Source organism: Schistocerca nitens, chromosome 1, assembly GCF_023898315.1.
Source record: "Schistocerca nitens isolate TAMUIC-IGC-003100 chromosome 1, iqSchNite1.1, whole genome shotgun sequence".
Taxonomy (NCBI): Eukaryota; Metazoa; Arthropoda; class Insecta; order Orthoptera; family Acrididae; genus Schistocerca; species Schistocerca nitens.
The window spans coordinates 869263350-869407528 of NC_064614.1; positions in this window are offsets into that span (position 1 = coordinate 869263350).

Here is a 144179-nt window from a genome sequence, read left to right on the forward strand (position 1 = left end):
CTTTGAGGATGTTCTTCCGGGAGCAGCGTTGTTGGAGATTTGATGTTTAACCAGATTCCTGATACTCACTGTATACTCATGAAATGGTCGTACGGGAAAATCCCCACTCCCTCGCTACTTCGGCGATGCTGAGTCCCATCATTCGTTCACCGTGTGTATCATCACGTTGAAACTCACTTAAATTTTGATAACCTGCTATTGTAGCAGCAGTAACCGATCTAACAACTGCGCCAGATACTTGTTGTCTTATTTCGGCGTTGCCGACCACAGCGCCATATTCTGCCCGTTTACATATGTCTGTATTTGAATATGTGTGCCTGTACCAGTCTCTTTGGCGCTCCAGTGTACTTGAAAATCGAAATCTTCCCAAACAGATGCCATAATAATAAAAAAATGGTTCAAATGGCGCTGAGCACTATGGGACTCAACATCTTAGGTCATAAGTCCCCTAGAAATTAGAACTACTTAAACCTAACTAACCTAAGGACATCACACACACCCATGCCCGAGGCAGGATTCGAACCTGCGACTGTAGCAGTCCCGCGGTTCCGGACTGCAGCGCCAGAACCGCTAGACCACCGCGGCCGGCCAATAATAATCGATAAATGTTTAAGCAGTGATATTGGAACCTTACTTAAAAATTTTGCACCTCACCATGACCTGAAAGACTTAATCGTAGATATGTTATTAACTAACACTTAATTTTAACAAATTTACCACTGACAATGCGCTTTTGATGGATCCTCAATGTGACGTTGCCTTGGAATTGCATACTTTTGTACCACGCAACTTATAATAATTTTTTAACTTTCAATATAATGTTTCCCGTCATTTAATTACAACAAATCATACAATTAACGAAGGATTTTTGAGAGATGCTCAATTTTTCTCGTTCTTAAAAATAGCATATATGCATATGGGCTTCAAGAAAGGACAATATGGCGTCTCTCGACTTTGTACAGGAGAGAGATGGCGTGCGTTTGACGCAGATGGCGCACTTCTATCTCATTGGTCTACTTTTAAAACCGGGTTCTGACTATTTGGCACTCTAGATATTGTCTGTACCTTCGTCAAATCTCCCCAACGTACTATCTCGGCGCTGTAACATCAGAAACTCAGGCTTACAGCGCTCAGCTTTCGAATGTATCAGTGGCTTTGGGGTCCTCTTTTACATCTGAGCAAGAACTCAGGCTTTGAGGTTGCAAAGGCAGTCACAGGTCTCCTATGACGTAGGCCTCGTGTCACCACATCGCTCTCCCACCCTTAGAATCGTTATTTCTCATTCAGGGGTGGACGAAATTATGTAAATATCACAAGAAATGCATGCTTGAACATAAATACATTTGTTGGCCAAACATGCAGGTTGCGCAGCTGCATTTGACCAGGGCAAGCACCTGAGATTCTTTACGTTCTAAATTATTCAAACGAAAGTCGTTTGTCTGAACTCAATGATGATGAGGAAGACATTCCGACAAATTTCTGCAATTGTCATGACGGCAGAGAAACTTCCTCTACTGCAGGAGTCTTGCAAGAGTTAGCCGTTTATTATTAAGTCAGTCCTGAGGATGTTTTAAAAGATACGGAGATGTAATGAAGCCATTGTGTCTTTAATTCAAAAGTTCACCCATTTCTGCGGTTCCAGCTGATGAACTTGAAGAGCTGCTCACCCCTTTCTTGAGATGTCTTATGACAGTTGAGACGCTGAGACGCTACGCACGACAGACAAATATTTATCGGATGCAGAAATAGGTAGAACTACTGACATTACCGCAGGCAATCTAGAGCACTTTCTAGGTATGCATTTGCGAATTGGCCTGGCTCAAATGCCTAATGCACGATCTCGGTGGGAAAAATATATGATGTACAAACTGTATTCTGACATAATGGCTCGAAACTTAGTTTAGAAACTAGTATCTCTGTTGCATTTCCCTGGCAATCTTACTATTACTGAAATGAGGAAGAAAGAAGATGAGCTATCGAAAATTCGACCGTGGCTCACTATATTCTCACAAGCTTGACAGAGGAAACTGCCTGACCAGATCAGTGTGCTGACGAGGTAATGACCCCCTTCAAGGACGTAGCAGTCTTCGACCAAGCAAGCAAAACAAGTCAGCAAGATGGGACTTCAAAATGCTGAATTCGGCAGATTCCTGATTTTTTTATGTCTACCAAGGTACTGCTTCCAAGGAAACGAAGTACGTGGAAAATATCTAGATTATAATGACGTGAAGAAATTAACTGAAGCATAGAAAGACAATCGCTCTTTATATACAGGCACAATGAGAACTTTAATATTCAAGCAATGTACTCTTCCCGACGGAAAGCAGATGGAAGTGCAAGGACGTGGTACTGTAGTTTCACAATTGACACTGTGAAATGTTATGAGAATAAATGCGTTACATTGTTGTCTTTTCTGACCGCTGTAGATCGAAAAGACATGGCAAAAAGACGGAGTAAGACTGAGAAAGAATATTTTGTCCCAAGATCATCCACTGTTCAAATGTACAATTGTAATACTCGAGGAGATAACTCCTGTGTCAGTGTGTCAAAGGACGTACACTGATCTTCGTGAAAATTGCAACACCAAGTTGTAGACATATAGCTCAAAATTCAAATGGCTCCAAGCACTGTGGGACTTAACATCTGAGGTCAGCAGTCACCTAGACTTAGAACGACTTAAACCTAACCAACCTAAGGACGTCACACACATCTATGCCCGAGGCAGGATTCGAACCTGCTACCGTAGCAGCAGCGCGGTTCCGGACTGAAGCGCCTAGAACCGCTCGGCCACAGCGGCCGGCAGACATATAGTTGCAATGAAATTTATACCATATATTACTGACATGACAATACATAAACGATTAGAATTACAGAACACTACATGTGCTTTGATAGTGAGAACCGAGTACTATATAAAGCGCCATGTGCTGCAGTCAGAACCTGTAGAACGCGTGGCTTGGAATCAAAGAGCCTGGATATGCTGCTGTGGAACACACTATCACGTAGTCTCTGAACGCGTCCACAAACCACCGACAGTGGCTGCTGGAGGACCATAAGAATAACTCGCCGATCGACCATATCCCAGGCAAATCCCATGGGTGGGATGCCATGCAAACGTGGAGGCCAGGGAAGTAGCGATACCACCTAGTTCTTCGAAGAATGTTTACACATTCATTGCTACATGTTACTGGGCATTTTCCACCTGAAATATGGCTTGTGGAGCAGCCAGCGGGAGAAGCGGCGACTCCGGCTCTAAAACTTGCCTGATGTAGCGGCTGCTGTTCACATTGCCCTCAAAAAAAATGGTTCAAATGGCTCTGAGCACTATGGGACTCAACTGCTGAGGTCATTAGTCCCCTAGAACTTAGAACTAGTTAAACCTAACTAACCTAAGGACATCACAAACATCCATGCCCGAGGCAGGATTCGAACCTGCGACCGTAGCGGTCTTGCGGTTCCAGACTGCAGCGCCTTTAACCGCACGGCCACTTCGGCCGGCTCATTGCCCTCAATACGCATGACGAGAGATTGCAAGTTATAGCCAATGGGGTCCCGAAATATCACACTAGGCCTTTGAACGCTATACCACTCAACAATTCAATCACAAAGGTAGTGTTTATCACCTGCTTTGCTATAATTGTAGGACAAGTTGAAGCGGAAGTCGTCGGAAAACACTGTACTTTCCCATTAAGCATGCCAGTGACGGTTTTGAGGTGTCCACTGCTGTCACAGACGTTTGTGGGTTTTGGTCAGAGGCGTCCGACGCAGTGGCATGCATGCCGCCAGTACAGCTCACAACAAATGGTGTCGAACCGTTGAAGCAGACATGGCTTCAGCCGTTACATTGTTTCAGAATCAATGCGACACTGCAGACGAAACTGTTCTGTGGCTTAAGGCTATACAAACAAGATGGAGGTCACATGTGCTGTCGTCACAGTGTGTGTTCCAATACCCGCTCGTCGCTGTATACGGTACTCTACTGTCCACTGGTTTCACAGACGCAAGACGCATCACTGTCGTAGTAGCGTTCTCTGGGCGAGCCGCAGTGTCACGGTACGAGAATCCCGTTTCCCTGAGACCAATCAGCCGGCCCTGTTCAAACCAACTGATATGCTGATATTGCGTCCTTTGACGTCGACGAGGTATATCGGCACCTGCTTGCTCGTTTCCGCTTCGTATGACGGCTCTGCACCGACTGAGCGTGGCGTAATACTGACCTGTCCGATCACAAGTAAGAGGGCAATTCTGGAACTACGTGAACGCCTTCTCTCTGCAATCTTAAACAAGTAACATGGCTCCATTGTTCTACACATCCTCCGATTTGGGATTGGTCCAGACTTCTCCTTCTGAGTGTGACAATCTTCACCAACAGTACTGTAGTTAACCACATTCCTCAGTGGAATAAGACAAGAAGTAGGTGCAAAATTTTCCAGAGACAGATTACCAGAGTTCAGTGTGAAAACTGCAGAGCTTCTCTGAGCTTCAAAAAAGGCAGAAATTGCTTCAGAACATTGCTGTGTGTAAATAACTGTAAATAAGAACTGTATGTAAATAACTTTACTTTGCGTTATTGACTGCCATTTTGTAATAACCCCATTCAGAACGCAGAAATTTGATTACACGTTTATCTTACCTGTCCCGAAACATCTGCCTTAAATTCCAGTGTAACACATTGTAAAAAACGACTTAAAAACAGAAATAAACCTAACAGTTGTCAGTTTTTCCTCCAATCTGAAGGTAAATTTAAGTAATATTCTGCTAACAACTTACAGTATCTATTAATTGTTGTGGGCCCCATAAGATTAATACATCCTTTTCAAGATATTCCCACTGGAGAGCTAGCGAGAGTTACCGCAATAAACTAGGGAAATATGCTCAGTCCTTATATAAACCCTCATTTGCTGAAAACATTTCGATTTGATAGGCCGACTTTTCATGAAATTTTCCGTTTCGGTTACTGATTTAGGAACCTCATGTAGGACAGGGATTATGCATTTTGAACTTTTTTTTGGTTTCTTGTTGAACAAAATACTGTGCCAAAGAACATGAGGAGCCTCTTTACCGACCATAGGTTGCAACCCGGCATGACAACCAGCCGTACTATGTTTTCCATCTATACACACATCTCTACACCTTTCCCAATTAATGTTGTTTAGTTCCATAAAAGAACGTAGTATTTGGAACAGGTTTGTTGCTCTTGTTCGAAGAGTTATTTTCCTGCAAAAAATTTATTGGTCATGTATAAACCGCATTTATCAAATTAGAAACTCATCATTGTGGTTGTCTGTAACTTCATCCAACTGAGCAGAGAATAATCATTGACCTGAGTTTTTCAACCAGATGATCATTACTTTCGTCAGCTGTATCTAGTATTCGATGACTAATAGTGTTGCCTGGCAAAGGCACACTTACTTGGCAACTGATTGACTTCTCGTGGAGAAACCATGTCCCGAGCAACTGGTGAAAGAGGGTGTTCCACTATAATATAAGATCTCTTGCTCTTTGCTTTACGGTAAACAACTTCGTAATCCTCTGCATGAACAGTAGCTTGTTTAGTGAAACATTTCTTTTGTTCGATCATTTCTTTTAACTTGTGGGAAAAGTATTCCCGTAGTTCGTATATCTCGATTTGGTAACAAATGTCGTTCCATTTTAATAGTAAGCATGCTTTCACTAGATAGGAATCGAAACAAATGACACTGTCATCCTCCTTCACTGTCAATATCAGTATTCCTAAAATCGAAATTAATCTGACTGTCATAATACTTCCTGCATTTTTGTCTGTTCATGTCTTCAGGAATGTATGACACATATATATTTGGAATATCACATTTTGTATTTACATTTAAAATTTTGTCCATTCCGACAAGGAAACACAAATTACGGAAGACAAACAACTGATCTGAATTCGATAGAACTAACCTTCAGAATGATTGCTACTGAATAAAGAACAAAAAAAAAGACTTACGAACGGTTCGACTGCCATCCACCACACTGGCATAGCAAGAACACTTACTTCCGATCCGACAGATGCCACTATGAGAGCGCACATAGCTCCTTTACTCAGAAAGCAAATAAACAAAATTATTATTTTCATGACAACACAGCGACGCCCCTAACGTAAGGCGTCGACGAACCTGTGAGGCGCGACGTTCGGTTTGAAAACCTGTGCTCTACTGTGAAAGACGAGTAAAGTAAGAGGCACTTAAAAATGAATATGTCTGTAACTACTTAATACATAGTTATACATGCGATAAGAATTATAAATAATGTGAAAGAAAGTTCAAAATTTCTATCCTTCCGAAATCGCTCTGGATCGGAAGCCGGTGCACCCGCGTTGGTGCTTAAGTGAACAGTTTCGTGTCATAAAAGAAAATGACAGATTATGTTCTGATTGATTTCTGCATGTTAAAACTCGATGATTGTCGTACTGCCAACACACTGCAAATTAGATTTCGTTAGAGACACAATCACACATCTCCAAATACCATCAACTTTAGCAGATGGTGCCAATGGTCCGAGGAAACAGATGGTTTCTCCAAGGGAAAAAATGCTGATTAGCTATGGGTATCAGCAGGAAACGTGGAGAAAATTCTTTATTCCTTTGAATATAGCACACAGAAACGGATGTACGAAGCCAGCCGGTACTTTAAAATGCCAGAAACAATGATTTAGCGTGTTCTCAGAACAAAACTGAAAATGATACGGTGCATAGCTGAAATCTTACGGGAATTCAAGCAGGAGGACCAAGTCAAATGTAAGATGTTTGCTACTGCTATTCTGGAAGCCATGGAGAAAGAAACAAATGTTACAGATCTCATTTTTAGCGATGAGACTACTTTCCCCTGAAGTGGCATAGTTAACCGGTACGGTCTTCATGTCTAATTGAACATCGCCGTCACTTACCATAAGTTCTGTGCGCTCTTAGCATTAATGTTCTATGACCAATTTTCGTTTATTGAGCTAAGTGCTTCACCTTACCTTGACATCCTTGAGCGATATCTGATGCCACAAGTTGACAAGGATTGGCTCTGAGCACTATGGGACCGAACATCTGAGGTCATCAGTCCCCTAGAACTTAGAACCATCCAAACCCAACTAACCTAAGGACATCACACACATCCATGCCCGAGACTGCCTGCGACCGTAGCAGTCGCGCGGTTCCAAACTGAAGCGCCTAGAACCGCTGGGCCACAGCGGCCGGCTTGACATGGATTCCTCAGTTTATATCTTTCAGCAAGATGGAGCACTCCAATATGTGGCTCTTAAATCATCTTACAAACCGTGCACCCGTAATCTAAGAGTACTCTGGCTTTAGCAACCGAGCCGAGCGGACGTGCTGTGTTTCCGCCTGCAGTGCGACCACCATGTTTACCTCCTCTCGCAGGGCTCCACCCGTCAGACGTTTGATTTCTCCCTCGGGCAAGAGTGTGTGTGTGTGTGTTGTCATTAGCGTAAGTTAGTTTAAGTTAGATTAAGTATTCTGTAAGGGACCTCAACTGTTTGGTCCCATAGTAACTTACCACAAACTAAAAAAAAAAAAAAAGAAGAAAGAAATGTTTACTTCCACCTGCCGACACTTACTGAAGCCATAGAGCGACAAAATCGTAGTTAAAAGAAATGTTTATATAAAAAAAGTGTAACAATACGTGTGTAACGATACAAGACAGAGACAGTACTTACATGTCACTTATAAAATAAATAACAGGCTAGAAGGGCTTTAGTCACAAAATATTTAAAAGGAATCTGTGAAGACGAGCCTGTAAGGGCTGCTTATATCAGTACAGCCACAGGTTGCCATAAATTTGAAATTATGCTATAGACTACTTTAAATGTCTAAATTATGATGAAGACATTCTTAGAAGTGTTGAAACATGGTTAATAAGACCAAAAAATCGTGACCGGGGGCTCATTTGTTTCAATTTCAGTTTTCGTGTAACGTAAATTCTTGCTATTTAGTTTTGGTTTAAAGTTATTGACAGTTTATATTCTTGCAGTCAGAAAAGTTCAGTACAGGACAAATGTTACGCTACTCAAACGTAAATTTTTCGGAGTATAAGTAAATTCAGTGACCATTTCTGCGAGAAATTTATTTAACATTATTGTGTGTCTTTGTGGATGGTGTCTAACCGCATGTTCATGCCTTCTGTGATACATTAGGTTAAATGCCTCCTCCACTATGGCATTTTGTTACGATCTACTTGCTTCAAAAGTTTATTAACAGAGATATACCCCCCAGGGAGTCGACAACTCTTTTTTGGATACGTACGTGGCGAGCACGGGGCCCCGAGCTATTGCAGCCTTCTTTCTTTCCAGGGCTGCATTTCATTCCCCTTCCCCTCCTTTCCCCTCCTTGCTCCTTTCCCCTCGCACTCTCCTCCCCCCTCTCATGGTGTCCTTGCTTATGTTGGCCTCGCAATCCTCCTGGTTCTGTTGGTTTTACAATTTGGCTTTGTTGCGTAATCATCTCCTCCTTTCGGCACTCCCTGGTCCCCCTCTGGGGTTTGACCTCCATTACTAAATTTCTCTTCCGTAGTGTGAGCCATTTGGGGAAGAGCACCTTACCTAGTGTCTCCAACGTGTGCCCTCCTAGTACATTCCACCTTTTCTTTCACATCGTTGTCTGATGCGAGGGTGCATAGCCAGCACGGTAGCCAGCCCGTGTGGTGGGGTCGCTATTACCCTTTTGGTTGAGCCCCCTGAACACGCAGGGATCACACTTCTGATACCTGAGCTGTGACCACCTCATGCAAGCCTTGGAGTGGTTGCTCGTCATCCTGGAGCATCGGAACTCTCGGCAATGGCCACCTGTGCCTGACGGCCCTTGCTGTGGCTGGGTGGCGCCCGTGAGAAGAGCCCCTGATCGGAGTGGGTGGTACCACGGCGGACGCTATGCAAATGAAACGCATACGGGTCCAGAACTCTGGCCGTTCTTCTGCGGCCGTCTCTCCGCGTGGAACTGATTCCGAGTGCTGCTTCTCTTGCCCCTGGGAACAGGGTCAGGCCCGTCAGCTAGGGGCGAAACCCGTTATCTGGTTTGCACCAGGACTGATGGGGATACTTTCACCAATACCAAACCTTTATTCTTTTTGGAACACATTGAACACAAGTTTGGCGAAGTGGACTCCTTGAGCAAGATGCAGTCGGGTTCGTTGCTGATCAAAACTGCTTCAGCTGCCCAATCTGCGGCCCTTCGTGTCTGTTCCCATCTTGGCACAATTCCTGTGTCCATTACCCCCCCCCCCCCACCAGTCTCTACATATGGTTCAAGGTGTGATTTTTCACAAGGACCTCATCCTTCAAACTGATGAGGAACATCGGGACAATCTCGGACGGCGGGGTGTTCACTTTTTTCGGCGTGTTCAGAAGGATCCTTAGGACAATCGCATTGATACTGGTGCCTTTATTCTGGCCTTTGTAGGGGATACCCTCCCTAAGAAGGTAAATATTATAGTTTATCGATGTGATGTGTACATCGCACCTCCTATGAGGTGTTTTAAGTGCTTGCGTTTTGGACACACGTCTTGCCACTGTTCACAGGCCTCTCTCTGTGGTGACTGTGGACGTCCACTCCATGAGGAGAGTCCCTATGTTCCCCCTCTTGTGTGTGTTGTCAGGGCAATCATTCTCCACGTTCACCAGATCGCCCAGAATATAAGAAGGAAAAGAAGATACAGGAATATAGGTCCTTCTATCGTTTAAGCTACACAGAGGCCCGTAAGAAGTATACACGTCTTCACCCTGTGTCCATGACATCTAGTTACGCTTTGGTTACATCTTCACCCCTTCCTCCTCCTTCCTTACTCCAATCCTGGACCCCTCTCCTCCCCCCCCCCCTCCCCTGCGGCTCCCGCACCTTCTCCTCTGGGCGCTGCTCCCACTCCTTCAGCGTCTGCCGGTCAACGGCGCCTCTCCTGGGATGCCCCTTCCCAGCACCTTCCAGGCCAAAGTTCTGCTGCCACGCGACGACCACGAGAGCGCCCCAATCTTGCTGCAGCTGGCTCCTTTATGCCACACAGCCCCCCTCCATCTCAGCCTGAAAAGGAGAAGAAACATAAGTCCCGGGACAAAGAGCCTCTGGTGTCACCAGAGGTCCCATCCTAAGCTTCACAACCGGATTCTGAACTGTCGTTCATGGATGTCGCCCCCTTCTTGTCCGTCACAGGTGGGGACCTGGCGGTATGACTGGCTTTAGTGTGTTCAGCCCCCATTTAAATTATCGTTCTGTGGTTATTCAATGGAATTGTAATGGATACCATCGGCACTTTCTAGAGTTGAAATTGCTTATTTCGTCTTACTCTGCAGCTTGTGTGGTTCTACAGGAATCTCATTTTACTGATGCTCACTCACCGACCCTCTGTGGATTCCGTGTTTTCCGTCGCAATTGGGTCGGACCCCTGCGGGCTTCTGGTGGCGTTTGTACGTAGATCCGTACAGACATTGCTAGCACGTGGATTCCTCTTCAAACTACATTGGAAGTGGTTGCTGTTAGGGTCCACCTGGACTCTAAGGTCACGGTTTGCAATCTTTATCTCCCTCCTGACAGGACTCCTACACCTGCTGCCTTAACTGCGCTTCTTCAGCAACTTCCTCCTCCCTTCCTACTCCTTGGGGATTTTAATGCTCATCATCCCTTGTGGGGCAGTGCGTTTCCATCTAGGCGAAGTCTTCTCATAGACCACTTTATTGCAGACCACGACTTGTGCCTACTCATTTCAGTGTCAGTCATGGTACCTTTTCTGCCATTGATCTTTCTCTTTCTTCTACCTCTCTCGTCCCTTCCTTACACTGGTCGCCACACGCCGACCTTAGTGATAGTGACCATTTCCCGTTGATTCTCTCTCTCCCTTCCCGCTCCCCGATGGACAGGTTACTTTGTTGGTCTTTCCAACGCGCCTATTGGCCTCTATACACTGCACAGGTTGTGTTTTCTCCCTCTTTGTCGGTTTGTATTGATGACTTCCTACGTGACGTGTCTGACGTGATTGTTCGCGCTGCTAGCCTTGCTGTCCCGCGCTCATCTGGACCATTTCTTTGCCGGCAAGTCTCGTGGTGGAGTACGGTCATTGCCATTGCTATTGCCATCCGTGATCGCCGTCGAGCTTTGCAACACTTTAAGAGGCACCCTTCCGTAGCCAGCCTTACTAACTTTAAACGCCTTCGCGCTAAAGCCCGTTATTTAATCAAACAGAGCAAGCAGATATGTTGGGAACGATTTGTTTCTTCCCTCGGTTCTACTGCCCCTCTGTCACGGGTATGGGCTACACATTGCTCTCTCCAATGTTGCCATCGGCAGTCCACCCTCCCAGGCCTTCACCTCCAAGATGGCCTTTGTACGGACTCATTAGCTCTTGCGGAACATCTTGCGACGCATTTTGCATTGGCATCAGCATCAGCCTCCTATCCGGCTGCTTTCCTACACCAGAAACAGCGGGCTGAAGCTTCCATCTTATGTTTTACCCCTTGTGAGTCAGAATCTTACAATGAACCTTTTACTGAATGGGAATTTCTTTCTGCTCTACCTTCTTCTCATGATACGGCCCCTGGCCCAGACTCCATTCATAACCAACTGCTTCAACATCTCAGTGCTCCACAGCGGCAACATCTTCAGTTGTTTAACCGAATCTGGCTCCAGGGTGACTTCCCTTCTCAGTGAAGGGATAGCATCGTGGTTCCTGTCCTTAAGCCTGGTAAGAACCCCCTATCTGTTGACAGCTATCGGCCAATTAGTCTGACCAATGTTGTTTGTAAGTTGCTTGAACGGATGGTAGCCCGTCGGCTCAATTGGGTCCTCGAATCTCGGGATCTGTTGTCCCCTTACCATTGTGGCTTCCGAGAGGGACGGTCTCCAATCGATCATTTACTTCGCTTGGATTCCGCAGTTCGGCAGGCTTTTTCCCAGCGCCGCCATTTGGTTGCAGTATTTTTTTACCTTCGCAAGGCCTATGACACTGCCTGGCGCCATCACATCTTACTTATCCTTCTTCAGTGCGGTCTTTTGGGCCCACTACCGATTTTTATCCGCCATTTCCTGTTCCATCAGTCATCCAGGGTTCGGGTTGGTACTGTTTTTAGTTCTCCACAGACCCAGCAGAAGGGCATCCTACAGGGTTCTGTCTTGAGTGTCCTTTTCCTCATTGCTATCGATGGACTTGTGGCCTCTGTCGGTCCTTTGGTCGCCCCTGCCCTGTATGTGGATGATTTCTGCATTTGGGTTAGTTCCTCTTCGATGGCCTCTGCAGAGCGGCAGCTCCAGGGAGCTATACGGCGTGCCTCTGCATGGACCCTCTCACACAGGTTTCAATTCTCTCCTCTAAAATCGCGGGTGGTCCACTTCTGTCGCCATACTACGATCAACACTGATCCAGAACTCTATATCGATGCATAACGATTACCTGTGGTCCCACAGTTTCGTTTCCTGGGTCTTCGTTTCGACAACAAGCTCACTTGACTGCCCCATATCAGACTTCAGATGGTAGAATGTTTCCATAAACTCAATGTCGTTCGCTTCCTTGCCCAATCTTCTTAGGGTGCGGACCGTTCCCCCCTTCTCCGTCTTTATCGTGCTCTAGTTCTGTCTCGCTTGGACTACGGTTGTCAAGTTTAAGGATCAGCTGCTCCTTCCACACTGCAGGTGCTGGATCCAGTCTACCATTGTTGTATCCGTTTGGCCACCAGTGCCTTCCCTACTAGCCCTGTTGATAGTCTCCTGGTTGAAGCTAGGATCCCTCCCCCCCCCCCCCCCTTTCTGTTCGGCGGTCCCAGCTTCTGGTGTCTTATGCACTCGCTATCCGTTCCTCTCCCACTCATCCTCTCTATTCTATCCTGTTCCCAGACCATGGACGTCACCCAACTGATTCCTGAACTCAGTTGGGTTTACCGGTTGGGCTCCGCCTTGCGTCTCTTTGCCGTGATTTTCAGCTTCCTTCTTTGTCCTGTCTTCTTTGCTCCCTCCCCTCCACCACCCATTGGTTAGATCCTCGGCCTCGAATTCGGATGGATCTCCGCCGAGGTCCGAAAGATTCCTACCCCCTGATGGTGTTCCGTTCCTTTTTCCGCCAAATTTTATGGGAGTTTCGGGATGCTGATGTTTTTTAGACTGATGGCTCTAAATCTGCTGATCATGTGGGGTATGCCTTCACGTCCTCTGTTGGAATGGAATATCATCTGCTGCCACCTACATGTGGGGTGTTTACTGCGAAATTGATTTCCATTCCCCAGGCCCTTATCTTTATTAAACAGTCCCAACACAACCGCGTTTTGTTATGTACGGACTCAATGAGTGGCCTTCTGGCTATTGACCACCTCGCTGATATTCACCGTGCTGCTTGTTCCATTGACTTCCTTTGGGTCCCTGGCCATGTGGGTATCCTGGGTAATGAGCTTGCTGATCGTTTGGCTGGGGGAGCAGTCACTTGCTCCCCCCCCCCCCCCCCGTTTTCTGTAACCCCTCCTGCACCGGATTTAAGGCTTCACATCAAATCCCACTTCCCACAGTCATGGGCCAATTCTTGGGAGGCTACTCCCCTGTCTAATAAACTTCATGCGATTAAGGTTCTTCCTTTCGCCTCTCCCGAAAGGACTCGACCACACTGTGTCGTCTCCGCATTGGCCATACCAGGCTGACACATGGTTTTCGTTTGCGTGATGAGCCACCCCCACTTTGTGGTTGTGGAGCCTTCCAGTCGGTAACCCACATTTTGGTTGAATGCCCCCTTCTTTTGGCTCTGCGTGCTAAGTACAGACTCCCCCGCACTTTACCTTTGATATTGGCTGACGATTCCCAGATGGTCTCTCTGGTTCTCGGTTTCCTCTGGGAAAGTGGTTTTTATTCTCAGTTTTAAGGTTTTTAATCTCTCTCTAGTGTTGGGGCAGGGCTGTGAGTGTTGGGGTACCTGCCACTGTAAGCCATGTTTGGAGATTCCCGATTCACCTCCCTGACCGAGATCCTCTTTTCTTCCCCTTTTACTCTGTTTTTACCCTTTTTTTTAAAAGGTTGGTTCGTCTCCTTTTCCCATATGTACTTCTACATTCTAGCGGTTGCACCTTTTAAGTCGCAGGTGGCCTTGCCTCTGCTGCTTCAGAGGTAGGATATTTCCTGCCTCTATCATAGCGTTAGGTTCCCTCTCTTGCTGACTCACCTCATTTTGTTTTTACCATTGACAACATGACTGCACTTTTACATTTTTAGTCTTTTCCCTTTTATTGTTCTGACTTTCCTGAGATGTCGCAGTAGCGGAATGGACCACATTTGAAACAAGGGACTGATGACCTTGCTGTTTGGTCCCTTAAACCCCAAACACCCCCCCCCCCACCCCCAACAGAGATATAAGTACATTGACGCAAATTTTGTGGGGAAAGTTTACTTGCTTCAGCAGCTTTTTTTTTTTTTTGCTTAGTATAATCCCACGTGTGCATGTTGCTTGCTATAGGAAGGATTAAGGGACTTCTAGTGATCAAATTTAACTATTCTCGTTGGGTTATTTCGAGTAGAAAGTTTAATAATGATGGTGTGATTTCATTGTGGATTCTGCCGACCAAACATACCCTCCATTAGAGTCCACTTTGTATTTAGTACTGATCACATAATCATTTGTAATACTGTCATATTGCATCTGAATACAAGTTAACCCAAGGATTAGGTTATTGTAATCCCCGTGATAACTTTTTTTCCTTGTAATAATAACCCCCCCCCCCCCCCACACGTTCCGCCCCTGCTGACGAATGTCAAGTCTGCATCCATGTGGACAGGCTTCACCGCGTGTTTTCGTGTTGCTATCGAATTTACTGAGATCATATTATGCGGATTTACGTCAGTTGACGAACGATATTCGCCCAGTTTCAATTTGTTCGGCTATTACCTTTGTATAAGGTTGTGACCAGCTAATATTTAAATAGTAAGTGCTTATCGGCCAAAGGTAGCCGAGATGGGACCGAGACTTTGCTTAAATCGCCTACTGCCTTGCATATTTGGTGGTACATGCCCTTTATTGGATTAACTGCAAGAATGCGAATGTGTAGTGGCATGTTTGTTGTATTCTTGAGTATAATGTTTATATTCCACCTCCTCTCTCACCAATAAATGGTGTGTAAATAGACCAAACATTGTTGCTTGCATTGCCGCCCTCTGTAGACTCAAATGTTGAGGCAAGTAGTCAATTCACTGTTGGTTATCTATTGAATTCTTAATTTCGATGACAATTCTGTAGAGGGTTTACATTACCAGTACTATTGCAAACGATGATGAGGCAAAATATGTTAGTGCAGGTTGCCTACATCAGAGGAACATATCCACTCAGGGGCAAACCTATTGTTCCTTGAGTAACAGGTCATTAACCTATTGTTCTACTAAAAGAATCCTTCCTTTTGATTGACAGTTCCGTAACCTATTGTTCCCCCCACAACCTCCCCCTCCCACCCACTCTCAGGAAACCTTCAGCTCACCTCTAACCCTCACTGCTATGGGTACACTTTCAGGTCTGAGTTATTGGAATATCCCCTCTCACTCTTACCAATATGGTTGACTACTTAATTAAGTTGATCAATAAATTATCCTCACCAGCTCTGGTAAACCCCCTCCCCTCCCACCATCCCTCCTAGAAAATGTCGGGAAAAAGAAGCAGTTGATTGGTCATTTGAAGGGAATTTGATTGCAGTGTATGGACTATTGTTTACACAATTTAGACAATATGTGCAATATTGTTTATTTAAACAATTTAGGGGATTAAAAGCAGTGTATGGAATGTAGTTTATTTATTTATAGTATTTTTCAGAAATCAGTCCCCCCTCTTCCCCCTCCCACACTCACTGTCACCGCCTCTAGCTGGATATTGGCAGTTCTGCAGTGGAGAGGAAAAATCTCATAAAGTGAAATTCAAGGTTATATTGTTTATTTATAAAAAATTCAGTTTTTGGGACTTGGATTTCTCTTGCTCATCATTCTCTGCTGCTTGGAAAGATGTAGGCCTTGTAAGAAGTGATTAAATCGATTTAAATCGATCGTCCTTCCTTTTACTCTGATCGTGAAAGGAATATCATCATGACACACATCACACGTAATTACACAGTTAGAAACTTTTCGATCACGAAGCGCGCACCGCCCGTCATCTCCCCTGCACTGGACCACACAAAACACCACGGCACATGCTTGCAGGAGTTGAGATGCACCGGCGGCCACTGCAGAGTGACGACGCGGCCGTCAGCTACCGAACAATCCGCAGGAGTCAGTTCAGGTCCTGCAAGCATGAGGCTGTGGCATCCCTTCTAATTTGCTCACAATTCCCCCCTGGAAGGGTAAACAGTTGAAACGTCCCCTTTGAACAATTATACATGACTGTGCTTAAACTGACACACAATATTTTTTAGCGCAACGCAATCTGACTTTCAATCATCCCTACAAAAGAATGGCCCTGAGTAACATTAACCTATACGTTTCGCAAATCGCTTACCTCACAAAAATCTTGGTTACTCGAACTACTGCAATACAGCGAGCGCCACTACTGCCAGCTAAATAAAAGATATAAACTACGGAAGGCACTAACTACTGATAGGCATCGTTAGCGAATGAAAGATTTTAATAGAAAACAAACAATGTATTTACCTTAATAGTCATCAAAAGTCATAATATATATAGCAGTTAATGACAGCCAGTCTTACAAATTTCAAAACTCCGCCATCTCTCTCCCCACATCCACCACTGCTGGCGGCTCACCTCCAACTGCGCAACGCTATGCACTGTTAACAGGCAACAGCCCAACACTACAATGGCGAATATTACAACAATGCCACCCAGCCACAGACTGCACACAGCACAGCCAGTGATTTTCATATAGGGCGCTACATGGCGTTACCAATATAAAACCTAAACAGCGTACTTACATAGCCCCCATGGTCCCCCAAAAAAATTTTACAAATTGTTTTGGGCACTGGCCAATACAGATTTGAAAAAATTTTTCATAATTACAATAACAAAGAAATCAAATGCACACACTTATCGATGCAATGTTGGTCAAAAGCTAAAATTTTCTCACAGTCCATAAAGATAGTCCTGATCATTCATCACAGTAAAAATTGCAGTCATTTTTTTTCACGAAGTCTCATTAGTAAAAGAAAATGCAAATGGAAGTAGTGGATTTCCATGCAGTCTTGAAGGAGTAGTGTTGTCCTTCCAAAGGAAAGACAGTGCTGACTCTTGACATGCAGACAGGTAATGCGCCACAACAGGGCAAACCCACAGCAGAGTCGAGGTACAGACACACTGCAGTCCTTGTAGAAATAATTGTATAGGTGAGTCATCGAAGATGCAGACCCACTATAGTCCTTGTAGAGACGGCCAGCAACCATCTGTTGCGACTGTGCGGGTTCACAATCACCATCGAAGAGTCTTGCGGACAATATAGCAAGTCCATAAACCACCACTTGTGCACTCACATAAAATTTTTTTGAAATGTCTTTAGAACCAGCAATGCTGTTATCCAGTCCTTTGCTGAATTATCAACACACATGCAAGCACTAACAGTCCCAACTTCTCACACACTGTGCATATATTATGACCAACAGAAACGTGTGCAGTGAAACGATACTTAATTTGAAGAACTGGCAACAATTGCAATTTGATAACATAAAAATACAATAACAAAGGTACAAAATACATTATTAAAGAACATAACAATACAGATAACATTTGTAGTAACACAGGCTTTACAAAAGAATAGAAATAAACATATAAATCAGTGTTACAAAAATAATGACATAAGTACATATATAAAGATCAGAATAACTTTTGAAACATCACCTTCACATATGAGCAACAAAACAGAATAAATAATGTCTAAACATCTTTACAAAGTAAATAACATAGTATTAGAAAAATTCTACAACATAGCTCTCATCAGCTAAACACATAAAGACAGGAAAAACACAAATACACAAGGGTACACAAATACATACAGGGATGACACAAAAGGAAAGGACAGGGTTTGTTTTACTGCAGTATTTTGCATGGAGATCTCCCTTCGTTCATCATTATTCCCAAAAGTCCTATCTAAGCCTGCATTCTGTATTCTGTTCACATCCTCTTTCAAAAATAGTTTTTCTCTGCTGTACACTACTTTTTTTTGGCCAAACCATTTTCTTATAGCTTGTAGACAGAAAATAGTGATATTAGTACATCTATTAAATTTTGTAATAACCAATGCTGCAGTGCAGCTAGAAACTAGATATTAAATAAAATGAGCAAATATGTACAAAGGAAGGCATGAAACATCATTCATTAGCCATAAGGCATTTCGTAAGGTAGTAAAAAAAATCTCTCAACTAGAAAGACAGTAGTCATAATCAGGTGTATGGACATAAAAATATTTCTCGTCATTTCAGTAAATATAAATTAAGAGGTCCACAGTGTTATCATATGTTTTCAAGTTTGAGCATCTCGTATTTGTGATGCCTACTACAAAGGAATGTCAATAGCGAGGTTAATGGCCCCTTTTTTTACCTGTGCCTCTGAAAGGCACACACTAATGGCTTTTTTTTTCAGACAACTGTCGTGCAGCTGGGTGCCCACGACGCCTTATGTGCAGGTGGTCACTTAATTTACTTAGCGAAATATTTACGACAGCAGTTTCCGCTACAGTGACAGTCTCATATAAAAATATTTTCACTGGTTGAGAATTTGCGTTAGAAATGTGTAGAAAATAAAATCCTATACATATAACAGAGTCCAAAAAATTTTCGGCGGCATTGTGATACATTCACGCATATACACACATTTCATAACTCTTTAAAGTACGATTCTCAGCTTATTGATCATAAACGTACCTCAACAGCACAATACACATCGTCATCACAATAATAACATCGTAACAGATCAATCACATCTCAGAATCGTCGCAGCTTCTTTCAATAATTTCAAGACCTTCAATAAAGTCATCTACCTCAAACGTAATTCAAAAATCATGATCCCTTACCAAATACATCATTCTAAGCTCTCATATTATCACAATGCTTCCGAAAAAATATGAACAGTCCACAAAGTACAGACAAAATACAATTTCATAAGTGTGAAATTATCCAACTGTGTAATTGCGTAAACATGTGTCACTGACATAAAAAAAAATTTGTTTCTCTGTTAAATAATCAGATAGCTGTGTAATTCTGTCTTGGAGAAATATGGTACCGATGTGTAAAGTTGTATAAGAAAATACCATATTAGCTAGGGCTCCTTGTGCTTGCCACACACATGGTACACAAAGTAAGCGTGTACCCCCTGAGGATTAATGTAATTATACCCTCAGGTGTTATAGATTACAGCAATGGAATGAAATGTATCACGGAAAACTTTCTTTGTAATTCAAAAATCTTTAAAAATAAATGGTTTAAGTACACAATTAATCACTCAAATGCGTGTCCTGTAGCGCTAAATGTGCGTCTTGCTGTAAGATAATTCTGTGGAAGTGTCGTAGTTATCGTCCTCTGTAAGCAAAGTTCTGCTGAAGTCAATGTACTTACCTCATCATAAACGAAAGTGAAATGCTTTGCGTATAGATATCTTAGTTATTATGTACCTTACCATGATCAAGAAAGTACTATAATGTAACGTATTGTTGTGCTATGGAAAAAGCTATCTCATTGTAGCTATACCACAAAAGTTACTACTAAAACATATATTACTTTCCATAATAATACAGAAAAACTGTGCAGATATAAAACAGATACACCGCAAAAGCAACAATGTAAATTGTGTCACATATTAGTCGCGTCGTGATATAATCGTGTAGATGTCAAATAAACTAACCACTGTGTCATCTGGTATCTCTCAGAAAGTACTTTAAATCCAGAATGTATTTTCAAGTGAACCAAAATGTTGCATTAAAATCTCATCAGCAGTACCAATACATGTTCTAAGTATGTCAGCCTTATAGTTGTTACGTAATCGTGCAACTAACAAGCAAGAATGTACACACACAATAACACTGTGTCGTCTGTTCACAATAACAATGCATTCGTAATTTCTGTTTAAATAAGTTCTCTTGGTTCTTGACTGGATATTTAACTTCAAACATTGTTGCTAAGTCTGACAAAGCATACTAGTAATGTAAAGTGAAAAGTTATATGGCAAAGACAAAGTTAAAAAGCAGATTATCTTTCAATGAACGGTTTTACATGTGAAATGTGGTGTAAACCTTTACTCTTCATAGTACTCAGAGTTTGAACTTGAATGCAATTGTCATGCGGTATACGTCGGTAAAGAATACTGGAATTTTTCTGAAGGTTAACGTCTATTTTATTTTTCTCTGAGCCAGACAGCGCACGTGGCTGCCTGCGGTGCAGGTCATTGTCTGTTTCATTGTTGGCGCGCGTCGTTATTGGGATTAGGAGACCTAACTTCTACAAATTCACCTTGATGAGTGTGCCCTGCTCTGTTTGAATCCCGCCAGTTCTGATGGAATTCAGGTCTGTCGTTTTGTTTGTAGTTTACATAGTTTCTTGTTTGTCGGTCATTTGGTGGAGAATTTCTCCCAGAATCGTAACTGCGCGCTGAAATGTTGCGTCTGAAGTTATTCTGTCTCCCTTGATGATAATTGTTTTTGTTCCCATATTGTCTGTTTCTATGGTAATCTCTGTCATATTCATTACTATGGAAATGCGATCTTTCTCTGTAACTATTATTCTGCCAACGGTTGTCATACGGATGGTGTCTGTTTTGGTCACGATTTGTGTTGTGAGAATAGCCTTGTCGTGTCCAGTTATTATTTCTTTCATCGCGGAATTGCGACGGATGTAACCTGTAATTGTTGTGTTCCTGTTTTCGCGTTCCGCGATTGTCAGTGTCAATTTCTAATTCTTGTAAGAGTCCCTGAAAAGCTTCAATGTCGTCTTTGCAACGTCCTGCCAAAATAATATGTCGCAAATGTTCAGGTAATTTGATTAAGCAAATGCGGATGAGTTCTGAGGGGCTGTATGGGTTTCACAGGTACTGATTCTTGTGCAACATGTCTTCAAAATATTTCACAAGACTGGAAAATTCAGATTGTTCGAAATGTTTCATCATTATGATGCTATGTTTTACTCGGTCTTGTGTAGCTTGAGATAAATATGCTGAGAGGAAGGCATGATAAAATTCTCCTTCACTGTGGCAATCATGAATGACCGATCGCATTCTTACAGCTGGTTCATTCTCCAAGTAGCCACACATAAATTCTAACCTGTGCTCCAATGACCAATTGGGAGGAAAATAATGAGAGAATTGATGAAGCCACGCTTTTGGATGAATGTCGTTGCCGGAGTTCTTAAATGTTTTGAATTTACGTGTAGTAATAAACAGCTTATGGTCAAAATCATCATGTCGACGAGTCGCATATCGGTCATTGTTACTTTGTGTCGGCGGCTCCATCTCAAAATTCGGTGTACCTTGCCAATTTATTTCATAATTTCCGAAATGCCCTGTGTTATTATTTTGCGGCTTTTCCGTATTTCTATGTCCCTCTTCCCGTATTGGGGCGCGAGTGTCCTCTGAAATACGTAATTCTTGTATTACCTGTGTCAGCTGATCTTGTACTTCCCGGATTTCTCTTTGGTGTTGCGTATTAATTTGATTCTGATTTTGCTTGAATTTCCTAATTTGTTCGCACTCTTCTGTGTCATTAAAGACAACCGGTTTTGTGTCATTCAGATTATCATCTACCTTCGTAGATAAGTTAGTGAACTGATCTGAAAGTTCGGCTACTTTATCCGTTAGTGAAATTATTTCCTCTGTGTGTTTTTCTGAACCAAGTTTCAGAGTGTCCATTTGTGTTGAAATCGTATCTACTGTGTCCTTTAAGTTTTCCTGAGTTTTTGCAAATTGCGTAACCGAATCGGTAGATGCAACTGAGTCAATTTTAGCTTCAAGGTGTCGTGATTTTCATGAACAATAGTTTGCAGTTCTTTTATGGCTGCTTCGTGATTCTGTAATGCATTTTTATGACGCGAAAAAATAGGTTGGAAACGCTCACAAATTTGTGTTTTTACGTCATTACAGACATTTTGACATTTCGATTCAATGTTATGTAACTCAGTAGTTAAATCTGCACGTGTTTGTTCAACTCGAAGATTTTGGTCCATTGTGTCTAACTGTTTCTGTGTTTGTCTCTGTTGTTGTTCCATTGTGTCTAAATTTTGAAGATTTTGTTCCATTGTGTCTAACTGTTGCTGTGTTTGTCTCTGATTTTGTTTCATTTGCTGCATTAATTGCAATAATAATGTATTAGTGTCTGGAATCTGTTCCTCTATGCTTTCCGGCAGTGCATTTGCACCGGCAACATTTACATTTTGACGAGCAGAAAACGTGTCTTGACTTATTTGAGAAAACGGTGAGGACCCGAAACCTGAGTCTACAGTATTTGCAATATTGTGTTCTGTCATTTCGGATTCCTGAGGCGAGCTGTTGCCGACCGATCGATCGATAATGCTTCGCTGTTCACTAATTGTTCCACTGTCTACGCCATTATTTGCAGCTCACTCCATTTCCCTATGCACAACTACCAAATTACTACTTTGAACATTAGTTAATTCATTACATTGTGTCGCTAACACACTGCTTTCGTCTTCACTGTCATTTCTCAGACTACTTTGGAGCCTAGTATTACGTTTTTCACACGCCATTATTGTCACAATACTTCACACCATAACACAGAAAAGCACAATTTGAAGAGCAAAAATAAGAGAACACATTAACATAACATTGAAAATAATATCTAGTTAATTGCAAGCGCAGCTGCGAAATACTTGGTGCAAATCTACGTGCATGCCACAACTGTTTTACTGTACAACAATGAAAGACTGCAACTACAAAGGAGATTCTCTCTACAATTACGCGCTAGCAATGAACAAAATCTACACTAATTACACAAACTACAAGAAAAAAAATCAGAAGATTCCAGTGAGATATCCTCGGCTAAGGGTCGACATATGAAACGTCCCCTTTGAACAATTATACATGACTGTGCTTAAACTGACACACAATATTTTTTAGCGCAACGCAATCTGACTTTCAATAATCCCTACAAAAGAATGGCCCTGACTAACAATAACCTATACCTTTCGCGAATCACTTACCTCACAAAAATCTTGGTTACTCGAACTACTGCAATACAGCGAGCGCCACTACTGCCAGCTAAATAAAAGATTCAAACTACGGAAGGCACTAACTACTGATAGGCATAGTTAGCAAATGAAAGATTTTAATAGAGAACAAACAATGTATTTACCTTAATAGTCATCAAAAGTCATAATATATACACTGCTGGAAATTGAAATAAGAACACCGTGAATTCATTGTCCCAGGAAGGGGAAACTTTATTGACACATTCCTGGGGTCAGATACATCACATGATCACACTGACAGAACCACAGGCACATAGACACAGGCAACAGAGCATGCACAATGTCGGCACTAGTACAGTGTATATCCACCTTTCGCAGCAATGCAGGCTGCTATTCTCCCATGGAGACGATCGTAGAGATGCTGGATGTAGTCCTGTGGAACGGCTTGCCATGCCATTTCCACCTGGCGCCTCAGTTGGACCAGCGTTCGTGCTGGACGTGCAGACCGCGTGAGACGACGCTTCATCCAGTCCCAAACATGCTCAATGGGGGACAGATCCGGAGATCTTGCTGGCCAGGGTAGTTGACTTACACCTTCTAGAGCACGTTGGGTGGCACGGGATACATGCGGACGTGCATTGTCCTGTTGGAACAGCAAGTTCCCTTGCCGGTCTAGGAATGGTAGAACGATGGGTTCGATGACGGTTTGGATGTACCGTGCACTATTCAGTGTCCCCTCGACGATCACCAGTGGTGTACGGCCAGTGTAGGAGATCGCTCCCCACACCATGATGCCGGGTGTTGGCCCTGTGTGCCTCGGTCGTATGCAGTCCTGATTGTGGCGCTCACCTGCACGGCGCCAAACACGCATACGACCATCATTGGCACCAAGGCAGAAGCGACTCTCATCGCTGAAGACGACACGTCTCCATTCGTCCCTCCATTCACGCCTGTCGCGACACCACTGGAGGCGGGCTGCACGATGTTGGGGCGTGAGCGGAAGACGGCCTAACGGTGTGCGGGACCGTAGCCCAGCTTCATGGAGACGGTTGCGAATGGTCGTCGCCGATACCCCAGGAGCAACAGTGTCCCTAATTTGCTGGGAAGTGGCGGTGCGGTCCCCTACGGCACTGCGTAGGATCCTACGGTCTTGGCGTGCATCCGTGCGTCGCTGCGGTCCGGTCCCAGGTCGACGGGCACGTGCACCTTCCGCCGACCACTGGCGACAACATCGATGTACTGTGGAGATCTCACGCCCCACGTGTTGAGCAATTCGGCGGTACGTCCACCCGGCCTCCCGCATGCCCACTATACGCCCTCGCTCAAAGTCCGTCAACTGCACATACGGTTCACGTCCACGCTGTCGCGGCATGCTACCAGTGTTAAAGACTGCGATGGAGCTCCGTATGCCACGGCAAACTGGCTGACACTGACGGCGGCGGTGCACAAATGCTGCGCAGCAAGCGCCATTCGACGGCCAACACCGCGGTTCCTGGTGTGTCCGCTGTGCCGTGCGTGTGATCATTGCTTGTACAGCCCTCTCGCAGTGTCCGAAGCAAGTATGGTGGGTCTGACACACCGGTGTCAATGTGTTCTTTTTTCCATTTCCAGGAGTGTATATAGCAGTTCATGACAGCCAGTCTTACAAATTTCAAAACTCCGCTATCTCTCTCCCCACATCCACCACTGCTGGCGGCCCACCTCCAACTGCGCAACGCTACGCACTGTTAACAGGCAACAGCCCAACACTACAATGGCGAATATTACAACAATGCCACCCAGCCACAGACTGCACACAGCACAGCCAGTAATTTTCATATAGGGTGCTACATGGCGTTACCAATATAAAACCTAAACAGCCTACTTACACAGTGAACTAATGCCCAGTTTGCGTCGAGTTGCCTTCAAGACCGTACGTGCCGCATGTATACTCTGCTGAACTTTGAAAAGAGTCAGTGCGATGAGAGTTTGTGTGGGGTTATTGTCAGTGTTCGAACTCCTACCACTCAGAATCTCCTGGGGCGGGTGTTTTCCACGGTCGACTGGCCTCTCTCTGACTGACAAGCACTCCTGCGGTTGTGGTCATGGGTCACATTTACAGCGGCAGTTTCCTCCGTCGGCGCTTCACTGCAGCACAGTGAGTACGTGAGATGTAGTTCATGATCTGTAGACAACTTTTGCGAAGTTTAACTGTCAGTGCAATATGGAGGTCTGTACACAATAGTTTTTGCCACTGAAAGTCTCGTCTGCAGGAACAAATGGCGGACAATGCTCTCACACTGGCAGCAGCAGCAGTTTGGCGAGTAAATTCAGTAAGAGCCAAAGACGCTCCATTCATTCACATGACGTCCTTTGTGCGAGGATATAGGAACCTATACGGACTGGTTCTAACAAAATGGGGGTAAGGTATCTATGGCGGGATGCTGTCCCTCATCGGCCATTGTTGCTTTAGGACATCTAGAGCAGCTGTTGGACATCGAAAATTCCAGCCATTTTTCTCTTCTGCAGGAGAGTGCTTCCAATTCAGTTTGTGTAATTGTTCTGTCTGTGCGTAGACAGCGCTCTCTTTCCAAACAACATGTATGCTTTTATGTTACAAGTGTGCACATACGTGATGAAGGCTTTTAGCGGTGACAATGTTTACAGTTTCTGAGAGGTATGTTGAAAGCAGGACGTCACTATTTCCAGGGCACAAACACGTGACACCTGATGAGGACAATCAGGAAAAATGCATTCGGTGTCATTCTGGATTATATTCATAAACAGATCCTGTTAGGAGAAGAATTTCCATGGAGACAAGCTGTTACAATAACACCAAAAGCGACCGTTAACTATATCTGCAACACTTTACGATTTCCGAGAGGTATACTTGGCTTTTATTTACATAGACATGTGACGTCAGTATATGACTGACAGCCCTTTACCTGCTCCGGCGAGTGTGAGCTGTTATGGAAACATCTCACTGAGGGTGATCCGCTATGCAAACATCATGTTCGACTGCAGGTACCAAGGATATGCGTCATCGCGCCAGTAACAGAGCCTGCGTAGACAGGTGTTTCGACAGGTATTTCTCAGGTGCCACGTATGAAAGGGATGTCGGCGCCTCACGCTCGCAGGACCCAAACTGACACCTGTGCGTGGTTCACCAGCTGATGGCCGCGTCGTCGCTCTGCAGGGGCCATCGGTGCATCCCGACTCCCTCGAGTTTGTGCAGTGGTGTTCTGTGTGGTCCAGAGGAAAGGGAACGGCGGGTGGTGCGTGCTTCGCGATCGAAAGGTTTTTAAGTGTGTAATTACGTGCGATGTAAGTTTCATGACAGTATTCATTGCATGATCGGATTAAAAAGAAGGGCGATCGATTTAATTACTTCTTTATTGACCTACATCTTTCCAAACAGCAGATAATGATGAGCAAGAGAAATCCAAGCCCCAGAAACACAATTATTTTAATAAATGAAAAGGACCAGTTTGCTTTTGTTCTACAATATTATTTTTATTGCTGACCGGTTTTCGGCTTACAAGGCCATCTTCAGACATTTGCTGAGTATTATCACCAAAGAAGTTAAATGTTAGCAGACAACATTGGAAGAGAAGTAACACATCTAGAGTGAAGTAGAAACATACAGTGAGTAACATCTTTGCAATGAAATAGTAAAAACTGAACAGTACATAAATAACAATGGAGTCGACAGGAAAACCTTTAGCACAAAATAGGAATAACATGCCTACATAACAGTTTCTATTAATAAACAAAACTAATGAAATAAGATAAAATTAGTACTAGACTAGGCTGCATCAAAAGGTGTGAAACATGGAGAGTGATACACAACCAATTAAAAAAGAAGAGACAGTTGTCAATTTAAGTACAGAGTACACGAGGAACTTAAACAATATCAATAAGATAAACAGAAGTTAGTAAATGCAGGAAAATTGAGGTGTTTGAGGGAACCTACAGTTTGAGAGTGTGGTGGTACTGCATTTTAACATTAACACTATAATCAAAGCAGTGGCTGTATACCAGTTTACATTAAATAAATGAGAAAAGTAAAATATGAACAGTATTTGATGAGACAACTACAAGGGGAGTTAAACATGGACAGTAATACAAATACAAGTTAAAAGCAAACCATTAACTATTGAAACTACAGCATATGTGGAATACAAAGACAACTGCAACAAATAAAACAACTTAATGACTACAGGAAAATGGGAATAGGTAGGAAGAGAGAGTGTGGGAAGTAATGAACAACAAAGATGATTATATGAAGTTTGGGAGAGGGGAAGTGTTGAGTTGTGTCTGGTCATTTAGGATGAGATCTGGACTGTGAGCAAGATGTTTGTTAATTTCCAGGGCTTCCAGCCGGTTGAGTTCATGGCCTTTGTTTGCTAAGTGAAGTACATGGGACACTGGCTGGTAGTTGTGACCATCACTCAGTACATGCTCAGCAAATGCAGAGTCCGAATTCTGCAACCTCCAGCTGCGTTCATGTTCAGCCAGCCTAGTTGATATGTCTCTGCCTGACTGACCAATGTAAAATTTGTCACAATCAGAACAGGTGATTTTGTATACCCCACTGTTGGCTAATAACTGGATCATGTCTTTGCTATTAAAATCACACTGGGCTGTAGTGTTCCTGACATAGTAGGAAACCCTATACTTGCAGGATTTCAGTCCTTTGGCTACAGTCTGTGATACCTGATCTAGAAATGGTAGAGTACACCATTTTTAGCAGACAGTGGATGGGGAAGCAGGTGGGGCATAGAGGAGGGGTATAATTTTCTGTTTTTGTTTCCTGTGCAAGATGTGGCCAATAAGAACTGGATTGTAGCCATTGGCTGAGGCAATAAATTTTATTGTATCTAATTCTGCTTTAAAATCATCTCTGGACATGGGGATAGAATGAGACAGTGTACCATTGAGTGGAAAGCTGCATGTTTGTGAGCTATGGGGTGTTGTGAGCAAGAAGGTATTACTGTGTCTGTAGTTGTTTTTCTGTAAATTTTGAAACAATGTGTGTGTGTACTGATGTCAATGGTGGGATCTAAGAAGTTTATGGATTTGTTGCCAATTTCCATAGTGAACTGGATATTTTTATGTTGACTGTTTAGGTTTTTCAAGAATGTGTTGAGTTGTCTTGTAGTACCAGTCCACATACACAGGACATCATCTACATATCTAAACCAGTATTTAATGTTTGCACTCAAAGGTTCTGTTTTTAGAAAATTTTGTTCAAAATGGTCCATAAATATTTCAGCCAACAGTGGACTAAGAGGGGAACCCATAGCTAAGCCATCTAATTGTTTGTAAAGAGTGCCTTGGAACTGGAAATAGTTCTGTACAATGCAGGTCTGTGTGGCCAGTCTCAAGTCATTCAATTCCACAGGATTGACATTAGACTTGTGCATCAGCTCTGTCAGAATGTCAATACATTTATATTTATGGAAGCCCTGGAAATTAACAAACATCTTGCTCACAGTCCAGATCTCGTCCTAAATGACTAGACACAACTCAACACTTCCCCTCTCCTAAACTTCATATAATCATCTTTGTTGTTCATTACTTCCCACACTCTCTCTTCGTACCTATTCCCATTTTCCTGTAGTCATTAAGTTGTTTTATTTGTTGCAGTTGTCTTTGTATTCCACATATGCTGTAGTTTCAATAGTTAATGGTTTGCTTTTAACTTGTATTTGTATTACTGTCCATGTTTAACTCCCCTTGTAGTTGTCTCATCAAATACTGTTCATATTTTACTTTTCTCATTTATTTAATGTAAACTGGTATACAGCCACTGCTTTGATTATAGTGTTAATGTTAAAATGCAGTACCACCACACTCTCAAACTGTAGGTTCCCTCAAACACCTCAATTTTCCTGCATTTACTAACTTCTGTTTATCTTATTGATATTGTTTAAGTTCCTCATGTACTCTGTACTTAAATTGACAACTGTCTCTTCTTTTTTAATTGGTTGTGTATCACTCTCCATGTTTCACACCTTTTGATGCAGCCTAGTCTAGTACTAATTTTATCTTATTTCATTAGTTTTGTTTATTAATAGAAACTGTTATGTAGGCATGTTATTCCTATTTTGTGCTAAAGGTTTTCCTGTCAACTCCATTGTTATTTATGTACTGTTCAGTTTTTACTATTTCATTGCAAAGATGTTACTCACTGTATGTTTCTACTTCACTCTAGGTGTGTTACTTCTCTTCCAATGTTGTCTGCTAACATTTAACTTCTTTGGTGATAATACTCAGCAAATGTCTGAAGGTGGCCTTGTAAGCCGAAAACTGGTTAGCAATAAAAATAATATTTTAGAACAAAAGCAAACTGGTGCTTTTCATTTCTTATTATAATGTTGTTCTACCAAGAACCGTCGGAAGATTCTGTTAATATGACAGAATTATTTTGTAAATAACAATATACCCTTGAATATCCCTTTGTCAGAGCCTTCCTCTCTACTACAGAGCCGCCAATTTCCAACAAGATGAGGGGAGGGGGAGAGTTGGAGAGGGAGAGGGGGACATTGATTTCCTGAAAAATTCTTTACATAATTAAACTATATTCCATACACTGCCTTGAATCTGCTAAGTTTTTTAAGTAAACTATATTCGACACATTGTCTAAATAGTTTAAAGAATGTTCCATACACAGCAATCTATTTCCAGACAAATTATTTAACTAGGTAAATGAACTATATTCCGTATATTGCCATAAATAATTAAAAAATATTCTATACATTGTGTAAATAGTTTAAATATTATTCCATACACTGCAATCGAATTCCCTCCAAATAACCGATCAACTGAGTCTTCTTACCACCAATGTCTGGGAGTGAGGGTGGAAGAGAAGGTTTTTTTTCCCAGAGAATGAGAGGTTAATTAATTCATCAATTTAATTAAGTAGTCAATCATACTGATAAGAGTGAGAGCCGGTACTCCGTAAATCAGCCCTGAATGTGTACCTGTAGCAGCGAGGGGAGGGGTGCATTGAAGGTTTGATGAGGGTTGGGAGGAGGGGGGAAAGTGTGGGAGAACAATAGGTTAAGGGCCTGTCAATCATAAGAGAACAATAGCTTAGTGACCTGTCATTCAAAGGAGAACAATATGTTTGCCACTGATTTCATATGTGCCCATGATGTGGGCAACCAAAACTGACGAAATGTGTCTCAACATAGTTTGCCATACTGCTATTATCCATAAATTAAATAGATTATCAGGTCTGTTCAGTAAAATAACTGAAGTAGAGTTGTCAACAATGGCACATAACGCGCAGTAATATTAGGGGACCACTAGTCAATGAGCAAACACTCAATATCGTTAAAACGGAAGCAACAGTTCGTAAACTTTCAACGGCACTCGACACCCAATTCGTTAACGTTAATGCACCGTCAGGCGCCACCACACATTTTGACTGGGCCAGATTCTGCTCCGCTGACATCGACCCCTTTATCTAGGACGGTATGAACACATGGTCTTCGGCGGCGATTTTAATTGCGTCCCAAGGACTAAACACTGTATTGTACACCTTTTCTGGATCTGGATGGAGTGATTCACGTTTTTCATTTTTACGACACTTGGGAACGGTACACGAAGACAGATCTGGGCACATGCATCTTACCAGTCATTCTGCGAGCTGACTGGCTCGCACATAAGTGGCAACAGGTCTTGCACAGGTAACAGTGGACGCCGAACGGCGCCCTCTGGTCTTCTCTGATCATAGCGCCTATAAATGCACGATGCATTTCCACCCACAATTGTGGCACAGTAACGGCCTTTGGAAGGTGAACGTAGCACACACGTCCATATCCCAATCTGCCTTCGGCAAGCCTCTACAACGCGAGCCAACTGTGAACGACGTCTCTCCCGATAGTACTCGCTTTTAGTGTGATGGCTCCTCTGTGCCAAACCGGCAAACCGCAAGACACTTGTGCAGTTTGGCAAGGACATGGCTGAGTGCCACCGGCAGATCGTGGACTTCCGCTGACGAGCGCTCAGACATTGTAATGCCACTTCCTCATAGACGAAAACTGGAAAAAGAAAAAATAGCAACCAATACGCCAAAAAAGTTCCCCAACATAAGTTTCAAATTCCATGAAAAGTGAACAAGTAACCAAAGTTCCATTTAACACTATTATTTGGATAATAACCAGTAACTGAAGCAAGAACCTTTTACTTAGTAATTTATCAACTTACAAAATAAAGATGGAATCTCAGTAAACTCAAACTCAAAATCATAGTAAATAGCAAAATCATTATAACTGAAATTAGCAAATTAGAACGAAGATCTCAAAGAATACTTCGTGTGAGTACTCTTTGAGAACCGTGAGTAATGGCTTAGGAAAATTTGATCCATTGTCACTAAGTTACGAGAGTTAGTCGAAGCTGGTCAGACTTGTTCGAATACTGCTATATGTAGGCGTGGTTAAATTGTTTTTCGAGGATTGATAATTGCGATCTACTCTGACGCAGTGAAACGAAACATTGACAGCTATAACATCGTCTAGAATTCAGATAGAGGACTACCTTATATTAGACTGAAGTGAACTTTTTAATTAGATAACTCGAACTCAACTCTAGTTAGGCATTGAACAGTGATAGGCAATTAACTTCATTCGTAATTGCAAATGGACTCTGGAACTTGGCAATAGTTTTAAAGCAGGCAATTTATAAATTCCCTCCCCCCCTCCACCACCACCTGGGAAAGCTTCTTCCTCACGGCCTTGTTAGGAAGTGATTGTTATTGTGAAACAAACCACCCTTTCGTGCCAATTTACGCATTTGTGATTAAAAATTACAAAATTGTTTAGAGAGTGTGATCTTTTGCCTGCTGCGATAATACAGTATTTGACTGAAGCGCTCGGCGCATACATATAAAGCCTTTGATGTTAGGAAGCAATCGCAATGGTACGACTTATTAGAGATTTGAAATTACAACCAAACTATGGGGAGGTTGGTGTCGGTGGAACTAAATTGAATTTATCATTAATGGTTTAATAGCAACTGTTAAACCATCGAATATAAACGAGTTAATTACGACGAGTAGTGTAATATTGGTCACAATTGGTGAAGTAAATATCAAGCACATGTCGAGAGTTCAGTTCAGCACTGTTTTTTGTAACGTCGTTTTTACCTGATAACAGTATCGTCGCTCTACCGACTATCGCCGAGTTTTAGCCAGGGCCGATCAATACTAATCTATCAACTACCGACTAGAAAAACCGGTGACGTTACAACATCTCGACCTCAATACCCATCGCTGGACAGACAATGAGAACGAACCGAATCGAGACTAATGTACTATCGTTGGTGAAGCGCCGATTAGAAGGCACCACAGTCCGCTCGAGACGATACGATCGCATAGCCCCAGAGGTCCCCACCATGCACCACATTGTGCGGACATACCCTAGCACAGCTAACGGTTAATCATACGCCTTAATACGCGAGGCAGTTGTTCCCGTACGGCTCAGGCAGCCATAGTGAAATTCACTTAGTCTTATTTTCGTCACCTTTACCAAGAAATAACGCTAGATGAGGAGGCCACTGCGGTAGCATTACAACAGGTGACGTGCACTATCGACATAGCAAGAGTGACGGAATTAATGGAGGAAGACTCGTTTCAGGAGGTGGGGAACAACTTGGGCAAAGGTGCGGTCAGTAAGTCCCCAGAGCCCGATGGATTACCAATCGAGATTTAACGGAACTTCCGTGACATCACGATGCCTCGCAGAGTCATGATGTTCTGAGAATTCATGTCACCCGTCTGCTCTGTACCGCCTACCTTAGTCTAAGGGCTTCTTGTACCGGTAAACAAGTCATCGGGAGGGCAGTCGGTCAATATTTGGAAGTCTCGTTTACTAAGGAGGTACGCGGAACGGCCGCGGTGAACTATTGACGGTTACTACAGATGGTACACGCAATTGTGCGCCAGAAAATTCTTTTGACCTTCATGGAACTTATTTTTGGGCGCATGTTAAAAGTTGGAGCTCTCTGTTGATCCGGAAGGAAAACGTCGAATGTTTGTTATTGTAGTGCCTTGAAGAGGTAGTTGCAAACAATGCAAATATTCTGTTAGGATAGAATGAGGAATAAAGATGTACAAGGCCTGTTCAAAGTAAATGTTCGAGAAGTTGGGAAGAGTAACTCGGGATAATTAGAGGAAGATTCGAACCGAATTTCAACCGCTTACAATTCTAGTGTTTCGCCAGGAACTGAATCCTGACACCTAACTACCTAGAGAAGTAAGACTTTTCATTTGTTGCGAATATCAGTCTCCCTGATCCTTCATTCCATTTTACAACTTGTACAAGAGTTGACGTACGTAAATCGACGAATAATCAGAGGGATTTAAACTTCTGAGTGCTCCATCAGCTATGTAAGCTATGATGAATTGGAATTATGGGACCTTTGACAATAGCCGAGCGGTTCTAGGCGCTACAGTCTGGACCGCTACGGTCGCAGGTTCGAATGCTGCCTCGGGCATGGATATGTGTGATGTCCTTAAGTTAGTTAGGTTTAAGTAGTTCTAAGTTCTAGGGGACTGATGACCTCAGAAGTTAAGTCCCATAGTGCTCAGAGCCATTCGAACCATTTGAACCTTTGACCAATAGTAGGTTACGACACTAAGCCTGTATGATGAAATTTGCGATTCCATTCTTATTTCAACCACGTTTTACCTAAAATCGCAAGTCCAGAGTAGAAAAATGGAGCCTATGGGGTCGACGTATTTTTTTAAAATATTTATTTAAATTTGTTAATTTATTTGTTTTACAGGTTTTTCTGTAAGACTTTGGAACACTATTGTTATATTTAATTTTAAAGAAGTCACTTGTTGTATCAGTTCCATTTGTTTCATTTGATTATAATTGGCATATATTTCGCAACTTGAAATGTTTTGATCACAATATTTCTCATTATATTATATTGTCTATTAAACTGAGAGCTTTTATAATGTTTCAAAACCCATCTAACATATAAAAGAAAATGCGAAATTTATATTATTTTCGTGATATGACACAATCCGTAAATTAGAAAAATGTGTTTCAAAAATGCGTACAATAATGCATAATTTGTAATGTTGTTGCTCTAATTTCTTCTGAAAGCGGTGCTGATAGACAATAAAAGCGGGTTAAAAGCCGTGAGCTGTCTGGGGAAGTTAACCTTGCATTACTGAGCAACTGTTTCACCAGGTATCCAGTCTAGCTTACCAAATAACCCAACCAGACTAATATTAATTATAAACTTTTAATAGTCATATGATAACCTACGATATATATATATATATATATATATATATATATATATATATATATATATAAAACAGAATTTAAATAAAAAGAAATAAATCAGTTTATATTTGGATATTTTATATTTTTATTTATATTTTATATTTATATTTTTTATTTATATTTTAACACTGATCATTGAAATTTCAGCACATTAAACTTGATTCATAACTAAACTGGTGCCTTATTTAGGATTGTGAAAATGTGAGATTGTAATCTTACGGAACACATCAAATATGGAGCCAAGATTGGGAGACTGCATACAACACTGCATTCATAAAAAACACACGAAGAATGTTGAAACATGTGCAAGAGGAAATTAACCACAACCAACTTTTCAATTTTCACCCAAAGCAGTTACGTTCGTAGCGCAAAGAGTGTAACTCCACAATAATTTTGATAATTAAAATAAATTAGATCGAAAAGCAATTTACAAAAGGAAAACCTCGAACTGGTTACTATCGTCTTACTATTAACCTGATGGGTCAAACAACTGTATAAGCACGTGGTACTGGTCTCACAAAGTACACCCCACGTGGTTTGAACATAAAGAAAAGTTGCAACATTGAAAAATATTGTAAAGACGAGACGTTATAAGCTCACGCACATTCACATTTAAGATTGATGATCTTAGTTAGAGTTACTGATCAACACTTGGTTCCACTTTACTCACAAAGTAGTGACAAAGCAACTACCGGAATATATTCTGAACTTCACACTCGAATTACACTGAGTTGCAATTTAAGATAACATTAGATATTTTAGAGCTAAACCTGAAATAAAGGTGATTAAATTTTCAGTTAGGCTGAACTTAAGAAATCCATTGTCGTACGGACTTAGTTAGCACACACGTGCTTAGCCGGAGATCTTACCACTTCAGACACTCACCGCGGACAGACTGACGTGGTCCCTACCTGAGGGTGCCTCACAAATACAAACGGAAGTGACCAGAGAGGCAGCTCCCTATACCAACATGACAAGGGACAGACAGGACTATAATAAGAATAAAAACCTCTTTGCTTCTACAAAGCGTAGCTACCTGTTCCGACGTTTGTCCTACTGTTCTCTAGCAGACAGGCGTGTCTGCTAGCATCAAGCATGCAACTAGAAATACATTTGCTCATTCATCCTCTCACACAGAAGGGAAGGGGGATGACAGTATCTTATCATATACAGTATATAAAAGAAAGCGGATGTAGGTTCCGTATGAGACTGTGTGACATGAATTACATATAAACTGTGTTTTAAAGTGTAGTAGTGTGACAGATCGTTCTTGTTTATGTGTAAAAGTAACACGTTTCACTGCTCAGTCTCCTCCCAGATATCCAGAAACACCGCAGTAAATTTAGAAGAGGAATTTATGCCGTAAATGACAACAGATTTAAGAAATTTACATGAAAGGAATCCAACAAAGACCTTTCATAGCCCCAACGCTCCGGGAAAAGACTGTGCAGGGAATTTTCTGGCCATGCTAGGACATTCCCAAGCAGGCTTCTTACACCCAACTTAAACCAAAAATGTAAAGAAAAGGATAAAGGTCACCATCTACTCTCACACCCAACTTAAACCAAAAATGTAAAGAAAGGCAAAAGGTCACCAGCTACTTGCTAAAACAGAATAATTTCAACACATCTTCAGAATCTGCCAATTTCAAAGGGAGAAAAACAATCTGTGACACCTATTTAATAGATAGTGTTGACCTAATTCGGTCAGCAAGTAAAAACAATTTCTGGTTGTTACCCTTATGGAGTTCACCAGTATTTGCTCATTGCAAGAGCAAACTGATCACAGGAAAATTTGTGACTGTTTATTAACAACTAAAATTAATGAAAATAGCAAAGGTGCCACAGCAATTACAAAAATATGAAAATAACATCTGTATTATAAAGCAGAACATTACAATGCACAATCCGCAAAAGTAAAAAAAATAATAAGAAACTAACATGTTTTACAAAGTGATTATCGCAAAAAAAATTCTATATCTTATAAAACTAATAATTTGTAGAATTAAAATAACTTTGTGGCACTAATTTAATCACTCTACTATATTTCAGTTAGTTAGCAAACAATGATCACTGTGTCATTATACTGAAACTACAATTAATTATGTGATTGTTACCCTTATGGGGTTCCTCACTATAAATATGCCCCATTCAAAGGCTAATCGATCACAGTCCTATGATAATGAATAGCTATCTGACTGATAAACGAAGCAATGCCACAGGAATGAATTTACGAAACAAAATATCACAAATCTAATACGTCACACAAGAACAAACATTGATCAATAAAACAGCTCTGAAAGTAAAATTGTCGACGTCTAAAAAAACCCAATAAATAAAACACCTGCAAAATACAAGAGTCAACGTCTAAAAAAAACAATAAATAGAACACCTGCAAAATACAAGAGTCAGTCTAATAAACACCAATAAATCGAACCCCTGAAAAACACACGAGTCAGCGTTTCTCTGACAGAAACACACGTACATGCATTGGACTAAGAACCATATAATCACTGTTCACTGGCACACTCAGTAGCTCCACTGTTCCGAGGCACAATATAAGAGTGGGGGTTCGTCGCCGCAGCTCTCAGTAGGGATTTTTGTCCATCTGTTGCGTGCAATCCCGCCGTCTCTGCCCTCTCATGAAGTTTCTTTTGGTGGCCCATGATACGTACATCTCGATTTGGTTCCATGTTTGTGTTATCAAATTCGTGCGGTATCCTTGTTTGACACGCCAGGTTGATATTCCTGGGCAAGGATGACACTTAATGGCTCTTCTTTGTGCCACCCTTAGTTACCACAGATCATCGAACTATGATTTACTGTCACTTGACAGTGGTCATCCGCCAGGAAATGTTGATAGGCGTCGTTGAAGTCTGCCAGTTTCTCTGGACAGTATGTGTCAAAAGGCTCCACGTCCCTTGTGTTGTTACATTCTTGAGTTATCGTCAATTGGCTCGCCGGTTTGTTATTCCTGGGCAAGGATGACACTTAATGGCTCTTCTTTGTGCCACCTTCAGCGACCAGAAAACATTGAACCATGACTTACTGTCGCTTGAAAGTGGGTATCCCTCAGGAAATGTTGGTAGGCGTCGTTGAAGTCTGCCAGTTTCTCTGGACAGTATGTGTCAAAAGGCTCCATGCCCCTTGTGTTGTTAAATTCTTGAGTTATCCTCAATTGGCTCGCTGGTTTGATATTCCTGGACAAGGATGACACTTTGTGGCTCTTCTTTGTGCCACCCCTAGCAACCAGAGAACACTGAACCATGATTTACTGTCGCTTGACAAAGGGCTTCCGCCAAGAAATATTGATAGTCGTCGTTGACGTCTGCAAGTTTCTCTGGACAGTACCTGTCAAAAGGCCCCACGCCCCTTTATCCCCTGTCTTCTGTCATTTCACCGCGGCCGTCTCGTCACGGTTGCGTGTGTGTGGTGCGTTGCCAGCATAATGATTTCCATGCGGTGGACCACTCGGCCATCTCAGGTCATCGCCTCCATGAAGGGTTGCACTGGTGTGGCCGACCATTAGCTCCAGGTGCAATGGATGTTTTTGCCGCGGACCCTTCTTTTGTAGTTGACCGTGCTAACAAAGTGGGCCGGTTGACAGTGTGTCCTGCTGGGAAACCCGCCTGTTTACAACTAGTCCCGCTGTCTCGTAAGAGCTTTTACGTTCTCAACTGCATTCACAGAAATTGTTCATCATAGTTATGTGATTACAGAATGTCATATATAATACCACGTAGTATTGTCTTTCACTATTTTTAAGAACAAAAGTGAGACTTAATTTTTTTTTGAAATATAAATGTTAGATGAATCGACAATATAAAAATAAAAGTTAAATGACCTGACAATGTAAAAAAAATAAAAGTGAAATGACTTGACAGTATAAAAATAAAAATTAAATGAACTGACAATATAATATTTAAATCCACATCACTATTGTGGTTCACTTACGTTTTAATAAATCAAATGCTACTTATTAATTTACTAAAATGAATAGGATTATGCCTTGTGGAAGTATAGGTCAGGACAGCATAGGGTTCACATGTTATTTACACACACACAGATGCACACCTGTTGTCTATACTACAAACTAACTACCCATAAACATGTATTACTCAAAAATTCTACTTCAATCCACTACTAGCTAATCCTACAAGCTACTTCAATGCTACTTCAACACAGTGTTTATACCACTACAACATTGTGACGGTCATGGCGTATGTCTTGTCACATGATAACTATGGAGAAACTTTCCTTAAACATACACAGTAAAAAGAACAATGGTTATTTAAACGCCAAAACATTTATACCAGTTGACACACCTGATAAGAGACTCGCAATTATACATTTATCATAGTCATATGTTTACACATAAAACAGGACGACAACTTCATCTAAAATTACGTTATCACAAGAATTAATCACACAGATGACTCTGAGAAGGGTAATAATATTTTCATTATACAGGTTATACTAGATTTTCTTACCCGTTTTTCTCCCATTTCGTTCCTTCTTTAAGTTACCTTTCGCTTCCAAATCAGTTATTTCGCCTGTGGTGGTCATTCTGGATTCATTCCTCATGAATCGCAAAATTGTGGTCACCTCTATTCTGTAAAACAGTTTCATCTTAACATCCTATTGAACTTACAACTGACACAAAAGATCCGAATCCTCCTGTAGTTTAAATGACAAATGTTTTGCTTCATCCTTATTACATTAAACCAAGCTTTCCTTCGGTCCCACAATTAAAATTATTTAATCTTCCTGTACCTTCAAGAGGGAAATTTCCTCCGTACAAATCATATAGGCTGCAGTGCATCCCGCACCAGCGAAAACAGTAAGCTATAATGCTCACATCACCAGAAAAACACATAAACGTCGCTTTTCTAGGACAAGTATTAACGCAGAATAATTTTTCAGCCTCTGGCTCAACATCAATCAAGACTACAGAAAGGATCCATATTTCTGTTCCATTTTCCATTTGCTGAAAAAACCGCTCGTATTTGACTACCACAATAATATTTCATGGCCACGTAAATTACACAAACCACAATTCTTCTTTCACCTTGAAGGGGATCAATATACTGACGAAATCCTCAGACAGCACTTTACATACTTAGCTATAAAGAACAAAAAAGACATATATCATCAATATTAACATATCATCGCATCTTGAGAAGCCAATGGTTAAACAATCGTATTATTGCATCCTGTTTTCAACATTCTAAACTTACTCATTCCTTTCTCAGAGTTCTCCTATCTTAAAATATGCATACAGCACGCATACTATAGTAAGAGAACCTCATTTATACTGACAGATATAGAATAGTAATAGATAGATAGTAGAACTGAAAGCAAAAAAATCGGAAACACGGCTACTAACAGCTGGGGACCTGGGTTTGCCAGACCCATAATACCCACAGATCGGATATTCCCCTGAGTTTTGCATTAATTCAACAAAGATATTGCTTCTCTCAGGAGCGACTCTCTTCAATTTACACAAAAAAACCATAAACAGCATTTCACTCGTTCACAAAGAAACCTTTTATCTTCACATTTGAACCAACCTAAATCCAAGTTGCACAAGGAAAGAAAAAAACCGCAAACATCACTTCGATCAATCACACAGAAACATCTTTATCATTATTTTTACCAACATATTATTCAAAATGCATGTGTCACAAATGTAAACTAATCAATTTATTCTCCTCTCTATAAACCCTATGTACTCATTCGCCACGTCGCTCATTTGTTCCGATTGGGCGCCTTCTGCCCTAATCGTTTGTCATTGCCGGATTTGTTCATTTCCATTTGCTGGATTATTTCTAGGGTTAGCCGGCCGAATTTCAACATCACGTGGTGCTCCGACTACAGTCCTATTCCCACCGTGTTCACCGTAGTATCGATTCTGGTTGCCGTACCTGTTGCGTTCACGATACTGTCCACGTCCTCGATCATTTCCGTTGTTCCACCTGTGTTCGCGACTGTTACCCCAGTTTGTATACCGCCGGTCCCGATTATTGTTCCGTTCGCGTCGCGACGACCAGTCACGCCGTTGATTAGTACTACGGCCACGACTGCGGTCAGGCTGCTGTGCCCCGTAATAACTTTGTGCCTGATTAGGCGGGCATTCTCCTGTATTGTATTCCAACTCTTGGAGATGTGTCTTAAACGTTTCCACGGCCTCTTTGCATCGTCCCGCAACAATGACGTGGCGCGAGTGCATCGGCAATTTGGTGATGCATATCCTAATTAGTTCCGCAGGCCCGTATGGGTCGTATAGAAATTGATTTGCCTGCAGCATGTGGTCGAATAGGCGTGCTGGGCTGCCGAAACCAGACTGGTTCAAATTTGGCAGCATAATTATGCCATGCTTGACCCTATCTTGTGCCGCTTCCGACCAATAGGCGGACAGAAAGGCTCGTCGAAACTCCCGAGTGGAGTTGCAGTGACGCGCTTCTGACTTCATGCGAATCGCCGGTACGCCTTCCAAATAGCCACACATATATTCTATCTTATGTGAACTTGCCCAGTCGGGGGGAAGACAGAACTCAAATTGCTCGAGCCATGCTCGTGGATGTTTACCTTTTTGCAAATTTCGAAGTATCTCAAACTTTCTCACCGTAAGCAAATGTTTGAAATGAAATCCCCGCATTTCCTCCCGGCGAGGCCCTTGAATGCTTCTATTTTTCTCATGTCTGCCCCTCAAAATACATTCTTCCCTGTCGTCAAAATCTCCCTCGTGGCTGGAGTCCCTCTCTGCACTGTTCGTACAGCTATTTTTAGTGCTATTGGCGAGTTCTGAATCACACCCCATGCGGCTTTCCAGATGCGCCACGCGTTCTTGTAATTCGCCTGTTACAGCTTTGTGCCGCCTGTTCACTTCGAACTGTCCCTTCTGAAATCTAAGAAGCGAACGCACTTCTTCGGTCTCTACGACCGCTACCGGTGAAGTATTGTTATCGCTCTCCGTCACCTTCATCGTGCCTACGATGTCCGCTAATGCCGCAATCTTATCATGTATTTGTCTGTTGTCCTCCGCCCAAGTCTGCTTCAATTGTTCTACTTGCTGTTCGAATGCGTGAAACGCTTGACTGTTGTTCGCTACTGTGTTGCTAATGGACGCGGGACAATGCGTTTCCGCCTCCTGGAACCTGGAAAGTACCTGCTGGTGTTCTCTTTGGCATTATTCTCTCAGCGCTTGGAAGTTACTAAGTAGCTGTTCTTCGCTCTCTTTCGATTCCGCATCGCGACTCCGCTTGCCCTGTTCTAAGGCTTGCAGACAGTCATCGATTTGTTCAAATGTATGGCCTAATTCTTTCATAATATCACTTTTTATTTCACTTGCCAGATTGTTTATTCTTTGTGAGATATCATCGGACACTCTCTGCATCGACTTGTCGACTTTATTTGTCTGCTGGATTAGTTTTTCGTCTATTTGTTCGCCTAGCTTGCGGATCGATTTTTCAGATTTCTGCATTTGTCCGCCTAGCTCTCGGATCGATTTTTCGGATGAGTATTTTTGTTCTAGGAACGATTTTTTTTATTTCTCTGCGTTTTCTTTATTTTGATGCAATAAGGCTTTTATGAGTTCTGCCAAATCAATTTGGTTAGTTGGAGGCAAATTAATTTCTGGCTCTGCTGTGAGCCCGTTCGTCCTGTTTTGCATTTCCTCTGAAGTATTCCCCATTGCATTTTCGGAACCGTCTGACGTGTTAATATTCGAAATCAAATTATCCCCTTGGTCCATGTTGCTTAAGTTGTTGGACCGCCTACATTTAGCTTGGTTACGTGTCTGCATTAGTTCAATTTATACCCGGTACGCAACACACTAATCACAATAAATGTATCCCCCAAAAATTACGACAGTCACACGAAAGGTACCCAACTTAGTACGCACTTTTTCACACGCAAAACAAATTTATATCTTTGATCGAAGTCAGTGCAATTTACAAGCGAGAAAAAAAACACATACATATAAAACACACAAATATAGAAAACAAAACAAGACAAACAACACAACGCCGCTCAACAACGCCGTGAATCTTTTGAAAGTCTGCTCAGAAACAACGCAGAAGTTGTTTGAGCGCTGCAGGGGAAAAAAATCAAGATTATACAACGCTCGCAATCGAACGTTTCAGAGATTCCAGAGTGTAGCGGAATCACAGAAGAGGGTCGCCATGTGTAATGTTGTTGCTTTAATTTGTTGTGAAAGCGGTGCTGATATTCAAGACCAAAAAAGTGGGTTAAAAGCTGAGAGCTGTCTGGGGAAGTTAACCTTGCATTACTGAGCAACTGTTTCACCAGGTATCCAGTCTAGCTTAGCAAATTCCCAACCAGAGTAATATTAATTATAATCTTTTTATAGTCATTCGACAACCGGTGATATATATATATATATATATATATATATATATATATATATATATATATATATGTATGTATGTATAAAGAGAATTTAAATAAAAAGAAATAAATCAGTTTGTATTTGGAAATTTATTTTAACATTGATCATTGAAATTTCAGCATATTAAACTTGATTCATAACTAAACTGGTGCCATATTTAGGATTGTGAAAATGTGAGATTGTAATCTTACAGAACACATCAAATATGGATCCAAGATTGGGAGACTGCATACAACACTGCATTAATAAAATAACACACGAAGAACGTTGAAACATATGCAAGAGGAAATTAACCACAACCAACCGATTCAATTTTCATCCAAAGAAGGTAGGTTCGTAGCGCAATCCTGTCCGTCATGTAATTACCACACACTGTTATACTAAATTCATACTAACTCTCTGTGAAATCTTCCCGAAAAGTATAGCTGAGGGCTACTTTGATGGTTACACCACATGCTTCACGTGGTCAACTTGGTTTACACAAAGAGTGTAACTCCACAATAATTTTGATAATTAAAATAAATTAGATCGAAATGCAATTTACAAAAGAAAAACCTCGAACTGGTTACTATCATCTTACTACTAACCTGATGGGTCAAACAATTGTATAAGCACGTGGTACTGGTCTCACAAAGTACATCCCACGAGGGTTGAACATAAAGAAAAGTTGCTATATTGAAAAATATTGTCAAGACGAGACGTTATAATCTCACACACATTCGCATTTAGGATTGATGATCTTAGTTAGAGTTACTGATTAACACGTGGTTCCACTTTACTCACAAAGTAGTGACAAAGCAACTACCGGAATATATTCTGAACTTCACACTCGAATTACACTGAGTTGCAATTTAAGATAACATTAGATATTTTAGTGCTAAACCTGAAATAAAGGTGATTAAATTTTCAGTTAGGCTGAACTTAAGAAATTCATTGTCTTACTGACTTAGCAGACACGCGCTTAGCTGGAGATCTTACCACTTCAGACGCTCACCGCGGACAGACTGACGTGGTCTCTTCCTGAGGGTGCCTCACAAATACAAACGGAAGTGACCAGAGAGGCGGCTTCCTGTACCAACATGACAAGGGACGGACAGGACCATACTAAGAATAGAAACCTCTTTGCTTCTAGAAAGCGAAGCTACCTGTTCCGACGTTGGTCCTACTGTTCTCTAGCATGCAACTAGAAATACATTTGCTCATTCATCCTCTCACACAGAAGGGAAGGGGGATGACAGTATCTTATCATATACAGTATATAAAAGAAAGCGGATATAGGTTCCGTATGAGACTGTGTGACATGAATTACATATAAACTGTGTTTTAAAGTGTAGTAGTGTGACAGATCATTCTTGTTTATGTGTAAAAGTAACACATTTCACTGCTCAGTTTGCTCCCAGATAGTCAGAAACACCACAGTAAATTTAGAAGAGGAATTTATGCTGTAAATGACAACAGATTTAAGAAATTAACAGGAAAGGAATCCAACAGAGACCTTTCAAATAGTTTTAATTTTTATAAATTTTGCTAACTTCTAGTGACATGGTGCCCTTGTAACTTGACTCAGGTATGCAGAAAACCATGTGTAAAGGTTAATTTGATCACTTACCAGTTCTGGAACAATCTAGAACTTCTAGCTGCGTTGTATCTTTACTCATACTTGCCAAGAGTGAATCTTCGTTTCGAAGTCGAGTGGGATGATCTGATGTTGAGATGTTGCGCAGCATGTTAGTCTTTGTCCTGTGAACAAAGTGTGTACCATGGACGATTATTATGTTGGAATGTTTGATTGGTAATTGAAAACGCAATTGCAATTTTTAACGAAACTGTAAATCAAGGACACTGGTAATTATGAAAACTGTGAAAATTTGCAAGAAATCTTTCATTGACATAGGGAAAATTGAGGCATAAACTTCATTGCTTACGATGTGTGAATAGGAAGTAAGCCGCAGTATCATGAAAATGCGAATAAGTATCTTCAGTTTTTACAATCCTTGACCTCTCCGTCATCCCCTAGATAAGAAGACAACATACGGAGGCACAATTATATCGACGAAAGAAGATTGATATTAAGACTTTTTGCTTATTGCAAAAACCATTTGAGAACTGTTTTTCTATACTGCCGTTTCCCGTTATATACAACTACATATTTACATAGCTCTCTGACCAGCTGAAGAAATGCTGTTCTTTGTCATCGTACTACGTAATAATAACTTTTAGTCGGACTTAGGGAACGGTATTGTTTGGAGTTCAATGGCAAATATCGACTCCTGCCCTAGGGAAAGATTATGAAACTTAGCATTAATTTCGCCTCTCAGTGACGTTTACGAAGATATGACTGAAGTATATCACTGATGGAATCTATTGTCACGTACGGGTATTTCGTAGTTCTATTAGTTGAACTGCCGGCCGCTGGTGGCCGAGCGGTTCTGGCGCTACAGTCTGGAACCGCGCGACCGCTACGGTCGCAGGTTCGAATCCTGCCTCGGGCATGGATGTGTGTGTTGTCCTTAGGTTAGTTCGGTTTAAGTAGTTCTAAGTTCTAGGGGACTTATGACCTCAGCAGTTGAGTCCCATAGTGCTCAGAGCCATTTGAACCATTTTTTTAGTTGAACTGGACAAGTAGTTACTCAAGGAAAAATATGTGTAAGTGAAAAAAAAAATTAAATTAAAAAAAAAGCGGTGGTGGAACAAAATGTATTGAAATTTGAAACTATGGTGAGACTGGTGACATATTTAACGGCAAAACACGTCTTCCCTAGCTACGATCTAAAATGACAGGGATCTGTGGCGTCCATTTGCTTGCATATGTAATAGCTTTTGGCGTATATGCAGCGGAAATAAATGTGTGACGAATACAACACATGCAGCATTCACGCGAATTGTGTCAGTATCGTAATTGCAGTTAATTGTTAAACAAGAGGATACGACGCATGGTTGGCTCAAATTACGTTTCACGCTGACTGAAACACCACTATAGACATATAAAGAGCAACGTGTGGTAAACTTTATTGGATAACCTCTAGTGTGTAAAATGTGACTATTCAGATATCAGAGCTTCATAATATAATGAAATAATGGGTAGCGTCACGCGGTTAGAGTAGTAAAATAAGCAATAGTGTCAGCGAAATTATGAGGGGAAAATTGTGCATGCTGGACATAAAGGTCGTCCCAGTGGCCGCGGAAAGTAGGGCGATATCATACAGTAATGGTTAGGTACAATCAGTAGAGTGACACAATTATGGAGCCCCTTCTCGTTTCCCGCAGCTTTAGAGAGATCCCTACAGCGACTCATGTCCTCGGAATCTTTCACGTTGGGATGCTCCAATTAAATCTCCTCGGTTTCCATGGCGTGTGATTTCGATAGCTGTCTCCGCCAGCGTCATGAAGAATTGAAACCACTCACTGCTGGGGCTGACACAATGTTTCGTTTATACAGATGTAATATCGGCGTCTGGAACCTTCCAGGGAGGGTGGGAGTGGCGCATGAGTGGAAGGCGAGTTGGGCAGCTCCTAGTGGCTCTCTCCCCAGCGGGACCGAGTGACGTCATATGGCACGAGCGATCGGTGCCACTCTCGAAACTACAAGCGTCAAGACCCACTGTCCGAAGCCTGGCCCCATGCTGTGCGAAGTTTGTACCCCTGGTGTCTGTTAAAATTGTTGTTTATTCTAATTTCGACTGATCTTTTGACAACAGAATCCCAGCATGATGCTATCTGAGCCAAAACTCTTTTTTTCTTTTTTTTCACATTATATTCTGTGCCCGTTTTCTAGCAATGTTCAGCCACGGCCGACTTCCCAAATTCCCTTTATTTGAAATGTCGTGAGTACTGTGCACAAGGCTCGGCAAGAGTGTAAGTAGTTTGCTCTTTGTAAGTACTACCAGATACACACGGAACACTTTGCACGCAGGATCTCTAAGATTTATGTCGTCTTTAACGGGACGTAGCCTAGCTCTTATCTTGGTTGTGGACTGGAACACTGGTCCCAGTCCATGTCTCTTCAGCACGCATCCCATCTTGCAAGTAGTTGCCGCAAAGTATGAAAGTGTGGAAGGAATGGAAATGGCTTGACCCCTTCTGCCCGTTCACGAGGCTCTTTCGTCAGTGGCACTTGAAATCTTTAACAGTTTCTCCCTGCTGCAACCATATTCTCTGAAGAAGCGCTTCAAATGATGCATTTCAGACTCTAGATGGTTGTCGTCAGAAATTATCTTTGCCCTGAATACAAACGTGGTCAGTACCGCTTTCTTTTATACAGGGTGGTGAAAAAAGCTGGCGTTGAAGTATGTCAGTGTGCGTAGATGTCCTGTAAACTGAACGACCAGGCTGGCCTTCTGCCTTGCGTTCAACTAAAACATCAAAGAACGGAAGTATGCCATAGCTCTCCTACTCGACAGTAAATTTGATATTGGGATGAACACCGTCCATATGGTGGGCGAGCTGCTGCAGTGCATTTTCACCATGAGGTGATATCAAGAAGGTGTCGTGAACGTGTCATGGGAAGAAAGATAACCCCAACCTCGCAGAGCTCAGAGCTAGCTCCTCGAAGGGCTCTATGGAAAAGGTCGCGATAGCTGGAGACATTTGGGATCCCACAGCTGTGCCATCCAACTTTTCATAATATTCGTTGCGTTACATAAAGTACGTTGTCGTTAAGGCACAGCGGAACAAAGTGACGATCTCAGGTGGAAACCGTTGCGCCAAAAGATCCAGCATGTCTTGCACCTGTGCTCCCGTAAAAAGTGACACAGCGTCCAGACTTTATCCGAAATGATACGGCTAGTACGTCTAGAAGATTTTATTATAGTTATTTCTGTCATTTTAGTGAGCGCTGCACTGAGATGTCGTGAGGTATGTGATCAAAACGCCATGGAGCTAAGTTGGTGAGTGATAAGGTGCTGCATCAAATAAATTGACGCAGTTTCAGTTATTTTATTTACCAAAAAGACCAAACATCAGTAATAACAGCCGTTTTCAAATGGTTCAAATGGCTCTGAGCACCATGCGACTTAACTGCTGTGGTCATCAGTTCCCTAGAACATAGAACTACTTAAACCTAACTAATCTAAGGACATCACAAACATCCACGCCCGATGCAGGATTCGAACCTGCAATCGTAGCGGTCGCACGGTTCCAGACTGTAGCGCCTAGAACCGCTCAGCCACTCCGGCCGGCTTAACAGCAGTTTTGGCTTCCATAATGTTGCAGGCAGATGGTTTAGAAAAGCAACGCCCTGTTAACTTTTCCTCTGTGGTATACACTCAGAATAATGAGGACACAAGCAATACAAGGTGAAAAACAAATGGCAATAAAAGATGAGAAACAATTGCAACTATTAGGCGCCTTAAAAGGCAACATAATAAAGAAGCACGGTAATTAACCAAGCAGCTTCACGGCGACCAATGTGTTTAAATACATTTTCAAAACATTTACAGTAAGTTGCTCGCAATAGTCGGCAACGAAGATATGCAAAATAAAAAAGTAATAGTAGCATTTGGCTACTAGCCGTGAAAGCAGTCAGATAAAATTACCGAAACACAGAGCATCAGAATGTAATTGTGCGCTTCATGTGTCAGACTACGTTTCAAATGAGTTACCAAAACTTAGAAAGCATCTCTTGAACAGAAACCTTGAGGAAACAAGGCCGTCCAATTGGCTGTCTTAAGATTTTAAATTCCCTACAATACCAACATTGTAAACAGTAAGAGGCTGCCTGCAACGTCTGGAACCGAGCGACCGCTACGGTCGCAGGTTCTAATCCTCCCTCGGGCATGGATGTGTGTGATGTCCTTAGGTTAGTTAGGTTTAATTAGTTCTAAGTTCTAGGCGACTGATGACCTCAGAAGTTAAGTCGCATAGTGCTCAGAGCAATTTTTTGCTGCCTGCAACAAACCAAAAGTCTGTAAGCTGTTAAACCTACTTTGACAAACACACAGAATTAAATCTGAATTTAAAATACGCAAAACACATCAAATTTTTATGCCTGAGACAGTAAACGGAACTGTAACGAGTACGCCAAAGATTAGTTACCAGCGTGAGAGGCCACAAGAATTACATAATGGACACTACTTAACGCCGAAGCGGCACAGAACAAGTTCGAAACTAAACAATAATAAACCTATGCAGTGCTTCCGTCAGTGCCACCGGATTCAAGCAATTTTACATACAATGTAGACACATAAAACGGATTTCATAAGAACAATGTCCGATCGCCAGGCTTTCGATTTATACTGACAAAGAACCCTCCACCAAATGTGAGACAGAACTTTATAGAAATTTAACAAGAAGTAACACACTCAGTACTACAAGACTAGAGTGTAGCCATTGCGTGCACAGACGTCGGAACATCGGTATATTACAGTGTTATGTTTCTCTTGGTGGCCCGTGACACGTACATCTCGATTTGGTTCCATGTTTGTGTTATCAAATTCGTGCGGTATCCTTGTTTGACACGCCAGGTTGATATTCCTGGGCAAGGATGACACTTAATTGCTCTTCTTTATGGCTCTTCTTTGTGCCACCCTTCGTTACCAGAGATCATCGAACTATGATTTACTGTCACTTGACAGTGGGCATCCGCCAGGAAATGTTGATAGGCGGCGTTGAAGTCTGCCAGTTTCTCTGGACAGTATGTGTCAAAAGGCTCCACGTCCCTTGTGTTGTTACATTCTTGAGTTATCGTCAATTGTCTCGCCGGTTTGTTATTCCTGGGCAAGGATGACACTTAATGGCTCTTCTTTGTGCCACCCTTAGCGACCAGAGAACATCGAACCATGACTTACTGTCGCTTGAAAGTGGGCATCCCTCAGGTTATGTTTTTCAGTAACCACAATAGCCGAAATTTCTGGCAGAACACAGAGATTTTCCAAAAGTCCACGCCCCATCACCAAATGACTGAAAATCCTCACCGTAGTTTGCACGTTGTTGATGGATGAAATTAAAACCGCCCCTGTCCACCTGGCAAGCAGCGTGTTTGGTGACTTGGATTCCAATCCGTAACTCGCCTCTGCCAAGCAGGAAGCAAACAGCCACTTCGAACACGGTGGCCACCGCCTTAACGGTCAACATGTCCGCAAAATTCTTCAAGCGGATCCAACTGACAAAGTCAGTGCCTTGGCGGTTTCATATTGAGCCGGCAACAAAATTGCTTCCAGAAGTCGCTGTACTGTAGCGGACACTCAACCAACCTCCTTGCCGCAGCTCAAGTGCGAGCCTTTACCGTCGCGAAACACTACGTCCTTGCCCCCTAGTGGGACGCCCCAGCCGCAGTTACCAGGCAACACGCGAAAGACGTTACACTACAGCGGCAGGTGTCGATAAAGACTCTCACGGCTCATTGGTATTAGCGTATTTTTTTTATCGAAGAGACATGGCATGTTAGTGAAGTCTCCAGCATGGCACACATTATAACGTTTTCAAAATATGATTCCTTCTGAGGAAAAGTTGTGTCCTACGATCCTTTAAATCATTATATAGCTCCTGTGCCGAGAAGTACCCGAACGAACACTAATATCTTTAATTGATACTTTAGGTATTCTGTCAATGGGATGCTGTCAATCATTTCTGATGTACCAAGAGTACTTGAAGAATTAGCAGTATAAGTAGGCTGTTTAGGTTTTCACGTTCGTAACTCCACGTAGTGCTCTGTATGAAAATCGCTGAGTGCGCTGTGTGCAGTCTGTGGCTGGTTGGACTCATTGTTGGAATATTCGCTTGTGTAGTGTTGGGCAGTTGGAGGTGAACAGCACGTGTAGCGTTGTGCAGTTGGAGGTGAGCCGCCAGCAGCGGTGGATGTGGGGAGAGAGATGCCAGAGTTTTGAGAGGTTACTATGAGAGCACGATCTGGACGTGTGTCCGTCAGAAAAAGGAAATTTGTTTAACTGGATGTCACAAAATTATATATATGTACCTTGGAACGCGATTAAGGTAAATACGTTGTTTGTTCTCTATTAAAATCTTTCATTTGCTAACTATCCCTATCAGTAGTTAGTGCCGTCAGTAGTTAGAATCTTTTATTTAGCTCGCAGTATTGGTGCTTGCTGTATTGCAGTAGTTCTAGTAACGAAGATTTTTGTGTGGTAAGTGATTCATTAAAGGTATAGGTTATTGTTAGTCAGGGCCATTCTTTTGTAGGGATTATTGAAAGTTAGACTCCGTTGCGCTAAAAAATATTGTGTGTCTATTTAGTGGTGATCAGAATAACTAAAGAGATAACTGAGTACGTTGAGTTTTGCTCAGCTGTTTGAAAGTCAAATAACATAGAAGTTTACCAGCACAGTCATGCTTAATTTTCTAAGGCGGCGTTTCACCAGTCATTTACTGGACTCTAATAAACACAGTCCACAAAAAAATTAAAGGACCCCTTTTTCGATAGCCCATAACTGTTTCCCACTTGGACGCCTAAGTTTTGAATTTGGCTCAATATTGCCTACGAACATTCTCTGTAATGGCGCCAAAGGATGGCGCCCTGCGAACTCTCCCTCGGGCTTAGTGGCGCTTCAAACGTCATGGCATCGACTCATGCGGAATAAAGACCACAGCTTAGAAGCTGATGTCAGCCTCAAGGTGGATTAAAGATGTCAGATAGGCACCAATTTTCACCACAATTCTGTCCAACGTCACCGTGGATGTGTTACATGAGCAGAATGCCGTAAGCAAAGAATTGTATCTTTGACTATCGACAGTCGCCTCTCTGCCGAGCGCAGAGCAACAGTGGGGAGTCACGGCGTAGCTTTCGTGGAGCGTGGGCGGAGTGTTGTGTTGATGTCGTGGCTGCAGCACGTACCTTACAAGTTATGGTGAAGTAATTGAAAATGTTTGCCACACTGTTTTGGGTTCAATTTCAGTGTTCATGATGCAGTATCAATGATTATCCGAAATTTGATTATTCTTGTTTTCGTGTGTCGTGTCGGGAGAACAACAATCAACAACGTCGGGATGGTTACGGAAAAATAATGTAGACTGGCAAGTTCTAAGTGAAAGAAACACATATCGTTTTGACTGGCTGAATATCACGAGCGCAGGTACATTCTCGTTCGTATAACGTACGTGAAATTTTATGGAGCATCCGCGATTCGGTCACGCGCACGATCGTGTTATAAGCTATTGAATTGTTTAGTACTGCTGGAAGCAGTGTGCCAATCTTCGACTGATAAAACATACGTTCAACAGTGATTTTTTTGTTGTCTATACACCGCGTATTTGCATCGGATATCTTCATTTAGACAGCAACCGTATACGTCACAACGGACACACACTTTAAGTACAAATAGTGATCACGTCCATCGTGGAATAATGTTAATTGTGAACAGTGCCGCCCCACCCGGTGTGAGTGTTTAACAGAATACAGTGAATTCTACCAGATCAACTTGGTATTGTTGGTTCGACTCGCTCCTCTCCGTGCTCGACAATAGTTATTACAGGACAGCAGAACAACCGCAGCGGGAAGGACCAGGTTCGGGGGTTTAGGCCCACGTTCCTTAAATATCCAGCCCCGTTAACTGTGTCTAGGGAGTGTTGTACAGTTTAGAGTGCTAAAGGCTAGCTTTTATTAGTACTACATATCTACCCCATCTACCCACATTTCACTTCTACTTCTGCCGCCTCTAGGGAGGGGGTCAGAACCGCGACACAAAGTGTTGAAACCAATCGGGTTTCTAAAGGGGGGCCGAGGTAAACATTTCAGATACACCGCCGGTCAGAATCGACACGAAGAGGCCTCAGGTAGGGCTTACAGAAAGTCAATGAAACCATCCTTTCCCTTGGGAAACATAGCTCTTTCAGGTACTTCTCGGTACAGGAACTGTATAACGCTTTAAAGATCGTAAAACATTACTTTTCCTCAGAAGGAATCATTTTGCAAACATTTCGCTGCCAAAAACGTCACTTTTGGCGATGTTCTAGACAACATTCGACACTGCTGCCACCCCCTGATCATTCGAACTGTACTCAAATGACATCGCAAGACGGCATCACCATGGAAATGATCAGACACCTTTCGAATGTAGTGCGACAGTAATTTTTACTCTGGTGCACGGGGTGGAAACATTACAGACGGATTTAGGAAATGATTCGTAGCAGCGATGGTGTTTCATGCTTAATTAGCGCTTCTTTTTCATGCCTTCCTGTGGTGTGTAAAACGGTCTTAAGACCACCTCTCTGTCCTCCATCCCCCCCCCCCCCCCCTCCAGTTGGTCAACATCCTCGGTGCCACCCATGCATCTTTGTTGAGCACATTAAAATTGTACTTGACGGAAACGACGGTACCAATTTGGTTTCGCGGTTGCTCTAGCGCCTGAAGGTAAGCGAACTATATCTAAAGGGCGTAGAAAGGGATTGCCCAACCCGCAAGGGTTACCGAGGGAGCTGCCGTATTGTGGGGTCGTGGAGAGGCCCTTTGCCGTTTTATTCATCAGCGTGGTAATGTAGGATACCCCTGTTCCCCGTGATCACGCTATCACGCTACAGTAGTGAGCGAAACAGGATAAAATCTCCTTCGCTGTTTCGGATGACCATAAAGACCCTAGAATGGTTTTCAATGGTCCGTAGAGCTTCCACCCTGGGAAAAATAGCAAAATTAGCGGTCGCAATACACACCAAAATGGTGTAGCAGCAGTGTCGAACGTCGTCAAGAACTTCGTCCACTTGCTCACACGCTGGAAATTGTTTTCAACGGCAAAACATATGTAAATCAACACGCCGAGGGAAGGGGTGGTCTCATTCAGGCCCTTTTTGCCACCCCATGAGTTCTTTTGATGTCGATTCTGAGCAGTGGTGTCACTGGAATGTCTCCCTTGGCCACTCAGAAGAAAACCGCGAGATTTCAACGCTTGGTGTCGCGGTTCGGACAACCATCGCAGAGGTGGCAAAAGAAGGGTCCATGGTGGCAACTGGGAAGAATTGTGGTGTAATTTGGTGCCAATGTGAATGACCGACATCAAAGCTCACATGACTACCTAAGCTGTGCCGTTTTTTTCGCTCGTGTCGACACTTTGACGTTTGAAGTATCGCTGAGCCCAAGAGTGACGTCACAGGGAGCCACGTTTTTGCACCATTACAGAGAAAGTGAAACGTGTACGGTTCATATGTAATCATTACCAGCGATGGCGAGACATGACAGAATCTCTGACCAGAGAGTTATTTATCGTTGCTAGTCTGCGCTTGACCGCGCGAATCGACAGTTGGAGAGTAGTAGCAGTCTGGTACAGTTGTGTGTGGCGAGTCGGCATGCGTCCGCGGTGTGCTCTGCCCACGAGTCTGGTCAGGAATGTGGTGGACGATATCTATATTATTATAGAAGGTAATGAAGCAGCATTGCGCTCAGCTAATAACGTATGTTAATTGTAACTAATTTGTTCAAAAAATGCCCCAATAATAATTTTTCTATAAAGTAACTTTTTTAAAGAAAAAGATTCATTTCAAGTTAAATAATATTTCCTATGCATTCCCTCCAAGAATCAAAATTAAATATACGCCAGCATTGCACGGAGCTGTGCGGAAAAATAAGAGCAGATATAGATGCAGTGTTACTGAGGTAAAAATTTATCAGGTTTAAATTATTTCACAGGGCCGAAGGTCAGCGTAGCTGCCCTTATAAAATTTATCAGGTTTAATTATTTGTGTTGAGATGTTATATTCAGTTGATGGTTCATTATTTAATTAATATTATTGTGTGGGTTTGTGAGCAATCTTCACCCCTTAACGATGTTTTGTGGGGAGGTTACACTTGGGCAATTATTATTCTTTAATTTTGCAAGGAGGTTACGCTTGGCTCATTTTTATTATTCAGTTTTGTGGGAAGACAACATTTCACTTAACATTGACTTTCATATTCTTGCTGGGAGGTTACAATTTCACTATTATTGACTTTTTAAAAATTTTTGTGGGGAGGTTACACTTGGCGACATCCGGACCAGGATCGTATTTCTTTGTGAATCTTCTGAGAAGTAGTCATGTATCTGCTCCTATCTACTTAAATATAATTAGCATTTGGAGCAACGCTTTTACTAACTTTGTCACTTTCTTGCACAGATCATCGGCAATTTGTTGCTCTTTGTTGTATTTGTGTTTATTGCAATTTGTATTGTCTTTGTTTCATTATTGAATAATTGTAATTTGTGTGAAAATGCCGCGAAAAACTGTTAATAGTACATCGCGAGGTATAGTGAGTGAAATAACCGGGTTAAATAATTTGAACGATAGTACTTGTGACACACAGTGTAATGATGACAATTCTCCGTTTACTGACAATCAGTGCGTACCGACCACTAATGTTGATTTTGATACTAGTGATGAACAGACGAATTCAATTGTGTCTTCTGTTAATTTAACGACAATTGATGACGCGGGACGTTCTGTTGCAATGAGCGCTGCCCCGCTTAACACAACCGGTTTGCAAAATTCACGTGACGAACACACGAATTTTTATAATGAAAATGAACAGGATACTCAAAGTAGGACAGATTTACTTGATTCCGAGGTAGTGACTAACAGTGCGCGTCCGACTAGCAAACATTTTCAAGAATCACAGAATATGCAAATGGATACACAAAACGTGACAATTGCAGTTACGCCATCAAACAGTACAGAGAATAGAGTAGGTAATAATGGGTTGGATCAAATTATGGCAATATTGCTACAACATAGTGAATATTTCAAATGACAGAATGAAAAAATTGACAACAATTCCAAACAACTTAGTGAAGATTTCAAACAACAGAATGAAAGACAAGACAACAATCACAAACAACTTAGTGAAAATCTCAAACAACAGCTTAATGAAAATAACGAAAATCTCAAACAACAGCTTAATGAAAAAGTAGACAACAATTCCAGACAGTTAAATGAAAAATTAGACAACAATTCCAGACAGCTTAGTGAACAGATTAGAGCCGTTGCCGCGCAGTGTCATGATACTAAGGAACAATTACGTGAAGAAATTGAGGCTTGTGCTAGGAAAAGTAGTGAGGAAATTAGATCTGTTGCTCAAGAATTAAGGGATATGCAAACAGCTGCAACAGAATCACTTAGAGACAAAATTAGTGCAGTCGGTAAACAATGCTCTGAGAAGGCAACACAATTACGCGACGAGTTTAAGTTAATGACAGCAGAGCTTTTGCGCACAGTGGATGCAAAGATAGACGCGAAATTTGAACAACAGAACATTCAAATTGACGAACGTTTTAATCACCACCTACAAAACAGTGATACGCGTTTCCGTAAATTTATACAGGAACACAATAAAGTAAAACGACAAGTCGTGGAAACAATCACAGCACAGAGACAAGAAGACAAACGTAAATTGTTCGAGAAAGCACAAACATACGTAGACAACAATATTGCTACAGTGTCCGACGAAATTAATACCATCAAGCAGTTGAACACAGAACTACGTGATGAAATTTCCGATCTTAAATCGAAAACAGAGACACACACAACAGACTTTCAGACAGTGACAGACAGACTCGAGCAACTAGAACTAACACAGGATTCCGATGTCATTAAAGCAGACATTAAAAAATTGAGCGAAACCACACGTAAAATACAAAAACAGATTAATGCTTATGACACTAAAAACGATGATCAGGTAAAAATACTGACTGAAAAATATGATGAATTGGCCAGTCGTATTGACGTTATTGAAAGTAATAATGACAGCAAATCAGACGATACTTCGCCAATTTCGTTTAATCAAACACCTGAATTCCAAAATTTACAGCAGACAATCGGTGAGATAGATTCGTCTAATAATACATTACGTAGAAAATTGTCAACTTTACAGCAAGAGGTAACAGAGATAAAAAATATTTCAGGTAATAACACGTCACAGCATACGGCGAATTCCGAATATTTCTCACACTCACACAGCCAGTATAATTTAGGTAATCTACAAAGAGTACGTGAGTTAGATTCCGAACAGGCCCAGTCAAATAGATTTTCATTCAATCCTGAACCGGTTCCGACATACAGAGACGATGATTTTGATTACAAACATTTTCTATCAGTGAGAAAATTTAAAGTATTTAAAAATGACAGAACACAGATTCACCCACTGGATTGGATACAACAATTTAGCTTTGCTTTTCCACCGACTTGGCCCGTAACACATAAACTTGAATTTATTTGCAGTTTTTTGGAAGGCAAACCGGCAACTCGTATGAGACCGATCGCGAGGCAATGCTATAAGTAGAAGAGTTTCAGAATGCTTTTATGTCAGTAAATTGGTTGAAGACGACACAGCGCAGAATTAAAGATCAACTAATTAGTTTACCAAAATATGAGAACTCGAATTTTCCCAGTGTCACGCAATGTTTTGAGCATATGGTCCAACAAAACCAGTACCTAAGTGAACCATACAGTGAATCTGCACTTATTCATTTATGTATCTCTAAATTGCCACGATCATTAAGAGTGTCACTTTTAACGGGTCAGCAGAAGGAAAACATTTCAGCATTCAGAGATCTGTTACAGCTTTTGGAAGTACAGCAATCGGATTATTCCTTTGTAAACAAAAATTTTTCAAATAACAACCAAGGCCAACAAACGCACAGTAATTACGACCAGCCACGCAATTACAATAGCAAAGCTAATAGACGCTTCAGGAACGACAACCACCAGAATTCTAATAACAGGCAAAATTTTAATTATAAATATCGTCAAAATTATCAGCAACAGGAACCACATTTTGGTAACAATAGACGTTTTTCACCACAAAAGCATGAAAGTCAGCCAGTTAGCATACCTAACCAACAATGCAGTCTACAAGGTCAACCAAACTTTAATGTTTCGCCGCGTGCACGTATAGTCTCAGCTCCAAAAATAGTAACGCACGCCAGCAAGGAAATAACTACGTACAGAGAACACAGTATTTCAATTCCTTTCGCAATGCACCGTATAGGAATGACTATCACGACAGACGTAAAAATAATGAGCAAAATTATCAACATACGTTTAATAACAGTCGGTCTTACCAGCAGCAAAATGATCAGCAACAACATATTCTCACGAATGAACCCGACAGTAGATATCATCCAGAACGTAATACGTCTGGAAGAAATAACAGAACAGTTCAAATAGTGGAAATGCCACAGCATCCTCCAGAAAATAATAACACGTCAGATAGGATTTGACTAGATACAGTACAGGTCGCATCTTCCAGTAACACAAGCACTACTTTAGACACGCAGAATGTTGTTCACGAAAATGTAATTACTTTTGACGACATCCGAGACACACTTTTGCAGGAAAGACCAGTTGTTCAGAAAACCATTTCACATCCTGTCATCGAAATTAAAATTGGTTCATCGAAATTTTCAGCAGTAATCGATTCTGGATCACCTATGTCAGTTATAAATGAAGAAACTTTCAACGAGTGTAACAAAGAGAATACCTATCCTACGTTACCATTAGGCAAAACGAAAGTGAAAGGAGCAGTATCGAGTAAAGGAGTAGATGTTAAATTACAGACGCATTTATCATTTTGTATTGCAGGTCACACATTTCACTCAAATTTTGTGATTGTTCCTTTATTGACAACAGACGTTATTTTAGGTACTAATTTTCTGGTACAACACGATGCAGTTATTGATTTTCAAAATTCCTATTTCATGTTGAAGGATGAAAATGTACAATTGGCTTTAGAATTTCGGCACTCATTATCTGCAGAAGAAGAAACAATTAATCGCACAGAGGTCATTTCTGTATCACGTAACATAGACTGTAATTGCACATTGTTCACAGATACGTACGTACATAACTATAATACTCCAGACGAAGCTGACTATGACATTATGCAAATGATTTCTGATAAAGTTAAACAGAGCAGTGGAAATACAGACGACGAACGCACGCAACTATACAAAATTCTTTTACAGCAAGCTCCAGTTTTCGACAACATTCCTGGTACTATGTCCGGTTTTATGTATGAATTTGAAGTTAAACAGCACGACACATTTAAAGCCAAACATTATCCTATTCCGTATATTCATAGAGAGCAAGTTAAGAAAGAATTGCAAGATATGCTTGACCAAGGAATTATTGAACCGGCAGTTAGTCCGTACATAAACCCGCTCCATATTGTTAAGAAAAAGGATGGCTCACTTCGCCGCGTGCTGGATTCACGTCACATCAATGACATAATTATTAATGAAACAGATCGACCACAGACACTAGAGGAACTACTACAGAAATTTCTCGGTACTGCTATTTATTCTACATTAGATCTGAAATCGGGATTTTGGCAAATTCAGCTCCATCCGAACTGCAGAAAGTACACAGGATTTCTCTGTTTTGGTAACTGTTATCAATTTTGTAAATTACCGTTTGGCTTAACAATTTCTTCAGCAGCTTTTATTCGCGGTTTGAATACAAAACTTCCGACTGAACTTAAAGACAGAATTACAACGTACGTAGACGACATTCTTATTGCAGAAGCTAACTGGTCTGAACACAATCTGATTCTTGAACAACTGTTGCAAACTTTTCGTGCACAAGGACTCACAGTTGATCTCAGTAAATCGCACTTTGGTAAAACTTCTATAAAATTTCTTGGACATATAATTTCAGCAGAAGGCATTACGCCTGACCCGGAAAAACTTCAAGCTCTACGTGACATTACTGTTCCTACGACGAAAAAACAACTACGCAGCTTTTTGGGTCTAATTAACTTTTTTCGTAAATTTATTCATTACTCTGCTTTAGACACCCCCAGATTATGTCAATTGACAGGTAAAAACACTATTTGGTACTGGGATAAGCAAGCACATTCTGAATTTGTGAACCCGAAAGAAGCCTTGTTGAATGCACCACTTTTATCGCACCCAGATCTTACTAGAAATTTTTCCATTGCCACCGACAGTTCTAACACCGCTTTAGGCGTACATATTTTTCAGGAAATTGAAGAAGATGGTTCTACAATAATTAAAACCATCGCATTTGCAAGTCGCATTATGTCACCTGCTGAACGAAATTATTCCGTTACAGAACTGGAAACATTATGTGTTGTTTGGGCTTTTACGAGATTTCGGCATTTTCTTTATGGAAGACACACTACAGTTTACACAGACCACAGAGCTATACAGCTTTTACTTTCCGCTAAATTTACACACGACAGATTAAGCAGATGGAAACTTTATCTACAGGAATTTGATTTTACAATTGTTCACATTCCCGGCACACAAAATGTTGTAGCAGACGCACTGTCTCGTTCCCTTGGCAATAATCAGCAAGACATCGCAACCAACTTCTGCAAAGCGAATTTCAGCGTCATGTACATTCAACAAGTTGCATTTGAAAATTTCATTTCGTCGTCATTACAAGACATAGCACAAGAGCAAAGTAAAGACAACGTGTGGAAAGAGATTAAACACCTCTGGCAAGATAGGAATAATGTTACGATTAGAAACCATTACACTGTACGCAATGACATTCTGTTTCGCCGCTCTCATCCTGACAATAACAATTGGTTATTATGCATTCCTGACGAGCTTGTTAACAAATTAATCTGGTATACTCATTTAAGTTACGCACATTACGGAGCTAGAAAATGTTTTCCTATACTGAGACAGAACTGTTATTTTACCAACATGGAGAAACGTGTACGACGAGTTTTAGCGTCATGTAAAATCTGCCAGAAAGCTAAGTCAGACACAACTTCTCATATTCCTCCATTATACCCCATTGTACCTGTTAAATTAAGACATATGGCCGCTGTAGACATTTTTGGTCCGATTCCCAGAATTAATAGAGGTTTTTGCTTCATCTTTGTCGCTGTTGAACTCACTTCAAAATTTGTTACCTTCACTCCGTTACGCAAAGCTACTGCTAAAACTGTTTCGAAAGCATTTGTAAAACATTTTCTATTTCATGTAGGACATGTGTTGAAAGTAATTTCCGACAATGGATCACAGTTTCGATCTGCTATATGGACACGTATGTTACGAGCTAGAAACATTTCTCCGATATATATATCCAGGTACCATGCTTCTTCGAACCCTTGTGAACGAATAATGAAAGAAATTGGTAAACTGTGTAGAATATACTGCCTTAAAAAACATATTGATTGGGACACACACATACACTCATTTCAGGATGTAATTAATTCCATACCGAATGAATCTACAATGCTATCTCCGTCTGTTATACTGAAAAATGTTGAACCACCTAACAAAATTAAAGAATTAGTAACATTTCCTACATCTCGTCGACTACGACACCATGAAACAATTGACATTGCGCTGAACAACATCAAACGTGCCGCAGAGCGCCGGAGAAGACAACAAAAACAGGTTTGTACACGCCGTGACTTTCACGTTGGGCAGAAGATATTAGTACGTACACACTATTTATCCAACAAAATAAAAGGTAGGTGCAGTAAATTTGAACTTCTATACGCAGGTCCATATCGAATTCGCAGCATTCCTCACCCCAATGTTGTACACGTCGAAACTTTGAGAACCATAAAATCGAAAGGAAACCACCACGTGTCGAACGTCAAACCTTTTATTGAATGAAAATACTTTATGATTTATCACACTGTAATGCCATTTCCTAATTTTTTTATGACCACTTATGCAATTATATTCACATGAACACCTACTGATGATTATCGCCTTTTTTCTTGGCAAGTGCCCGGCAAGGTAAGGTTAGCAGGTTGCTTTTATTGTCGTTACACATCAGACTGTGCATATATTCCAGATGAATTTACACATTTTATGACCACTTATGCAATTATATTTAAATAACTACTTACTGATGATTGTCGTATTTTTCTTGGCAAGTGCCCGGCAAGGTAAGTTTAGCAGGTCGCTCTTCTTGTCGTTACACATCAGACTGTGCACATTTTTCCAGATAAACTTACGTATCTTATGAATAATTATGCAATTTTATCTAGTGACATATTAATTTTATTAAATTCTCTCCCCATTAAAGTCTTTAATTCTCTCCTCTATTAACTACACAACATACAAGCTGAACACAAAGAAGGTCACATTTCTTGTCATCATTTTTATGTATGTATGATTGTTTTCCTGCTTGTTTGTATGCACTATGAATTAGTTAAGATATAGCAAACACCAGTTGACTTTGACATTTTTGCCTTATGATATCTCAACATCGTGACTATTTTTACATTTTTTTGCTGCTGCATTATGATATTCTGTGTACATTTTTGCATCTGAACACTGTCTATATTTTTTGACATAATACGTTTTCTGTCATGTTATGCTGTATGCTTAATTATATCACTATAAACCAGTTTTTATCTAATGGGTATATGAATTAAATGCAAGACATTAATCTTTGTTCATCATTTTCAGAAAGAAATAACGTGTAAAGGAAATAAATTAAACAGAAACGGAATAAACGAAAGAAGATGCAAAAACCTTATGAGGAAGAGTACATGGATCAGGATTAACAAGCATTAACAAGAATATACTATACACATCGTAGAATAGCAGTCTTAACTAATTTTTTTTTTTCAGAATACGAAGCGATTGATGCAGGCTGTCAGACAGAACTTCACATCCTAGTTTTAGTAAGGAAATATGCTAGAAATAAGGAATAGTTGTGTAATGAATAATGAAGTGATTTTTTTTGCAGATGATAATGAATGGTGATGAATAATGATGAAGAATATGCAGCTATGAATAATGAAGTTTTTCTTTACAGGTGATGATAATAATGGAGTTATGATAATGAAGTGATGGATAATGAAGTTTTCTCTTTACAGATGAGGATGATGTTGAAGTTTATGTATTTATGCTCTGTAGTTATTTAAGTATTTGTTGCAGTTCTTTTTGACAGTATGTGTTATATTGCATAGTATGATGACTGAAGGTTTTGGAAAGGACAGCTAAAGAACACATTTTATACACATTTCACTACCTGTTAATTCGAAGTTCACTACTTTTCAGCATAAAATGCGTTTCTTCTTTCAGTCTAACAATCCATTTTTGTATATTTTGCAGGAGAAATTATTCATGAGATTAATGTACTATAAGCAGTTGTTCATTAAACCCATGTCATTTATGAATGTGATTACATATACTCTACTTGTTTCATAATCTTGATACAGCTGACTCATGACGCATGACATTACACATCTTCATTTGCAGTAATAACTTAAAAGCAACTACTGTCATTAATTATCGAACCCAACGCAATGCATTGCTAGCACAAAAAAATGCTTTGTAAATGGCAAATGAAAGCCACTGTTTAATGTAATAAGATGAACTATGAAGACAATGTTTACTATAATTAGATTAATTATGCCATTTATTAACTCATGTTCTCTGTAAATGACTTTTGATGATTTGTAATTAGTCTATGAATGCCAATGTTCTTTGTAAATGGTTTGTAATTAGGCAATGAATGCCAATGTTCTCTGTAAATGACTTTTGATGATTTGTAATTTGTCTATGAATGCCAATGTTCTTTGTAAATGATTTCTGATGGTAATTAGGCAATGAGTGCCAATGTTCTGTGTAAATGACTTCTGATGATTGTAATTGGGCAATGAATGCCAATGTTCTCTGTAAATGATTTCTGATGGTAATTAGGCAATGAGTGCCAATGTTCTGTGTAAATGACTTCTGATGATTGTAATTAGGCAATGAATGCCAAAGTTCTCTGTAAATGATTTCTGATGGTAATTAGGCAATGAGTGCCAATGTTCTGTGTAAATGACTTCTGATGATTGTAATTAGGCAATGAATGCCAATGTTCCTTGTAAAGTTACTCATGAACATTATTCTGTAATACTACGTACATGGTACAGAAATGTTCAATGACTAGGCGAAGAGTGCCACCCATTATTTGTGTAATTCTCAATGAAGACTACTATGTGACTTAATGTCCTTCACCTTCTAACCTAATTACCTGGAATTACTGCAATATCCGTTTGTCGTGTATATCCTCATGATCATGGAGCACTATCTTTGGTTTTTGCACTAATTCGACGTTGGTCTACTTTACAAGAACATGGTGTTTACACGACATGCTGTTCACCACCATGAGCGATGAAGATGCTATTATGGTCCCACTGTTTGGTGTACCTAATGTACTACCAAAAGGATGACATGGAATATTACTACGACATTTCAGTGTCTTGGCCACGCTGATAAATACTTCTGGGAAAGGAACTGTAGATTGCCTCACTCGGTGTTGTGCTTCTGTAGAAAGATATGGACTTTCAGTGGAGCTGCGTGCAACCTAAAGTGCTACAACCATGACGCAATCCTTCCTATTCCTTTCCTAATTCTTGTAAAATGAAAAAGTCATATACAGTGCGTGTGCACTTCCTTTCATTTGTTAATAAGATCAGTTGTCCTGAAATTACTAAAGACTTCTATAGTGCGTGTGCACTTTGTTTCTCTCCTTCATATGTTCATTTGTTGAAGAAAAATACTAGAGAGTATTACAGTGCGTGTGCACTCTATGCCATTTGTTAATATGATTTGTACTCATTTTGTGATTTGCTGATATGTTCTGAACTACAGTGCGTGTGCACTTTTGCCATTTGTTGATATGTTTTGTACTGAACTTGAGCGCGTGTGCACTTTTGTCATTTTTCAATATGATTTGTACTCGTTGCCTATGCATTTGTGATTTCCTGATATGTTCAGTACTTCAGTGCGTGTTCACTTTTGTCATTTCTCAATATGATTTGTACTCGTTGCCTATACATTTATGATTTCCTGATATGTTCACTACTTCAGTGCGTGTGCACTTTATGCCATTTGTACTCATTACGTATACATTTTGTGGTTTTCTGATATGTTATGTACTACAGTGCGTGTGCACTTTTGTCATTTATTAATACATTTTGTGATTTGATGATATATTCTGTACTACAGTGCGTGTGCACTTTTGTCATTTATCAATATGATTTGTATTCATTGTATATACATTTTGTGATTTGATGATATATTCTGAACTACAGTGCATGTGCATTTTTGTCATTTTGTTAACATGATTTCTACTCATTGTATATATGTTTTGTCATTGTCTGATATGTTCAGTACTCAGTGCATGTGCACTATATTTACTTCATGTTCTACACCTATATATCTGTATATTCTGTGATTGTAAAGTTAATTAATGAAGAAAAAATTTGTTGCTCATGACAAGTCCAGATGACTCACCATCGCTGCCAAATTTTTGCCCCCCCAGTGGAGGGTTATGAAACGCGTACGTTTCATATGTAATCATTACCAGCGATGGCGAGACATGACAGAATCTCTGACCAGAGAGTTATTTATCGTTGCTAGTCTGCGCTTGACCGCGCGAACCGACAGTTGGAGAGTAGTAGCAGTCTGGTACAGTTGTGTGTGGCGAGTCGGCATGCGTCCGCGGTGTGCTCTGCCCACGAGTCTGGTCAGGAATGTGGTGGACTATATGTATATTATTATAGAAGGTAATGAAGCAGCATTGCGCTCAGCTAATAACGTATGTTAATTGTAATTAATTTCTTCAAAATGCCCCAATAATAATTTTTCTATAAAGTAACTTTTTTAAAGAAAAAGATTCATTTCAAGTTAAATAATATTTCCTATGCATTCCCTCCAAGAATCAAAATTAAATATACGCCAGCATTGCACGGAGCTGTGCGGAAAAATAAGAGCAGATATAGATGCAGTGTTACTGCGGTAAGAATTTATCAGGTTTAAATTATTTCACAGGGTCGAAGGTCAGCGCAGCTGCCCTTATAAAATTTATCAGGTTTAATTATTTGTGTTGAGATGTTATATTCAGTTGATGGTTCATTATTTAATTAATATTATTGTGTGGGTTTGTGATCAATCTTCATCCCTTAACGATATTTTGTGGGGAGGTTACACTTGGGCCATTATTATTCTTTAATTTTGCAAGGAGGCTACGCTTGGCTCATTTTTATTATTCAGTTTTGTGGAAAGACAACATTTCACTTAACACTGACTTTCATATTCTTGCTGGGAGGTTACAATTTCACTATTATTGACTTTTTAAAATTTTTGTGGGGAGGTTACAAAGGGTTGTAAACACCTTTGAGCCAAATTTCAAGCTTATGCGTTCGAATGGGAAACGATTGGGGGGTTTCTGAATAATTTCAAAAATGGTTCAAATGGCTCGGAGCAGTATGGGACTTAACTGCTGTGGCATCAGTCCCCTAGAACATAGAACTACTTAAACCTAATTAACCTAAGGACATCACACACATCCATGCCCGAGGAACGATTCGAACCTGCGACTGTAGTGGTCGCACGGTTCCAGACTATAGCGCCTAGAACTGCTCGGTCACTCAGGCCGGCTTAATAAGTTATTTTTAATTTTGTTGCTCCGTATAAATTGAAGAACCTCTCGTAACAGGTGTCATCAGAATGTCGTATTTCTATGTATTTCTCGTTGCATCAGTATTCCTGAAGCTTTGATGCTTCCCGCCACGAGGCCATTCCTGTGCCAACCTCTTCATCTCAAAGTAATACGCTCTAAGTCTTCAGTTATTTGGCGTACATATTCCAATCAATGTGTTCCATTACTACAGACAATGAATTTAGTCACTGATGCCTTAGAGCATGTACTGACCATTCTTGCGTGTTCTAAATATTTCTTTCCTCTTCGCTTCTGTGCGGTTATTACGTTATCAGTTCACCGATCGTTTAACGTTACTTAGCCGGTTGCGGTGGCCGAGCGGTTCTAGGCGTTTCAGTCCGGAACTGAGCGACTGCTACGGTCGCAGGTTCTAATCCTGCCTCGGACATGGATGTGTGTGATGTCCTTAGGTTAGTTAGGTTTAGGTAGTTTTAAGTTCTAGGCGACTGATGATCTCAGATGTTAAAGTCCCATAGTGCTCAGTGCCATTTGAACCATTTAACGTTACTTAGAGCACAACATCTCATCGACTTTCATCTTTTCCCGCTTTCCAACAGTCCGTGGTTCACGACCATACCGTTTTGTGCTCCAAATGTAGTCAGAATATTCTTCCACAAATTAAGGCCCTTGTTTAATACTAGGGCAAGACAAGGGCGTAGTACTTTGTCCCTAGTGTTCAATCGAAGCAGCAATGAGAAAAATAAAAGCAAGGTTCAAGTGTCGGATTAAAATTCATTGATAATATTTGCTGATGCCATTACAGTCAGTGAAAGTGAAGAAGAATTACAGGATGTGTTTAGTGGAATGAACTGTTTAATGTGTGCAGAGTATGGACCGAGAGTAAATCGGAGAAAGACGAAAGTAATGATGAGCAGCAGAAATGAGATTAGCGAGAAACTTATCAGGATTAGACTTCACGAAGTAAATGAAGTTAAGAAAATCTGCTATCAAGGCAGTGAAATAACCCATCACGGACGGAGTAAGCAGGAGATACAAAACAGTCTAGCACTGTCAAAAAGGGCATTCCTGTCCAAGCGAACGCCTCTAGTATCACACATAGGACAATGTTCGTTTGCAGCACAGCGTTATATGGTAGTGAGACATGGACTGGGGAAAACAGGAACAGTAGAGTATCGAAGTTTTTGAGGTGACGCTACAGAACAATGTTCAAAATTAGGTGGACTGATAAGATAAGGGATCAGGATGGTTTCGCAAAATCGATGAGAAAAGAAATATATCGAAAACACCGACAAGAAGGACAGAATGATCGGACATCTGTTAAGATACCAGGAATTAACATCCATTGTATTAGAGGGAGCTGTAGTGGGTAAGAACCATAGAGGAAGACAGAAATTGGAAAATATACAACAAATAACTGAGGACGTTGGTTACAAATGCTACTCTGAGATGAAAAGGTAAAAAGATAAATGTCGTGTGAGTAGGACCTCCCGTCGGGTAGACCGTTCAGCGGATGCAAGTCTTTCGATTTGACGCCACTTCGGCGACTCGCGCTTCGATGGGGACGAAATGATGATGATTAGTACAACACACAGTCCCTGAGCGGAGAAAGTCTCCGATCCACCCGGGAATCGAACCCGAGCCCTAAGGATTGACATTCTGTCGCGCTGGCCACTTTTTAATCTTATTTTGTTCTATATTGTTCGTTGAATTTGTTTATGGCGGACATCCGATGACACTCGTTCAGGTTTGTCGTTGATCCGTTCACTCAGTTTTTTATTACAGAGGGTAGCTAAACCCTCTGACCCAAAACGCTGAGCTACCGTGTCGGCATACTCAGCTACCGGTGGCGGACAGATGAAAATGTTAGTGCAGGAGACAAATTCGTGGTGGGCCGCATCAGACCTAGTAAGAAGACCGATGGCTCGAATAAATAAAAACAATAAAATGTGAGCCTCTTTTGGCTAGAAGTACCCACTTTGTCTTGCTAGTCATTTTTCTATGTGCTTCTTGTTTCATCCGCAATGTATCATTCTGCTTTCAAGGTAGCAAAATTCCTGCACTTTGTCTACTTTGTGTTACCCAATTTGATGTTAAATTTACCACTCGTGTCGCTTTTAGTACTCCTGACTACTTTCGTCTTTCCTTGTTTTAATCTCAGTCCCTACTTCTTACTCGATAGACTTTTTAATGTCGTTCAATATGCCGTGTAATTGTTCTTCATTTTTCACTTGTCATGAACAAATCAAATCATCGACATTCTTTGACCTTAAATTTTAATCTCACTCCTGGAATTGTCTTTCATTTTCTTAATTGCTTCCTAGATGTAAAGAGTGAACAGCATTACCAGGAACTTCTTCCTCAGTTAATGCCTGCTGTTGATAATATTAGAGTACTTCGAGCAATAAATGCCCTTTCTGCGAGTGCTAGTTTGCTTTTCATATCTTAACTGCTTTTTCATCATTCGCTTTTTTCCTTCCAAGGTAAAGGAATCGCTTCACTTCATATGGTACGTGACCCCACGTATGAAGTTTAGATTATATCGATCTCATTTCTCTTCCATTCATTACTTTAGTCGTTTCTCTAGATGACTCGAAATGTATATTCTGTGTCCTGCAGGATGTTCGTTCCACTCCAGAGATCCTGTAACGCGTCACCAAAGGATAGAAATGTCATCATATTCACCCTGTCACCCGGTTTTCTATTCGGCACGGGATAGGTAGATCACTGTTTAAGATCATTCGCATTGGTGCGACGCGAAGATCGACGAAACGAGCAGACGGTTCCTGTTCCCGAAGGCATCACAATTCACATAGTGAATGTCTAACTGAGAGCAAATTCCAGAGCATAATGTAAATCCTCGTAAGCGTGTGCAAACAGCCGACTGTGCAATCTGAATCGAAATATATAAACACAGGCAAGGCCAGTCACTCTGCTATCAACGTCTTTAGAGAATAGCAAGTATTTGCAGCCAAGTGTGTGACTGTGGTATTTACGGACATTCGTGCGTCAGTGAAGGCGGAGGACGCACCCACGTGACATGCCGGCGGCAGTGACGTTGCTCTGTAAGGGAGCAACCTGTGGCTGTGGTAAGACTCCCGAATGTCGCTGACCAGGTACTTGAGCATGCGCATACTAAACCCCTCTTCACTTTAATCCTCATGTTGGGCTGCAAATGGCCTTGATTGAGCGGAATTACTTGAGGAAGGGAGGATTCCACCAAAAGCTCCTGCGTTATTGCCTCATCATAATTTACATCTGCATGCTGTTGGAGCCTTGTTGATATTGGGGTGTTCAGTCTGAAGATCGGTTAGAAGTAGCTTTTCATGCTAGTCTATACTGTGGAAGCCTTCGAATAACTACGGCAACCCACATCCATTTGAATCCGTCTACTGTGGCCAATTTTTGGTCTGTTAGTACAATTTTAGCTCCCCACACTTCGCGCTTTTGGAAAATTGACTGTTGCTAGATGTTTCACATTGCATCCGATTAACCGATGCCTTCTTTTAGTCAAGTTGTGCCATAAATAGCTTTATTTCGCAATGAATTCTATCCATCTGACATTCAGCATCTTCCGTATCACCGCGTCTCCAAAGCTTCTACTCCGTCACTGTTTCAATTGTTTTTGTCCACGTTTCACTTCCGTAGAAGCCTCGGCACCAGACTGTTAGCTTAAGAAAAGATGTTCTAACGTTTAAATTTATATTCAATGTTTTATAAAACAGAGTAACTACTTCGTTAGTCAGTTGGTAAAAATCAGTTTTGTTTAGGGAGGCAAATGGTTCTGTGGAAGCAATTCTGACGGTGAACTTGACAGCGGAGGGCTGAAAAATCAGGCCACTTGACTAGCATTTGTAGGTGTAAAGAAAGCATTCAGAATGCAAAGCAGATTTAGATATTAATGATCCATAGAAGATTGGGGCTAAAGTGGAGAGAGCAACAGTTTGTTTCAGTATCAACAAAACCCGAGGAAAAGACATAAATGTGGAAGGTCAAGAAGTCTTTGTTATGGATGATGTATGGCTGGTTAGCATTTTATCACTGCTGTTTTTCAAGCCGAACGTGTGGAAACAACGAAGGAAGCGAAAGAAAATTTTGGAATAGGAACGAAAATGCAAGGGGAACAGACTAAACGACAAAACGGTCTTCTCCTTCTGCCCGGACATAGAGAAGAATCAAATCTATTGAATTAATGGACGACGTATTTGCCACAGAATGTGGGTTACGGGTTAACATACCAAATATGTAAGTAATGGAGATTAGAGAAAGGAATGGACGACTTATCCGGCACAGGATGTAGCTTAAGGATTAACAAACCAAATATGAAAGTGATGAGTAGAGAAAGGAATGAACGACGTATTTGGCACAGAATATGGCTTAAAGATTAACAAACCAAAGGTGAAAGTGATGAGTAGTAGATAAAGGAATGGACGACATATTTGGCACGGAATATAGCAGATTAACAAACCAAGCAATAAGTGATTAAGAGTAGAGAGCAGTAGTAGTGGAAGAAACGAAATAAGTCTCCCTTCTAGGAAGTCGTTTTGCACGTCCTGTCCAAAGCAAAGAAGATGTCAGAAGGAGATTGGTTCATTAGGACCACGATCTCATGAATGAGAGAGTTCTGCTCGTATCACACACACACACACACACACACACACACACACACACACACACACACATATATATATATATATATATATATATATATATATATATATATATATATATATATGAAAATGAGAAAAACATTTTTGAAAATGCACATCTGCAGCACAGTATTTTAGGGAAGTGGGCTATTGGAAATCCGGAGAAAGAGGAATTCGAAGCATAAGAAATGTACCTCGTTGAAGAATATAAAAAAAAGAAATTGGACGGATAAAGTATGAAATAAGGGTTTAATAAAAGAGTAGGTGGGGGAAGGTCTATAGAAGACCCTTGTCAGAGGAAGGGGTAGGTTAGTGTAACATATGCTACAGGCCCTAGGAACAGCTAATTTGAAGGTGGAAGAAGTAGAGGGGAACAATAGTAGGGACAGATAGTGAGTACAATGTGAAAAACATATTGCTGAGGATATTCTGTAAATACGAAGATATTACCACAGCGAAGGAAGGAAGTTCAGGAAAGATTCCTGTCAGTCGAAAGACTGGTGATACAATAAAAAATCACGTGACGTCGATAATACACCTATTAAATATAGGTGTGTGCATACATTTGACACGTGACGCACAAATATTCTCTACCATTTTATGTGCGCCACCTAAAAACCTGTCATCGACGATCATTAGTACTGTGAGCAGTAAACTGGGTCTTCTCGACGTCAACTATACTCAACTGGTGAGTGGAGCACCATTCTGTATGCTGCCATCTCATAAAATTTCTAACACAAATGGTGTTTTTCAGAATATAGATAATGTATTCTGTGCTGTGTTACTGCTCAAGTTACGTGCTAGAGAAACCAAAATTGCAATTTAACCAAAGCTACTCAAAGGAGATAGGAAGCTAGGGATCTTTGCTGATGGACAAACTTGTGGTTTCACATAATTTTAATTGCAACTAAAGAACAAATTTCATTATTACAGAATTACAGAATCCGAATAACAATATAAAAATTTAATTCGGACCTTTGTCCTCTAAAGAAAATATACACATGACTTTAACGTCTGCTTCCTTTTTTTATTATAAAAAAAGGTACACATGGAATTACAAAGATCAAGTCTTTAAATTTCGGAAGCTTGTCCTTCACCAAAGTTAGAAAACTATGTGATTAGATCATGAATTAATGTAACAAACAGTATTTTAAAGATAATAATTAGATCTGATTGCAAAAGGATCAGACAGTCACCACCATAAGCACACTATCAAGTTCATTGCTTATGTAACCATGATTTACACAACTCTAATGATTCACCTAGATTTACTTATGAAAGGATCTCGTCCGTCCCAGCGGACAGGCCGGATATTTAACTGAAAGGCGGAAGCGCGGCTTATACACGATTGTACTCTGAACAAACGAGTAGAAAGCAACCTCCAAGCAATTTCGAAGATGATCGGTCTGCAAGCCAGGGCAGAGAACACGGCGAACACACACACGATCTCAGCCTGCCCGCCAATACGACAAACCCCATCTGCCCCAAATACCAGACCATTTCTGCAACAGCTAATAGCTGACGCGGCAGACAAATTCAACTTGTGATTCAGTTTTTTCAAGACCATACAAGGCTTACTAACTACGTGACTATCTGTAACACAAATTAAACCCAAACTGAGACATTTACTGAATGAAAGAGCAATTAAAATTACACTGACTTAACTATAGATCTTCCCTTCATATTAAAAGAAAGTCTAAAACCAAAACTGGGGGAAGAGCTCACTAATTAACATACTACAAATAACGCTGCAAGGAACCTTTAAAAAAAGCAGTAAAACTATTCCCTTTTGCATTTGCCGAAATAATTAGACACTTCGAAGCCTTAGACTTCGTAAGTTCCGTATAAAATTCTTATTCAAAACAATCCTTAACTGATCTCCGGTAAGTACAACATGCCACCACAAGTTTAACAAATCTTCACAGGTTACCAGCAGAATAAGAATCATACTTAGCTTCATGGTTCCAGTTACGCGATGTGAAGATGTCCAGCATGAGATGACGGACCCGCCACCGTTTCGCACGAAACGCGTCGACTAATCAGCACCGTACATCCGGCGCGCGGCAAAAGGGCGAGGATGGCGAGACATAGGCACAGCAGACTGAGACCTGTCTTCAAAACATGTTGCCTCGTTGAACGCCTACTGGAGAAGACCCCAGCCATTCGCCAAGCAGGAAATCCAAAGGGGGAACAGTCAGAGATATAAGGCCAGACAAGTGTCGATATCAGCGACACAAGTGGAGCATAACTTGCGCCAGTCGCCAATGCTCAACTTTGCCCTCCTATTTCAGAACCACCCGCCAGAGTGGCCAACGCCAAAAAAAATCTCTCACGCCAACATAACCTGGCTCAAGTGTACTCTGGAAGGCCTACCCGAGCTAAGCTCCTTTACCAGGAAATTCACTGGGCTAAGAATCTTCGGCACGGCCCACGATATCTCGGCTTAGGCTTCCCCTTTACATCCTGACCCGTGTGAGTGGCCAAATTGCGAACAAACACCAAATCACCTATTTTCCCCGAAAAATGTTTTCGCCCTTTATTGTACCTCTTTGCCTGCCGACTGTGCTATACATAAATATTATTCCAAGCCCGCTGCGAATTTTCTCTCAAACCTTCAGGAGTGATCGATGCCGGAAACAAATCACTGATACTCCGTAAGTTCGAGAGGGGAGAATTATCAAAATACGCGAATATTAACGCATTGGGTGCGACACCAGTGGCCTCATGTATCGCGGAATTAAATGCCTGATCAAGCCAGGAAAGACAAATCCCATTTACTCGGTGTCTTAGAATGGTATATAGTCAAGGCCGCCTTTAAGCTCCAGTTGACCCTCTCCGCAAAGAACTCCTTCGGATAATATGGAGTGGTGGTAATATGTTTGATCCCTTGGTTGAAACAAAATGCCTTAAATATTTTCGATAAGAAGGCTGGGGCATTGTCACTCACCAAGGATTTTGGTGGCCCAAACCATGAAATTACTCTAGCCAACTAGTGAATGCTAAAATCAGCCTTAGCCCCACGAATTGGTAGCAACCACACAAAGCGAGAAAAGGCATCAACTACAACCAAGACATATTTGTTACCCCTTCTAGTGTGCGGCAACGGTCAGATGTAATCAATAAAGGATTTATCGAGAGGATAATCTTTCCTTTGAGATGATGACAGCCCATGAGAGGCGCCCAAGTTGGGTTTCGCCCTTTTGCATGTCTGACAACTTGCAACCAAACGACGCTCGTATACAGTGAGAGCCAAACAAATCTTTCACGTACCTTCGCTAAGATCTTATAGAGGCCTAAATGGCCACCAATTACAGACTCATGGAAGTAGTTTAATACCATAGGTACCAAATACATCGGCAACCAAATCATTAAGAGCTGGTCCTTGCCCACCTGCTTACAAAGGACACCATGACTAAGACAATAACCCGGAGAAAGCTCCCCTACCGTTAACTTCTCCCTCACTGGTCCCCAGATTGAGTCCTTCGAATGCTTTTCTTGGAAGTCGGAAAATAGCTCGGGAATATACAACAATATAGCTCCCACCACACACTGCGGTTCAGATCTTTGTGCCTCGGAAGGCTCCTCAGTAAAAATAAGTCTGAATGTGTCAGTTATCGCGTTACCGGAACCCTTAATATGTTTGACTTCAAAACGAAATGCTGAAATACGCACAGGCCAAGAAGCAATTCGACTGGTTTTTCGTGGCCCAGCCAGAACCCAGCTCAATGCCTGGTTATCTGTCTCCAGGAGAAAGTGCTTATGCTCAAGATAAAAGTTGAATTTCTCTACGGCAAATATAACTGGCAGGGCCTCCAGTTCATAAACAGAATAATTAGACTTGGGACCAGATAAACGGCGTGTCGCGTGGGCTAAGGGCTTTCTTTCTCACTCCTCCTCCTGGAATAAGACGGCTGCAATACCCGCATCGGAAGCGCCAGTTTGTACGACCCAGTTCTTATCGAAATTCTGTACAGCCAGTAAGTGTGGATTAGAAATGGCAGCCTTAATTTCTTGAAAGGGAATTTTCTGGGCCTCACCCCAAATGAACTCCCTATCCTTCTGACGAAGGTCGTTGAGGGGAGCAGTTAATTGGGCAAAAATCGGAATGGACTTGTGAAAGAAATTCGCCATTCCCACAAAACGGGCAATTTCCTTCTTCCCCGTTGATAGGGAAACTCGCACAAACCCGTAGTTCTTTCCTGATCAATGCTGACCTCCATAGCCGAGACCAAGTGTCCCAAAAACGAAAACTGCGACACACAAAGGGCAATCTTCGAGGGTTTCGCGGTCAGCCCAACCGAACGTAAGAGGGAAAACACTTGATCCAGATGACCTATGTGATCCTCTAGGGTTCGACTATAAACCACTACATCGTCAAGGTAGTTATACACGCAGACAAATTTGAAATGACCCAGAACGGCATCTAGTAAACGATATAATACAGCTGCACCCGTGGCCAAACCAAAGGAAGCTCGACTGAATACAAGGTTCCAGTCGGTGCAAAATGGTGTGACCGGCTTCGACTCTTCAAATAAGGTAATCTGGTAAGACGACTGGTTTAAATCGAGGATGGTAAACACGGTCGCACCAGAAAACCAGGTGAAACAACTGTGTAAATGTGAAAGTGGCACAGATTCCAGGACTACCTTCTTGTTACGATGACGGTAATCTTTAATACGAAAATCTTCGCCTTGTTCTTTCGGCGAGGTGGATGGTCTAGTTACCTCTTCCTGAACAATTTTATTAATTTTCTTCCTTTAATATCCTCATCTTCGGAGGTGATAATCTATACGGCGCCTGGCGGACAGGAACACTGCCAGTCAAGATTATGTCGTACTCCAACAGTTTTGTCTCTCCTAACCGCTCGGACAATACCTCTGGGTACCGCTCAAGGACCCGTCTCAAACCGCGCACTTGATCGGTGGGAAGATGACCCATCTTCACCTATACATTACCCAAATAGTGATCACTGGTCCCCCTTGACTGATTATACGAAAAAGGCAACATGACAAAATCAGAAGCAAATTTAAAATGGAAAACACCGGCCGCGCAATCAATAACTAACCCGTTATATTGCGCAAATCGCATCCCAATATCACGGGAATCTTCAAATTACTAGCAATAATAAAGTTATGTGGCCAAGAAAAACCATTAATGTGCAAATAACCCCGCACCTCCCCTGCCAAAGGCAACTCACGGCCGTCTGCAACCAGACATCTTTGCGCAGGAGGAAGTGGTAGGGAAAATTTACTCAAATGTCGGAATTCTAGATATCACGTCTGGTCAATTACAGATACCGAACTACCGTAATCAACTAAACCACAAACCGGCTCATCTCCAAGCCGAGAACAAACATATGGCAAGAGAGAACGACTTACACACTTAATCGTCTTACAATTCGAAGGCCAGTTACCATCTTTGCTACCCTTACCTCGCCTCTGCGTCAGCTATTCCGCCTAGGGCTCCTGGAGGCGGGACACTGCCGAACGAAGTGATCGGTAGCTTGGCAACGATAACATCGTAACACGCGAGGACTATAGGGCCCCCTTTCTGTATCACCACTAGAAATTACCACTCAAGGTTGTTTAATATGTCATTGCAGACGATGATCAACTAGGGAGACCTTTTCCACATAGTCAATTAGCTGCTGGAAGTGTGCCAATGAAGTCGGACGCTGCGCAAAAGTTAAGCGCGATCGATCTTGAGGACGCATCCCCTCAAGCAGATGTTCAATATTATCTATTTCTGATACCAATGAGTCAAGAGCAACTACTGCAGTATGTACTCGATCAAAATATTGGGCTGGCGTCTCATCTGCTTGTATCCACTAAAAACCACTTTCCAACTGTACCCGTATTCGATGTGAGAGCTTTCGCCCCCAAATTTTCCGACGGGGTTCAACCAATGTTCCTTAATTCTGCAACTCCTCCGCTAAGATCTTACCAAAGCACCATCGAATACAATAAAGACAAAATTAAGCAATGCTCCACCCCCAGTGCATCAGCATGAACTTGTAACCGGACTAGCAACCACAACAATTCCATAATATGATTTAAAGTTTCAGTATCTAATTCTGAAATCCCATCAAACAATTATACAATGGGAGTCGGCAATTTCAAAAGCCAATCAGAATGCACAGATTTACACCGCAGTGCCATACCTTTATCTTCACTCTGTACAACGGGCTCGTCTGCCAAACCTCCCTCACCCAAAGCAAGCGCGACGGTAGAAGCTTGCAAATCCCGAACGTCACAAACAATTTTATTTCGAACTTCCTGCATTGCGTCACTGAGATGGACAGTCGATAAATCCGTTAAACAGTTATTATAGTGATTTAGGTGAGCCTGCACGCGACAAATTTGCCTCTGCGTAACTTGAGATCTTAAAAAGTCGAGTTTACAGCCACTGTCGTCCACCTCCACTTCAATGCGTGCAAGCCTCTCACCCACATCAGTTAGGTAATCAACAGGAAGGGAGACCGGAGTATCCGCCGCTGCCGCCCGGATCCGCGCCGCCAACTCGTCAACATTGCCCTCCACGGGCAAACCGCGTACGCGCAGCTCGTAAATTAAATGCTCGCGGAGCAAATATGAAATTCCAGGGAAGATCTGTCCACTCATGATGGATAACTTCCTAAAACAGCAAAACGTATTAACTAAATGTACCAGACACTATCACAAGCTTTGACCATCAACACTAGGTTGGTTGGTTGGTTTTGGGGAAGGAGACCAGACAGCGTGGTCATCGGTCTCATCGGATTAGGGAAGGATGGGGAAGGAAGTTGGTCGTGCCCTTTCAGAGAAACCATCGCGGCATTTGCCTGGAGTGATTTAGGGAAATCACGGAAAACCTAAGTCAGGATGGCCGGACGCGGGATTGAATCAACACTAGGGGTAGGAAAGGAACCTCCCCACGCCCCCCTTATTAGTTCTGCTACCAGTTGTGCTGTGTTACTGCTCAAGTTACGTGCTAGAGAAACCAGAACTGCAATTTAACCACAGCTACTCAAAGGAGATAGGAAGCTAGGGATCTTTGCTGTTGGACAAACTTGTGGTTGGTACATAATTTTAATTGCAACTAAAGAACAAATATCATTATTACAGAATCAGAATAACAATACAAAATTTATATCGGACCTTTGACTTCTTAAGAAAATATACTTTAACATCAAATTAACGCTGCAAGGAATCTTTAAAACAAGCAGTAAAATTATATTCCCTTTTGCATTTGCCGAAATAATTAGACTCCGCTCCGCAAGCCTTAGCCTTCGTAAGTTCCGTATAACACTTTCATATTGAAAACCATTCTTAACTGATCTCCGGTAGATACAACATGCCACTACAAGTTTCACAAATCTTCACAGATCAACAGGAGAATATGAATCATACGTAACTTCAGGCTTCCAGTTACGCGATGTGAAGATGTTCGCCGGCCATGGTGGCCGAGCGGTTCTAGGCGCTTCAGTCTGTAACCGCGCGACCGCTACGGTCGCAGGTTCGAATCCTGCCACGGGCATGGATGTGTGTGATGTCCTTAGGTTAGATAGGTTTAAGTAGTTCTAAGTTCTAGGGGACTGATGACCTCAGATGTTAAGTCCCATAGTGCTCAGAGCCTTTTGAACCATTTTTGAAGATGTTCAGCATGAGATGACGGACCCGCCACCGTTTCGCACTCAAACGCGTCGACTAATCAGAACCGTACACCCGGCGCGCGGCAAAACGGCAAGGATGGCGAGGCCCAGGCACAGCGGATCGAGACAAGGGCCTGCCTTCAAAACATGTTGCCTCGTTGAACGCCGACCGGACGAGACCCCGGCCACACACCAAGCCGGAAATCCAAAGGCGGAACACTCAGAGATAAAAGATAAGACGATTGTCAACATCAGCGACGCAAGTGGAGCATAACTAGCGCCAGTCGCCATAGTTCATATTCATCTTCAGTATTCGATTGTGGTAGTAATAGTTCCTTTTAGTTACTAGCCGCTTTCGTCCACGCAGCTGGGAAATCATTGTTCCTTTTCTTCTATCCTGCAGACATCCTGGCCATTTGCAGGTCTAGCCATGAGACGTCATAGGCAACGGAGAGAACATGTGGAATTTGTTTATGTCTCCTACTAGATGTTGCAGGAATTTCTATTCCAGCGTAAATCTTTGTTTGCCTGGAATTCTGATGCCTGCTACCATCTCTGATGCCTATTCAGCTGGCTCGTAATAAGTCTGTGTTTGCAATTTCTGCCGAGTAGTACTGACTTTGTTCCTACTAAACGCTAATGTAAATTCAGGTGGCAGTATATTTTTTGGAATATTCTATAAATTTCACGAATTAAATATGTTTACTTCGTCATTATCAATGAATATGCCTAAAAGTTTACATTATATCAATGCGCCGCGGGTTCTTATCGTCTAAAGCACTAAATGGGGAAGTTTAAGGATCCGAAGTCTGACACTAAGTCTCTATGAAAATGTCTGGACGGATTTAAAAAACAATATTTGAGGAAGCGATCATGTTGTCAGAAGTGCATGTCTAAAAGCTGATGAAACGTAGATCACCAAGAAAAATTCAGAAAATAAGTACAAGCCTTTGTTGCATTACTTTGTTTGAGTAGTATTGATATTAATAGTAACAACAGCATAGGAGTTCTGGGATTACCTGGTGGTACACAGTTCTGAAAATATAGAACTCAAGATTTTCTCCGTAGATATCGCTAAAGAATCAGTTATTTTCACTTTTTGTTAGCGTGAGACTGTAATACATCTGCCAGAAACGGCGATTAGTACCGCGTCCTGCACATGTCTATCTCTCTTGGAGTTTTCCCCGACCTATTGTTCGACCACAGAGTACAATAGCTGCCAAATGCAAATTGGTTGTGCTAGGAAGAGTCAAAAATCTGTGACGGAAACAACGAAATCTTCATTCTGAGAATAGTAATTAAATGATGTAGAGAGTATGTAGAAACCATCATTAAAAATTTCCTGTTGCATATGACACAAGAGGCCTAACGTTCACATCGTTCTGAGGCGACTTAAATTGCCCTTGACACTTGACTGATTCTAAAGTTGTTCCCCTGGTAGTAATGAGAGGGGATCGCTTCTGTATACTTACTTACAGTTATGCCTAATGACCGTGTATGCATAATATACCATCTCTTCTGTGCTATGCCAACCGAGCCGGAAAAGGGTGGCGATGGTACCGTATAGCAGAGAGTTCAGTAGAGGTCGCGGCGAACCGTCACATGGGACTGAGCGTCGGGCCGATCCAGTAATTGGACCGGCAGTTCGTATCCTGTTGTTGAAATCCCAGAATGACGATCTGCTAGTACCTCGCTTTATGGACCTGCACTTTTATTTTGCGACTTCGATTATGACTGTTCTGTTTACTTTTCTAGCTTTGTTCGTCGCTACTGTGTTAGACACCCGATACTGGTAGTCATGATATTCGCTCTCTACAGTGTTTCCGGCCATCAACTTGGTGTCCAATTTGGTTACCGCAATCCGTATGTTTCGGAACAACATCGATCTTAGTTTGTGTCAGAATATGGAAAACAATATATTGCTCATTCCAGAACAGTGCTGGTTAGAAAGTACAGTCATTAATTTATTTCAGTATCCTGTAATTTTGATCGTGCTTTCTAGTCCCTCAAACTTTGCAGCCATAAGCTAACTGAAATGGATTTCTTTATTTTGTTATCTATAGTATTACATGTAACACCGAAGCCCAGAGTGGTTCCCTACACTTTTCATTCCTTTTTGTCTGTTATAGATTTTAAAACTGCACCTAGACGTGAGACATAAGAGAGACTCACTACTTTCCGAAAACAATTTCCTGATATTTGGTCGTCAATAAATAAGTGTTCAGAGTGAGTCTAGGTTCTCGTATATGTTCTTGTTTAAATTTTTTTTGATCGCTAAATTTTTACGGACTTTATTTATTTTGAGTTTATAAAAAATATGTGTAGTGGTATCAGGCTTATGCGTAATTTCTAACCTGAGGTTAAGTACAAACAAAATATCAGACTAACACTTCTTTCAGCGAAAAAAAGCCCTTATACTTTGTAAAGCTAACGTTAAAATACAATCTGACACCATCATTATTACGTCAAAGAGTTATCTAAAACGAGGTATTGCAGTTCAGTGCAGCCACTACCAAAACCATTCGGAAATATTATTCTCTTTGGCTTAGTTTTAGCTGACTGGGTGGTGGAATGAAAACTGTTTTCATGACTTTCAAAGACATCAAAACTTGCCAACAAACTAACATAAAGTATCACGGCTGTTTCCGAGGCACAGTGACACTGATTTTATCACTACGTAGCTGTCAGCGCTTCCATGAAATACCTTCATCTTAAGAATTGTAATGCCAGTACATAAAACGAAGGCAGGAACTAGTAGAACTTACCTTACGTTAATTCACATGTGAATCTGTTACATTGTTTTAAATCAGTCGTCTGTAGCTTTTTGTTCCCTTTTTTTTGTTCTGAACGTGCTGGTTCTAGATAACTGTCTTTCGTAAAACTCGATCACTTCAGTCGTTAAAATGAGGTGAAACAAGCAGAGGCTTGTTTTTTATTTGTACTAAATATGTTTCCTCATCAAATAAATTTACAAAAATTATCACAAGACAGACCCAATAAATTTGAAATCCAACAGAAATTTTTCGCAACGCAGTGAGATATAATTACATTACTCTTACTAAGAACTTCAAAAGAATATTACTATGGTAATTTAGCCTTGAGTGCACCTGAAACTGAAATGATAAGTCTAACTTTAGTTGACACAATAGGATTACGTAAATTTTTGGGTTACTATGCCTCAAACTCACTGGTCGAAATTACTGGAAATATCTACATCTACGGCCGTACCCTGTAAATCAATGCAAAGTGCGTGGCAGTAATTAAGTCCCTATGAACCAGTTTGTTGTTCACTTATGAAGTACGGGACGAATGTTTAAATGTCTACGTGCTTGGTGTAATTAATCTTGTCCTCACGACAACTAATGAACCAAGTTGTAAGCTGTTTGTAGTTTATTCCTATAGTCAGCGTTTAAAGCCTGTTCTTGGAATTGTATAAGTAGACTTTCGGTGTATAGTTTACGTCTGTCTTTAAGATTTTGCAAGTTCAGTCCCTCCAAAATCTCTGTGGCACTCTCCCGCTGGTCAGACAAACACGTCACTATTACTGATGACGTTCTCAATATACGTCCAACATACTCTAATAGTCCGACTCGGTAAAGGCTCTTGAGACTGTAGGAAGCATAGTATGTGATGTGGAATGTGCTGGAGTAATTCTGAACAAGTTATACTTTTAACAGTTTCTTAAATAAATAAAAACAAACCGAAAGTTTGACGACTGGCTCCAAGAACCCCTTTGCAGTATCCGAAGTAGCACAAGTTAATCACCACAGAAATGGTGCACAAAAAATAATTAATCTTGCTCGAAACTCGAGGCATTTGCGACCCACACACTCCTCATTCAGTACACAATCACAGTAGCATACACTTCAGTTAATTACTGAATGTTCTTCAAGGCATTTATATATTTTCAAACTTCAATTATTCTAATCTACAGGAAACTTGTTTTCTTAAAACTACAAGAATGAGAGACAAAATTTTACCTGAAAGAATATGCGCCACCAACAACGCTTTAACTGCTTTGACACAACAATTGTACTTGGTCACTTTCAAGAAACTATCTAATAGATTAAATACTACACTAGACTATCTTTAGTAATCAATGAAAAAAAAATCTTAACTACATCTAAAAGCAATCAGAACACGGCAGAACCGTTATTCTTAGTCAACCAGAGAATCAGTGAACTTATACTAAACCAAATGCAAAGAAGAAATCGGACAGAATGTAATATTGTGTTCCAGGACCCAAACTACTACTGTATGCATCAACAATGAACGCATATCAGAACAGCCACGAAGAAACTTGACATTTTGACCACTCCAAAATTTCTGTGAACAACGCCGTCCAAATACTACTTGAACACCGCCAAAAGGAAACCATCTGGAATGGCCTTTACCGAGATTTGGAGTTCACAGAGCCTTTCACCCAGAAGAAAAGTCATGGCGACCTCTGCTAGCGGCTACGTCCTCTTGAACCAGCTGCCACTCTAGCTGTCTGTTAATGCCACTTTCAAATGGAACAGTATATGAAGTCACCGACGCAGCCCGCGGCAGCGCGCTGTCCTCGGTACACATGCCAGCGGTAGAACAAGAGAGGGAGGGAGGGAGAGAGAGAGAGAGAGAGAGAGAGACAGAGACAGAGAGAGACAGAGAGAGAGAGAGGGAGAGACGGAGACGGACGCCACACTCTAACTGTCCGTCTTCCCCCTCCTCAGTCTTGCTTCCTTGTTGGCTCTCCTCTCACTGTGCCTCTAGCATGGGGTGCATGTCTGACTTAGCCGATGGTCAAAGAGGCTGCTTGTCGATCCCAGTGGTAGCCGCAATATGTCTCTGAGACTGACAGATACAGCCGTTAGAGTGACGGTTCATGTCGCACAAGAGAGCAATCTCCTTCGTAGACTGATTTCATTCCTCTAGTATTCTACCAATATACTTTCTTTATGCACGAATGCGACTATGTGATAGTTCCATTTCAAACTGTTACACTCAGCTATTTGTATTATTAGATCAGCTCCACCTGTAACTCACTAATAATACAATCATAAGATACTGCGTCTTTTCGTTTTTTTGAAATGCGCCGTTTTACATTTCTGGAGATCTAAAGGTATATTCAAACTGTACTTCATTATGTGTCACCCCCAAAACCTTTCATAAATATAACACAGTCACTACTGATTACCGTACTATTACATTTTCACAATTGTCTTAGCTATGTTTACTGTCCTTTACAGACCACCGAACCAAACAGCTGATGATCTCCCTTTATAAAACCAGGAAGAACGGTGTTAATCTGGCCTTACAGAAGTCCATCAATGGTGCACAACTTTCCGTCTACAGGGTGCACCGTTCGCAAGCTACTCACTGCAAGCCTCTCCCAACCCCCACACGACTACTCAAAGTTAGCTGTCCCCTAAGATTATTTTGGCCGTTTACAAGTTCCATCGTGGAGTAAGCTTTAATATGACATGTCTGTCTCAGTATTCCCCCAACAGCAAAAACTGGAGAATCATAGCGGACACAAGCAACATACCATTTCCTGCATGGGAATAATTTTTTATGTTAATGTTTCACCTTTGATTTTTCTGAAACATTTTTACAGCAAAGAATTACTTTATACCTTCTCTTTAAGGATCGTGAACAATACTGAGTCTATACAAAAAGAATTTCTATTAGAAACAATTTTAACAGGTTGATTACTCAAAATTTTACTTTACTCAAAAGATTTACCAACCCAAAATGATCTCAATTCTTTCACAAAATGTGAATGTGGGGGAGGAGAACTAACGTCCCTAGCTGCGAGCAATTGATAAGATATGTTTCAACCAAATTTCAATACAACAATTATTTTGCAACAGATTGCTAACTACACGCAAGCACACAAAGCTGTGGGTTTACCTTGAAACATAATTCTTCATAAAACTCTTTCCAAAATCCGTAGACAATCTCACCATCATCTTATTCAATATCGGGTCAACAGAAACGTCCGATCTTACTCGTCGGCTTTGACCCGTGACGTAAGCGTGTTGTGGTGTGTGACGTCATTACGGCGCGGAGTTTGGTTTGCGATTGTGGCGTGTTTGTAGATGTCTTGTTTTTATTTGTGGTGCTCTTTGGTGGTGTGTTCATGGTTGGGTTGACGTTTGGGTGGGTTGGGTTTTTATTTTAGTTCAGTATTTTTTCGTTGGTGTGTGTGTGTGTGTTTTTGTATGTGTGTGTGTGTGTGTGTGTGTGTGTGTGTGTGCGTGTGTGTGCGTGCGTGCGTGCGTGTGTGCATTTGTGTGTGATTGTGGTGGCCAATCTAGTTTGTGGAGCTGGAACTTTTTTGAGGTAAGTTCCGTTTTTTTTCTGGTTATTTATGTATGTTTTGTGTATTGGGTATAGGTTGGAAACATCCGATCTCACGCGTCGGCTTTGACCCGTGACGTAAGGGACCTACACATTGATCTGTAGCGTAGCCCTGAATACGAGGTTAGGTTGGGAGTTTTTTTTTGGAATGCGGCCGCGGCAGCGGCCGCCTATGATTCGAAAATATTGATTTGACACTAATGAACATGTATACGTAATATGAAGCAATTTGATGAACATATTGATCTGTTGCGTAGCCCACTTGAGGTTAGGTTGGGAGTTTTTTTTTTGGAATGCGGCCGCGGCAGCGGCCGCCTATGATTCGAAAATATTGATTTGACACTAATGAACATGTATACGTAATATGAAGCAATTTCATGAACATATTGATCTGTAGCGTAGCCCACTTGAGGTTAGGTTGGGAGTTTTTTTTTTGGAATGCGGCCGCGGCAGCGGCCGCCTATGATTCGAAAATATTGATTTGACACTAATGAAGCCTGTGGGGGGATGGGGGGGCACTGCAGACTCCCCCCACCGCATAACGACACATGATGATCAAATTTTGAAAAAAAATGAAAAATTTTTTCCGTACCTGCTAAACTGCATAACTGCCGATGTATGTAGGTGTAAGGGAAGCTTTCGTTTCTTAGTTTTCTATTGGGGGATGTGATCGGTAGGTTCTGTTGAGCTATATAGGTTAAGGGAAGTGTCCGATTATGGATAGCAATGTGTTTTTTGGTATTTGGTCAGTTTTGTGATGTTGATTTATTTCGTTGTTTTGCGTGGTTTTGAATGGCGGTCGGTGGCTACATTTCTGTATATTTAGTTTCTCCCCACCCAAAAACCCCTAATTTCCCACGCTTGTCCCGTTACAGTCATTAGGCTTTTTGTGAAACTTGTGTATTTCAGTGTTTACAATACGTATGCGATGTTTTTATATCCGCCATATTGGAATTGTTTATAGTCGTTTCCGCGGTATTTGTGACGTCATGGGTCAAAGCCGACGGGTAAGATCGGACGCTTCTGTATTTCCTCAATATCTTATTCAATCATTTCCTGCAAAACTGTATTCGATATTTAGCTCCCCATTTCCGGATAAATTTTTCCCCATCATTCGGTTCCTCGTCTGCTTCTCACCTGAATTAATAATAATGCTCTCTCTGCCCTCAGGCAGAGACAGCGTAACAACAGAACCAAAGATCGTGGATCAACATGGCTGGCTCCCAGATGTGTGCCTATCGATATATCGAACTGAGGCGTTAACAATTCTATAATGATCAAAATGACTATTTGGTAACAGGCTGATATTCCTTATGACTCATGTATTAAAATTGCAATTTTGGAAACTGTTTTAATTATGATTCGTTTTGGGAGCAATTTAGAAAATAAATAAGCTCATAACATCATTTACAGTATAGTTGTAACGCTAAAAAATGTCACTTTCATGCAAGTTTTCTTAGACAAGTGGTTGTTACCATTTCAATACTATGGGGGGAGGGGGAGGAGGAGATTAGTGTTTCACGTCCCGTCGGCAACGAGGTCATTAGAAGTGGAGCAGAAGCTCGGATTGGGAGAGGATTGGGAAGGAAATCGGCTGTGCCCTTTCAAAGGAATCATCCCAGCATTTGCCTGAAATGGTTTAGGGAAATCACGGAAAACCTAAATCAGGATGGCCGGAGACGGGTTTGAACCGTCATCTTTCCGAATGCGAGTCCAATGTGCTTAATTCTCTGGGGCAAATGGCTTTATAGAGGAGATATATTAGGCTAGAACTGGGTTTGAAGTTATAGTGCATTTACGGTGTCTTTAATACATTTTTGCTAGGCATTCATCATTTAAATTCTTACCTTCTTTCACTGCATCTGTTCATAGATTCTTCTGCCACTAATTTATAAGCAGTATGTAGCAAAGAATTATATTTCCGAAATTTTGTAGGAAGACGTATTAAGTCCATAATAGCAAAAAGTTTTCCCTGGTGTTAACCCATTTCCAGAAGTAGGCATGCCATAACGTAACTTGTTACGTTACTACTTTAGGAAACAACTGAATTCAAGGCAACAAACGGTGCAGGCAACAGCTGAAATCTCCAAGGATCTAAAAGAAAAAGTCCCTAGGCATAGGAATCGAAAGAACAAAAGCCACAGAGCAACAAGTGGGCTGTCTCATCCTGGAAGTGGCCATTTGAACTGACTTAGTATTTTTAAAGAAAGACTTAGTTTAAAATACTTTCGAATTAGCGTAAAACATCCTTCAAACTACAGTAACCACCTATAACAAAAAAAATTCTTATTTTCATTATTTTCTATGTAACTTCTGTTGTCAATAAACAATCTTTAAAAAAAGTTATAAGGGAAATGCGTTCAAATCCGACAAAATGTTCCAGAATAACAACAAATATTCATTATCAATCAAGGCAAAATGCTAGAACCATTACAATTAAGTAAAATCTAAAACCAGATTGCAAATCCCAAACATACTAACCATAATATGAAAAACAAGTAACTTAATAAAATTACACTGGGGAATCCACGAAATGCCTATAATATAAAAACATATACCAGATTAAAAAATGAATAGACTGTACATGCATTTGAACATTTGAATGCACATTTACGTATGAAAGACTGGTCTGAATAACCATGTGCACAATCTTTCCCCAATAGCACAGTGACAATAAGTAAGAAATATAGCATCGAGTAAGGAATTTCTTTACAATTCAAAATTACGACATGACGAGAGAAAGTTTTTACATAAATTCCCTAAATAGTTTTAAGCCTTGTTCTCAAAACGAGCGTTATGCAATAACATTAAAAAGAATATGCAAGCTTCATAAATCGCTTGTTGCAAAAGGAACCAGTGCAATAATTGCAACACTAGGTCGAAGGCACCAAAATGTGCCAATTGTCTGCATTATTTAGACTTTTTTTGCATCAAATGGCAGATGGTTGCATCTTTTCTGAAAAAAAAAGTTTATTTGTTGTAGACTAAACCTGGACTGCTTTCCCATTTTAAACTTAGTGTGCTGTGTTGTCCTAAACAGTCCAAGTGTGGTAACTACGAAAAAGCTGTGTACGGAAAGGAGTCGCCGAATGTGCGAAACTGTATAACTGTATTGCAATTACTGAACTGTTTACTGCAGTGAACAGTGCTGCGGTGCGTGACGTCATAATACGTGACGTGCAATTTTCAACACACAAACCTAACAGAATAAAAATGCTACATAACTTTGGCAATCTAATTTTGAAACAATATATAACCAGAGTACATCCACTAAAATGCTATGTAAATTTACGTATTTTGCTGGTTCATGCGTAGGGCACTTGTATCATGCAAACGCTGTAGGGAAGTTCGTCCGCAACGAAAATGGCATGGCGCGATGAAAAAGGTGGGTTAGGCGGTCGAACTGACCGGCTCCTTTGTGTGAACGGCACGCACTGTGTGGCTAGCGTCAGCACGGTACTCCTCGACGGTGCAAAGAGAGGCAATTGGAAGCTGCATTAGAATTGATTTGCCTCGGATATGGATTTGGCTATCGACAGAAAAATGGAATGGCCCTAATATGTTGAAAATCCGACGCCAAGAAGAGATTTTATTCAGAATTTCACAGTTAGACACCATTTTGCCTGCCACTAATCTTCGCCACTGCTTCACAGACTTCATACATTCAGTTACGTAATGTTTATTGGTATGGAAGATTTAATTAGTGTTGTTTCAATAATAATCACATAAAACATCAATTCTTTTCGGAACCATAACTTCAATCCTGATCGCGAACCTACTCAGGGGCCTCACCTAAGTACTAATAAAATCGAGTATCCTGATTTAAATGAACAATTCTGGAATTCATGTGTTTAAAAGTGATTTTGAGTCAAAAGTAAAAGTAGCAAAAGTTAAAGTAACAGTAAAATTTGGATGCTTTGTTTATGGACTACCTCAAGTGAAATTGTTAAGATAGGAAGATTAAGTACAAACATTTAAAGATCAATCAACAGGAAAGTGAAAACCTTTATTATTTAAAAGCTAAAACCATAAAAGTGAATCTGGATAGGCTTTTGCTAAGTTATCCCTAATATATTATAAAATATAGTTTTGTAGGTTTACAGTTGCAAGAATGTGTAAATATTATTGCGAAGAATACTTGTTTCACAGGTGATTACAAGTACTTACAAACATTTAATCAACTGATTTGCGGTAATACTATTAGAAGTGAAGTTATGCACATTTTCAAAGATAGTGTAGTTTTGGCACCCATCATGAATTTTCTCTTTTGAAGTTAATTAAGCCCAGTCTTGCATTTTATTACCTTGCAAAGTAATTTGAGTGAAAGATTAGCTTTAAGAGATAGGTATTACTTTTTCAATAATCAAAGAAGCTTGGCTAGTGAAACTATACCAGTTTATGGGTCCTCCTATGAAGAAAAAAATGAACTATTACTGTTACTAAGGAAATCTGCTGTATGCAGAGGAGCTTAAACAGTGTATTTAAGATGTTAGTCATCTTTATTTGTGTTATTCATGTCATTCAAGATAGTAGCCCCTCACGTCCAAAATTAGTTCTGCACTTCATGCACTGATGCTTCAGTATTTTGATTAATTAATGCTATTGATTGTGGCAGTCATTAGTATGAGCTCGGTGCAATTTTTCCCCCCATAATTTATTGGTGGGTGTGTTATAGGTGACTGCTGGTACACACAGTACAGAGTACACTGTGTCAGTTTGTATTCTGTTTGCTGTTCCAACAGAAATTTGAACAAAAGTAACTTCAGTAACTAATATCCAATTTTTTCAGATATATATTTCCAAATTAATGTGCCTAATTAGGCTGGTGACCGTTCATTTTTTTTCATTCACCTATAATTTTACCACTTCTATTAACTCCCAAGGTCAAGGCCTGTTAATTTTACTGTTAACATCACCAAATTCGAAATTATAGTCCGATACCCTTTTCCATTAGACACAAGCACGGTCGAACTTAAAAATCCTCTCAGAGGACAACATTTGCGTGTTTCACGGTACGTCGGTGTTATACTACTGCAACGACAAAGAAACTAGCAACCACAAATCGCATTGTTTGCTCTCAGAACTCACGGGGCACGACATTTCGATTATTGAAAACCTCTGTTCGAAAAATTTATATAGATATGAAATATGACACACAGAACGAATGTACTGTTTACATCATTTTTCTTGGGTTCCATAAATAAGTTACACACTTTGCAGGTACAAAACGTAAGCTGGTGGTATTCCGAGCACTACCTCACAACTGGCCGAAACGAGTGCAAGTGCACAGAATTAGGGGTAATCTATTACAAAAAATCTTTAAGAGCCACACAGTAATAAACAGTCGCCCTTTCACAGACTGTGAACCTGTGTACGCATTAATAGGTCAGTAGTAGTGTCTGCTCTTACCTACAAGCACACGACCGCTCTTATAAAACAAAGAGTTCGCAACAGCTTTCACCAAAAATGGGGATACCCTGTCTTACAACACACACACACACACACACACACACACACACACACACAGACAGACACAGACACACACACGCACGCAGCTGAAGACGCTGGCCCAACTTGTAGCTTCCAGGAATAGCCAGGAAGAGACAGGTCCGTGGCCAGCACCAACGGGCGTGCCACACTTCCACAGTTCGGCCAGCACACTCTTCTACTCTTCTCATCGGCCACCGATTGGACCACGCCTACCCAGGCGTCCAGTCAAATCCGTCCTGTTCGGCCGATCGTTCGTACTGTCGAGTTCTCTCTGATGTTACTCATTCGGTCCGACTGCTTCTGAACAATGTGACCAGCTGGTATCGCAGGCCGTCTCGCGCAGGTGCTGGAATTGTTGCACTCTCGCTGGAGTCGCTCTCATGAAATCGCGCTGCCAAAGCCGTAAATCTGTTGGCGCGACTTTTAAAACTGCTATGGCTGACTGAATTCTTGTGCCAACACATCATCACAATTAATACAAACAGTAGTCTACGAACTGCACAGATTACAGTCACATAAAACACAGTTGATATGGACTGCCGATAGACGGGGAGATTCAATGCTGGATGTACATCGATTAGCCGAAACATTATGACTACGTGTGGTTCCAGTTACCAAACACAGTAGAACAGAGATCGTGCTTAGCCTATATTCTACAAGTCCTTGAAAAGATTCCAGACGTATGTAGCACCAGATGTCCACGCAGTGGTCAAGCAATTCCTGCAATCTACGGGATGGTGGTCCACGGGCATGCAGCTGGCGGCTGATATGTGTTCCAGTCGGTACATATCAGGCCAAAACATCTCTGTGAGTTCGCTACAATGCCCCTCAGACCACTGAAGGACGGTTCTGTCCTTGGAACACGGTCAGAAGATGTCATCGCCGTAGGTGGAGACTTCATGCAAGGTGTGATGCAGGTAATCCATAATACTGTTCAAGCATTTCACTGGTGTCGTGATGCCTACGATTACCATCACAAATTACATGGAAGCCCAGCTCAATGTACTCCATAGCATAGCTCTGCCGTCTCAGGCCTGCATCTGTGGCAGGGTGCTTGTTTCGAGTAGCCATTCGCCTGGATGACGGCATGTAAGAACAAAACCATCTACTTGGTGTAAAAAGAAACGTGACGAACGTTTCTATTGATCCACGGTAAAAACTCAGTGATGCTGTGCCCACTGCAACCACAAATGACGAAGTCGCTAGGTGATCACAGGAACACGTGGGCATCATGTGACGTGGAACTTTATGTTCAAAAGAAGTCTTTGAACGGTGTGCTCTGGAACACTTGTACCTGCACCAGCATAGTACTAGGGTCGTCAGATCTGCCACAGATCTATGCCTCTCCTGGATTACACAGTGGAGGATCGTCTGATTTCTGCGTTTTTTGTGGAGACGTTATCGTCCAATAGCATCCTGTCCGCTTGTTATTTCACTATCCTTCAACCACTTTCCATAGGTGCTCACGACAGTAGTACGCAACCAGCACGTGATCAGCTTCAAATGGTTCAAATGGCTCCAAGCGCTATGGGACTTAACATCTGAGGTCATCAGTACCCTAAACTTACAACTACTTAAATCTAACTAGCCTTAGGACATCATACACATCCATGCTCGAGGCAGGACTCGAACCTGCGACTGTAGCAGCTGCGCGGTTCTGGACTGAAGCGCCTAGAACCACTCGGTCACAGCGGCCGGCTGTCATCAGCTTCGCCATTTCAGAGATTTTCATTACCAGTCGCAGTGCCAATGCAGTGTGGCCTTTGCGAAAATCTTTGTGAAAATCACTTACGTCAGAGGATCTCCGCATTTACTGCCCGTATCTTCGCTAAATAACTACCCAATCGTCTCTCTTCCGCCTATATTTCTTCCTTACTGCGTAACGTGTTAGCAACACCACCATGAGGTATTCAGACTCGCAATGGTTGTGCTCGACGGCGACTTTTCGTCAGAGGCACGGTTACCGTCAGAAGTGCCCTGTTATTATTTATATACGTGAATGATCTGTCGGACAGGATGAGCAGCTGAGCAGCAATCTGCGGCTATTTGCTGATGACGTTGTCTTGTACGTGAAGGTGTCGTCTTTCAGTGACTGTAAGAGGATACAAGCTGATTTAGCAAGAATTTCCTGTTGGCGTGACGAATACAATTAGCTCTAAATGTACAAAAACTTAAGTTAATGCATATCAGTAGCAAAAACAAACCCTTAATATTCGAATACAGCATTGTTAGTGTACTGTTTGACACAGCCACGTAGCTTAAATATCGAGGCGTAACTTAGCAAAGCGATATGAAATGGAACGATGATATCAGTATTGGAGTAAGGCAGACGCATGTTCGACCTTGGTTCATTCGGCCAATTTTAGGAAAGCGTCGTTCACATGTAAAGGTGACCGCATACAGGGTGGTCCCGAATTCATGGTACAAACTTTAATGGTAGGTACAGGACATTGTAACAAGGATTTATTGTATAGGAATGTATAGTCGCAGGTGACGCGGTGAGGCGTAAACAGGGGAAAGAGAAATGGAGTGATCGGTTGGTGTCACTGCCGGTAGAGGGCAGTAGATGAACATGATGTATCGCAGTAGGGACAAGCGCCATTCACAATTGTGCTGCCGTAGACGATGGGTGACTTTACGTATGCAGAAAAAGCAGACATGCATTACATGTACGGCCGTGCAAATGGTAACGCCAGAGCTGCGTTACGAATGTATCGCGCGGAGTATCCTAATCGACGAATGCCGGATCATAGAATTTTTCAACGGTTACATCGTCAACTTTGTGAAACAGGTACGTTCGACGTCAACAGACATGACGCTGGTCGATTAAGAGCTGTACGCACTCCACGACTGGAAGAACGCATCTTGAACATAGTGGCTGATAGACCCGAGTCAAGCACAAGAACTGTTGCGCGTGACGTACATGTGAGTCATCAGACTGTATGCAGAGTGTTAAATGAAAATCGCTTACACCCCTTCCATTTTCAAAAAGTACAAGCATTGAATCCGGCAGATTATCCTCTTCGCGTGAACTTCTGCCAGTGGTTGTTGCAGCAATGTGCGTTGCAGCCGGATTTCGTAGGTCATGTGCTATTTACAGATGAAGCGACATTTTCACGCGAGGGTGTCTTTAATGCGCACAATTCCCATGTGTGGGCAACAGATAATCCACATGCAACGCGTCCACATGCGTATCAACAACGTTTCGGTATTAATGTGTGGGCTGGTATTGTGAACGACTTTTTGATTGGGCCATACTTACTACCCACGCGACTCTGTGGCGAAAGCTATCTTATTTTTCTGCAAGAAGTGTTACCAGAACTGCTGCAAGATGTTCCGCTCGCCATTCGTAACCGCATGTGGTTTCAGCACGATGGAGCGCCAGCACACTTCAGCACTGCTGTACGGAATTACCTGAATGCCACGTTTGGTGCTAGATGGATTGGGCGTGGTGGACCAGTCCCTTGGCCACCCCGATCTCCTGATTTCTCTTGCCTCGATTACTTTTTATGGGGACATCTTAAGAGCCTTGTTTATGAGACTCCAGTTGACTCAGATGAGGATCTCGTTGCTCGCATATCTGTAGCTGCTGCAGGTGTGCGTGAAATACCAGGCATCTTTGAACGTGTACGCCAATCGCTGCACCGACGCTGTCAAGCATGTATCGCTCATGGTGGACGCAATTTTGAACACTTACTGTAAACATGACACTTGTCAACAACGATTTCAATAAAATCTTTCGGTTTCCTTTCGGCCGTTATTTCCCCTGTTTACGCCTCACCGCGTCACCTGGGACTATACATTCCTATACAATATATCCTTGTTACAATGTCCTGCACCTACCATTAAAGTTTGTACCATGAATTCGGGACCACCCTGTATATGAGGGGCGTTCAGTAAGTAACGCAATACATTTTTTCTACGACACTTTAGTTTGAAAAATTGCGAAATTTGTTGTGTAGCATAGTAGAATATTCCCGCTTGAAACTCTAGAGGCCCACAAAGTTTCCGTACTTGGTGGCACTGTACATAGCTTTGACACTTGTGGCCTAGGGGTAGCGTCTTTGATTTATAATCAAGACGTCCTCGGTCCCGGTTTCGAACCACGTCCCCGTTTAGATTCTGAATAAAAGTCATCAGCAGTGGCAGCCGAAAACTTCCGGCATAAGAAGTCGCCCTCATTTAGCCAACGGCCTTGTCAAGGAGGGGGAGGAACGGACTGAGGTTCAGGGCAATCTCTTACCCCTTGGAATGAGAAACTGCCCCTAAATGTGGAAGAACAAGCAATGATCAACGGCATGAGGATGCAAAAGGCAACGAAAACCACTGCGTTAAGGACCAATAATGTGTACCCACTGGATATGAGGCCTGTAACTGAAAAAGTGTCATGATGAACTATCCATTGGCAAAAGGTTCCGGATTACTCCCCTATTCGTATGTCCGGAAGCGGACTGCCAAGGAGGTGGTGGCTATGTTGAAAAGATTCAGCAACCGACACAAGGATAACATTGTATGAGTATACTAGTGGAGCGTCAGGATTTGAAAAAGGTAGGGAAGCTAGGACAAGATTGTGGACGTGTTTGATGACAAACAGTTTAGCTTTATGAAAGATAAAGGCACCAGAGGGAGCAGTTGACTATGGAAAAAAAAAACTCAAGACACGTTCATAGGATTTGCTGACCTGGAAAAAGCGTTCTATGATATCAAACGGTGCAAGATATTCGAAATTCAGAGAAAAATAGAGGTAACCTATATGGAAGGACGGGTAATATACAATACGTACAAGATCCAAGAGGGGACAATGAGAGTGGAAGACCAAGAACGAAGTGCTCGGATTAGAAAAGGGTGTATGGCTGGGCTGTAGACTTTATTCACTACTGTTCAGTTTGCAAGTAGAAGAAGCAATGACGAAAATAAAAGAAAGGTTCAAGAGTAGAATGAAAATTCGTGGTGAATGGATATCTATCAATGATAAGACTCGCTGATGGTCTTACTATCCTCAGTGAAAGTGAAGAAATTACAAATGGCTCTGAGCACTATGCGACTTAACTTCTGAGGTCATCAGTCGCCTAGAACCTATAACTAATTAAACCTAACTAACCTAAGGGCATCACACACATCCATGCCCAAAGCAGGATTCGAACCTGCGACCGTAGCGGTCACGCGGTTCCAGACTGACGCGCCCAGAACCGCAAGACCACACCGGCCGGCGAAGAAATTACAGGATCTGCAGAATGGAATGACCTGTCTAATGAGTACAGAATGTGAACTGAGACAAAATACGAAAGTAATGGGAACTAGTAGAAAGGAGAACAGCAAGAAACTTGACAGCAGTATTGGTGATTACGAGGTGGGTGAAGTTAAGGAATTCTGCTTCCTAGGAACAAAATAACCCATGACGGACGGTGCGAGAAGGACATGAAAAGCACACTAGCACTAGGAAAAAGGCATTCTTAGTTAAAAAAAGTATAGTAGTATCAACCAAAGATGTTAATTTCAGAAAGAAATTTCTGAAAATGTACGTATGGAGTACGGTATTGAAAGGTAGTGAAACACGGTCTGTGAGAAAATCCGGAAAGAAGAGAATCGAAGCATTGCAGATATGGTGCTAGAGAAGAATACTGAAAATTAGGTAGACTGGTATTGTAAGGAAAGAGGAGGTTCTCTGCAGAAACTGCGACAAACGGAAGATGGGGATAGTACGAACATGAAGAAGGGACAGGATGGTAGGACATCTGTTCTGAGACCACGGGATAACTTCCGTGGTACTAGAGGGAGCTGTAGAGAGTAAAAACTGTAGAGGAAGACAGAGACTAGAATACATCCAGCTTCCAGGCCGTACGTTGTAAGTGCCACTCTGAGTTGAAGAGGTTGGCACAAGCGCGAATTTCATCGTTAGCTGCATCAAACCAGATAGAAGACTGAACTCTCAAAAGAAAGTAAATAGATAACTAAAATATAATAGAAAATTAAAAAATAAAGAAAGCGGTAGCGGTTCGTTACGAGCAGAGAGTTGTCATTGAGTTCCTTTTGGCAGAAAAACAGAGCATCGCAAATATCCGTAGACACCTACAGAATGTCTACGGGCATCGGGCAGTGAACGAAAGCACAGTGAGTCATCGGACAAGGCGTCTGTCATCATCATAACAAGGTCGCGCAAAACTGTCTAGTCTTCTGCGTGCCGAGCAGCCGCAGACTATCGTTACTCCTGCACTGTTTGAACGTGCGGACATTCGGATTCGATGTGATCGACGGATCACAATCAAACGCGTTGCTGCTCAACTGGACGTCTCTGTTGGTAGTACTGACACACTCATCCATCTTCTGGGATATTTGAGTTCCTCGCCGCATAACAGAGGATTAGTCTCACGAAATTGAAGAAACGACTTCAGCGTGTTCGACGCCACATAAGTGTAAACGAACTTCTGGTACTCCGTCACTATGTAAGGTCTCACACAAGTCTGCGCACTTGAGAGCAGCTCACAAAACTTCACTGAACTGTTCTTCCTCATCCTCCTTGGAGCCAGACTCTCGCATCTTACGACTTCCATCTGTTTGGCCCAATGTAGGATACACTCCGTGGGAAGCAGCACTTGGGATGATTAGAGGGGGGGGGGGGGGTGTTATTGATGCACCAAACGTTGGCTTCGACGTCGACCATTAGAGACGTACCATGCAGACATACAGGTCCTCCCAGTAAGTACTGTAGGGCGGTAGTGTTGAACAGAGATTATGTTAAAAAATAGACTTTTATAGCCAAAAGAGTGAGGAACAATATCGCTTATCGGAATCCTGAATTAAACCAAATTGCTTTCAGATAAAACACCTGTTGCATTTCTTATTGAACGCCCATCGTTCGACACTTATGTCACCCATTTTTGAGTACTGCTCGAATGTTCGGGATCCGCACTAGGTCGGACTGAAGGAAGACGTCAAAAGGATTCAGAGGCGGGCTACTAGATTTGTTACCGTTAGATTCGTACAACATGTAAGTATTATGGAGATGCTTCGGGAACTCAAATGGGAGTTCGTGAGGGAAAGCAATGTTTCTGTTTCGAGGTAAACCAGAGAACCAGAATTTGAAGCTGAATGCAGAACTTTTCTGCTGCCACCAAGGTATATTCCACGTAAGGACCACTAAGATAAGAGAAATTATGGATTGTATGGGGACAAATACGAGGGTTGTTTTTTAAGTAATGGCCGTCTTTATTTTTAAAAAAAGATACAAATACTTTTGTATAAAAACTTTTATTTTCTAATTCTACACACTTTTACCTATTTTTCTACATAGTTGCCATGTTTATTTAAGCACTTGTCATACCGTACAACTAAGTTTTTAATTCCATCTTCAAAGAATTCGGCCGCCTGCTCCGACAGCCAAGAGTTCACGGCCGCTTTCACTTCAACGTCGTCATTGAAGCGCTGCCCGCCAAGATGGTGTTTCAGGTACCGGAAAAGGTGAAAATCGCCAGGAGCAAGGTCGGGGCTGTATGGTGCATGGTCCAAAACTTCCTAGCCAAAAGAATGAATTAAATCCCGAGTCTTTTGAGAGGTGTGAGGCCTAGCGTTATGAGAGGTGTGAGGCCTAGCGTTATCGTGCAGGAGCAAAACTGCTTTTGTCAGCATGCCACGCCTTTTGTTTTGAATTGCCCTGCGGAGCTTCTTTAGAGTTGCACAGAAGGCATCTGAATTGACTGTCGTTCCTCGTGGCATAAAGTCCACTAGCAAAACACCGCGCCGGTCCCAGAACACAGTTGCCATAATCTTGCGCTTTGACAGCGTCTGTTTGGATTTGACCTTGACGGGTGAGGCTGTGTGTCGCCATTCCATCGATTGTCGCTTGCTTTCGGGAGGATATGGGATACCCATGTTTCATCTCCAGTGACAATTTGACTCAACATGTCATCCCCTTCTTCCTCGTAACGAATCAAAAAGTCCAATGAAGTGGCAAATCTCTTCCCTTTGTGGTCCTCTGTGAGGAGTCTGGGTACCCACCGAGAACACAGTTTCTTAAAGTTTAGGTTATCAGACACAATTTTGTACAAAACCGATCTTGAAACTTGTGGAAATTCCAAAGAAAGAGTGGAAGTTGTGAACTTCTGTCCTCACGAAACTTTGTTTCGACTGCAGCCACCAAATCATCAGTGATCACAGAGGGCCGGCCTGAGCGTTCTTCGTCATGGACGTTTTGACGGCCATTTTTAAACTCTCTAATCCATTGATGCACTTTACCTTCACTCATTGCATTCAAGCCATAAACTTCTGTTAACTGACGATGAATTTCTGCAGCTGATAGGCTTCTCGCGGTCAAGAAACGTATCACTAACCGTATGTCACACGCGGCGGGCGATTCAATAATCGTAAACATTATAAAGTAGCACAGCGATGCGTACACGTCAGCTACAGAGCTGCAGCTTCCATAAGTGTGAACGGGAAGGATGCCGGCAAGTGGCGTGGTGGCTTGTTGCGGCGTCCGCGCGAACTACGGGACTATACGCGCGAACGGCCCTTACTTAAAAAACAACCCTCGTAGTAAGTAATTTTTCCTTCGCTCTATGTGCGAGTGGTACAGGAAAGGAAATGGCCAGTGGTAGTTACGGTATCCTCCGTCATACACCGTCTGGTAGCTTGCGGAGTACGTATGTAGATGAAGATTTCAGTACCGCGTGTTAAACTGCGGATTATTTGTAAAACACTCGTGGGGCCCACCAAAGAATATCGTTCAACAGTGTAGAAACATAGCAAACAGGACTATCACAGAAGATTTAGAGTATAACACTGAAATTGTCAATTTTGGTATAAATACTGGTTATTTTTGTGTAACAGACAGGAGAATTTCTATGTAGAACAAAGATGTTGAATATGTTTTGTGATCATATAGCGTCATTCAATTTGTGGACAGTTCACATGGCTCAAATGGCTCTGAGCACTATGGGACTTAACATGTGAGATCATCAGCCCCCTTGACTTAGAACTAATTAAACCTAACTAAACTAAGGGCATCACACACATCCATGCCCGCGGCAGGATTCAAACCTGCGACCATAGCAGCCGCGTGGTTCCGGACTGAAGCGCATAGAACCGCTCGACCACAACAGCCGGCCGTGGACAGTTCACCATTTCGAGTTCCTAGGAGACCTTGGTATACTATACTGCTAGTATATGTAAACAAAGCGATCGTAATGAGTTAACGCCCAGTAGGTAGGCAACACACCTAACTTATACGTAACGCTGTTACGAACGTAAGTGACAAAAGCTGCTAGGAGGACTACCGTAGTCTACAATTACTTATGATAGTGCATGGAAGGCTGTGGTTGTTCAACAACTCTAAGTATTTGTTATACTATAGGAAGTTTTCTGTATCACGCACCATCAGTGCACGTTCACACATGTCAATTATCGCTACTAACTGTGATACAAATTTATACAAGTGTTGCCGGCCGCGGTGGTCTCGCGGTTCTAGGCGCGCAGTCCGGAACCGTGCGACTGCTACGGTCGCAGGTTCGAATCCTGCCTCGGGCATGGATGTGTGTGATGTCCTTAGGTTAGTTAGGTTTAAGTAGTTCTAAGTTCTAGGGGACTAATGACCACAGCAGTTGAGTCCCATAGTTCTCAGAGCCATTTGAACCATTTTTTTTATACAAGTGTTGCACTGAGACGCCACTAGCACTCCTCTCAGCTTGGTGCCCCACGCGGTGGCTTGTATCGCTTCGATGTTAAACTGGCTCTGAAAGTAGGACAGTAGATGCACAAACAATTTCATGTATAAAATGGGACAGTGTATCTGATTGCCGTGGAAGCTTCTGCATACCCTTGCCATTAGTGTTGAACCGAAATTAGGAAAATAAGGCTGTGCAATATTGTTTCAAGATGTCACGTAATTTACGCACAGCACGCACTCAGCCTCCCCCAGCCCCCTACACATACACACACACACACACACACAGACACACACACACACACACACTCATACACAAACATTTATACACACACACACACACACACATAAAAACCTGTATGCACGCAAAACGACGTATACCGTACCACACCTACATCTCAACGTTAGAGTGGAGCTGAAGGTATCAACTGAGAAATAAATTCAGAAGGAGTGCAGAGTGCCACCTGAAGGTCTGGCGGCAGTCTCTTTGACGCCGGCGCATATTGCGCGCGCTGCCGCGAGAGGCTCGGCGCATATGAGACGCCGCCGCCGGCCGCACTGGTGGCGCCTGCGAGGCGGGCCGCGTGTTTGCGTCGCCGGCCCGGGAAACAAGGCCGGCGTTGCCATGGAGATGCTATTGGGCGCTGTCACGGCACGCCGGTTCCTGCCCGCCCCCGCCCCCTCCGCCGAGCTCCAGACGTGGCGCATCCCTGTGCCCGCTGATACTCGACGCGGCACTCGGCCGGCCCGTCGCCGACCACCCCTGCCGGTCCTCACACCGGCAACTTCTCTGTGTTTGACATCGAAACAAAGGCCCATCGATACGTCGAGTTCTGTCTCTCGAGCGCACGCGCGCCGAATGGAACGAAGGAGGAGGGTCGGTGAGCACTGAGGGGCCTCATTCCGGCTGCAAAGCTGTTTTTTACGTGTCGCTGAACTCCGTGGAGCAATAAGTCTTTGTTGTACGTGCGTTCAAAGCGAGAGGTTAATTCCGTCTCTTCCGAATGCTACTGACAGCTGTCGGGACAGCGGGGAATTGAAATTATTTTGATTTCACTCTCTGTCGGTACGTTCCAGACACAAAGAGTTTCACAGGTCGTCAGAAGCGTATCTCCCACGAGGAAAAGAAAGGTTTGAACTAAAAGACATTCCCCGAATGACTATCGAAACAGTTCCTTGAAGATAAAAAATTTAACAATTACCTCTTCTCAGCTGTTCCGAGTGAGATGGTAAAAAGACACACGGAATATTTGCTGAATTCAGTAATTGAGTAGTTGACAACCATGTTTACAAGCTTGGTCTCGCGACAACGACGATGACGACGACGACGTCGATGATGATAGGATTGCGTAGGTGCACAACACTTAAGTCACTGCAGTCTATACTAAAGTCTGTGAAGACGAGTGTGAATAAAATGAGCAGAAGTGTTAAAACTTGCGGAATAAAGGAACAAAATATATCCTAAGACTTATTTAAAAGCGTAGTATAAAAGACTGTCAAGTGTTGGTTCCTAAAATGTGTGAGAAAGAGATAGACAGAGCTCATGAAAAATGCATTAAAAGTCCGTAAGAAACACCCGAGTCTGGTTAATCACTAATTAAAAAACCAGGCACCAACCACTCTCCATCACTCTGCATCTAACAGCATATGCACAGTTCACAAAATTTTAAAACCCATTATCTAAATACGCTACTGGCCATTAAAATTGCTACACCACGAAGATGACGTGCTACAGACGCTAAATTTAACCGACAGGAAGAAGATGCTGTGACATGCAAATGATTAGATTTTCAGAGCATTCACACAAGGTTGGTGCCGGTGGCGACACCTACAACGTGCTGACATGAGGAAACATTACAACCGATTTCTCATACACAAACAGCAGTTGACCGGCGTTGCCTGGTGAAACGTTGTTGTGATGCCTCGTGTAAGGAGGAGAAATGCTTACTATCACGTTTCTGACTTTGATAAAGGTCGGATTGTAGCCTATCGCGATTGCGGTTTATCGTGTCGCGACATTGCTGCTCGCATTGGTCGAGATCCGATGACTGTTAGAAGAATATGGCATCGATGGGTTTAGGAGGGTAATACGGAACGCCGTGCTCGTATCACTAGCAGTCGAGATGACAGGCATCTTATCCGTATGGCTGTAACGGATCGTGCAGCCGCTTCTCGATCCCTGAGTCAACAGATGGGGACGTTTGCAAGACAACGACCATCTGCACAAACAGTTCGACGAAGTTTGCAGCAGGATGGACTATCAGCTCTGAGACCATGGCTGCGGTTACCCTTGACGCTCCGTCACAGACAGGAGTGCCTGCGATGGTGTACCAAACGACGAACCTGGGTGCACGAATGGCAAAACGTCACTTTTCGGATGAATCCAGGTTCTGTCTGCAGCATCATATGGTCGCATCCGTGTTTGGCGACATCGCGATGAAAGTCCATTGGAAGCGTGTATTCGTCATCTCCATACTGGCGTAACACCCAGCGTGATGGTATGGGGTGCCATTGGTTACACGTCTCGGTCACCTCTTGTTCGCATTGACGGCACTTTGAACAGTGGACGTTACATTTCAGGTGTGTTACTACCTGTGGCTCTACCCTTCATTCGATCCCTGCGAAACCCTTCATTTCAGCAGGATATTGCATGACCGCATGTTGCAGGTTCTGTACGGGTCTTTCTGGATACAGAAAATGTTCGACTCCTGCCCTGGCCAGCACATTCTCCAGATCTCTCAACAATTGGAAACGTCTCGTCAATGGTGGCCGAGCAACTGACTCGTCACAATACGCCAGTCACTACCTTTGATGAACTGTGGTATCGTGTTGAAGCTGCATGGGAAGCTGTACCTGTACACGCTATCCAAGCTCTGCTTGACTCAATGCCCAGGCTTATCAAGGCCGTTATTACGGCCAGAGGTGGTTGTTCTGGGTACTGATTTCTCAGGATCTATGCACCAAAATTGGGCGAAAATGTAATCACAAGTCAGTTCTAGTATAATATATTTGTCCAATGAATACCCGTTTATCATCTGCATTTACTGCTGGTGTAGCAATTTTAATTTCCAGTAGTGTACGAACGCCACCAGTTCCACGAAATGATGGGTCATCTCCCTGGAGCAATAAGCCATGGTTCAGGGTTGGGTCAGAGATGCTTCATCCTCTCTTTGGGACCGGGAGCAGGTGGATCGTAATGGACGGACAGTTGGTTTCACAGACTGCAGCCTACACTGCCAGCTACTCTGCAACTCAGTGGCAAATGACTTTCTGACTCGACAGCATGGAAACGGCTAGTAAGAGGGCAACGCAGGGTACCAAATTCTACTTCCTCTCCCTGGTTGTGGAAATGCATGGTGCAGTCCTGAATAAACTGGAGCATATTATTCACTGGGTATGCAATCGCCTGTGGAGTACTGATTGAATTGGAACAGATGTCTCGCGACGACATGACTCCGTACACCTTCTTGAGATTCCGGCTCCCCACGACGTATCGAGCGAGTGCTTTATTTGCATTGTGAAGTAATAAATGACCGCCGTGTTGTTGCTGGTGTCATCCTTATACAGTCGTGGTGCCGAGTGTGACGTCACTGGTGCCAGTCCACCAACACACACGGCAATGTTTTCGTGCCGAGTCTGCCACGTCCATTTTATCATCTTCATCGCCGGGTTCCGTGCTACGTCAGTCCAAGGAGTTGTAAGACTGATTTTATTTGCGATGTCTAAGTGACGTCAGCGCAGTAACTAAAGTGTAAATTTTAAATAACAGCAGTAAACCAAAGATGTTCATTAGACCAGAAAGCTGTCATCAGGAAGTGTAAATTAGTGGACGCCCGGTAGTAGTGTATCAGCGTTGTTGTCTTACACATTGCAATGGAGCAACACCTCTATATCAAGACTGTTCGAGACATTTTCGAAAATATTTTGAAGAAAAGAAATGTTTGTGCAATGTTTGTCACGAACTAGTTGACTCCCGAACAAAAACAACGACTCCCGTGACGTGACTAAAATGCTAAACGTGGATATCTCCTTTCTGGTAAAAATCATTACTTATGAAGAGACTTGGTGCTGTTAATAAAAACCTACCACAAAACTACTAAACGCTGAACTTCTCATTAAGTATCACCACTTTGACGACAAGAGCGATATTCGCGTTAACGTGACGTTCCAGTAAAACAGCATTCCACAGGAAAACATTTCTGATAGTTTCACTTGGTTGTAAGACTGATTTGTGTGATATTATTAATAGAGGGAGGCAATGCAGAACACCTCAATCATTAAAACCACCGTTTTAATTTTTCTCCATGTTTTCAGGTTTCCGTACGTCAATCGATAGAAACGGAAGTCTTATTTGATCGCTTTGTTATCCGTCTGGCTGTCTGCTGTCCAACTGTTAAAAACCAATTTTCTCTGGAACGAGTAGGCGTATCGAGTTTAGATATTGTCACATACTATGGGCTACGGTTCCTTGGCGGTATAAAAGACTTGAGCCTCTATGTCAGTGCAATCAAAAGACATGGCAATTTATGTAACATAATTCGATACTCAAAAACCCACATACTAACACTTATAGGTTATTTCCCATTAGCCTAGAATTATAAAATTTGGTAGGAAGTAAGATTTCAGAGTAAAAGCAAATGAAAAAACTTACAAAAGGTCTGTATGTAGTTGTATCACACCGAAAAACGAAAGAATTATTTGATTATTTATTGTCCGACTGTCCAACCGTTAATTAAGATATCTTTTTCACAGGAACGGGTGGATGTGTCAAGTTGAAAATTACGTCACAACCTAAGGTCTATGGTCTCTTGGTGGTGTAAAATCCTTGAGCCTCTCAGTCAATGTAGCCAAAAAATGCGGCCATTTGCGTCACATATTTTGATACTTGGGAACTCATTTATCAAAACTTATGGAATACATTCCATTGACATAGAATCATGAAATTTGGCAAGAAGGGAGGTTTCATTGTAAAAGTAAAGGAAAGAATCAGAACATTGTTAATCTGTCGTTATATTACAGAAAAATATTTCTTTTGTCATTTTTATCGGTCTTGAAACTTAAAATATTCATGAATGTCTTGGAATTCCCAGGAACGAAATCATGCCATTATCAAAGTGGATAACACGAAAAAATCATCGAGATTCTCAATTCTCAGGGTTGATGCATGATCTGTATACACAACTGAAAGTGCACGGAACTCGCAGAAGGCAAGTCCTAGTTACACCTGCCCAATTTTGTTCATACAATCAGTGAACTTTATGGACTGACGCCCGCCGTCTGAAGTTCTAGCACCCCATCGGGCATTGGGTTTTTGTGTTAGTGTATTAGCCTAGGGACCCATGATCTCAGCAGTTTTGTCCCATAGGAACTTACCACAAATTTCCCATAATTTGGACTGACGGGGTATACTCATCTCTAAATCGCTGTCTTTGTTAATGATGTTATCATGTAATTTAACCTCTATATCTTCTTTAATTAAGGTCCCCAGGTGATGATAGACGTGTCGTTGCGTGCAATTTTATGTCCATTTCCCAACGCACGTTCAACTACGACCGATTGTTAATGTGTTGTCGCGTACACCTCTCATGGTCAACCTGTCATCATTCTGTCATATGCACAGTCCCATTGAGGTAATGTTGCCTTCACTCACACAAGGCTTCTTGGGTGTGCATATTTCATTTCGAGGTCTGAACACAGGCATCCTGTTATGTCTCTTATCTTCCATGTCAGTGAGCCACAGAGAGGCAAACGTGAAAACATTTTGTTCTCGTACTTATAGGTATTCTACCTGTGGATACCTCCTGAAAGGCTTCAAAACGTTTTTATTTTTATGGTGACTCTCACGGCAGAATTTCAGCGGGAGATTCACTTCTTCAGACAAGTTCTCCGTATCAGAGACAGTTTTAACTCGATGATCCAAGGTCATTAGGCAGCGAGCTCTTTGGCCTGGTGGTGGTGGCCGAATGAGTGCAGATAGATACCTTACGGTGTGAGTGGATTTTCTGAATACACTGTAGCTATTTTGTCTGAAAATCATCTTTCCAATTAATCTAGCAATCACAGATCCTCAAGAACACTTCACAACTATATAACTTTAAAAAGGTGCTGTCCACGCAACTGTTAATGTAGTTCCGGACATGTTAACACTAGCATTAAATTAGAAAAAAAAACAGCTGTCTCTTCTTCCATTTCAAAGGTATCGTCCCTCTAGATAAAATATAGTAAGAAACCCCATAAATTTAATAAGAAAGCCCAGTTTTACTCATAATATATCTGAATCAGGTCTGCATTCAAGCATTATCAATGAACAGCTGAAGAATAATTCACAAAGACAATAGCCCTAACAGTTACAAAATTATTTTTAAGCGAGCAGAACTATTATAGCTAATCACCATGTTCTCTTTCGCTCACTACCAAGTGGAACACATTCACAAATTTATGTCCTCTTCCATCGGTGCCTTTTTACTTTAATACATTGAGCTCTGGTTCTACATCTACATCTACATCGATACTCTGCAAATCACATTTAAGTGCCTGGCAGAGGGTACATCGAACCACTTCCAGAATTCTCTATTATTCCAATCTCGTATACCGCGCGGAAAGAACGAACACCTATATCTTTCCGTACGAGGTCTTATTTCCCTTATTTTATCGTGGTGATAGTTTCTCCCTGTCTAGGTCGGCGCCAACGAAATATTCTTGCACTCGGAGAAGAAAATCGGTGATTGGAACGAAAAACGCCTTTGTTTTAATGATTTCCATCCCAAATCCTGTATCACTTCAAAAGACACACTCTTCCCTATTTCGCGATAATACAAAAAGTGCTTCCCTTCTTTGAACTTTGTCGATGTACTCCGTCAATCCTATCTGGTAAGGATCCCACACCGCGCAGTAGTATTCTAAAAGAGGTCGGAAAAGCATAGTGTAGGCAGTGTCCTTAATAGATCGGTTACATTTTCTAAGTGTCCTACCATTAAAACGCGGTGTTTGGTTAGCCTTCTCCACAACTTTTTCTATGGTTTCCTTCCAATTTAAGTTGTTCCTAATTGTACTTGCTAGTTAGTTGAATTTACGGCCTTTATATTTGACTGATTTATCGTGTAACAGAAGTTTAAGGCATTCCTTTTAGCACTCTTGTGGATGACCTCACACTTTCATTGTTTAGGGTCAACTGCCAATTTTCTCACCATACAGATATCATCTATTCTAAATCGTTTTGCAAACTGGTTTTGATCTTCTGATGACTTTATTAGTCGATAAACGACAGCGTCATCTGCAAACAACCTAAGACGGCTGCTCAGATTGTTTACCAAATCGTCTACATAGATAAGGAACAACAAAGAGCCTATAACCATGCCTTGGGGAAAGCCAGAAATCGCTTCTGTTTTACTCGATGACTTTCCGTCAATTGCTACGAACCGTGACCTCTCTGACAGGAACTCTAGAATCCAGTCGGATTACGGAGACGATATTCTATAGGAACGCAATTTCACTACAAGCCGCTTGTGTGATACAGTGTCAGTAGCGTTCCGGAAGCCCAGAAATAAGGAATCAGTTTAGACACCTTGCCTACAGCGTCCAACACTTGACGCGAGTAAAAAGGTAGTTGTGCTTCAGAAGAACGATGTTTTCTAAAGCCCTGTTAACTGTGTGTTAATAGACCGTTTTCTTAGAGGTAATTCATAATGTTCGAACACAATATATGTTCCAAAATCCTGCTGCATTTCGACGTTGATGATATGGTACTGCAATTCAGTCTATTACTCCTACTACCTTTCTTGGATATTGATGTGACTTGTGCAACTTTCCAGTCTTTGGGTATGGATATTTCGTAGGGCCAACGGTTGTATATGATTGTCAAGTATGGAACTATTGCATCAGCATACTCCGAAAGGAAGCTAATTGATGTACAGTCTAATCCAGAAGACTAGCTTTTATTAAGTTTCTTCACTACTCCGAGGTTATCTGCTTCTACGTTACTCATGTTGGCAGCTGTTCTTGATTCGAATTCTGGAATATTTGCTTGGTTTTCTTTTGTGAAGACATTTCTAAAAGTTGTGTTTAGTAACTCAGCTTTGGCAGCATTGTCTTCGGTAGTATCTCCATTGCTATCGTGCAGAGAAGGCAATGATTGTGTCTTGCCCCTACGACCAGAATCTCTTTGGATTTTCTGTCATGTTACGAGACAAAGTTTCGTTGTGGAAACTATTATAAGCATCTCGCATTGATATGCACGCTGAATTTCGAGCTTCTGTATAAGACCGTCAATCTTGGAGAATTTGTGTCTATTTCAATTTGTGATGTTTTTTTCGTTGTTTCTGCGACAGTGTTCTGATCCATTTTGGGTACCAAGGAGGATCAGCTCCGTGGTTTGTTAATTTGTTGGGCATAAATATCTCAATTGCTGCCTATATTATATCTTTGAATTCAAATCACATCTGATCTACACTTAAATTGTTAATTTGGAAGTAGTGGAGATCGTCTCTCAGGAAGGCGTCAAGTAAATTTTATCTACTTTCTTTAATACGTATAGTTTTCGTATACTTTTGGAGGATTTGGAACTTCCGATATTCAATCTCGCTGCGACAACCCTGTGTTCACTAGTCCCTGTATCCGTTTTGACGTCCTTTATTAACTCAAGATTATTTGTTACTAATTGTATCTCGGCGTCTGGTCAAAAGTTTTTGACTAGACGTTCTTTGAACTTTCAGCACATTACAATAAACTGCTTAGGGATCACATCACACAGTCGTCATTTCCGTACCACATTCACGCCGAACCTTGCTTCGAAGTCTTTAGTATCCAGTTATGCTAAAGCGTCTGGCCAGTCTTTTGTATAGGGGTTTGGTATCGATTTTATATAAAGGAAAATATTCAGAGTGTTTTCTCTCCCTGTTGTAATAATAAATTACGTAAGATTCCTCATAAACAACAAAAATTTGCGCATCTAAACATACATTACTATTGTGCATAATTCATTACACCACTCTATATATTTTAATGGGCCGTAACTGTCACTGGTTACAGTTTTTTGTTCACTGTCCAAAAAGAGACGTAGGAGCTCCTAACAGTCTCCCGAGTATGACAACATCAACAGCTGAGCTGTTGTGAACAGACATGTTGTGAGCGCGCCTTTGTGTGTGTGTGTGTGTTGTAAGTAGGCTGTTTATGTTTTCTTATTGGTAACGCCACGTAGCGCTCTATATAAAAAATCACTGGCTGTGCTGTGTGCAGTCTGTGGCTAGTTTGCATTGTTGTCTGCCATTGTAGTGTTGGGCAGCGGCAGCTGGATGTGAACAGCGCGTAGCATTGCGCAGTTGAAGGTGAGCCGCCAGCAGTGGTGGATGTGGGGAGAGAGATGGCGGAGTTTTGAAATTTGTCATGAACTGCTATATTTATAAATGATGATATCAAGGTAAATACATTGTTTGTTCTCTATTAATATCTTTCATTTGCTAACTATCCCTATCAGTAGTTAGTGCCTTCCATAGTTTGAATCTTTTATTTAGCTAGCAGTAGTGGCGCTCGCTGTATTGCAGTAGTGGGAGTAATCAAGACTTTTGTGAGGTAAGTGATTTGTGAAAAGTACAGGTTGATGTTAGTCAGGGCCATTCTCTTGTAGACATTATTGAAAGTCAGATTGCGTTGCGCTAAAAATATTGTGTGTCAGTTTAAGCACAGTCTTGTATAATTGTTCAAAAGGGGACGTTTCATATGTCGACCCTTAGCCTGGGATACCTCACTGGAATCTTCTGTTTTTTTCTTGTAGTTTGTGTAATTAGTGTAGCTTTTGTTTATTGCTAGCGCGTAATTGTAGATAAAATCTCCTTTGTAGTTGCAGTCTTTCCTTGTTGTACAGTAAAACAGGTGTGGCATGCATGTAGATTTGCACCAAGTATTTCGCAGCTGCAATTAACTAGATATTATTTTCAGTGTTATGTTAATGTGTTCTCTTATTTTTGCTCTTCAAATTGTGTTTTTCTGTGTTGTCGTGTGAAATACTTCGACAATAATGGCGTGTGAAAAACGTAATACTAGTCTCCAAAGTAAACTGAGAAATGACAGTGAAAACGAAAGCAGTGTGTTAGCGCCACCGAGTAATGAATTAACTGATGTTCAAAGTAGTAATTTGGTAATTGTGCATAGGGAAATGGAGCGGGCGGCAAACAATGGCGTAGGCAGTGAAACAGTTAGTGAGCAGGGAAGCATTATCGATCGATCGGTCGGCAATAGCTCGGCTCAGGAATCCGAAATGACACGACACGATCTCGCAAATACTGTAGATTCAGGTTTTGGATCCTCACCGTTTTCTCAAATAAGTCAAGACACATTTTCTGCTTGTCAAAATGTAAATGTTGCCGGTGCAAATTCAGTGCCGAAAAGCATAGAGGAACCGATTCCAGACACTAACACATTATTATTGCAATTAATGCAGCAAATGGAACAAAATCAGAGACAAACACAGCAAAAGCTTCAAAAGTTAGACACCATGGAACAACACCAGAGACAAACACAGCAACAGTTACACACAATGGAACAACACCAGAGACAAACACAGCAACAGTTAGACACAATGGAACAAAATCAGAGACAAACACAGCAAAAGCTTCAAAAGTTAGACTCATTGGAACAAACTCTTGAACAAACACGTGAAGATTTAACTACTGAGTTACATAACATTGAATCGAAATGTCAAAAAGTCTGTAATGACGTAAAAACTCAAATTTGTGAGCATTTTCAACCTATTTTTTCACGACATGAAAATGCATTACAGAATCACGAAGCAGCCATAAAAGAACTGCAAACTATTGTTCATGAAAATCATGAGACCTTGCAAGCTAAATTTGACTCAGTTGCATCTACCGATTCGGTTACGCAACTTGCAAAAACTCAGGAAAACTTAAAGGACACAGTAGATACTCTGAAACTTGGTTCAGAAACACACACTGAGGAAATGTGTTCACTATCGGAGAAAGTAGCCGAACTTTCGGATCAGGTCACTAACTTATCTACAAAGGTAGATGATGATCTGAATGACACAAGACCCGTAGCCTTCACTGACACAGAAGAGTATGAACAAATTAGGAAAATCAAACAAAATCAGAATCAAATTAATACGCAACACCAAAGAGAAATCCGGGAAGTACAAGATCAGCTGACACAGGTAATACAAGAATTACGTATTTCAGAGGACACTCGCGCCCCAACACGGGAAGAGGGACTTAGAAATACGGAAAAGACGCAAAATAATAACACAGGGCATTTTGGAAGTTATGAAAGAAACTGGCAATGTGCACCGAATTTCGAGATGGAACGGCCGACACGACCTAACAATGACCGATATGCTACTCGCCGACACGATGATTTTGACTATAAGCTGTTCATTACTACACGTAAATTCAAAACGTTTAAGAATTCTGCCAACGACATTCATCCACAAGCGTGGCTCCATCAATTCTCTCATTGTTTTCCTCCCAACTGGTCGTTAGAACACAGATTAGAATTTATGTGTGGCTGCTTAGAGAATGAACTAGCTGTAAGAATGCGATCGGTCATTCACGATTGCCACAGTGAAGGAGAATTTTACCATGCCTTCCTCTCAGCATATTGGTCTCAAGCTACACAAGACCGAGTAAAACATAGCATCATAATGATGAAACATTTCGAACAATCTGAATTTTCCAGTCTTGTGAAATATTTTGAAGACATATTGCACAAGAATCAGTACCTGTCAAACCCATACAGCCCCTCAGAACTCATCCGCATTTGCTTAATCAAATTACCTGAACATTTACGACAAATTATTTTGGCAGGACGCTGCAAAGACGACATTGAAGCTTTTCAGGGACTGTTACAAGAATTATAAATTGACACAGACAGTCGCCGGATGCGAAAACAGGAATACAACAATTACAGTTCACATCCGTCGCAATTCCGCGATGAAAGAAATAATAACTGGACGCGACAAGGCTATTCTCACAACACAAATCGTGACCAAAAAAGACACCACCCATATGACAACCGTTGGCAGAATAATAGGTACAGAGAAAGATTGCACTTCCATAGTAATGAACATGATAGAGATTACCATAGAAACAGACAATATGGGAACCAAAACAATCATTATCAAGGGAGACAGAATAACTTCAGACGCAACAGTTCGGCGCACAGTTACGATTCAGGGAGAAATTCTCCACCACGTGACGGACAAGGAAGAAACTACGGAAACTACCGACATGACGACAGACTATGTGATCGTAACGACAGACCTGAATTGCATCAGAACTGGCGGGATTCAAACAGAGCTGGACTCTCTCGGCAAGGCGAATTTGTAGAAGTTAGGTCTCCTAATCCCAGTAACGACGCGCGCCAACAAAGAGACAGACAATGACTCGCACAGCAGGCAGCCGCGTTCGCCCGCTGGCTCCGAGGAAAATAACATAAGACGCTAGCCTTGAGAAAAATTTTAGCATTCTTTACCGATGTGTACAACATGATAATTGCTTTGAAGTTGAAACTCTGTGCACTAGGAAGAGTAAAGGTTTACACCACATTTCACATGTAAAACCGTTTATTGAAAGATAATCTGCTTTTTAACTTTGTCTTTGCCATAAAATTTTTCACTTCACATTTCTAGTATACTTTGTCAGACTTAAGAAACTGTTAACATGCAACAATGTTTGAAGTTAAATATCCAGTCTAGAACCTAGGGAACATTTTTAAACAGAAATTACGATTACATTGTTATAGTGAACAGAAGACACAGTTTTGTATTTGTACATTCTTGCTTGTTAGTTGCACGATTACGGAACAACTATCAGGCTCACATACTTAGAACATATACCGGCACTGCTAATGAGATTTTCATGTAACATTTTGGTTTACTTGAAAAGACATTCTTTATTTGAAGTACTTTCTGTGGGATTAAAGATGACTTAGCACTTGGTTTCTTTGACAGCTACACGATTTTTATCACGACACTACTAATGAGTGACAATTTACAATGTAGCTTTTGCGGTGTATCTGTTTTATATCTGCACAGTTTTCTGAATTCTTCTGGAAAGAAAAACATGTTTTAGTAGTAACTTTTGTGGTATAGGTACAATGAGACAGCCTTTTCCGTAGCACAACAATACGTTACAGCACAGTACTTTCTTCATCACGGCAATAAGCGTAATAACTAAGATATCTATTCGCAAAGCATTTCATTTTTGTGTATCGTGAGGTAAGTACATTGACTTCTGCAGAACTTAGCTTTCGGAGGACGATAACTACGACACTTCCACAGAGATTATCTTACAACAAGACGCATAGTTTAGCGCTACAGTACACGCATTTGAGTGATTAATTTTGTACTTAAAACATTTATTTTTAAAGATATTTGAAGTACAATGATACAAAGGTATTCCGTGATACATTTCATTCCATTGCTGTAATCTGTAACACCTGAGGGTATTATTCATTTATCCTCAGGGGGGTACACGCCTACTTTGTGTACCATGTGTTTGGCAAGCACAAGGAGCCCTAGCTATTATGGTATTTGCTTATACAACTTTACACATCGGTACCATATTTCTCTAACACATAAATTACACAGCTATCTCATTATTTAACAAAGAAACAAACATATTTTTACTACATTAGTGACAGATGTTTACGTAATTACACAGTTGAATAACTTCACACTTATGAAATTGCATTTTGTCAGTCCTTTGTGAACTGTTCATATTTTTTCGGAACCATTGTGATACTATGAGAGCTTTGAATGATGTATTTGGTAAGGGAGCATGATTTTAAAGTACGTTTGGGGCAGATGACACCTTTGACATGAGCAGAGAATTTTTTTCGGTTTGAAATTATTGCAGAAAGCTACGACGTTTTTGAGATTTGACTGAGGTGTTATGATATTATTACAATGACTATGTGTATTATGCTGTTGCGGTATGTTTATGATCAGTAAGCTGATGCTATATATTGAAGAAGTGTCGACGAATATGTATATGTGTAATAAGGTAAGGAATAATGAGTAGTGTTTAGGGACTCTGATTTGTGGAAAAGGATGTTGGAAACCAAGAATCGTACTTTAAGAGTTATGAAATGTGTGTATATGCGTGAATGTATCACAATGCTGGAGAAAATTTTTTGGACGCTGTTATATTTATAGGATTTTGTTTCTACAGATTTGTAACCCAAATTCTTGACCTGTGAAATTTTTTATATGAGACTGTCACTGTAGCGGAAACTGGTGTCATAAATATTTTGGTAAGAAAGTTCAGTGACCACCTGCACGTAATGCGTCGTGGGCACCCAGCTGAGCGGCCAGGTGTGTCAGACGCCTGGAGAAAAAGCCATTATTGCGAGCCCTTTTCAGCGGCACAGGTAGAAAAAAAAAGGGAGGCCATTATCCTCGCTATTGACGTTTCTTTGTAGAGAGCATCGCAAAAACGACACGGTCGAACTTGAAAACATATGTTGACACTGTGGAGCTCTTAATTTATGATATTTACAGAAATGCCTAATGAAATGACGAGAAAAATTTTACATCTGCACACCTGATTATGACGAGCATATTTCTACGAGAATTGAGAGAATTTCTACTAACTTATGAAATGTCACATGACTATTGAATGATATTTTTATGCTTCGCTTTTTATAGTTGCTTATTTCATTTGATATCTAGTTTCGAGCTGTCTTGCAGCATTGGTTTCATAAAATAAAATTAAATGCATTTGCTAATGTGAACACTTTCTGTCAACAGATCTATTAAATAAATAACTTTATGATCCACATTCTTCGAAAAAGGAGCTCTTGGAATGGAAAGAACAATAAGAAGGGACTAGTAACAGGAACTGCATACATAATTTTCTTTTCAACTACTTGGTAATTTTTTTGGTAGAGTAAGTTATCGTGATGCATCACTCTAGTGTTAAGATGTGACATAGGTATTAGACATGGCCATTTTTAGTGTAATATTTTTTCTGCTTGAGCTATGTCATGTTTAGAGATACGTTTTTTTTTTTTTTTTTTTTTTTTTTTTTTTTTTTTTTTTTTTTTTTTTTTGCTGCTGCTGTTTGCCATGCATAGTGCTACTAAATTTCACTTTGTATTATTCTTTTAAGCCAATTTTACTACTGATTTATTTTTCTTGTTTGCTGCTCATTGCCTTATATTAGTTGTAATTTATGCTGCTTGCTACGCCATTTGTATTTTTGATCATTGCTGTTTGTGTTAATTGTTTTGTGCTGCTGCATTGCCTCGTCCCTTAGTTTAGCATCTGAGCTCAGTAGATTTAAGTTAGCTTAAGAGGGGGTAGACTATATAAGAGACTGCGCTGCGATGAATTGGAAGAAATGCATTGAGAAGTCATACGAAAAAGAACAGAAAACAGGTATAGATAGGACTTTTTGGAAATAGTGAGGAATGAAGGGAGATCTCCGAGAAGTAAAGAAAGTTTTGTTTGCAAAATACTGCAGTAAAAGAAACCCTGTCCTTTCCTTGTGTTATTACACTATGTGTATTTGTGTTTTCCTGTCTTAATGTGTTTAGCTAATAAGAGTTATGTTGTAGAATTTTTCTGATAATATGTTATTTTCCTTGTAAATATGCTTAGACATTATTTATTCTGTTTTGTTTTAATGCTCATGTGTGAAGTTGATGTTTCGAAAGTTATTCTGATCTTTTATGTATCTACTTATCTCATAATTCCTGTAACATTGATGTATATGTTTATTTCTATTCTATTGTAAAACCTGTACTACAAATGTTATCTGTATTGTTATGTTCTTTAATGATGTATTTTGTACCTTTGTAATTGTATTCTTATGTTGTAAATTTATAATTGTATGGACACCAGTTCTTCAAATTAAGTAACATTTCACTGCACACGTTTCTGTTGGTCATAGTATATGGACAATATGTGAGAAGTAGGGACTGTTAGTGTTTGTATGTGTGTTAATAATTCAGCAAGGGACTGGATAACAGCATTGCTGGTTCTAAGGACAATTCCAAAAACTTTGTGAGTGCACAAGTGGTGGTTATGGACTTGCTATATTATCCGCAAGACTCTTCAATGGTGATTGTGCACCTGCACAGTCACAACGGATGGCTGCTGGCCATCTCTACAAGGACCACAGTGGGTCTGCATCTTTGATGATCCATCAATACCATTATTTCTACAAGGACTGCAGTGGGTCTGCACCTCTGGTGGCCCACCAATACCGTAATCTCTACCAGGACTACAGTGGGTCTGCTCTGTGATGACGTACCAAACGATACTCTTCAAAACTTCGACTGACTCCGCTGTGGGTTTGCTCTGTTGTGGCCCATGACCTGTCTGCATGTCGAGAGTCAGCACTGTCTTTCCGTTGGAAGGACAACGATACTTCTTCAAGACTGCATGGAAATCCACTACTTCCGTGTGCATTTTCTTTTACTGCTCAGACTTTGTGAAAAAACACTGCAATGTGATGAATGATCAGGACTGTCTTTATGGACTGTGAGAAAATTTTAGCTTTTGACCAACATTGTATCAATAAGTGTGTGCATTTGATTTCTTTGTTATTGTAATTACGATTATGAAAAATTTTAACAAATATGTATTGGCCAGTGCCAAAAAAAATTTGTAAAATTTTTTGTGGGGAGCATGGGGGCTATGTAAGTAGGCTGTTTATGTTTTCTTATTGGTAACGCCACTTAGCGCTCTATATAAAAAATCACTGGCTGTGCTGTGTGCAGTCTGTGGCTAGTTTGCATTGTTGTCTGCCATTGTAGTGTTGGGCAGCGGCAGCTGGATGTGAACAGCGCTTAGCGTTGCGCAGTTGAAGGTGAGCCGCCAGCAGTGGTGGATGTGGGGAGAGAGATGGCGGAGTTTTGAAATTTGTCATGAACTGCTATATTTATAAATGATGATATCAAGGTAAATACATTGTTTGTTCTCTATTAATATCTTTCATTTGCTAACTATCCCTATCAGTAGTTAGTGCCTTCCATAGTTTGAATCTTTTATTTAGCTAGCAGTAGTGGCGCTCGCTGTATTGCAGTAGTGGGAGTAACCAAGATTTTTGTGAGGTAAGTGATTTGTGAAAAGTACAGGTTAATGTTAGTCAGGGCCATTCTCTTGTAGAGATTATTGAAAGTCAGATTGCGTTGCGCTAAAAATATTGTGTGTCAGTTTAAGCACAGTCTTGTAAAATTATTCAAAGGGGACGTTTCAGTGTGTGTGTGTGTGTGTGTGTGTGTGTGTGTGTACACGTTCAGTCAAATACGCCTTCTACATTGGCTTATACAATATTGTAGTCTCATTTGAAGTACATTCGCTTTGCACCAAGTAATCTCACCAGCAGACGCAACGTAATTCACTGATACATTACAATCCTTGCAGAAAATTTCGAACCTTTAAATTATTTAACAGATAATATACGTATCGAAGATGTTAACATAGTTGGCTAACATGGTACGTTCAGCAAATACTTTGGTTTTGAACGAAGGGTCTCGAGAATAATTGAACATCTTTGCAGTGCTGTGTGAATGAATTGCTACTCCAGTGCAAACATGGCACGATACAGCAACCAAGAACAGGGTGGCTTTAAATATTCCATTGTTGGCTGTAATTATCCTACGACAACGGAACTTGGTAGATATCCTAATGCGTATTGCGGAACCGCACTACGCTGGAAAATAAATTAGTTCTAATTGTGGCCACCAGATGCAAATCTGGTACTGTACACTGTTTTCATGATACTATGACATCCACCTTGTCATTAGACAAGCCATAACACGAGACAGCAGTATGGCTATCGACAAGAGAGACCGTGCGCTGTTACTGAACCCTTCATACGTGAACGGCAGTAATTACGGTGTTGCACTGGAAGAGTTTCGCCGACTGAAACATATAAGATGAGGCCCGATGTCCTTAAATGGTTTGAAGAAGATGACAATAAAATTCGAAAACACGGGTGAGCTTTATGTGGCACCTGAAGATGGAAGGTGTCCTATTACTGCGGACATTATTGGCGAGGTTGCTACACTACAGGCCATTAAAATTGCTATACCAAGAAGAAATGCAGATGTTAAACGGGTATTTATTGGACAAATATATTATACTAGAACTGACATGTGAATAAATTTTCACGCAATTTGGGTGCATAGATCCTGAGAAATCAGTAACCAGAACAACCAACTGTGGCCGCAATAAGGGCATTGATACGCCTGGGCATTGAGCCAAACAAAGCTTGGATGGCGTGTACAGGTACAGCTGCCCATGCCGAGTCAGCACGATACCACAGTTCAACAAGAGTTGTGACTGGCGTATTGTGACGAGCCAGTTGCTCGGCCACCATTGACCAGACGTTTTCAGTTGGTGAGAGATCTGGAGAATGTGCTGTCCAGGGCAGCATTCGAACATTTTCTGTATCAAGAAAGGGCCGTACAGGACCTGCAACATGCGGTCGTTCATTATCCTGCTGAAATGTAGAGTTTCGCAGGGATCGAATGAAGGGTGCAGCCACGGGTCGTAACACATGTGAAATGTAACGTCCACTGTTCAAAGTGCCGTCAATGCGAAAAAGAGGTGACCGAGACGTGTAACCAATGGCACCCAATACCATCACGCCGGGTAATACACCAGTATGGCGATAACGAATACACGCTTCCAATGTGCGTTTACCGCCATGTCGCCAAACACGGATGCGACCATCATGATGCTGTTAAGAAAACCTGGATTCATTCGAAAAAATGACGTTTTTCCATTTGTGCACCCAGGTTCGTCGTTGAGTACACCATCGCAGGCGCTCCTGTCTGTGATGCAGCGTCAAGGGTAACCGAAGCCATGGTCTCCGAGCTGATAGTCCATGCTGCTGCAAACGTCGTCGAACTGTTCGTGCAGATGGTTGTTGTCTTGCAAACGTCCCCATCTCAGGGATCGAGATGTGGCTGCCCAATCCGTTACAGCCATGCGGATAAGATGCCTGTCATCTCGACTGCTAGTGATACGAGGCCGTTGGGATCCAGCACGGCGTTCCGTATTACCCTCCTGAACCCACGGATTCCATATTCTGCTAACACTCATTGGATATCTCCGTGGTGTAGCAATTTTAATGGCCAATAGTGTATTACTGTAAAAGCTTGCAGCACGTGTCCCAGGTAGTGTTAGTTACAATGAACTCTCACGAAAATTGTCTATGAGGTGATCAGCAGTATGGAAAGTTTTCGGTCTACTGTACACTTGTACCTGTACAAGATCCAGACGGTGCAGCAACTGAACCCACATGACCCGCAGCAACGTCATGAAATTGCTGTTAAGTTTCTCGCACATATCGAAGTTGATGATATGCAACCGGGCAGTATTCTATGGAATGACGAGGCATATTTTACAGTACAGGGTGCAGTGAAGAGAGGAAAGCCGATTTTGTGGTACTGTTAAACAGCATTTTATGCACGGAGAGCCACTGCACTCGTCATTTGTGACTGTGTGGTGTGAACCAGCAGCTTTATTGCCGGTCCGTTCTTCTTTGAAGAGAATGCACCCAGAGGGCCAGTCAGGTGTACAGTAACGTCTGCACGTCATCGAAACCTTCTACAGCATGTTATTCCTGTTTACATGCAAGAGGGGCCGCACCTTCGTCCATCGCCCACATAGCGATCTGTTTAATCCAACCTGCAACGAACTTGCTACCTCCAGAAGTTTTCCAGATGCTTGGCCGCAGTATCACCTGATCTGAATCCACGCTACTCAGTATATGTAACAGAATGTGTTTACGAGGGACATTTTGGGTCTCTGACTGCTGTGAAGGTCTGTGTACAGGAACGTGTTGCGCAGATTCTACTGAAACTGCTGCGAGAAACTGCTGAATACCTCGTTTTACGGATGCAACATCTCGTCGCCGTCCCCGGTGCTCACATTGAACGAATTGTGTAAGCGGCAGTTAATACTAATGTCTTTGACACTTTTCTGATCTTTTCTCTTCACGACCCTTTCCTAATCCACTTCATATGGAAACACATCTATACGCCTTTCTTGCATCACAGAACTAGATCTGCATCTGATGAGCAAAACAGTAGCTAATTCTTGTCCAGTATAACCGGTTTCGCAGTAATGCATTAGAAGATCTACCAAGTTTCTCTGGTACATGGTAGTTACAGCCTACGCTGGCTCTCTGTGAGTGGCTGCACTTTAATTGTAACCACCTAGTTTTTAAAAACAAGAAACGTTCACTAAGGTGCATAAGTAACGGAATATTAACTTTTTCTTGTGATATTGAGGACAATGCTACCACAAGGTGCGAGTCAGTTTGAGACGTGAATCCCGACATTCAGTGTAAATACTTTTCATTATTCTTGGGCCGTGAATTCCAGTCTGTATCACTCTTTTCACACTCCCATTCAGACTCCATATTCGACTATGAAGATACATGGGTTAGTAAAAGTAATGCCTCCTGTTTTTGTGCCTTAAACGTATCATAACAGCTGCAATATTGTAGGATGTAAGGTATGCCAGTTTTGCAAAACACCGTTTCTTCCAATTTCCCACAGAACCATCATCAGTGGTTTCCGTTTTATTTAATCTGTAATGTGAACATTTTTACTAAATGATTACAAAATTATGTGGATATTTAGATCAAACAATAATTCGTTTCCTTATGTTAATACTTTTACACTTGGCGTGCATGACTTTTCCGGACCACTTGTGTATTATTTATTCCACGTAGCTCGTCATGACAAGGAATGAAGCAAAGAGATAGGAACTTAGAACAGAAAAGCGACGATTCGTCCGTTGGAGTCCTGCCACCTACACCATAATATTGCGTGTTGTTGTTGTGGTCTTCAGTCCTGAGACTGGTTTGATGCAGCTCTCCATGCTACTCTATCCTGTGCAAGCTGCTTCATCTCCCAGTACGTACTTCCGCCTCCATCCTTCTGAATCTGCTTAGTGTATTCATCTCTTCGTCTCCCTCTATGATTTTTACCCTCCACGCTGCCCTCCAATACTAAATTGGTGATCCCTTGATGCCTCAGAACATGTCCTACCAACCGATCCCTTCTTCTAGTCAAGTTGGGCCACAAACTCCTCTTCTCCCCAATTCTATGCAATACCTCCTGATTAGTTATGTGATCTACCCATCCAATCTTCATCATTCTTCTGTAGCACCAAATTTCGAAAGCTTCTGTTCTCTTCTTGTCAAAACTATTGATCGTCCATGTTTCACATATATACATGGCTACACTCCATACAAGTGCTTTCAGAAATGGCTTCCTACTGCGTATATAGAAAATATTCACTGAAATAAAAGACCTGCCCAATGTCATGGTTTGTTTATTATATAACAATGTTGTACTGACTGCTTGTTAACCGCGACGCCTCGAATGTAGGCGGGCCACGCTCTGCTCGTGCTGGAAACCACGTTCCTCTCAATTCGCTTCGCACAGAACTGTGGAGAGTCACAAATTATTTTAAGAACATAACAACACCTCCTGGATCAGTTCATCTACTGCTGTCTCATTTCCTACATACACTGGCTGACAAGAAAATAAAGGTGGCACCCATAAGGTCAGGAGGAAACGAAATGAAACTTCCAGATTGAGAAACTATGTTACCTTATTTCAGTGGTTACAATATCGAGTTAAGTTTTCAAAACCTGTTCACTCATCAGTATGATGTCGATACCTCTGCCCACCGAAAATCTCTTGCCTGGTTGCATCCACTGATTCGGTTCGAAAGGGTGTCAGGAAGCCATTGAACACTCTCTTCAGGCAAACTGGCCCACAGCTATTGTTCTGGTTGTTGATATACCTGACACCCGCAGGGAGACAAAACTGACGTCCGAGCTAGCCCTATACATTTTCTTTTGGAAACATTTATCGTAACCTGGATGGCCATGGGAGTATCTCGGAATCACGCAGACAGTTCATAGAGAAACGTTCCATAGAGTCACATGTCGTGTGTGGAGGAGCATTGGCCTATTGAAAAACTGAAGTACGATTCCATCGCATGACACACGTGAGGACGCACGCTGTTAGCCGTCAGACGGCCCTCAATCACTTTCAGGCATCAACTGAAGTCATATCCGATGGCTCCCCACGTCATGACGCGAACAGTAACACAGCTGGGTCTCTCCCAAACATTGTAAGAATGGGTCCTCGCCTACATACTAGCCGACGACGATCACCCGGTACAACCAAGATTCATCGCTGAAGACAATGCGACGCCACGTCGAGGGGTATGCCTGCAGTAACGTTTGCATGCTGTCCAACATCGTGCCAGTGTTACATCCGTATGCCCCAGAAATCTCGATGTTGCACGACTCGACCTGTTGGGCAGATGGAGAGCTACAATGAGGCCTTCAAATTCGGTCCGGTGCTGATATCGCTCTTTCATACAAGTAGGCGGTATCTCCGTGTCTTTCACAGTAATCAGACAGCATCCGATGCTATTCACGCCCCTTACGTACGCCATCAGGCCTGCCAACACACGAATGACACTAATGCCGTCTGCACAGTTCTACATGCCACAGAGAACTGCAGCTGTAGTATTGACGTACCCGCCGATGGTGTGTGCGTGTCCGCAGGTTCAGTCACATTCTGCCATGTCTTCTCGGTGCCTCTCTTTCTTTTCCAGGCTGCACATAAATTCTTTCTGGTTCCTGAGGTTGTCAAGCGTTTTGCTTGATAATATAAACAACGTATCTATTAATCTATCTGTTTTGCTTAATCTAATAATGATTCTTCCCATCTATGCTAATGCCTTATCTATTGTATTCATCACTTTTCTCTGCAAAATGCCAATTTCCTCTAGCACCACATTGTCGTATTCAAGATTCACTGGCCTAGAATTTCAGCAAATATTAACTCTACACCTGTTGAGCCATAAAAGAGCGAAGCGTTCCAGAATAACGTTACAGATCATGGAGAATGTCTGGTCTGATTCTGAATGTGAAAGGTAAGGCCACAGGTAAACTATTCAATCATAACCATAATTTGAGTAAACTTTATGAAAATGTAGCTATAATTCTTTATGCGAATGCCAATTGTTTGAAACATATGCGATTTCGTTTTGTCTACTACGGCATGGAAGGTCTGGCGTATTGCCCTTTATAAGACCACTTTCAATCTTCTTTTTTGAAGTATGGCAAGCCCATTGAGTTCCTGTTTACTTCTTGCATTTGCGTTGCGTTACATGTCTATTACACTGGTTTCCCTTCCGGATACTGAAATTGTGTAAGAGCCCTGTCGGGAACCTATGGAAAAGTTCGGTATTGGCAATGCCGCTCTTGCGTTCGCTAGCTTACACAGTGTAGCCTTTTATTCATTTATTGACACGCTACTTGTTACTGGCTGAACCTCATGTAGCCAAATCTCAGCGTTTACTTTAAAAACTTCGCAATAAGTTAAGGAGAGCTGCAATATGATTCGTTGGGTTTTATGAAATCCGATTAACTGTTGTGAGAAATAATTTTGCTGATCTGATTATAATTTAAATTCGTAAAAAATTATATCTCCTACGGTCACCCCATCACAGTCACGGTAAAGAAAAACTCAATCGTCTTTTCGGCGCAGATGGTTGAAGTATGATCTATGATTAAATTGAAAACGAATTATGAAATATACAAACGTTTTATTTGTCTTAATTGTGTGGAACCACAACTCCGAGGGAGTACTTGGCCCTATTTATTCATAATATTTTCTCATACTGCGGTTCAATGACTTACATGCATCTTCCCATTGGCGACTGGTTATTCTCAATAATGAAGCATTCTGTCCTGTTTTCGATAGTAAGATGTTTTGTAGGTGTACCAATCTGGACTCCTGTTCCCGCTAAGTCATCGGCTAATCCAATGTAACTGTTAATGTTAGCGAGTACCTTGACCCACAGAAATTTTACTCTCTTCCCACATTTTTCCGTTTTCCTTGATGTCTTTCAGATCATCCATTACCGATGTAGTATTCTTGGCAAGGGCTGTAAAACTTTTATCAGACTTCTGCAATTCGTTAAAATCAAAATATTCTTTGGTCTCCGTACTTCAGCCTGTAAAAAGGGAGCCCTTGTACCTAGGATCACTTTGTTGTCCGTCAATACACCTGTCTGTGTGTCCGGCAGTTGAGACCCCATTTTTATGAGGAACCAATTGTTGTCACACACTAAGGTCACGCTCCCTTAGCGTGTGAAAAATTTTAGCCTTTCAGTGAAAGTAATCAAAAGATACTACCATTTATGTCACACACTTCGATGCTCGTAAATTCACTCATCACAGCCCCCAGCGTATTTCCTCTTGGCATAGGATCATGAAATTATGACAAGAAACAAGCTTTGACGGTACTGGTAGAGGCAGAAAACTGAAAACTTTTAATCTCTAATTGCTGTATATCAGACAAACGTTTTGGCCATTTATCGCCGGTCTGTATGTCTGTCCATCTGGTAACAGTCCTTATCTCAAGAACGTGTAAAGGTATCAAATTAAGTAAAAAATTTACGGATCTAAGTCAGTGAAATCAAAAGACCTATGCTTCTAAGTCAATGAAATCAAAAGATACGGACATCTGTATAGACAACTTTTATATCAATTACGGGTAGAGATAGCAAGTTGAAATTTATGTCAAACACTGAGGTCTACTCTCCGTTGACGGAGTAAATAATTTAACCTTCTAAGTCAGTGCCATAAAAGGTAAGGCCATATACGTCCCTTATTTGATACTTGCAAACTCACTCATCAAAAACTATATAGGTGAACTATCTGTATCTCCATCTTTTCATAGATGGTTGCGGGACCTGGGCTGTACGGTAGAGAATGCCAAATCAGACAACTTTCAGCTGTCTAAATTTCCACGTTGGGCTACCAGTTCTGGCGATATACTACGTCACATTCAGGCCCCCTGACGACGTGTGGAAAGATTCCCACATCTTGTCCAGTCAAAATAGGGGCCGGCATTCAATGGCTGTTTTCTGTAGATTTTAGATCAAATAAGACTTGTCGACAGGTGATGTTTGAATTGATCGTTTTCTCAAAATTCTACGGATACCTGTCGTCGAATGCTGGCCCCTACATTGACTCGACCAGAGGTGGGATTGATCGTTTTCTCAAAATTCTACGGATACCAGTCATCGAATGCTGGCCCCTACATTGACTCGACCAGAGGTGGGAATACTCCTAAACGTCGGCCACGGGGCCTGGAAATAGCGTAATGACGAAACTGGTAGACCAATAAATTAACAATTTGGAAATTTAGATAATTGAAAGGTGATTTGACGTTCTATCCACATACATGTCGGGCTGACTAGTCTAGCGATACAGCGCTTGGCTGGAAACGAAGATGATGTAGCAAGAGGTCGCGGTATCGCATCGTGGCCGGACAAAGAATTTTTCAGTCTCCGTTATAGCCCAGTGTCCACCTTTCAACGATGTGCCACGTCGCTAGAAACAACACGTAGTTCGGATTCCAAGTTAAACTGTAGGTCCCTTTTCCCCAGTTGAATAACTGGGGTAGGATAAGGCCGCGCAAGTCGCCGAGGTGGCCTTCAGGCCACTGAGTCACACGAAATTGTTGTTGATATTATTATTATTATTATTATTATCTATGTACATTCCTGTATTTAATGCTCAGAGCACAAATCCTCCTCCTCCTTGTGCGGTGTTTTACTGATAGGCTTTGCAGTAATGTCAAGCTGCAAGTATAGCTGTTGAGCTGTGGATTCTACAGAATATCTAGAAGTCACGCTGGGAGGCGAAATCGATTCCTTGTAATTAGGCGTAGGATATAAACCAAAATGCGACCTCCCACTGCTCTTTCTCGTCTTTTCTTCCATTGTGATTCGATTAACCTCTATACACGTCCACTGCACATAGTTGTTCCTGACTGGGACGTGGATGGTTGCAAACGCTTCATCCCGCACCACTCTATGTCGTGTGAATAAACTGATGGAACTTTGTTACTCCTCTGAACAGCTGCTGCAGATGATATTCAGACTTAGTGGGAAGACGGCATAACCGAACAGTGCAGAAACCACATCTCGGAGAGCCGTACTGAAGATCCACGGGGAGATACAGACGAAGAGATCGTCAGACGCACACCTCGCGAGCTCTGACGATGCAAACGTCATCTGGAGGAAGCGAGGGTGGCCGCCGAGCGTCAGTCAGCTCACGTAGCGGTCCGTTCTCAGATCTGCTATACCGCGCACTCGGTGCCGAGGGTGTGAAAACAGCGCTCTGTATTCACTGGCGCGCGGCCGCGAGCAGGAATACCAATGATTCCGCGCGTTGGAGGCAGCGCCGGCAAAACCCGCACGCCACATCTCGCAGGCTCATTGTTCCCCGGCCGTCAGCCGATTCTGTTTCCGGCGAGACGCTCGCCTTTTGTTAGGGAGCAGCTCGGGCCAAGTGAAACGCAGCGTACCTCCGTACGTTTCCGCTAAAGACCTCGTCGCCCACGTAAATAATTCAGCTGCGCTACTCCTGGTGAAGGACCTTGTGAGATCCGTTTCCTAATGTTGGAAACACACAATGACGGAAATGTCAAGAACTACAACTAATGTAAATCTTATTTTACTTTGAAGTAAATGGGGTGGCTACTAGTTTCTGGTTTTGGACAGTTGTTTGGAAACAGCTAGTTCCAAAAATCTATTGAGTCGGGATTTTTTCACACCGGCTTACTTATACACACTGCCTGACAAAAATGTGAAGCATCTGGAAGTCATGGCTGGATGACAATGTGGTTTCCTACACGTATATACCATCGGCGGATACATTGTAACCGCCCCACAAAATATATTAAAATGAAAATGAACCAAGTGTAACCTCCCCACAAGTAATAATATGAATAATGAATGTGATTCTAATTTAAATGTAACCTCTGAACAAAATTGGCTCCCATTTATAATCTCTGTGCATAAATGCATTCACATTTAATGTACTCACAAAATTCTATTCCTAAACCCCGAAATAATAAAAAAGGAAAATTCAGTAACCTGGTAAATTTTATGACGACAGCAGCCCTGTACTCTGAATAAAAAAAGCAAAAATTCTTACCTCAATAAAAACTGCGAATATATCTGCTCTTACCTAAAATTTTCGGCACAGCTCCGTGCAATGCTGGCCTATGCTTTGTGATTCGTAAAAGGAAAGATAATCCACTGAATAAAATCTTTAAATTGAAATGAATGCTTTTTTTAAAATTACTTTATATTATAAAAATTATTATTGGGGCATTTTTTTTGAAAGAAATTGGATGACAGTTAACATACATTACTAGATATGCGCAGGGCTGCTTCTTTACCTTCTACAATAGTACTCATCCTCCAGAGTCCCGACCAGAGCAGACTGCACACAAGCGCAGACACGCGCCGACTACTGCCGACTACTGCCGACTCACGCACACTACTGTCGACTAGCGACAAGCAACAACTAACTACATACTGCTCTCTGGTCAGAGACTCTCCTAAGTCTTGCCTGTTGCAGGCGGCGCATACATCGCATACCTCTTACAATATGAATGATTAAACTTTCACTGAAAGGTAGAACAACCGCCAGAGTGTATTAGTGTTGTTCGTGTTTTAGTGTTACTAGTAGGCGTGTCACCATAATTACATGAAGTTCTGCACGCAGTTCTGTCATTTACTGCCCTCTTCGTTTTCTCATAATTCTTTCCTATCCTGATACTATCCAGCATGTGGTAACACGTGAGTCCACTTTTTCTCCTACCCTTCAGCGTTCCTTCCATAGCATTCGTAAGTAAAATATCTCAGTGTCCAAGCCAGTTAAGTTTCCTCTTCGTGAGTACTGCTACAATTTCTCTCCCTTCTCGCACCCTTCTCAGTACCTCCTCGTTTCTCACTTTGTCTACCCATTTTATCCCTTGCATCCTCCTCCAAATCCACATCTCAAATGCTTCCATTCGTCTTTCTTCCCCTGTCATTAGTGGCGATGTCTCAGCTCAGCATAACGCCACACTCCATACAAAGTACTCCGCCAATCTCTTCCTCAGGTCCCTGTCAACGCACCCACATAGACGTTTCATCTTCTTACTAAATGCATCTCCGGTTGTTACCATACGAATTTTCGCCTCTTTATTACATCCCTTTCGAGTGGATTATCAGCTTAACGTTTGTGGGGAGGTTTTGGGTGTCTCAGTGGTCCACTGAGCTACGCTGGTGGGAGCTATGCTCCCGGTAAGGTCACCCGTACCAGATTGGTCAGCAGCTGAGAGATCAGACAAAGAGTTGGGGTCTATAAGGGACATGAACAGGGTCAGATGTTCAGCGATTGATGGGAAGGACACGGTGACGCCGCAAAGTGTGAGACAGCGTTATCAGCACCCGAATGATTTTCAAAGGGACCTCATTGTGGGTCTCCCCTTTGGCTTTTTTTTTTGGTCATCTGTCTACTGACTGGTTCGATGCGGCCCGTCACAAATTCATTCCCTGTGCTAATCTCTTCATCTCAGAGTAGCACTTGCAACCTACGTCCTCAATTATTTGCTTGACGTATTCCAATCTCTGTCTTCCTCTAAAGTTTTTGCCCTCTACAGCTCCCTCTACAGCTTTGGCTAGCTGGTTGAATCGTGCAGTATCCAGATTTGTGGGGCATTCAGGAGAAACGTGGGCCCGACTATGGACTGTACGCGGGCAGTGATGTCTGAAGGTCTGACCATCACAAAACAGGATCGATGTTTTGTGTTCCTGCTTCAGAGACAAGTAATGGACTCACTGGAACATTTGTGTCACTTCGCCCAGTTAGTCAAAGACTAGCAGCAGCAGAATTAGGGAATTACCGTCATACGCGTAGGATACAGTTAACACTAAAAGCAAACGGCTATGTTTGGAGCAGTGCAGCGACCGGGAAGCGTGTATTGGTGATGAATGGCGTCACATTGTGTTCAGCAGTGAACTGCAGTTCTGCACTAGCCAGGATGACCATCTTCGACGAGCATGGCGGCTACATGGTCTCAGGTCCCATTCTTTGAATGTTTTGGAGTGGCGCATTGGTGTTACTCCTCGCATTGTTGAGTGAGGCTGCACCGCGTATGACATAGGGTCAGGGCTGGTAGTGTTTGAGGAACCCCTGACGGCACAACGGTATCTCTTGGACATCCTGTGTCCCCATGCATTGAATCTCATGCATAATATGGTGGCGCCGTCCTTTAAAATGACAGTGCTCCTTCACAGAAAACACGTGTGTTTGTTTACTTTCTGTGTGATGTTCATGTATTCCTGTGGCCAGCGAGATTCCCAGCTCCCATATTCTTGGCGACAAAACCAACAACTATAAAACGGCGATCCCCTTACTGCAGTTCTAAATGACTATCTGATCTACCTAGAAAGTAATTCACCTACTTTCATCAATCATAATATAACCTCCTTAGTTAACCACATTATCTGCACTCGCAAATAGCTAGTCACTGCAGTGAAGTGGAAATAGATGATAGCATTTCCAGCGACCATCCACTCACTGTCATAAAAACAACGGCTATTAACAACGTCAAAAATTACAATCACAACACAAAAACTTTCATCAACTCCAGAAATCTTAATATCAAAAATGTTTGAACAGAATTTTTAACCAAAACGCCCAATACGACTGCCACTGATACTACAGAAGAGCTTGACAGCTATGCCTAGCTAATCCTCCAAACGATATAAACTGGTATCAGTGACAATGCGCCGAAGAAAAACCATCAAGGAACATAAGGACAAGATTCCTACACCTATTTTCAATCTAATCAAAGAAAAAAGGAAATAACGTAGACAAATTAAACAACAGCCAATCATAGGGGAGAAAGAGAATGGGACTGTCTTTAGTTAGATCAGAGATTCGCCAATTCAGAGGAAATACATGGGAACGAGAGTTACAAGGACTTGACCACCGCTACGCTACTCGTTTTTGCAATAAATTCTAGAGAATGATGGGAGAAACCGTCACCGAAGAACCGCCTGTAGATATCAATGACCACATCCGACAGACGAAAGAGGTAGGGGGGAAATATTCCGCGATTCACTCGAAAAAATACACAATCATCCACAGGACCCGAAATTTGACAATAGTCACGAGAAACTTCATTCACTTCTATACTAAAATACCACACCAGGTGATCATCCACTATTGAAAGAAATAACAGAATGTGTGGTAGCCTCTGTCATACTAAACGGTAAACATGCAGCTCCTGGATATGACGGCACTGGACCATTTGTCAGACTACTTCTTCTACAGGGACATGCTCAGACACTTAAACATTTATTTAATGCAGTCTTAACTCAAAAACCTGTACCAACCCAAAGAAAACACATTAAAATGATTCCGAATCCTGAAAAACCGAGACACAACTCTAAATCATACAGAACCATCATATTGCTTCCAATAATTGGTAAAACCATTTTGAAGCAATATTTAACAACAGAGTACAACAGTATTATATCCCAAGAACAAGCCGGTTTCAGGAACAGTCACAGTACCGCTGATCCATTATTAAGATTGGAATAATACAGAATAGTGAAGGTGGTTCGATGAACCCTCTGCCAGGCACTTGAATGTGATTTGCAGAGTATCCATGTAGATGTAGACGACTAACCAGCAAATTAGGCCGGACGGAGTGGCCGTGCGGTTCTAGGCGCTACAGTCTGGAAGCGAGCTACCGCTACGGTCGCAGGTTCGAATCCTGCGTCGGGCATGGATGTGTGTGATGTCCTTAGGTTAGTTAGGTTTAAGTAGTTCTAAGTTCTAGGCGACTGATGACCGCATAGTGCTCAGAGTCATTTGAACCATTTTTGAAGCAAAGTAGCGTGCGAGTACTGCCTAATTTCTTGTTGTACAACGCGCCTTTGATAAGGTATGGCATGCGAGATTTGTTCAAAAAATGTTAAAATAAAACCTCCCATAAAACAATTAACTGCTAACCTCATTAGAAATACAAAAGTACAAGTACGAGATGGGGATCAAAAATGGTCCTTCTTCCCATCAAAAGCGGGACAACATCTGGGTACTATCATCTCCCCATTGTTATATGTATACAGTTCACATTCCGAGACACAAGTGACGGAATGAGGGCATAGCTCTGTACGCGGACGAAACACTCATTGGTGTTATGCACTTACTTGCAATGCAATCAATGAACAAGCCAACAGTTACATAAATTTGAAACCTGGTTCAATAAATGTAACAACCGATCTAATCCAACCAAAAATCAACTTACGTATTCAGCCATAGAAATCATACGAACCGCCAACTACAGACCTCCCAAAAACTCAACGTTCGACTTTGGGGACAACAAATTACTCCACTACCCTAAGTCAAATACCTTGGAATCTATGTAGCTCAACTTTTAATTTGGCAGGGAAACAATACTGGAAAGATTACTCAGGAAGAAAGCCGACTTAATTTAGTACGCGTCATGGAACACCGAACATGTGGAATGGAGCAGCCAGCTGCCCTTCTTACATACAAAATATCTGTCAGCACTATTCTCAAGTATTGATCTAAAGCACGGATTACGTCACCTAACCTAAGGAAAAAAAAATTATATCTGCTGACGGGAGGATGCCTCGAAGTGCTGGAGATCTACACTACGGCTTTCCAATAAACTTCCTTCAAAATGGTTCAAATGGCTCTGAGCACTATGGGAGTTATCATCTGAGGTCATCAGTCCCCTAGAACGTAGAACTACTTAAACCTAACTAACCTAAGGATATCACAAACATCCATGCCCGAAGCAGGATTCGAACCTGCGGCCGTAGCAGTCACGAGGTTGCAGACTGAAGCGCCCAGAACCGCTCGGCCACAATGGCCGGCAAACTTCCTTCAAGAAACACTTAAAACCAAGAACATGCTAGACAGAATAAAAGAACCAATACCCGGATTCGGATTCAACCGACTACGTAACAATGGTCGTACAAAGTCACTCTTGTAACACCATCCTACAATGTTTAATTTTCCGCAATTCAAATAAGGCATCCCCCCCCCCCCCCCCCCACACCTTATTCTTGAAGCATTATAGAATTTACTCCAACATAATGCAGTGGAAAACGAAGAAATCAATGAAATTGTCAACAGACCAACACCACCTACAAGGAATTGGGGTCATCTAGCAGCCTGGTGTAGAAAGAATAACTCAATGAGCAAAATTACTTCAATCAACTAATACAGAGAAACAAAATATTCTCCACAATGACAAGATTTTCAAGTTTTTCATCTTCCACACAATTATCCGGAAATTTTCTATATCAATAAAATTCTAACATCGAAGAATAACATTATCAAGACCACTGAGATATGGAGATATATAATCCGAACAACTGAGAACCAGTCCCAGCTGGTTTTTTTTTTCGAGAGAGCGATTTTTCCATCAGTTGTAAGGCAAGTGCCGGGATTTGGAACGAAGGGAACTTAATGATCACCATCTACCTCTCAGCTATTCGTCCCTGTGCAATTGAAAATCCTACAAAATTAAATAAACAACCAACTGTCTTAGACAAATGGTGTCACAGCAGCATAAACTACAAATAATGGCTGAAAAGGGCTATCCTGTCTTGCAGCCCATCGTCTACTTCAGATGTGGAATCAAAGATTAAAACAAAATTAATTAATTCCATACGTTTCGCTTTGCCATATGCACGTGACATTTACGATAATCAACATTTTATTACTACTTTGTATTTGAATATCTTACGCTAAACCGAACAGCTAATATATGTCGATAAAGCATTCTGTTCACTTTTCCTTTGCATAACAACTACAGCAAATATAATTGAGAAACTTGTCCACGTAACCATTTACAATAGTAAGAAGTTAGCCTCACACTACTGATGATTACAGCAGACCTTTCAAGCACTTTCATATTTGTGCACTGAAGCTTCAAAGAAACTGCTGTAGGCATGCGTATTGAAATACAAAGAAGGATGGGACACAGCAAGTCGGTGGTAGCGATGAAGTGGGATTTTCCCGTACGACCATTCACGAGAGTACCGTGAATATCAGGAATCTGGTAAAACACCAAATCTCTGACATCGCTGGGCCGGAAAAAGATCCTACAAAAACGGTACCAAAGACGACTGAAGAGAATCGTTCAACGCGACAGAAATGCTAATTGCTGCAGATTTCAGTGCTGGGCCATCAACGAAACATCATTGACATGGGCTTTCGGAGCCGAAGGCCATCTCGTGTATCCTTCATGACTGCACGACACAAAGCTATATGCCTCGTCTTGGCCCGTCAACAGCGCCAATGGACTGTTGATGACTGAAAACATGTTGCCTGGTCGGACGACTCTCGTTTCAAATTATATCGAAAACGAAGAAATCAATGAAATTGTCAACAGACCAACAACACCTACAAGGAATTGGGGTCATCTAGCAGCCTGGTGTAGAAAGAATAACTCAATGAGCAAAATTACTTCAATCCAACACGTCCGGAATTGCTACAGAGTGGCTCCAAGAACACTCTTCTGAGTTTAAACACTTACGCTGTCCACCAAACTCACCAGACATGTATATTACTGAGAATATCTGGGATGCCTTGCAACATGCTGTTCAGAAGAAATATCCACCCCCTTACTATTGCGGATTTATGGACAGTCCTGCAGGATTCATGTTGTCAATTCCCTCCTGCAGTACCTCAGACATTAGTCGAGTCCAAGCCACGTCGTGATACGGCACTTCCGCGTGTTCGCGAGGCCCTATACGATATTAGGCGGGTGTACCAGTTTCTTTGGCTCTTCGTTGTATATTCGGACACGCTTTCCTGTACTCATTGTTTTGTTGGAATGAATACAAATGTGTGAGTATATTGCCTTTCTTACCTTAGTCAAGCGTAAAGGGAAATTTATTTTGCCGGAATCAAAGCGTATTGGGATATTTGAGCCAATCAAAGTCAAGTGTGGCCAACAAGATGTTGTGGGCGCGCTGTGTTGTGAGTTTTTAAGTTTATGTGACGGTTTAGCCAACTCTTGCTATCATCGTATCATAGACAGAGTGGAGAGAGCCATGAATCGACTCATATTTGGCAATTAGAGTCGTAGATGTCATAGATTACGTCAGCGGTGTATAAACTCAACTAACCCCTGTAAATCTTTCTTAAACAATCCAGTAGCGGCAACAGCCGTTACACGGTTATGGGAAGATAAAGAATTTACGACCATTTTAAAACACTCATGGGAAGATAAAGAATTTAGGACCATTTTAAAACACTCAGGGGAATGGCTCTGAGCACTATGGGACTTAACATCTGTGGTCATCAGTCCCCTAGAATTTAGAACTACTTAAACCTAACTAACCTAAGGACACCACACACATCCATGCCCGAGGCAGGATTCGAACCTGCGACCGTAGCGGTCACGCGGTTCCAAACTGAAGCGCTTAGAACCGCACGGCCACACTGGCCGGCTACACTCAGGGGAAGATAAATAATTTAGGAACATTTTAAAACACTCAGGGGAAGATAAAGAATTTAGGACCATTTTAAAACTTTCGAAGTAGTAAAACAGCTCTGCTATGTGTGCAGCAAAATAAGTGTCCACGGTGAAAGTAGAGAGTATATAAAACGAAGACTGGCGATAACAAAAACAGTGTTCCTGAAATAGTGAGGAAAGCATACAGGTTCGCTCAGTCAAACAGTCCGCCAACACCCAGGACCCCGAAATACTGTGTTCTAAAATTTGGAGCCATTTTGTTGGTGCTAAAGCAAACCTAATGTACACGATTTTGGGTGACATGAAAGTTAACTTCACATCAGTGTTGGGCGTTGTGCATAGTGAAGATACGACCATGTGTGGACACAGCATCATCATACGTCTTTGAAAGTGGAATCATAAAACCAGTTGTTGCCTCTCTTCTGTGTTAGTTCTAGATAGTTGTACGTGTTTTGCACAAGACCTGCTCTAATTACTGTACTTAACCATTCAGAAACCCGGTGCACTATCACATAATATAAAATTAGAAAATAAAATAAAAATTACACCTATATCAGGAATCGGATGCACTGTAAACACTGTGTATGAATATCTTTAATTTCTTATGATTGTTTTTATTTTTTGTTGTTGCTTTGTTAACTTGTAACGAGAAATTGATATGATGATTAGTAACGTTTGCATTGTAATGCTATCTTCAGTACATCTATGAATATTATCTGCGTAGTTCTGGAATGTATTTGTCTGTGTAACAAAAATCTGAGGGTAAGTAATAGTCATTGAGCGAATAAGTCAAGTTCAAGAGTGTGGAGTAATTTTGTGAGAAATTTAAATAATTTGTGAAAGGAGACGTGTTTCAGTAGCCATGAAGAAGGAAAAGGTTGTAAGAAATCAGAGACAGTGTCGTGAGCCGGAGATTATTGTTATTTTATACAGAGAGAAGACTCGAATTTGGAACATTCTAGATGAATATTGCAGCCCCATTTTGCCACAAATTACTAATACTTTACGAAGAAGGTTTTATTTTTCAGAAATCATCTCAGAAGACGAATCGCAAGTGTTAACGGAGAACCGAAGAGGAATCAAAAGGAAGGTGATCTTACAAAATCATGGGAAAGGGTGATCGGAAGAAGAAGCCGAAATACAGAAAATCGTCAATAGCCTTAAGAATCCACCTCAGTAGGACGCACATCCACTATGATCTCCTCCAGCAAGAAACCGAGGAAGGCCGCTTGCACTATGGCCGAAACGTCGGACAATTTTTTATATTTACAATGTGGTCAAGAGCTTATTGAAAGTGATAACGGCCGCCGAAACCTACGCTTACACTGAACAATTTTCGTGTTATTTCAACAGCAATGGAGCTTTGCGATTTTACCGTTTTATGGACTTACGAGTGAGAGTCTACCGTCAGTGTTCTGTGCATGTAACTACAAATTATTTTCTTTAAAACTGTTTTCTAACAGTGTGAGGGTTCAGCTTCAGATCAATTAATGTTGAGTGAAATAATAAACCGACAGTCTGCTGTTTAAATACACAGTTTAGAAGCCGTCAATGTTCAGAGTGATATATCAGTTTCCGCTTAATTTATTTATCCGACAAGTTTTGTCTCACAGCTCCTGGAAGCCATTTAAAGTTTTATTTACAGCGTGTACTGCGAAACGACGTGCCGGAGCAGCAGTGTAATTTTTGTGAACCTCGTCATTAATTTAGCTAATTAACCAGGTCGCAGTAGCAAACTTGCAGCAGAACAGCGATCTCTGAGAACAGAAAAGCGTCGTTTTCACATTCAACAGACAACTAACAGTCGCCATCTACTTATATGTTGACGCGTCATAAAAAACAGACTTCATACGGAATATTACACTGAAGTGTATTCAGTTATCAATCCAGTGATAACATTTTCTTAAGGAAATAACTAGCCCTACCTCACCGAGTACTTATTACAGTAATGGCAATATAAAATTGTCTTGCAGTTGAAGTTTGCGATTGTATGATAAATCCAGAACTGGGTAACAAATTTAGCATATAGTAGGATAAGGTTTAGAATCAGGATTCAAGAGAGCTTTGGAAACTTGAGATCAAATATGGTAAAAAAAAATCCCACACTATTTCTAAAATCCTTGGTGGAAGTGGCAACAAACGACTATGCGCGTAGGTGTGTAGAAAGTATGAGCCTGGCAACATACCAACTGACTTTCAGAAAAATATCATCCACACAATTCCGAAGACTACAAGAGCTGGCAAGTGCGAGAATTATGGCACAGTTAGCTTAACAGCTCAAGCATTCAAGCTGCTGACAAGAATAATATACAGTACAAAAGAAAACTGAGGATTTGTTAGATCACCAGAGAGGCCATTTTGACGTTGTGGCTGGTACTGGATGGAAGACAAAAGATAAAATAAAGACACGTTCATAAGGTTTGTCAACCTGGAAAAATCGTTCGACAATGTAAAATGGTGCCAAATGTTCGAAATTCTGAGAAAAATAAACGTAAGCTATAATGAAGTACGAGTAAAGTACAGTATGCACAGGAGGACAGAGTTTTCGTGAAGAGGAAGTGCAACAGCTTTATGACACGCGTCAATGTATTCATCCAGGTCAGAGACGGTGCAACACCATACTGATTACTGAGTTCATACTACCAAGTTCTTTATAAAATACAGTCAATTTTGAAATCACAGAATAATCTCAACCAGCAAAGTTTTAAATCGTTTCCTTCTCCCCTTCCAGGTGACACGCTTTTTCCCTCGGACATTGTAGTATGACCTTGAATGGCAATAGATTACAAGCATGTTCCGGTCCACGTTGACTGAAAGCCATCCACAAAGAGCTAATTTCCTTATTGTTCAGTTGTAATACCAAGGGAGAGTAATATATCTACTACACATAACCGCGACGTCGGAAAAATAAGTTCGTTGTAAATGAATGCATACGATTGTCCTTGCAAACCGTTCCTTCAGACAAAAGCATTTCAGTGATCTCACCAACATATCTGTAGCAAAACAGAGAGAACAAAGCGATCGACATCGACTAGACAACTAAAACCAAGAGAGAACCAAAAAATAACAGAATCATACCATGCAGCAGCGTAGTTGCTGGAAGAAGGAATTCTCGCGGCACGTTTCTGATTGGATGCAATCACGAAATAAACTCCCGTGAGTTATGTCACATTCCGGCTCGGTAGAAATGCATGGCGCTATGAAAGACAGTGCATTTTTTTCTGTATTGTTATTTCATACTCCCCTTACCCTGTGCGGGCCGGCTGTGTGCTGGCAACAGTAAATCAATCGCTCTTCAGCCAGTGGATATTTGTCTCCAACTTAGACACTAAAACAAAAGAAGTAAGGAGACACGTGTTGTTTAATAGGTGATGTTAGTGGGAGAATTTAAGCAAATAATGCTGTCTTCGTGAATTGTTTAAGAACAGTGATAAAAATGCGGACGGTCAGCACAGTTAAAACATTAGAAAAAAAACTTGAAGAACACCAAAAATTGTAAAAAACGCTTGAAAATCACTGAACACGACAGGACTTTAACTGACCTATAAATTGGAGTCCCATACACTTTCAAAAGAGATGGAAAAGGACCTTTCCTGGGATGATAGATTGTTGATGAAAGGTGGGTATGGTAAGAGACAGGAGAGTGTTGGTGATGAGGACTGAAGACTGGCAAGAGTTACTGACGAGACAGGGGAGGCTTTGGGGGCAAAGCAGGGATATGGAACTGGCATAGGGATCCATAAATTTGAGCGGAAAAGGGCGTGGGAGAGGGGCTGACAGGGAAGCGGAAAGAAGGATGGTGTGGGGAGAGGACGAGGAGGAAGCCCTTGGGGGAGAAGCGGGAGGGTGAATGGATTCACAGTAGGTAGGATGAGTATGTGATGGGGCGAAGTTAGTGGTCCAGAGGGAGAGAGCTGAACTTTCTTTGGCAGAGGTCGAACAGGGTGGGCAGGTGAAGGACTGGTAGGATGTGTAGGAAGAGACGCTGCAGGATTGGGAAGGAGAAGGATTGTTAGTCGAATTTACAGACGGTGTAGATTATTTCCAGGTGAATTTGGGTGAGGAGACGTGGAAATTTGATGAGTTGGTAAAGGGTCCTTGTGAGGAAAGGTAAGAGGATGTGGAAAGCGAAGCAGAAAACATGTCATTTAGGGATCTGGAGGGACTTATAGGACTTGGGCGGGGTAGATATCCATGCAGTCCTTGCATAGCAAAGGATGGGACAGATCATGGAATTATAAGTGTGAAGGACATGGAGAGGTATTGTCCATGTGTGTGGCCACTTAACAGTTTTAGTAGGTTTAGTGTGTTGTGGCTTTCTGTTGAATGGTTAGTAGGAGAGGTTTCAACATTAGTTTCCGCTCGAAGATTAGTGCAAGCTATTTAAGTGCGATAGCTGTATGGGACAGTCATAAATGGTGAAGTGGAAGTCGTGGAGACAGAAGGTGCAGGTGGTGTTCCCTTAATTATGACGAGGGTTTTGGAGGGCTTAACGTTAAGGAACACTCTTTGAACCTGGAGATAAGCTGATTAAGGTGGATTTAGAAGGATCTTTGGGATTTCTGGAGAGTAGGAAAGAGGGCGAAAAAAGTAGTGTTATCAACATACTGAAGGAGATGGACGGGAAAATGTGGCTTGGGTATACCGATAGTGTGTGGCAGGCAAAGGAGAGGGGAAAGAATGGACCGTTGGGGCACCCCTGCAGTGATGTGGAGGGTAGGGGTGATGTTAACAGTGACTTAGGATGGGAGATTTGTGAGTAAGGACGTAATAAAGCGGACATAATTATTTGGAAGTATTTCTCAGTCTGTTGTTCGAAAATGTGACCAGAAAGCCATACGATGTCGTATACTTCTTGTACATCAAGGTAAAAGAAGATGTTGAGTTGTTGGGATAGGAGATAGGTGAGGTTCAGGAGATGATCATTGGCAGAAAAGGATGGACGGAATCCGGCCGGTGTGGCTGAGCGGTTCTAGACGCTTCAGTCTGGAACCGCGTTGCTGCTACGGTCGCAGGTTCGAATCCTGCCTCGGGCATAGAAATGTGTGATGTCCTTAGGTTAGTTATGTTTAAGTAGTTCTAAGCTGTAGGGGACTGATGACCTCAGATGTTAAGTTTCATAGTGCTCAGAGACATTTCAGCCATTTGATGGACGGAAGCCACTCTCGGTAATACAAAGCAGATGGTGTTGGGGCATCTAGTGGATGCTCCGAAGCAGGATGGATTCAAGAACCTTGCTAGACACTGAGGTGAGGTAGATGGGGTGGTATGGGGAGGTATCAGCGGGAGGTTTGTTTGGTTTAAAGAAAAGTAGGAATTTGGAGATTTGCTGTGGGTCTGGATAGTAGCCTGTGGGAAGATAGTGGTGTACAGGTTTGCAAGGGTCATGACAGCTCGTTATCGACCAGTGCTTATATCCGTTCGTCTCATGTTACTGTCAGTGAAACGACGTGATAAGCAGACGTGTTTCGGCTGTCCATCAAGGACGACTCGTCGTGGGAGCAACATTTAATTCTCATTATCCGCTTGTAGCAAGATATTGCCGAGTTGCTCCTTTTCCCGATTGGGCTCGCCCGAGCGGCAAACTCTCAAAGTGATGGTCCAGGAATGGTGCAGAAAGCAGCTGGCAGGGCGCGGTGGCACTTGTCTGCGCCGGCCGGTGCTGGATAGTTAGCGCGCCCTCGCGGCCTCTCGTGGAAATAAGAGCGGCTTCGCGGCCCCGCCCTGTTCAGGCTTTAGAGTCTACTCCGCAGCCACAGCCACCGGACGCGGCGAGAGCGCCGGCCGCGGCCGCCAAATGCAAATCCGCTGTTATCTGGCTGTCCACTCGCGCCGCCTGTTCCATATTCAAAACACCGCCTGGTCCCCAGGCGGCTGCCGCGCATTCCTCTTCCGCCTAAGGAGAGCAACCCGCGCTACTCACTTACTTTGCATGCTCTGTGCCTCTCGCCGGCCTCAGACCTCCATTTCCAAATTTCAGCCACTTCCTCTGTGAGGAGAGAAGGTTTCCAAAAGACACGGTGCAGGAGCCCTATTCGAGGGTAATTTTTATTTTCCATATTTCATGTAAATCGGTTCAACGGACCTCCTCTTCCAGTGCGGCACGAAGAGCGCTAGGTTACGAAATAAGCAGGTGAAGCACATACAGACAGAAGCACGTACAAGGTTAAGGCCGCTTTTATGTCACTGTCTTGCAGTGGTATTAGCGAACATACTCAAGATCGACAATTTGCTTGTGTCACACCCTTGCTGCGATCGATGGATGCTCAATTTAAAGATGGTAACTGAGGTATCCAACTTCAACCGCATATCGTTAAGCTGTGCGACTGTTGCTTTTTTTTTTTTTAGGATGGGCAACCACAGCCAAACTTCGACATTTTTTCAAAGAAAATTCCGCACTGGCTGTATGAATGATTTTTACTAAATCTGCTACCGGTTTCGCACCACTTATCGGTGCATCCTCAGGCACTCTGTACAAAAAATAATATAATAAGAGCTGTTATAAACTATCGGATCCCCCAATCCTAAGGTGTTAATTAAACTTTTAAATAGGAAGTTTTTTGAATGAAACAAGGAGGTACTCACATACGCTATTTATAACATAGTGACGTTAAACATTGCCCCGTAGCTACTCCCCACCATTCACGTACAATATACCGTCATCTGGTGAAAGCGGTAGTTAAAATTCAGAATTTTTTTTTAATTTTTTAAATGATGGGAGCGGCGATGTCCTAGAAAATAAAAAAGAAAATACGATGCTGATGAAACTTCCCTAAACACGAACGACGAAGAGCGCAACATTAGCATGAACAAACAGCAGAATTAGGGCCATGTAAACATATCAGAACATACCGTGCAAGTTGAGAGGCCTGACTGACTGGCCGAAACGCGGGAAGCGCTCACACAGTGGTGCGAGAATCACCAGAGGCCGGATGACGTGTACAAGATGTGAAGAGGGGGGATGAGGTGCTGAACATTTGAGAAACAATTCCTTATGTATATTTTTTTTAAAAAAAGTCTAATACCATACTAGATGGCCAACATAAAAAATGGGCAGTAAGTTAAAATCATAAGAATAATAAATGTGGCGGTTCTGAATGCGTAAAATATATTGGATAGAACCTACTAACAAGTAATCTATAGGGGTAACGCTAGCTGCTAAGTAATCAAAATTTTCTAAAAGACCCTTGTGCCTCAGATCGGTCTGGGCATTAAGTGAGGAGCGAGGGGATTTCTTCATAACTCTGAAGATTTCAACCTTTTTCAAAACATTAAGGGTGTTGCCCTTACTTTCGAAGTGTAACAACCGCATGTTGTTCTGGATACCGGTGATACGGTGACCCGTTCCCCGAAAATGCGCACCTACGGCCGATTTTGAGCCTGGGTCGCTCATGTGCTCCTTAAAGTGGGTCTCGAAACTTCTTCCTGTCTGGCCTATGTAATCCGCATCACAATCATCAAAGGTGATAGTGCTTACCCCCGACGACTTGAAACTGTTCCATGTTGCTACCTCCTTGTGCCTGAACTTGTATCCATTGCTTTTAGGAACATAAAAAGCCAGATTTATTTCCTTAGAACTTAAGCATTTGCCGATTCTGATTGAAATGCTATCATAGAAAGGTACCCTGTGGAATTTATCCCAAATAGCTAATCCGCTATTTGCTGGCTGTAGGGAAGTGAATGTACTGGATATGAATGGGGTGCGTGCAGTGCTATGTTTCATATTTCTCTTCCGCAATACACCCCAGTTAATCTTTCTAACTAAATCCGCGTCATATCCATTCGAAAAGGCGATAAAATGTATTACTTTAAATTCCCGATTCCTGGCTTCTTGAGATAAAAAAAAAAGATATTTTTTAAATTTTAACTACTGCTTTCACCAGATGACGGTATACTGGACGAGAATGGTGAGGAGTGGCTAGAGGGCAATGTTCAACGTTACTATGTCATAAATAGCGTATGTAAGTACTTTCTTGCTTCATTCAAAACTCTGGCCATTTAAAAGTTTAATCTACAACTCAGAATTGGGGGATCGAATAGTTTATATAAGCTCTAATTATATTATTTTTTGTACAGATTGCCTGAGGATGCACCGATAAGTGGTGCGAGAGAGGTCGCAGATTTAATAAAAACCATTAATACAGCCAGTGCGGAATTTTCTTTGGAGAAACTTTGTATTTTTCTTGTCATTTCTTATATCTGTAAGTTATCATCTGCATGTACAACAATTAATTGGTTTTGTTGTTGTTATTGCTTTAATTTGGTTATCATACGTCTTCTTCGAATTATTCAACTTTTAAAAAATGCAGCGCTTCTGTTGTCAAACCAATTGAGGAAGACCAGTTATGCAATTCGAGATCCTTACACCCGTCACTGCCTATCCGTCGTTGAACTAGATCACTGTTAAGGAAATCTCTTGCAGGCAATTGCCGATACTATGGCGCTCCATCGCTAAACGATATTTTCGGCATATCTATCAGATCCTGTACAAGTGGCAAACGAAATCGAGTTGCTGACACATTCTCGCGAATGAGAAAGCTCATCAGGGCTGCTGGCATCCGACCAGAAGGTGACAGAAGCCTAGGCGTAGACATAGCAGAAACAGTTGTAGTAGGGGCCAGGGAGCCACCGGCAGGTGACGACAGCGGAGCTGCGGCTCACGTGAGCAGGTGGCAGATACAGCTGATCCAAGAACAGTAAAAGATAGTATTCAGGAATGCAGAAACTGCATCCAGGATATAGGAAAGTATAACAGAAAACGAGAGACAGCTGAGTCGAGAAAGACAGAAGAAAAGTTGCAAATATTAAAACAGTTTCATGATTCTCCCATTGAAAGACACCAAGGCATAGAAAGAATCTACGTGCGAATAAAAATGTATACAATTGTATGAAGAAAGATATATAGAAGAATGCATTTGCAAATGCAAAAGTTATCAAAAGAATAAGCTCACTAATACATAAACTAACACATAAAGATGCCTCTAGAGGTCATGAAGATGCCTGCACACTTTTTCGAGAGCGGAGACGTTAACGTAGTAGGTCCATTATATCAGACGGACAGAGGGAACGAGTATATCTTTACGTTTCAGGAGGCACTGAACCCACTGAAAACAAGAATATTGTACTGAAGCATGAAGTACCACCAGTATCGTTAAGTGACATAGGAAGTAATTTCATGAGTGGGACTATGAAAAGAGTATGTAAACTACTACTATCGAGAGGATGCTAACAACAAGTTACTACTCTCAAACACAGTGAGCTTTAGACAGCTCGCATCGATCATTATCAGAAATGTTGAGACACTACATAAATAGAGCACAAGCAAATAGAGACAGTTAGGTTCCCTTCGCGGTTTTTGTGTATAATACAACATCGCGTAGGATGACAGGTTAATCGCCCCATTAATTGTTCTTTGAAAGAACATGTAACATTCCAGGGTTACTTCGGAAAGATCCGGCTGGAGTGATTTTTATGATTATGTCGCAGAGCTAAAGTTGCACCGTTGTGCAAGAACACGTAATGCGGCATGTAAGATAAAAAGCAAGGAATATTATGATATGATCCATAAACAAAGGAATTCCATGGTTGGGATAATGTTTGTTGTTCGATGAGAGCGTTCAGCGAGGTATATCATGCAAGTTAGATACGCAGGTGCGAGTTCCGTACACGGTGGTATAAGTAAACAGTTCATGCCAACAGTCTGAATAAGTTTTTCTAGTTGTAATTATATAGCGTGAGTACTGTAGAAGGCAGAAATGCAGAACATAATGCCATCATAACGTAGGAAGAAATGAAAAGGCACAGGGCTCTACGTGGACAATTAGCACGGCATGAGTTCCGCATAGAGAAACAAGGGATCTTAAACTTTGTCTGTAAGTTTTTGTTTGGAACTAAGAATTTGTTCGGAACACTGGAATAAGATGACACCACATACTTCAAGACGA